General features: G+C 65.5%; 3 protein-coding genes and 1 long non-coding RNA gene across 9 annotated transcripts; 2 read left to right on the top strand and 2 right to left on the bottom strand.

Moving 5' to 3' along the window:
* Positions 1-5178: 5178 nt before the first annotated feature.
* LOC123809787 lies at positions 5179-15503 on the bottom strand. The gene is made up of 3 exons (XR_006784093.1): positions 15389-15503; positions 12342-12544; positions 5179-5865 (listed from the first exon to the last, which is right to left on the bottom strand). It is a non-coding gene; the product is annotated as an uncharacterized LOC123809787 (long non-coding RNA).
* A 6134-nt stretch (positions 15504-21637) lies between these two features.
* GNA12 (G protein subunit alpha 12) lies at positions 21638-61364 on the top strand. The gene is made up of 5 exons (XM_045824781.1): positions 21638-22088; positions 42416-42631; positions 56930-56980; positions 58704-59341; positions 59380-61364. Exons 1-4 carry the CDS (start codon positions 21777-21779, stop codon positions 59271-59273), a joined length of 1149 nt encoding a protein of 382 aa, XP_045680737.1. The 5' UTR covers positions 21638-21776; the 3' UTR covers positions 59274-59341; positions 59380-61364.
* Positions 61365-67706: 6342 nt separating this feature from the next.
* Positions 67707-77665, bottom strand: BRAT1 (BRCA1 associated ATM activator 1). Of its 2 annotated transcripts, none has more exons than XM_045824518.1 (14): positions 77468-77665; positions 76508-76650; positions 73720-73874; positions 73123-73270; positions 72272-72644; positions 71867-71983; positions 71346-71437; positions 70777-70895; positions 70515-70701; positions 70241-70314; positions 69590-69692; positions 69388-69486; positions 69078-69253; positions 67707-68926 (listed from the first exon to the last, which is right to left on the bottom strand). In XM_045824518.1, the coding sequence occupies exons 2-14, from the start codon at positions 76632-76634 to the stop codon at positions 68228-68230; spliced, it is 2469 nt and encodes an 822-aa protein (XP_045680474.1). In that variant the 5' UTR covers positions 76635-76650; positions 77468-77665; the 3' UTR covers positions 67707-68227. The 2 variants fall into 2 exon arrangements, with proteins under 2 accessions (XP_045680474.1, XP_045680478.1); XM_045824522.1 differs by lacking the exon at positions 77468-77665 and adding an exon at positions 76878-77461.
* A 1339-nt stretch (positions 77666-79004) lies between these two features.
* IQCE (IQ motif containing E) lies at positions 79005-100315 on the top strand. 5 transcript variants are annotated; one of them, XM_045824448.1, is made up of 23 exons: positions 79007-79360; positions 81833-81880; positions 82639-82684; positions 84169-84297; positions 84810-84944; positions 85627-85697; positions 86056-86169; positions 86271-86321; positions 86754-86827; positions 87024-87096; positions 87280-87329; positions 87979-88142; positions 88526-88581; positions 89191-89381; positions 90714-90818; positions 93869-93959; positions 94119-94292; positions 94671-94709; positions 96480-96575; positions 96977-97098; positions 97866-97960; positions 98945-99061; positions 99987-100315. In XM_045824448.1, exons 1-23 carry the CDS (start codon positions 79157-79159, stop codon positions 100313-100315), a joined length of 2574 nt encoding a protein of 857 aa, XP_045680404.1. In that variant the 5' UTR covers positions 79007-79156. The 5 variants fall into 5 exon arrangements, with proteins under 5 accessions (XP_045680431.1, XP_045680404.1, XP_045680413.1 ...); XM_045824457.1 differs by having other exon boundaries at positions 79008-79360; positions 86757-86827; XM_045824465.1 differs by having other exon boundaries at positions 79008-79360; positions 94671-94694.
* Positions 100316-109724: the final 9409 nt, after the last annotated feature.

Genomic DNA, 109724 nt, shown 5'->3' with positions numbered 1-109724 from the left:
CAGCCCCCCCTGAGGACTGGCCCCAGAGTCTCTGGGGGTGGCCTGGGCGTGCTGGAGCGGGGGGCGTGCCAGGTGTGGGGGTGGTCCCGGCATGCCCCCTGTTCTGGTTCTCTGTTAATTGCGTAGCAAGCGACCCCAGCGCTTAGTGGCTTCACACAGCACCCATCTTCTAGAAGTCTCTCCAGTGCTTCAGGAGTGCAGACAGGGCTCAGCTGGGCAACAGTTCTCGTCACGTGGGTCCTCCCCCGTCCCTGGGACGTTCTCGGCGGCAGGCGGGGTCGGTTGCACCTGTGCTCTGGCGCGAGCCTGGCACGTGGCCTCCAGCGTGGCGGCCTCCAGCGAGGGGCCTTGTCACTCAGGGACTCGGGCTCCCAGAGAGAGAGAGTGTCCCCAGGGGACCCAGGGCCCAGCCTGAGGCGTACGGGATGACCAGCTCAGATCCGAGTGGGAGGGACTAAATCCAGCCCAAGGTCGGTGAGTCACCAAGAATTTGCAGCCTCATTGAACACACCTGGGCCCCCTCCGGACTGCGGAGCTCTTCCTGGTGGCCGTGTGGTCGCTCAGGGCAAACAGGTGGCAAGTGACCCCACAGTGCGGGAGAGGCCTGGCCTGCTGGGCCGCTGGCTGGACCGCCGGCGTCCCTGGGGGGCAGGAGGGGGCTAAGCCGTGCGGCTGCTGCTCCCACAGTGCGGGGCGGCCGGGTGGGAAGAGCAGGAGCCCCCTCGCCAACCAGACAACCCACCCTGAGGACACAAGTGCTCTGGGAGCTCTGGGGCAGCGACCCCCACCCCTTGCATCCCACGCACACACACACTGATTACCGAAATGCGGCGCCACACCAAAAACATATTTTTTGCGGGTCTGACGAAAACACAGATACAGTTTGGGTTCATTCACCGTGACGTCAGTTGCACTGGCTGCTCTCATTCTCTGTTCGCGCCGTCTAAGGAGAAAGCGGCCAGCGCCCCCGGCGGCATACACAGTCCGGTGTCGCACGTTGGAACTTCTCGCGGCACGCTGGTTAGGAATCACCGCTGTGGAGAGGTGGGTGGGAATCTCTACCGCACTGTTCAGTGTGGTAGCCACTGGCCACAGTGGCTAATTGCGTTTAACCGATGAAGTTAGACTAAAAATTCAACTCCTCAGTAGCACAAAGGTTTTTCTCAAGTGTCGGAGAACCTCGTGGAGCTGGTTGGTGGCCACTGTACTAGACGGCACAGATTGGAGTTCTGTTGGCCGGCACCGCCACGGTTCCTGCCACGACTCTGGCGCAGGGCTGGGCCCCACCCCACCACCCAGAGGTGCATCAGCTCCAGCCCCTTTCTCCGGGCGCTGGCAGCCTGCCGGGGTAGACATGTGAGCAAGCGAGTCATTGCATTGCCGTTGGGGGTGCCCGGTGGCCAGCAACAGTGTGAATAAATGAGGTGGGCCAGGGTAGGGCACTAGGGACATGTGGGGACTGCGGCAAATTGGCAAGCACATACTCCGTGGAAAAGGGGCAGCTGGCACTCCATCCCAGTTGCTTGGCGCCATGGAGGAAGCAAGGCCTGGCTTGCCAGTTCTTCTCACTGTTCAAGTGAACTGCAGGCTTCTGTCTTTGGTCTGGTTGCCTCCTCAGTACCAAATGGCTGCCACAGCACCAGGCATCACATCCTCTACAGGCTGGTGCCCAAAGCAAGGAAGAAGGAGGGCTACCTCTTTATGCTGGTGGAGCATCTCAGCCCCAAGGGTCCTTCCCTTACATCTCATTGGCCAGAACCAAGCACATGCCACCTTGGGGCTGTGCCCGTTGGCACTCAAACAGGAAACAGGCCTGGTCTTTAGGGAGGCCAACGTTTGTCACGGGGGAGCCTGTTCAGATGACAAGGTCTCCTCCAGGAGGTGACACCTGAGCAGGGGCCTCGAGGGAATGTCTGTACGTGTGCAAGAAGTGGAGCGGCAGCATTCGAGCAGCGGGAGCAGCGTGTGCAAAGGTCCTGAGGCAGAGAGAGCACCCGCACGAGGGAGCCCACGTGCCAAGAAGGGAGGGGCTGCGGTGTGACGGACAGACTCCACCCCGGACCTTCTGCCCCTGCCCGCCCCCTGCGGAGGCCCCTACCCTTCCCAGACCCGGGGACCTTTGGGCAGGAACTGTGGTAGGAGCTGGGGGGAAGTTTCCAGAAGAGGAGACCGCAGCTGTCAGGTGAGCAGCTGCCGAGAGCGGAGAACGATCGCATTTTTCAGCGTTTGCTCCGTAACATTTAAGAAACACAGGTCTTGGAATTCCATTTTTAGCTTCTGGACCGTGTTTCTTGGCTCGGGATGCTTTGGGTCGCGTCTTCAGGGGGGCTGAGACCCCACGGGGCCAGAAAGCTCTCGGGCAGCCGGGAGCCCCAGCGACGGCAGGGTGGCCAGAAAGCAGGGCGCCCCGGGTGTGCTGAGCCAGCGGGTGTCCTTTCCCACTGGGTGGCCTTTGGGGCAGCTTGACTGCAGCCGGGGGGCAGGGGGTCACTCTTTGGGAACTGGCAAAAGCTGTGAATGGGGGCTGTCTCCCCCCGGAGAGCAGTTGTGGGGCCTGGGCGCACAGCTGTGGGCGTCCCCACCCGCCCGCCCCCAAAAGCAGGCCTGTGGTCCGGTCACCCCAGTCTCCCTGCCTGTCAGGTTTCTCTCTCTCTCTCTCTCTCTCTCTCTACCCTGCCACCCCACCACACACACACCCGAGTTGCTCATTTATATTTGGTTTCCACGCCCACATGACTTGCAGCTCAGAGCCAAGTGACCCAGCCCCCAGGTGGCCCCCCAGGGTCCCACAGAGGGGGCTGTTTGGAGCAGTCTGAGCCAGGCGTCCGTCCGCCCTGGGGCGGCCAGCTGTGCCCCCAGGCCGGCTGGGCCGGGGGCTGGCCGGGCCCAGAGAAGAGGTCGTGGGTGAGGGCAGCCACGTGTGTCCGTGCCTGCGAGCCCCCCCAGGCCCTCCGGCTCTGGGAGTCCGGGCCTGCTCCTGGCTGACCCCTCGGAAAAGGGGGAGATGCCGGAGAGGCAGCGGAGGGAGGGACGCCCGTGTGGGCAGGTGGGGACGCAGCTGCAGCTCCGAGAGAGAAAGGGCAGCGCCCGCCCCGGCCCTCCCTCCCTGACCCTCCCCGGGCTCACGCCTGACTTTTCTCCTGACCCAGCTGTTCCACTGAATGTTTATGCATTAACAAAAACCACGCGCCGAAGCTGGACACCACTTTTACTCACGGCTGGTGCATGCGGGTCTCCACCTGGGGAGTCAAAGTCCTCCTCCTCGCGGGCCTGGGCCAAGGGCACTTCGGCCTCCCAGGCAGCCCCTGCCCTCCCTCCCCTCCCAGCGGCGCCGGCCTCCTGTCATCGGGCCCTGTGGCCCCACTGGTGGCAGACAAGCCTTTGTCTCCGTCGGGGCCCCACTACGTGCTCCCCCGCGCCCCTGAGCGCCACCTCCGGGGAGCGGGGCAGGGATCGCCTGCCACCTTCACTCCCGGGGCCCTCAACCCCAAAAAACACAGAGTTTTGGCCACCTGTCATTTCCTAACTGGGCACCGACCTGGGCCACTGACAAACAGAGCCCCCATTTAATAGGGGGGAAAACCGAGGCTCAGAGGGGGGCTTGCCGCCAGGAAAGGGAGGACCTCGGGGCACTCCTCAGAGCTGCCTGGGGCTTGTCTGGTGCAGGCCAGCCGGAGCTCACTTCCAGCTCTGTTGGGGGGGTGGGGGAGGGCAGGGCTCAAGGTCAGACCAAGTCCAGGAAGACCAAGGAGAGGGTGGGCCCCGCATGCAGGGGTCTGTGGGAGAGGCCTCAGGGCTGCATGCAGGTGGGGCCCGGCCTGGCTGTCCCTGTCCCTTCCCAGCCACTCACCCGGCTCCCTCATGCCCTCCACCGCCCCTGGTGCCAGCCAAGCCCTGGCACAGCCGCCCGAGGGGGCCAGGGCCGGCGGCAGGAAGTCTGGGGCTCCCTTGTGGCGGCGACTGGGGGAGGGCCGAGGGGGAGAGCAAGGAGATTTTTGGCCTTCTGGTTTGTTTGGATGCTAAAATTAGCTCTTGGGGAGTGAGGGGGCCGAGGGCTCAAGGCTTCTCAGTTCGGGCTGCCCGAAACCCCAGGTGCCCGGCTAAAACGGTACCGAAAGTTTCCGAGCCGCCGCGCTGACTGGAAATGAACCCAGCGCAGGAATTTCTTCTCTCCTGTCACATGTCAGGCTGGGCTGTGATGGGCTGAATGGCACCGTGTGTCTCCCAGCACCCACGCGGCCGGCTGGGCCCGACTGTGTGTGTGCATGAGGCGGTGAAGTCGTGTGCACGTGTGTGTGTGAGGGGCTGGGGAAGAACCGAGACACAGACGCAGAGAGAGGAACCCAGACGGGAGACCACGGTCTCCTCCAGGACAAGACGGTTCGTGCCTTCTGGGTCCCCGGCCCGAGGCCCGGCCCCAGGTGGCGTCAGGCACCTTGGTGACCGCTGTGCTCGGTGGGCACGGCTGGGGAGCGAGGGGACCCTGGGCGTCTGTGGGCTGGGAGATGCGGGGTGCCAGCAGGGGGTGGCAATATCCGAGTGGCCTCCCCGAGGGTCCTCTGCAGAGTCGGACAGTAAGACCTGGGCCACTGCCACCCGGGGTCGCTGTGAGGACCCCATGATCCCCTGCAAGGAGCCCCGAGTCTGCATCTCTGGCTCGGCAGCTGCTGGCTGCCCGGGAGGCCCGGGCACCTCGGCTTCTCCAGTTGGATTTACCCAGATTCAAGTTTCCAAACCAAACAGGTGCAACATTTCACCCCCGAAGCCCACTCCATACGTGGGGTGGGCCCCACCAGCCCCGATGCCCAGCTTGACCCCCATGCTCTCCTGCCTCTGGCCCCCCCTACCCCCGGGAGCCTGCCTGGAGGGATCACCCCCTAACTGGCATCGGGACCCCTGCCTGCTGTGTTTCCCACCACCTTCCCCCGAGAACCCCGTGGGCATCTCAAAGCAATGTCTCTACACGTCGGGCGGGCCAACGAGTCCATTTGTTTTATTCCACGTGACGGCTCCGGTGGCACTCAGTCGTCTCTAACGTCATGCGGCACAGTTTCGTTCGATTGTATTGTGACAGCTGTCACGTCCGCGTGCATTTAAGAAACATATCAAAATTGCTGAATCTTTGTGGAGTCATTTTAATATTGAAGATGGAAGAAAATATGCCACGTTTTTGGCATATCATGCTTTATTATTTCAAGAAAGGTAAAAACATAATTGAAACAAAAAAAAAGTAGTTTTGTGCAGCGTCTGGAGAAGATGCTGTGGCTGAGCGAACGTGTCGGGAGTGGGGTGCGGGGTTCCGCGCTGCAGATTTCTCGCTGGACGGTGCTCCCCGGTCGGGTAGACCAGTTGGACTCGACAGCGACCAAACTGAGACATTCATTGAGAACAATCAACGTTATACCTCGTGGGAGAGAGAGCCGACATACTTGAAATCAGTGACATTATCGGTGAACATGAAAAAATGGGTCTTTCATTTTCCAGGAAAAAAAACACGCAGACTCTGGGGCCAGCCCAAGACATCAAGTCAAACACACAGGATTGCCTCGGAACTCGTCTTTGCGTCGGAAGTCATCAACCCAGTTAAAGAGCAAATTCCTCATCTGGTCACTCACGTGCTTTCTTCGTGCGGCATTAAACAAGACTCCACAGCAAGACCTGGCGATGGCGCCAACCGCGTGCTCTCCCAGTCGTGATGAGCCTGAACTACTTTCCGCCACCTGCGGCTGCCGCCAGGGTGAGACGCGAAGACGCCGGTGTTTCCATCCGGAGCGCGTCAGACCCCCGGCCGGGGCCCCTCAACAGCAACAGTAAGGAGTGCAGACCTTCCCAGTCTGAGCGCGGGGGTCCTCGCGCAGAGCGCACCTAGAGAAAGGCCATCTTGCCTTGACCTTGGAGGCCCTGGACGCTACAAGTGAACCGCTTCCCGGACACTCACAGCCGCCCTCCGCGCCAGACGAGAGCCAGGAACGGTAAGCTGCAAACGCCAGTCAAGCAAGACCAGCTGCGGCGGTCCTAGTGCCCCGGGAGCCGGGCGAGGGGCGTGGTGGGGCCGGGCAGGACCCCGGTGGTGCGGGGCATCAGCGGGGCGCAGGGCAGGCGGGGTGCTGCTGGCCGGGGCCCACAGCGACGTTTGTAGGACCAGCTTCCTGCAGCGCTTCGGGTCACCGCTGGGCGGCAGCACGGCCGGTTCAGGCCCCGGGCGTGGCCATTGGAAATGGGGTCTCTTTCCCCACCCCTGCGGCTGTCAGTGGTGTGGAAAGGTGTTAGGAGGGGTGAAGGGAGGGAGGCGTGTCCGATGCCCGTCATCTGGAGAGGAACCGACTCAGCAGGCACGCGTGTCTGGAAACCCTCCGTGCAGCCTCAGCCGAGGGGTCGGGAGGTGGGTGGGTGGGGGCGGGGGCACAAAATGTCTCTGTTAAATGGCGACGGCCGTTCACACTTCATTATTATCAGCCTCCAGGATTTACAGCCGTCGTCGGCTTCGATTACCATCAACTGCTGTGTTTGTCAAGGGTTTTGCTTTACTTTGCCTTCCTTTCTCGTCTCTGGACTCTGAGCGCGCGCCCGCACCCATGCGCGCACGAGCATTGGATTCCGCGACTGAGTCTGGAATCTGAAAGGCTTCTAGCGCCCTCTAGTGGCGAGAAGGGCCCCACTACGCCGTGCCCGGGTGTAAGTGGGTGTGGGAGTGTGTGTGTGTGTGTTGTGTGGGTGTGCCCTGCGTATGGGCGTGTGCATGGGCACACGTTTGTGGGCATGTGTACGAACGTGTGTTTTGATGAGATGCATGTGCAAGTGTTTGGGTATACCTGTGTATGAGTGTGTGTGTGTGTGTGGATGTGTGTACACGTGTGACGGAACTCTCCCAGGATTAGCGTTCCCTGGACTGCGGGGACACAGTCTCGCCCTGCCGCCACGAGGCACAGGCGCCGTGCACCCGCTTGCTGGACCATTGTGCTGTTCATTCCCCCTCTGCGAAACACCACGGAGCCGACGGGCAGGCTCTCCTTGGCGTCTTCCGCCCAGGTGACCCGGGCCCTCCGAGGCCTGGCACACCCGGGAGGTCCCAGACCCTAAACGTCCTGTCGGTAAACCCCGCCTCCTTCCCGCCGGCCCGGGGCGGCCTGTGTGGAGGAGACACCCGTGCAGGGACGCGTGATCGCCAGCCCCCATTCACGGGGTGGGAGCCTGGCCGCGCCCTCACGCAGCCGTGGCCCCGAGCAGGTGTCTGGAGTGGGCGTGGACCTGTGCCACGCGGAGAACACCCTAACCCCACCACCGGCCCCAGTCGCAGCGTGCGTTCCCGCTGTGGGAAGCGCATGCGCAGACATGCGCAGTGGACGTCGCAATGTTTAAGAGCACAAGGGGCACCGGGGACGCGTATTTTTGTGTCATCAGCTATTTTGGGCAGGCAGGGCTGCCTCCCCATAAATCACAGCAGTGCGACGTTTCCTTTTATAATCGGCTTGTTTCTATTGAAAGGAGGGCGACGACTTAAAGCAAGAGGACATTGGGGTCAGGGTTCGTTGGGGCCGATCGAGGTCCTCGGGGCCTTGGGGCGGGGTCGGACTCAGTCTGGGGTCCCACTGTGCCCGCTCAGCAGGCCCCCCGGGCCGCAGCCGCTCAGAGGACGGGCATCCTTTTCTGTGCCCGAGGGGACCGTCCATGCACCGGAAACTGGGAGGGTGGAATTTGAGGTCTGGACGACAAAGGGACGGTGGGTCACTCGTCCTCCTCTCTATCCGATGGCAGGGACAACCTGCATCATCTTTTCCACCCCCCCCACCCCCCCACTCCTTGGGGCCCACGGACCCGATGACCAGGACCACGTCCCGGTGACCCGGGTTGGCCCCAACGTTCCTGCTCACTTGCTGTGTGACCCCAGACAAGTGCCTGTCCCTCTCTGGGCCTGAGTGTCTCCATCTGTACACCCGAAGGTGGGACCCGATTGGGAATGGTTGCTGAAGGCTCCTCGGCTCGCAGTCTGGGGTTCCCTCTGACCCCCACTCTCGCTGCCACACGGGCTACACGGATGGCTTTTCCGGCCCGATCCAGACGGCGGAGAACCGTTTCCACCTGAAGCCGATGCATTGACACCTCACTCAGCAGCCGCAGCCTGATCAGCCGGCCCCGCCCCCCTGCCTGGTGACAGCTGAGTGGTGTGGGGGACGCTCCGCTCACAGCCTCACCCCCGGGTGGGCCGGACACTTAGAAACCCGTCCTGCCGAACCCTCCAAACACCCTGGGTGAAGGTGCCTCGTCATTCCCCGCGCAGGAGGAGGGAACGGAGGCTCAGGGAGCGCAGGGGACCCGCCGCTAGGATTTGCCACCAGGCCCTGCGCACCTGGCAGTGCGGACTCTGCGGCGCCCCCGTGTGGAGCACCTGTGTGAGTGCGCCCCGCCCAGAGGGAGAGCACACGGAGCAGGCCTTCGAGGGCCTCCGTGGAAACGGAGACACGCAGCAGCAGGCGGACATGTCTCCCTCGTGGACACCTGAGAGAGTGGGGGGCTCCCAGAGAACCCCAGGTTGATGAACCCTCCCTCCCCCAACATCTCCACGCCCGGCACTAGCGCCTGGTGGAGCTTCCAGCCCCCACTAGGGGGCGGCATGGGCACCCTCCGTTCCCTGAGCCTGCTACGGGTTTACACCTGAGCCAGGCAGGTATGACCAGATGAGAGGACCAGGCACAGAGGGGTATGACCTTGCCCAAAACTCCCCCCAGGCTGGCAGGACCTTGAGCCTCCGGGGAGCAGATGCCACCCTGGGGCGCCCACCATCGCGTCCTGGAGGGTTTGGCCGCGGCCCCACCCCCACCGCGCAGAGGAGACCCCGTCCTGGGGCTGAGCCCACCTCTGCCCGGGCACCCGCACCCTCACTGCGGGCTAGGACATAAATTAAAATTCAATTTCATTAAGCCAGCGCACAATCAATCCCTGGCTCCGACTAACAATGCCAGGCGGGGCGCTTCCTCCGCGGCTGTAACTCACCCGGCCTCCCCCGCTCTTGTTCGCAAACTGCTGGAGCTGCACTTTCCGCCCAAATTTATGGCGCTGGCCGCGTCTGGGGCCTGAGTTACAGCTGCAGGTCTGACGGGGACTGCATTATTCTGCATCTAATCCTCACGCCCCGACAGCCTGGGGAGGGCCGCGTGGCTCTCCGCACCCAGGACCCCCCACCTGCCCCCCGCACCCCCCGCCCAGGCCCACACTCCACTCCCAGGGCTGGACCCACCTGGGTGCCAACGCCCCGCTGACCGCTCCCCTCATAACCCTGTGACCCGTAAAGGAGGGCGTGCTGGAACCCCATTTCACAGATCGGCAGAGCGAGGCCCAGGCCTGCTACCAGCAGAGCTCATGGTGCACTGGTGAAACCCTCGCCCGCTGCCATGGCCCCAACGGGTCACAGAGCCAAGACATGCGGGCACCCAAGGAATCCTGGGCATGTGGAGAAGAGCAAGGCAGCTGCGTGTGTCCTCAGAGGCAAAGGTGCCCAAGGTGTGCTGACAGGTGGAAGCCGCTGACAGGAACAGGCACACGCAATGCGTGGTGGAGCATGTGCACATGGGATGCAGGCCCGTGTGCACGGAAAGGTGGGGGTGGCTCAGCTCGGGGCTGTGAACCTGGACGGAGAAGTGTGCTCGGGTCCCCCCTTGTGTGGCGGGATTCGCGGTGAGCACACAGTGCGTCCGTCTGTAATGACAAAAACCACAACCCTTTCTCAAGGAGCATCTGGCTGCATCTAGAAGTTTGCACACCCCCTCTGGATATCAGACGTTCATTCACACTGGCCTAGGCAAGGAGGGCTCAGCAGTCGGTGTCCCCATGCCCACCCTGTTGGGACCCTGGGCACCTCCCACAGGGACTGGGGTGCCCAGCCGGGCTCCCCGACCTCTGACCTCTTTGTCCACCCTGAGGGGAGGGGAATGCTGACTCTGGGGCTGTGGAGGGGAGGGGGCGGGGGCTGGCCAGAGCGCAGGGGGAGCCTGGGAGGAACAGGGACTTGTTCAAGGTGCAGCCATGGGGCAGCGTCTGCGCCTTCTTCACAAACACTGTGGGTCCCTAGTCCTCACCCGCCTCTGCTCCTGCCCACGGCCTCCGGGAAGGGGGCTGGCCACCGTTCCCAGCCTGCATGGGAGGTCCAGGGTCCAGAGCAAAGCCCGGCCCCTGGCTGCTTCCCTGTTGCCCATCCTTCGAGCCAGCGCTGGTCAAAGGCTCTTTCGCACCCCTGGGGGCTGCCACGTCCAGGCCTGATTCCTGCCCCCAGTCCAGGGGCTCGTGGGCTCCGAAGGGGCCAGAGACAGGCACCCAGGATGAGCCGGGCCAGCCCGGGCCGAGGGGCAGCCCACCGCAGAGCAGGGCCGCTCAGGGGCCAGCCCTGGGGACGGGGGTGGGGGAAGGTGGGGGCACGCACAGCGCCTCTCTCTCCTTCGTCACCCCCCCCGCCCAGGCCCCATCGCCTCACACTACACACAGCCGGGGTCTCTGCGAGAAGCCCCCCCCCCAGCCCTGCACGCCTCTCTGCAGCCTGAGGGAACTTTCTAGCACACGCAGGTGGGGCCTGGTCCCTGTCCAGCACACACACCACCCAGGCATCCCGGTGCCCTTGGGACCAAACCCACCCCTCTGTCTGCTCTCTACTTCCCGGGCCAGCTGGATCGGCTCCGCCCCTGCACACACATGCGTGTGCACACGCGTGCACTCAGTCACGCTCCCTCCCCGTGCTCCCCGCTGCCTGGCTGGCTCCCACACCTTGAAACTCAGCGGGGGCAGAGGCGGACTGGAAACGAAGCCTTGAGACCCTGGGGTGAGGGGTGAGGGTCCCTGTTCCTTCAGGACAGGTCCCTCCCCCAGAAGTCCCCAGTCACCACCACCGGATCACTGTCCCCTCCTCTCCACAGCCCCTGACCTCCCTCCAGGCCACACTCAGCTCCAGCGTTAGCGCCACCTGGTGGCCGGTCAGGGCCCTGCGAGCCAGGAGGGCGGGGTGGGCTCCGCACCTGGGGGTGGCAGCCCCCCTCCCACACCCACCCGGCCCCTCCGAGGTGACACTCCCCAGTCCTCGTGTCCTTCAGGGGGCTGTGGACAACCCCGATGGGGCCAGGGTGCCCTTTGCTCACTCATTTGGCTTCTCCATGAGTTGAAATGCACTTTTCCTGTTCTTAATTAACTCTCTGCCACCCTGCATGCAGTACAGGCTGATTTATCTCCACCTTTCCACGCGCAGGGGACGGGGGGGGGGGGGGGGGCTGGTGCGTCTCGGCCGCACGGACTCGGGCACAGCATCTCAGTGAGACACGGGCCCCTCGTCCCGTCGGCGTCCTGCCGGCAGCAGCCCGGCCGCCGCTGCTGTAAATCACGTCTCTCTCGTAATGACGCCGTCTGCCCTGTGGCCACACCTGTCAGCCCGGCTCGGGCTCAGCCGAGTGACAGTCGCTGCTGACTCCGTGGACGAACCAGGCCTCAGGAGGATGAGAGGGAGGGTCATGGAGAAGCCAAAGGTTGGACCCGGGCGACCCCAGCTGGACCCTCTGAGGCCTGAGGCCGGTGCTCCTGGTGCTCAGCCAGACCCAGGGGTCACCTGTGAGGCGCCCTCCCGAGGTGTCCTCTGCTGGGGAGGCGCGCCTGCCCACCCAGGGCAGACCGAGGGCCCGCAGCCAGCAGGCCCAGGGAAGCCTCAACCAGCGAGGGCGGGAAGAGGGAGCTGGTAACCAGAAGCAGGGAGCCCCCATGTGGACCGTTCACCAGTTGCTGGGGTGCGACTGCCCCCCTGGGCTGAAGCCGAGCTCTCAACATGCTGCCTGCCCCCCAAAGTGAGGAAGGACTGTGTCCTGCAAGAGGTCCCAGCCACCTCCACGCCGATGCACACCCCCTATGGAAGGGAGTGGATTCACACCCCAGCTCTGGTGGGGGGCGCAGCACTGAGGCGGGTCCCACAAGAGCTCTCCGAGGGTCCCAGCAAGGCTGAACCCCGATGGCCAGAGCTATAATCCCCTCGGCGTGAGTTAAATCGTGCCCCCACCAAAGAAATGTCGACGTCCCAACACCCAGAACCCATGCGGGGACCTCATCTGGGAACAGGGTATTTGCAGACATCCTCGGGTCAGAGGAGGCCGCCCGGGGAGGGCAGGGGCTCGGTTAGAGCTGCAGTGTGGCCACGGGCACCCCCCCCCCCGCCGCCAGGCCTCCTCCCTCCCCTCCTCCGTTCACAGCCGGCCGACCTGCACGTGCACACGCACGCACACACATGTGCATGCACACACCCACGAATGCATACACTTCCTTTCGACCCCACGCCCTCCCTTTTGGGTGGGTGGAGAACTCAGAATGTGAACTCTTACCATCGCTTTAAAAATATGTGGTTCCAGGAAGATTTGTGCAGCCGGCGAGGTCCGGAGCCAGGCCCCCCGCTCCCGGGGAGAGGACGCTCCTTCCCAGCAGCCAGAGGGGCGGCTGCGGCAGGCGAAGGGGTCGCCACTCTGGGAGGCTGCCACCAGGGCTCCCGCAGCTCGCCGCGCTCACGGAAGCCCCATCAGCCGGACGCCTAGGGACAGATGGAGCCCGGGGACGTGGTGAGGGACGGCACCGTGCCAACGTGGAGGGCAGCGGGCAGAGGGGCAGGGGGCGGGGAGCAAGAACTCGGAGGGGGTGAGGGCGGGGAGCTGGCTGTCACAGAGAAGACCCCCTTGGGAACAACTAAAGAGGGGGGTCAGCAGCACGGTGTCCTCTCAGGGGGCGCCAGCGTCGGGGGCGCCACCTTGCTCCCCTGGGCTGCTAGTGTCCTGGAGGGGGCGGGCAGCCTGGAGGGGCGTGTCGTGCGGCTGAGGCCGACGACCGGCCTTGCAGACCCGGCCAGGGCCAAGGCCGGTGGGCGGAAGGGGTGGCCACAGGCCTCCCAGGTCTGGCCCCCCCCCGGCCTGTCCCTCTTCCCAGGCTGCTGATAGCCGGGGCAGGGGCAGGGGCGTCCAGGGGGAGGTGTGAGGCCGGTCACACCTGTCCGGTTCTGGAGGAGGAAGCCCAGGCGCTGACGAGGACACATGGCAGCCTGGAGAGCTCATCTGTGGCTCACAGATGAGGTTTCCTGCATCCCGGGGGCCTCCCCAACCCCAGCAGATGCCCCCGCTGGGTTTTCTTGTGGGGCACCAGCGACACCTGGTGGTTGCGGGAGGGAATTTCAAGCCGTGCTATCTGGGATGCCAAGGACACCCCCGGCAGGACCCCACCGCCACCCCCGGAGCCTGGCAGCGGCTCAGCACGTGCCTGAGGACCTCAGGACAGGGGCAGCGAGGGATAGCCACAGGGACCACACCTGCCAGGCAGGTGTTTGCTCATTCATTCATTCTTTCTTTCTTTCATTTCCCCCGAATGTGCACCAAGCACCCACCGTCCTGGACTTAGGGCCAGAGAGGTGACAGAAGGGCCGGGTGCCTGGGCTCCCGGAGCTCGAGCCGTAACAGGGCGGCGATGACCGGCAGGTGAGCAGTGAGACGTTCCCACAGTGTTAAGCGCAGTGAGGCTTCTCCAAGTTCAGGAGTGGAGCCCAAAATCTTCCACAGGGCCTTCAGTGAGCCCCGCCTCGGCCTCATCTCCTGGCATGCACCTTGACGTGGGCCCTGCACCCCAGCCTCACAGAGCACCCCGAAAGTCCTGATCCCTGGGGGCCCCCCAGGCCTCAGGGCATTTGCCCACGCTGTTCTCTCTAGCTGCAGGCCCTTCTCGCCTCGTCCCCATGACAGACCCCACTTGCTCTTGGTAACAACACTCAAAGGCCACCTCCTCCATGAAGTCTTCCCTGATTTCCCACAGGCAGATTCCGCGCCCCCCCTCCCCCATCCGTCGTTTGCGGACCTGGTAGGGACTCTCACAGAAGGTCAGACAGCGGAATGCTGCGAGCACAGGACTGGGGGCTGGGAAGAGCGCGTGTCCAGCCCTGACTCGGTGACGTCCCGGTCTTGTGGCCTGGGGCCCAGTGCCTGACCTTCTCAGCCTCGGCCTCCCGGCCAGCGGAAACGAGGACTCACGATAACACACGCCCCCTACCGGCCAGACTCCAGACCTTCAACGCGGTGCAGTGCTCCGCGCACGCGCGGGAAAGACTGGGCCGCCATCAGCGGCGATTGTCAGTGCTGTCGTCCCCCGAGGCCAGTCCAGCGCCGTCTGTGGTCTGGCTGCCCCACGAGCTCCGGGCGTCTCACTGAATCTCGTCTTCCCGGAGCCCCAGAGTTGTGTCTGGGCTGCAAGCCGGAGTCTGGGGAGTATCAGGTGTCCCCAGCCAGCAGCAGTAAGGGAAAGAGGTGGCCAAGATGCTACCCGCCGGCTCCCCATCCATACAAGCTGGAGACCACCAAGGAGGCAGAGGAGAAGTCGGGGGGGGGGGGTGCTGGCAGGCAGTGCAGAATGTAAGAGACTCTTGGTGTGGGGTTTTCACTCTCCCTCCCTACCCAGGCGCCCGGCGGGGGGGGGGGCGCATGGAGGGGGGAAGAGGAAGGAGGAGATAGCTGGTCCCCACCCCGTCCTGGGCCCTCCAGACAAGGCCGGGATGCTCGGCAGGAGGGGGAACAGTGAGCATGAAATTGGATTTGCGGTGGAAGTTTCAGATTCGACCGCACCAGCCTTTTTATTGCCGGGGGAAGGAGAGAACCGCCGGAGCCCGGGGAAGGGACAGGAAGTGGCGACGGGAAGGAGCGAGGCCGCAGGCAGTGAATCACCAGGGAAAACCCGACCGTTTCCGGCACATTCCCGGAGAGGCCAGAGGTTCAGCAACAGCCGTGCTTGCTCGCTCGTTCAACGCGCCCCCACCCCCACCCCAGGCCTGGAGCGAGCGGCGCCCTGCCCAGCACCCAGGCTGCCGGGGCTGGTCATTGCCCCTGCGGCCTCCCAGACTCACTCTTGGCCACAGACAACCCTTGCCCGAGGTCTCAGCAGCAGACGCAAGACCAGGAGCACCCCTCGACTGGCGGCACGCTGCGCTGCCATCTGAAATTCTCAACACCTTCTGGACAAGGGACCTGCATTTTCGTGCGGCACTGGGCCCCACAACTCACACAGCTGCTCCTGGCACGGCTCCTTGCTTCCCACGGTCACCCCCAGGGTCTCCGACCCCGGCAGGCTACCCCGCCCTCGTCTGTTCCCAAGAGGCAGGCTCTGAGCCCACTGCCCAGGGAGGCCCAACAGTGTCCCCTGAGAGCCTCCGTCTGCCCAGGCCACCAGGCCAGGGGCCCCAGAGAGCAGGGGAGGGCCACCGTCAGCCACGGGTCTGCCCATTTCAGGGGCAAGGGAGCAAGGAGGGCACTGCTCCCCACGGGGAAACCTGCAGGAAGTTAGGCAGGATTTCCAGACAGCAGCAGAGGGGCAGGAAGGCCAAGGGCAGGGCCAGAGACAGACTCACAGCAGGAATGAAGGCGGCGCCCCCCGCCGTGCCTGGGTTGCGGGTTCAGTCCCCAGCTGGGGCATACAGGAGAGGTAACTGATCAATGCTTCTCCCTCACTGATGTTTCCCTCCCCTCCCTCTCCTTCTCCCGCCCTCCCCCTCTCCAGCAAAAGCTTTAAGAATGAAAAGAAAGAATTGCTGACAGTTCCCCAAAAGGTTCTCCCTCCGGGGCTTGGGGAACAAGTAAGTGGAACCAAGAGCAGATAGGGAAGTGGCTCAGGACAAGGTCTGGGTTCCCACGGCCAACTCTTCCCTAAAAACATGCTGACTTTGGGGAGGCAGTTAGCCAGCAAGACGGCCAACCGTCTCGTCTAAACCATGCCTGGCAGCACCTGGAGGACCCCTTGTCCACTTTCAAGAGCAGAGACAAAGTTCCTCCAAAGAGGGGGCCCACTGCAGTGTTCTCAATGTCCCCGGGGACTGTGCCTGCCACCCACCCTCCCACCCACCCATCTATCTAGCCACCCATTCATCCATCATCCATCCATCATGCACCTACCCATCCTCCCACCCACCCACCCATCTATCCATCTACCCATCCATTTATCCATCCATCATCCATCCATCGGGCACCGGCCCACCCATCTACCCATCCATCCATTTATCCATCCATCATCCATCCATCAGGCACCCACCCACCCATCCATCCACCACCCATGCGACCACCTATCCATTCTTTCATTGTCCTTCCCTCGATCCCTCCCCACCCCTGTCTGCCCAGCACACAGTGACTGCAGTCCTACTGTGTTCCCGCAGGCACAGGGGCTCCAGCCCTGCTCAGACGGACACAGACCCCGCCTCACGTCCACAGTGGGGAAGACAGGCGGACATTCGACACACAATCACACAAGGAGTTTAAATGTGACCGACGCCTGGGAAGGAAGGGGCGGGGCGCCAGGGGAGGAGATCCTGGGACCTGGGTCTGGTCTGGGCTGAGGGGACAGCAACCTTTTCCCCGGGGAGCCGGGGGGAGCCAAGCTCTCCTGAGTGGCCGGGCTTGTGGGGAGGCAGGAGGAAGAAGGAATGGTGACCCCATTCTCAGTTACTCAAAAGGGCCGCGCTGGGCGGGGGTGGGGGGTGGGGGGCTGGTGACACTGTCTGGGCAGTGCTGGGTGCCCCGTGAGGCTGAAAGCTCGGATTCAACCTGGGGTTTGGCCCCGCCTTCGGTGTGGCCGTGGGCCAAAGTGTCCATCTGCCTCACAAAGTGTCAGCTTTTCCGACTGCCGCGTGCAGATGCTAAGAGGAACTGTGAGCACGTGTGGGGACCTCGCTCCGTGCCCTTTCTCCTGGGGCGTCACACACATCCCCTCCTTCCGTTGCTGCTGGTTCCAGCCTCGTCCTGCTGTTGCAGCCCCTTTGTTATCCCCACTTCCCAGATGAGGGAAAGCGAGGCTCCGTGAGACCGCACCATGGGCCCGGGGTCACGCGGCCGGCAGAGGGCGGAGCCGGGGCTGGGAAGCAGACTGCCCCAGCCCCGGCTCTGGCCTGTCTGGCTGCTTGGCTCCCAAGGTGGTAACATGAGGGTTACAGCACAGTGACCGATGACCCCGGAATCCCTACTAGGACGGGGTGCCAGCCAAGTTTCACCAGCTGAATATTTGCTCAGAAGGTATATTTTATTTTCTATAGCCTTGGACTTTTCAGAAGATGTATTTGTGGCCAGGATATCAGATATAATTGCAATGTGGTCAGAGAATGTGGCTTGTATGACTTCCATCCTTTCCGATGCGCTGCAACTCGCTTTGGGGCCTAGGATGGGGTCAAGTTCTCAAACGTTCCTCGGATTCGAGTGGAATGTGTCTCCTCCCGTCACTGAGCTTCCCGCACAGTGGACGCTGCATGGGTCCCACTTGTTCATCGCTGCCCGAGAAGGAGTGTGTTCCGCCCACACCCTCAACCCGGGCGGTGGGGGGCTCCCCAGCTGCTGCCTGGGGTTCGTGGACTTCTTTGCCTTGAATGTTTGAGGCCTCTCTGCCATCAGCCGCGTGCAAGCTCAGGCCTGTCACTGCTCACCAGCGAGCCGGGCCTTCCCCTGCACGAGCCGCTCCGCCGCCAGTCAGACTCAGACTCCGAATCTGCTCTGTCCCCTCGTCCCGCAGCCTTGCCAGACTTCCCTTGGTGGCTGTTTGCCCGGTGCATCTGTCTCCATTCTTTCTTTCACTTTGATCTTCTGCGGTTCATTAGGTGTGTCCTTTAGGAGCATGTGGGGAAACTCATTTTTGTTTCATCCAGTTGGACCATCTTTATCTTTTCACCATTTCAGGCCATGTGTATTTAACTTGGTGAATCTTACATTTGAGTTTATTCCCACCTTTTCATTTTGTTCAAGTTCTGTTTTTATTCTTATGTTTCTGTGTTCTTTATTTTTTGCCTTCTTTTGTATTGATTGGTTTCTGTTCCCTCGTTCCATCTTTCCTCTCCGCCTGTGTGGAAATCACACACTCTGCTCCTCTTCATTTTGTGTTTTCCCTAAACATTTTAACATGACTATGTAACTCAACGACATTTAACATTAATCAAAACATTTATCCTCAGTGTCGCAGGTTCGAATCCCAGTCAGGGTACATGCCTGGGTTGCAGGCCATTACCCCCAGCAACCGCACATTGATGTTTCCCTCTCTCTCTCTCTCTCCATCCCCCTTCCCTCTCTAAAAAAAAAAAATGAATAAAATACAATCTTAAAAAAAGACGCAAATATTAAAAAAAAATTTATCCTCCTCTCAGTTCAAAAATCTTAGAACACTTTGATCAAAACACTTCCTGACACATGCCTGTTGTGTCCACTGCTTTTAGTTCTATTTTTTTCTTAACACCACAAGTTCACGTTATTATTGTCTGATACAGTCAATGATAAGAGCTACTCTATGTCCGCAAAGTGTCCACCATTCCTTTTCCGTGTGACAGTCCTTCCTTCTGAGATTCTCGTCCTCCTCCCTGGAGCCTGCTGCGCTCCATCGCTGGGGCTGACCTCACCAAGGACCGCAGACAGGGTGATGCAACAACAGGAACTTGCTTTCCCACAGTTCTAAGGGCTAAAAGTCCAAGGTCAGGGTGTTGGCAGGGTCAGTGTCTCCTGTGGCCTCTCCCTTAGGCTTGCAGATGGCTGTCTTCTCCCTGTGTCTTCCCGTGGTCTACCTGCTGTCCCTGTCTGTGTCCACATTTCCTTTCCTCATGAGGACATCAGTCCTGCTGGACCCGGGCCTGCCCTGGAGACCTCGCTGTAACTTAATCACATCTTTGAAGTCCGATCTCCAAACACAGGGACATTCTGGGGTCCTGGGGGTTAGGGCCTCAACATATGGATTCAGCCCATAACACAATATATATAAAATAATCTGTTTGTATCTGTCTGAAATGTCCTTGTTTTCGCCACCTTTTTGAAAGATATGTTTGCAGGGTTTATAATTCTTCCTTAATGGTTCTTTTCTCTCCGTGCTCCTAAGATATGACTTCCCATCCGGCCTCCACTTTCGTCACTGAGACTCCGGCTCTGGGTCTGTGGGGCTCCTGCGAGGGTTTCGTGAGTTGGCGTGTGCAGCGTGCTGCCCACTGGGCCCTGCACCTGGGAGCTACGGTGTACACAGTAACCGTTACTATTTCCCCTCTGGCTGCTTTGAAAATCTTCTGTTTGTCTTGGGTGCCCTTCAGGCTCACTGCAGTGTACCCCAGCCCGTATTTCTTGCATTCACCCAGCTCCGCATTTTGTGTCATTTGTCAGTTTAAAATTCTCAGCCATTATCCCTTCCAACATTGCCTCTTCTCCATTCGCTATGTCCCCTTCCAGAGCTCTGGTTAAACACGTAGTAGAGGTTCTTCCTCTGCCTTTCCTGTCTCTGGTCCTCCCTGTCTTTGGAGGATTCTAGGTCATTTTTTCAGATCTATGTTTCAGTTTATTCTCTTCCTCTGTGTCTGAATCTGCAATTTAATGTGTCTGTTAGGATTCTGTTTCAAGTTTTACAGTTTTCCCTTTCAGATGTATCACCTGGTTCCTTTTCACCTCTGCTTGAAGTGTTTTCTGAGTCACCTTTACTTCTCCTACCTGCACGAGGGGCCAACTCTGACCCATTGCTGTCCACCGTCCCTTTCTTATTTGTTCAAAACCTACTTTTGTTCTAAGACACATTGCTTCCTGAGGGCCCTCTGCACTCTTTCTTCACTTCTACCATAAAACCAGTGTCTGGCTTTTGGGGGGGGGGACACTATTTTCGCAGATGCAACCTCTTTACACCATTTTGAAGGACGAACTAGATAATGTGCTGAATCGTAAGTGACACTAGTTGGTGCCTCAGCAAATTGACAAATGCCACGTCTCGGGCATGTGGGGCCTCAGGGAGTCCCGGTCTCTGAGCGAACTCCCTGAAGACCGCAGGCAGGCGGATGAAGGAGGCGTTCACCTGCTCTCACCCGGTGTCCTGAGCCCTCGGCTCCCTGGCCAGCGTGTAAGTGTCCTGACACAGAGGCTGCCATTTCCCATCTTCAGAGTCCTCTCCGGAAGTCCTCAGTGCCCGGCAGTTCCCTGACTGTGCAAGAAAACTGTCTGTAGAACTGGATGGGATCCCGTTTGCTAACGTGTTCCAGTGCAGTTCCCGCCCCGCAGTGAGAGGCGAAGAGGGAGAGGGCAGGGGGCTGCCCGGCCTCGGGGAAGTCGTGTGTGGCTGGTCTTTATTTTATCCCCCTGCCCGTGGTGAGAAGGAGGGCCTGGACAGGGTGGCCTTTGAGACCTGTTGAATTAACTCAACAAGGCGACCCCTAGACTGAAGTGGCCTGTGCAAGAAAAACGGAATCGAACCCCATAAGGCAGGGGTGTCAAACTCATTGTCACCGGGGCCCACATCAGCCTCGCCGTTGCCTTCCAAGGGCCAGATGTAATTTTAGGGCTGGGTAAATGTCACTGCTCCTTAACTAGGGGCGAGGAGCTCTTCATTCGGCCCTTTGAGGGCAACCACGAGGCCGGTGTGGCCCCCGGTGAAAATGAGTTTGACACCGCTGCTGTAAAGGCTCAAGACCGCAAAATCAAAACCAGTCACAAACAACCAAATAGTAGTCAAGCTGTAGCCAATCAAATAATTTCCTTTCTTTGCTTCTGCGCTTTCTCCATGAAGTCTGTGCCCTGGCTGAGGGCTGGGGATGGGGCGGGGGGGGGGGGTGCTCCCACTGCACGACTGGAATCGATTTTTGCTCAAACTCTTAAAATTCTTAATATGGCTCAGTTTGTTTTTAACAGACCATGGTTCCCACCTCTGGCCAGCCACCTGGAGATGAAGAGATACCCGAGCTGCTTTCAGGAGCTTCTGACTCACACTAACACTGTGATAAAAATCAGCCAACACGTAGCAGGAACTTCCTCGGGTCCAGGCACCCGACCAAGGGTTTTACAAGGTCATCCAGTTTATAGCCTCACGGCCATGGGAGGTAGTTGCTGTCATCGTCTCCATTTTGCGGACGAGCGAAACAAGGTAAAGGCGAGTGGGGGAGGAGGAGGCGCGGCTCAGGAGGTCATTTAGTCAATGAGTAAGGAGGGGTGGAGCGCAGGTCCCAGCTCTCGGAACCAGCAGCTCCAGACTACACTCTAGATAACTGCGCTACAGAGGGCTTAGGGGGGACTTGGGTGATTCGGGGGGTTAGCCAGCTTTGAGGAAGGCAGCCCAGAGGCGCGTGACGCTCTCAAAGGGTGCATTTGTCTGAGATGAATGGCCCATCCCCCTTCGGTGCTCCTGGAAATAAAACGGTTTAGGAACAGCTGTCTTTCTAAACACAAAACAAGCGGACTTCTCCTCGGCATTGCCCAGCTTTCGAGAAGCGCCGAGCGCAGTCAGCAAACTTCCAGGTCTCACAGGTTGATCCAATCTGAGAACTCAGGGCGAAGTTCTGTACACCTGGCACTTTGGGTCCCGCCCCGTTTCGCAAAAGCTCCAATCCGAGGCCCCTTCGCTTAGATTGACGTGAGGACAGACCAATTATGATTGCCCATGGCAGACGGCTGTTCCGCCTCCGAATGGCCCCGCCTCCCTTTCATTCTGAAAGAAAGAACCCCGGCCCAGCTGTCCAATGAGAAGCGCCTCCACCCTAAAGATCCGTCCTCTTTCGGCTTCGACCCCGCCCCAAAAGCCAGAGGGACGCCAGCCTTTCGGCGTGGTACGGACAAATCAGAGGGCGCGTTTGGCCGTAGGGGCGGCAGACGGACCAATCCCCGGGCCCGGATCCGCGTCGCACCGCCCCTCCGCCCGGGCCAGGCGGCGGGCGAGAGCGGGCCTCCGGGCGGCGGCGGCGGACGCGGCCTGAGGGAGCGGCCGGCTGCCGCGCGGGGCTCGCCTCGCCCGCGGCGGGGTCCATGGCCTGAGCGGCCATGTCCGGCGTGGTGCGGACCCTCAGCCGCTGCCTGCTGCCGGCGGAGGCCGGCGGGGCCCGCGAGCGCAGAGCGGGCGGCGGCGGGGCCCGCGACGCGGAGCGCGAGGCGCGGCGGCGCAGCCGGGACATCGACGCGGGGCTGGCCCGCGAGCGGCGCGCCGTGCGGCGCCTCGTCAAGATCCTGCTGCTGGGCGCGGGCGAGAGCGGCAAGTCCACCTTCCTCAAGCAGATGCGCATCATCCACGGCCGCGAGTTCGACCAGAAGGCGCTGCTCGAGTTCCGCGACACCATCTTCGACAACATCCTCAAGGTGCGTGCGCCCCCGCCGGCTCACCTGCGCCCCGGCGCGCCCGGGCGGGGCGGGGGCCGCGGCCCGCCCCCTGGCGGTGTGTCCCGGCCGGCGCGCCCCGGTCTGGGGCGGCCCCCCGCGGCCCCCGTACCCCCGGCCTCGGACGGGGGGGGGCCGGCCGAGGGTGCGCACCCCGCCGGCCGGACGGCGGTCGCTGCCGCCCTGCTCGGGGGCTCGGGGCGGTGGGAGTGGGGAAGCCGGCCCGCGCCCGGGGATGGGGAGGCGAGGGCCTCGGGGGCGGGCCGGGCCCCGGACTCCGGCCCGGGACGCGCCCCTGCGCGCTGGCGTCCGCGCGGTCCCGTGGGCAGCCGGGGAGCCGCCCGGCCCGGCCCGCCCGGCCCGGCGAGCTCAGCAGCGCGCCGTGCACCGGGCAGGAAGCTGGCCGCGGGCCCTCCTTCCCAACTGTTTATCCGGGGAGTCCGAGCCGGGAGCGGCGGGGCGAGCGGGACGTGCCCGCGGCCCCCGTCGGCGTCCACCCTCCCTGCGCGATCGTGACCGTGACCGTCATCGCCCGCCCCTCCACCTGGGCCCCCCGCGCAGCCCCCTGGACGGTGTCCTCGCGTGCGGCGCGGGGGCAGGAGGCCTCCGGCTCGGGACGCGGCCCGGCGTCCGGGTCGGACCCAGAGGTGCGCGACCCTTCAGTGTCGTCCAGCCTCCGGGGGGGGGGGGGGGCGTCCCGGTTTCGCCTGTTGCACGGTCACGTGTCCCCAGTGCTGTGCGGGCTCCGGGCGCTCCCTCTGCATCTTGCCCCGTTTCCATTCTCTACCATTTATTGGGGCGGGGGGGGGGCTGTGGAGTTGACAGTCTGGGCGCCAGTTTCTCTCCGGGAGCCTGGAGACGGATGAGGACGCGAGGTGGGCTCCTGCACCCGGATGCGGTCATTCCCCTGTTAGGACCCCCGTGTCTCCCCCGCCCCTGACCCCCCGCCCGCCCTCTCCCAGGGCCCTGCTGTGGGAGCCACGGTCCAGGTAGGAGGGCCGTTGTCTCCAGGCAGAGGTGGAGGGAGGCTGGCCCCGCCTCAAAGCTGCCTGGAGACTAGATTTTGCAGTGCCCGAGGGACTTTAAATTTAGCAGGGGGCGGAGAAGCCATCTGGAACATTTTCCTTCCTTCACCCACGAGGAAGCTTCCGGCCCCGGAGACGAAGTGGCTCCTTGGCGGGCCCGGGGTGCTGGGACCCTGGGTGCTGGGACCCCGGGCCCCACACTGGCAGGCTGGCACCGGGACTCCCGCCCCGGCATTCCCACCCTGCCCGCCTGTTACTGAATGATTTCGTGGGGATAGAAATGGCCCTGTTAGGATCAGGACGGGAAGCAGATGATTTGAGTGATAACCACCCCCCCCCCATCCTTTTCACCTCTTTCAAAAGCCTGTGAGTCAGAGCTCCGGCCCAGTCCTTCAGCTTTCAAGGCGAGGTGCCCAGGGTGATTCAGGGGATCGGCTGTGTGTTTGAAATTCCCCTCGTCTTCTGGGGTAAAGTGCATGTGATTGTCTTTCCCAGTCGCCGGGCCAGATTCTACTTCTGCAGCTTTTGTGGCCTGCAGACCAGGCAGGTAGAAGAGCACAGTGATTTGGCCGGCCGTCTCCTAGTTCCTTTCAACTCAAGAGGCAGAGGAAATATTTTGAAACAGAATCTTAAATCAAAGTCAGCGTCTAAGTGCGTTTTAGAAAACTCAGCCTTAAGTTTTTCCTGGTGCGTATAAACATTCACTTTTACAGACTTCCTCATCAACAGAGCAAGATGTTTCAACCAATACCATTTTCCCCCCAACCTTTTCACTGACTGTAGTTCCGTATTCAACTCACTCCGTCTGCTGTGGCTACTCCAGTTCCTCATGAGAAGTCCTGCTTTCCCTGGAACCAGAAGTCGCCCTCCCCCACTCCCGTTCGGACGGGTCACTTTGGGAAGAGCCGTGTTAGTGTGTGTGCTTTGTCTCGGCTCCAGTAGGGCGCGATTGGATGCTGCTCTTCAGAGGAGCACTTGTGTCTAACACGCACTTGGTGTTAACGGGCTGTTTGTAAAGCGCTGGTTCTGAGCCACACTCACCGCCGGCCCTTCCCACGCGTGACGTGTAATTCTCATCACATGTTGGGTAGTTTTGTCCCGTTTGGCCGATAAGGAAACTGAAGGTAGACAGTTTAAAATCTACCCAAGACTAGCTACCTAATTAGCAGGTGGCAGAGCTGGGAACCGGACCTAGTCTTTTTTTTTTATTATTATTATTAAACTTTTATTTTTGAGATAATCATTGTCCCAGGCAGTTGTGAGCAACCGTATAGAAACCCCACGTCCCTTCTGCCCGGTCACCCTCCACGGTAGTGTCTTGCAAAACGGTAGTGCAGTGTGACAGCCCGGATATTGACGCTGGGAAGCATACAGAACATTCCATCCCCATAGGATGCCTGGGGTTGCCTTCCATAGCCACTCCCCACCCTGACAGTGACTGCTGTCTTATCCAACTGTACCATCTTGTCACTTCAGGGATATTATACAAGTGAAATCATGCGAAACGTGGCCTTTTGGAATTGGCTCCTCAGTCGCCCCGAGGGACCCCCTGGGGAGGCGCCCGGGTTGTGTCGTGGACCGGGGATCAGTGGTTCGTGCGTCTCGCCTGCTGAAGAGCATCCCTGGTGTGGACCTCCCACGGGGCACGTGTGATGGTGACCCGGCGGGGGCAGAGGGTGCTCTCCCCGACCTGCCTAGTGTGAACAGACCTTCTGTGAGCGGGATATGGTACGTCTTGGTGTGTATTTCGTGGGCCTGTGTCGGTGAATGTTCCGTGGAAACCTGGAAAGACGTCTGTTATCTGGGGAAGTGCTCTGTGGGTTCAGGTCCTGCTGGTGGGCGGCGGTGCTGCGCTCTCTGTCCCCTTGCTGGTTCAGTGGCTCTGTCCGCTCAGAGCGGGAGCTGCTGAAGTCTCCCGCTGAGCCTCGAATAACGCAAGGGTTTGGGGCGCTGACCCTCCCAGTCAGAAACGTGCAAGTCTTCCGGAGCTTAGCCACCCATAGCCTCCTGCTGACCGAAGCCTTACCGGTACCAGGCAGGCAACTAGCACCTGTTTTGAGGGCCCTATGTGTTACGTAGTGTATTCTTACCCTAAAGGAAGCTGGGGAGAAGTAAGCCTGAAGAAACTCACGCACTTGCAGTGCGTGTTGGACAAACCCGCAGCCCCGCCCTGTTTGTTCCGGGGTCAGCCGGGTGACCTCGCGTTTGTCCGTCCGGTTGGGCCGCGCTCAGTCAGTGTTTGCCTCAAGCAGTCGGAGACTCTGCCGTGTGGTGTGTAAACACTTAGGACTGTCTTCCTGGGCGCGTGATCCTTTCGTCATTCTGTCCCCCTGTGTCTCTGGTCATTTTCTCTGCTCCGAAGTTTGTCTATCCCAACGTCGCCTCTTTGGCTTGTTCCAAATGCCCCCATGGTATACGTTTTCCGCCCTTTTACTTTCAACCCACGACCCGTGTTGTTGTGTGAACTGAGTTTCTTTTCTTTTTTTAAATATTTTATTTATTTATTTTTAGAGAGGGGAGGGAGAAAGAGCGAGAGAGAGAGAGAGAGAGAGAGAGAGAGAGAGAGAAACATCAATGTGCGGTTGCTGGGGGCCGTGGCCTGCAACCCAGGCATGTGCCCTGACTGGGAATCGAACCTGCGACACTTTGGTTCCCAGCCCGTGCTCAATCCACTGAGCTACGCCTGCCAGGGCTCTTTTTTAATATTTGTGTGTGGTTGCCTCTCACATGCCCCCCACTGGAGACCTGGCCCACAACCCAGGCATGTGCCCTGATCTGGGAATCGAACAGGCGACCCTTTGGTTCACAGCCTGTGCTCAACGAATGCACTGAGCCGCACCAGCCAGGGCTGAACTGAGTTTCTCACAGATGGTATATTGTCACATTGTGCTTTCTTTCTCTGCCCTGCTCATCTCTGTCGATTAACTTGTGTGTTTAGACCAGTTACATTTAACATAAAGTAATTATTAACATGTTAGGACGTAAGTCTCATTATTTTGGGGTTGGTTTTTTGTGTGTTTGTTTTTTGTTTCTTATGTTCCTGTGGGTTATTTAAATGTGTTTTAGGACTTTATATATTTTTTTAAGATTTTATTTATTTATTTTTAGAGAGGGAAGGGAGGGGGAGAAAGAGAGAGAAATGTCAATGTGCGGTTGCTGGGGGTCATGGCCTGCAACCCAGGCATGTGCCCTGACTGGGAATCGAACCTGCGACACTTTGGTTCGCAGCCCGACCTCAATCCACTGAGCTACGCCAGCCAGGGCCAGGATTATATATATTTTTAACCCTTGCCCAAGGATCTGTTTTAGAAAGGGAGGGAGACAGAGAGAGAAACATCTATGCGAGAGACACACACCCATTGGCTGCCTCTTACACGCACCGAAGCCGGGGACCAAACCTGCAACCTTTTGGGGTACAGGACGACGCTCCGACCACTGAGCCACCCGGCCAGGGCAAGATTCCATCTCTGATTGATCGATGATTGGTTTTTTAGTGTGCCCATGAAAGCCTCGGGTCATTCTCTTGGCGGTTGCTGTGGTTTCACAGTGCACGTGTATAACTAGCCCCACCATGCTGAGCCTGCTTCACAAGCGTGAGTGGAGTCTGGAAACTTCACTCCCACTTACCTCCCGTCACTCGCACACAGCCCGAGTCTGAACAGCCCACGTGTTTCTTACGCATGGCGCGCCGTGCCGTCGGTCGCGCTGCAGTCACCAGATGGGATTTAAAGATGTCACAGAAAGCAGGACAGTGTGTTCTGTTTACCCTTGTTTCCTGCCCCCACCCCTGTCCCGACAGTGTTCTTTCCCCCCCCAAAGTGACGACCCCCTCGCCTCTGCCCCGCTTCTGCTCGTGCTCCCGGGCTGTGGCCCGGAGCGCGGTTCCCGGGGAGAGTGGGCGGGGTGCAACGGCTGTCTGGGCAGACCGGAGTCTCCGTCGGCCGGGTCCTGGGCCCCCAGCGCCAGGGCCCCTCCTTTCTGATCGCAGTCAGACCCGAGTGTGACCTTGTCGGCCGTGCCCTCCCCACCTCAGACTGCCCCTGCCTGCAGCGAGTGTGCTGCTTGAATCTGCAAGTGGCTTGGGCTCCCTGTAAATACCCCTGTTCCTTCTGTCCATCTTTATAGTCTTAACGCCCACAGTCTCTGCCTCTCGAGGGGCCTGTCCTGGGGGTTGGGTGCTCGGTGTTTTGGAAGTTGAGTGATGACACAACAGCGTGCACCCCTGGCTCCGGGCGGACGGCTCCGTGCCGCCTGGCTTGGCCTTGCCGCCGCTCCCCTCCCCCGGCCGCGCGCTCAGGAGGGAGCCACGTCCGGTGACCGAGCCGCACGGCCTGCTGGAAGCACACGGAACGCTCCCCTCTCGGGGCCCTGCTCACACGGGCCGGGGCCTGCCGCGGCGCACCCGGACCTGCACGGGCCCTCGTTCCACCGCCCCGCGTGGGCCTGCCCGGGCGCCTGCGGGCCGATGGCTTAGAAGCCGCGTGAAGAACCGCATTTACCAACAGTAGAGGTCTCTTGTCGACGCTAAAATGAAAGGCGGCGGCCACGGGAGGCCAGGGAAGAGGAGTCCGGCCGGGGCACCTGGCAGGGCCTGCGGGGAGCGCACCATGGGCTGGCCCCTGACGCCCTGGGGCGTCGGCAGGTGGAGGGGCGCACGCACCGGCCGCGCCTGTGCTGTGCAGGTGTGTGCCAGGTGCCTGCCGGGTGCGGCCGAGCGCTCCAGGCAGCGGAGGCAGCAGGTGAGAGTGAGTGCAGGAGCTCGGCGGAACTTTCCGCGACCTGGGAGGGGTCCAGATACGTGCTGGCTAGAGACTGGTGGTCCCGGCAGTGTGAGGCTCCCGCCCAGACTAGCCAGGGTGGTGCCGAGCTTTGTGGGTCGAAATCTCTTCTTTTTTCTGAGAAAGGTTTGCCCAACCATGTTTGCCTGTTGCTACGGTGACTGGGACTTGGAGAGGCTGCCACAGCCCTCTGTGTTAAGCCCCGAGTCCCTGGCCTGCAGCCTGCGAGGCCCCCGGCGCGGGTGCCACCGTGGGTGCCGCGTGGGCGTGCGAGGCAGAGGCGGCAGGGCACCGTAGGGATGCGGGAGAGCGGGGGGGGGGGCGGTTCTGCTGCCTGCGGGAGAACCACTCTCAGGAGGCCATTTGGCTTCGCACCTGGACACACAGGCTGCCCTCCAGGAATGCCAGAAAGCCAAAGCCGTCGTTCTGCACCAGGTGAAAAGCCCAGAGACACCCCCCCGCCCCCCCGCTCCGGCCATTCAGGGGGCTCAAAGCACAGGGGCGGGTCTCCCCAGCTCCCGGGCGGACGTGGTGACAGTCTCACCAACCCTGTGTGCGGGGAGCAGTGTCCCAGCCCCAGCCTCCGTCTGAGGTCTGGAATCTGCTGCGCTGGGCGCCGGGCCGGGCCCTGTCGGCAGCGTGTGCTTGCCGTGTGACCGCGTGGCGGGGAGCAGAGACGTGCGCAACGCCGGTCTTCACGGGCAGACGGCCGAAACGCGCGGCTCCTCTGCAGGTGTCCTTACGGGGCGGCCTTCCAACCGAAGAAGCCGGTGTGCCCGGGCATGCTGCGCCAGCGGGCGGGCAGTGGCGCCCCTCGGGGCGGCTGCCCTGGCGGGGCAGGTCTGACGGCCGGTGGCCCGTGGACGGATGCAGGGAGCCCCTGCGCCTCCGTCGGGCGGGCGGGTGGAGCCCCTGCGTGGTCTCAGCCGACTGCCACCCCGAGCGAGCAAACCCGGGGAGCAGCTGCTGACCGCCGCGGCCCTGGCCTCTGAGTGGCTTTTCTGGGCACAAGAACGTGTGTCTGTCTCGCGCCAGGACAGACGTCCAGGCAGCCCAGGTGCTGGGTCAGAGAGGCCGACTCCGTGTTGACTCGGGAGACCAAGTCTGCCAGGAACCTGTGCTCTGGGGGTGCAGCGTCCACGGGACACAGAGGGGCCGCAGGACTCGGGGGGCACTTGCAGGGGGGTGGAGGGCAGCACTGCCCTCCTCCGATGCCAGGGCGGGGGACCCAAGGAGGCGGTCCCTGTCCCCTCCGGCTCCACAGCGGAGGTGGCCCCTGTAAGCGGCGCCCCCTCAGCCTGCGTTGTCCCCTGGCCGCTCGGCCTGAGCTGAGCAGAAAGGCGGGCCATGGGGACACAGAGACTCAGAGGACTGGGTCCCTGTCAGTGACGGCGCCGCCATGGCCTTGGTGGGTGTGGAGTGTCCCAGTGCACGGTGGGACCCGCTGGGCCCCCGAGTGCCTGTCCGGGGCAGTCGGACGGAGGCTCCCCAGGCGGGTGTCCAGGACGTGGGGAGACCTGCCCCGTCGTGCAGGGCGGGCCCTGGGCCTCCCTGGGGATGGGAAAGACTTGGGGGGGGACAGGCCTCCCTGGGGATGTCGCTGGAGGGACAGGGGGCCCAGAGGAGGGTCACGTGGACGAGTGCAGCAGCAACACGCATCCCGGGGCCGCCGGCGGGTGACCAGGGTTGCCGGGGAGCCTGTGAGCACGCAGTGCAGTGCTCAGCGCTGGCCGAGGGGAGGGGTGGCCGGGGCCCGAACTCTTGGGGTGCGGGTGCTCGTGTCTGCGGCGAAGCCGTGTCCATCTCTGTAGACGAGACGCACTGTTCCGAGCAGGGGACTCGACATCCCGAGGCAGGAAGGGGAGTCGAGTAGAGCCCCCCCCACATCGCCCAGCCCGCCATAGATGGCAGGAGCAGCTAGTCAGCCGCCCGCGAGGCCGGGTGGCGTCTCCAAGGCCCTGAGAGCGCTGTTCCCCCCCGCTCGCCACTGACACTCGGCGACTGTCGGCCCGCCAGCAGTAACCCAGAGCCGGCTCCACTTTTGTGAGCGTTGAGGTGTTCTTCCACGGAGGGGAAGCCCGTGGGTTCGGTGGCAGGGGGCAGGAAGGGGGCTGTTTTCCCCTGGGACCCCGACGGCGAGATTAGGTGGACAGAGGCTGAAGGCTCTGCGGCAGCGCCCAGTGCTGGGGAGGGAAGGAGGCCGCCGGCTGGCTGGCGGGCGGAGCCGAGGACCAGGGGAGCCGTCAGGTGCCTTCTCATTGGCGCGCCGGTCCGACTGCAAAGCGGTGAAGCCGTTTTCAGACACATACACCAGAGCCACCGGAACCTGCCGGCCAGCGCAGAGGTCCAGGAGAAGTGGCCAGCCCGGGAGCCGGGTCGGCACGCACTGAGCGTGTGTCGTGCGCGCGCCCCTCTGTGGGGAGGAGGGTCCCTTCTCCTCGTATCGGGGGCCCTCCTGCTGTTGCTGCCTGGGTCCCCTCCGGAGCCCCCAGGCTCCGGTGGGGCTGTGGTTGGTGGGACTTTCATTCTTCTGGCCTCACCCTTCCGCTCCAGCCACAGGCGTGTCCTGGCCTTCTCCTGCCATCCCCCCCCCCGTGCCCCTGGGGGGCTCAGCCCCTAGTCCTGTGCCCTGGGGTGCCCTGCCCAGAGCGGGCCTTCTTGCCTCGAGGCTCCCCGAGAGCAGGCCCCGCCCGCCTTGGTCCAGCTGTGGACCGCGCCCGCAGACGCGGAACTCCCTTCCCCACCCCCGCTCCCCCAGCAGCCAGGATTTTCCCTCTGTCTTTCTGGCTCCCGTTCTGGTTCCCAAACCGACTCCAGACTCCAGACTGGGGAGCAGGAAAAGGGAAACGGGGGCCCATGAGCACAGACTTGCCAGGGGTCGCCTTCAAGGCCAGCGACCCCTTGTTGACACCCGGACGCCGCTCGGGCCTTCTTCTGTGGCGAGCACACGGCAGACTGACCGTTCTTTTGGGAATAAACGAGGTCGCCCCTGCCGTGGCCGGGTGGCTCAGGTGGTGGGAGCATCGCCCCGTACACAGAAAGGCTGTGGGGGGGACATCGGGACCACTGTTGTGTGTGTGTTGGGGGGGGGGGTCCTACCTGACTCTGCATTGACCCCCGTAGTGGTGGGGTTCAGAGTTGGGGGACAACTGGGCTGCTTCCAGGGCTTGTTGTGAACCTGCCCCTGAACTGCAGCGTCCCTCCCTGTGCTGTGCCCGCAGCGGGAAGGGGGTGTGCGTGCCGGTCGCAGGGCCACGTGGCTCTCACGCACGTCTGCGGTTGCGGACTGTCAGGACGGGGGCTTCCACGGACTCCTGGGCTCGGGCAGCGCTGGGCCCCGGGAGCCCTTTGTGCCCCCGGCGGGGCGGGCCGTCTGGCCGCGGTCTGCTCACCGGAGGAGGGTCTGTCGAGGCAGGAGGGGGTTCATTTCTTGGGCCTGCTGCAGAGCTGACTCCCCCCGCCCCCCCGCCTGCCCACCCAGGAGCAGGAGTCGCCGTCTCTGGTGCGCTCCCGGGTGTGCAGCCCCGTGCTGCAGGTGGTGCTGGGAGAGCGCCGGCGCGGCACCCGCGGAGCTCTGGGGGTGCGCTGGGGTTTCCTCGGCCGCCGCCTGGGCGCCACGTGGCTGGCAGGGCGGCGTCCACACAGGGGACCCCGGGGCTGAACCCCTTTCACAGGGTCACCGCCGCCTGCGACGTCGTCTGACAGGCGTGGGTGACGGTGGACTTGGTGGGCTTCCATCGGCTCCTCCCTGAAACCGGGAGCGTTGTTTACGGGGCCGTCCGTGTCCCGCAGTCGCTGACAGTGTCCCCTGTGCTGGGGCGTCGGCCGTGGGTTTGGGGACTTCGGCCCAGAGTGCTGGTCGTGACCGGTGAGCCGGACCCCACGGAACGTCCCGAGGGGCACCGCGGGGACCCGGGCGGAAGCGCACTTCCTCTCACGCGTGCAGACTAGGCCGTGTACCGCGGTCCTGTGAGAAGGAGCCGGAGCGTGGCGACTTACCCGCGCCTGTGTCTGTGACACAGCCACGGGCTTGTGGCTCCTTAGGTCCACGGGCCGCCTCGCTGCTGGTGCGGCGCAGGCCGAGTCCTTGGGAGTGCGCTCCGGTACCGGCGGCGGCGGGCGGTCGCTCGCGGAAGGCCCTCCCCCGGGGGGCTCCTCGGCGGGGCGGCCGCCGGGATGTTTTCGTTTGGCATTGCCGGCGCTTGGGCTTAATTTGTGGTTTAAATCTGCTCCAGAGTTTTTGTGATCTTGAGTATTTTCAGAATGTGTAAATATTTGCTGAGGAGACCACAGCATCTTCAGCGTATTTTTTAATTGGAAACTTGTCTTGTTTCTTAGTTCTGGGTACCTTCAGGGGAGAGCCCCGAGCCCCCTCCTGTGCCCGCCGCAGGCCACCCCTCCACCCGCGGGGATGCCCTGCACCGGCCTCCCGTCGGTTTCCAAGGTGACATTCGTAAAAACGAAGGGGTAGGGAAATGGAGAATGTTTCAAGTACAGGTGTTTGGGAAGTAAATTGAAAGACTCAAACCTTGAATTAAGATTCAAGATTTATAGCTTTGATTTATACCAAGATTTACATCTCTGTCCAATTTTTGTAATTAATGAGCAATATATTATGAGATATATGCACGGACAGTCAGTTTTTTAATGTTCTTTTTCCAGCTTGTACTCAGGTGATTGTTCCGTTAGTCACGGCTGCAGCCCAGACCGGGTCCAGCCCCGTCGGCTCCACCTGGAGCGCGGCCGCAGGCGCGCCCTCCGTGCGGTCCCCCAGTGTCCGCGCACTGCCCCTCCCCGAGCGCGCGCCCGTGAGCGACACGTGCAGGTCAGGTGTCTTCAAGGGTTTGCATAGATGGTTTCACTTTGAGTACATCACGTACGTCACGGGGGGCAGACACAAGGCCCACGGGCCGAATCCGGCCCTGCGACCGGTTTCCACCCGGCGGCGGTGCCGAGCTCTCGCTGAACTGTTGAGGAATGGTCACAGCTGCACAGTCCTCCGGTGACCTTCGGCCCTTCGCGGGCGGCCTTGAGGCCCATGTGGCCCCGGGGCCAGTGAGTCTGACGCCCCTGCTCCGTGCCGTAGGTCTGCCGGGCGGTGCATGTGCGTCCCGTCCGTGTCGGCGCCCGGAGACCCCGTGTGTTGGTTTCAGTCTCGCGTGGGCCCCTGCTGGGGAGCGAGCCGTGCAGGGCGTCGGCTGACAGCCCCCGGTCAGCTCCCAGAGCGCGGCGTCTGCCTGGGGGTGGGGGCGGGGGTGAGGGGCACTCTGCCGGCCTCGGTGCAGTGCCAGCCCCGCACGCATGTACCCCGCACGCACGCACGTCAGAGCCGCACACCACGCCCTGGAGGATCACGGGACACGGGACGCTCTGACGTTGGCCGCCTGCCGTTCCTGCGCTGACCTGCGTGGCATTCCAGGCAGGAGTCAGGTGAGCCCTGCTCGCCCAGCCGCACCCGCGGCTCTCTGGTTTGGTGTCCAGAGATGCTGAGCACCGGCCTTTGCTCCCCGCCCCGGGGAGAGCTGTTCCTGCCGCTCGCCGCGCGGCTGGTCCTCCCTGCCCTGTCCTCACTGCCTCGCAGCTGCCTCCCCCCGCTGTTCAGGTCCGTTGGAGGACGGGCCCCGGGGGCCCCTTCACTGCCTCTCTGGGACCGGCTCCCAGCATGGGAGCTTCCCGAGGGGAGGGCCGGCCTGTCTGGTCTCCGTGGGGTCCTCTGTGCCGGCCATGGCGCTGGAGGCTGGCGCTGCGCTGGATGAGCTGGGCTGGTGGGGCGGGGGGCTGCTTGGGGCGGGAGTGCGTCCTTGTCACCCACCCGGGGTCTGCAGTGTCTGCCATGAGGCGGGCCCAGTGACCGCGGGCGCCCTGGGAGACACTGGAAGGGGCTTCTGCAATTCTCGGGCTGCGACAGGGACCCCCTGCCTGAGGGGCTCCCATGGGGCCCGATGCGCGCTCACAGAAGGCTGTGTTTTAGAAGGAACTCGCGGCCGAGGCAGACTGGACACACAGCTCCTCTCAGAGCTCCGCCGGCCCTGCAGACCCGCGAGGCTCTGGGCCCTGAGGAAAGCAGGGAAGGGAAGGACGGGGTTCTGGGGTCGGTTTGCCGAGGTCTGGAGCGGGGCAGTCAGCAGGGGCTCGCGGAGAAGGGGACTGGGAACTCAGCCTTGCGGAAGAAGGGTGCCTGGGTGCCGTGGTGTGCAGCTGGCCGGCTGGCTGGCTGTGGGCTGAGACAGCGTCGAGGGGCCTCCCCCGACAGCTTCCGTTGTCTCCGTGGAGGTTGTTGGGGTTTCGGCTGCAGCCGTCCGCCTTCCCGGACGGGAGGCCGGCGGAGCCTCGGAGGAGCCCTGTTCTGAGCACTCTCGGCGGGCTGGCGTGCCCTGACCTCTGTCCCACCTTGTGATGCGACCCCGACGACCCCGACTCCGAAACCTCCTGAGCAGCCCCAGGTGCGCACTCCTCCTGCCGGCTGCCGCCCCCTCTGCCCGGTCTCCTCCACCCAGCGGTCGGCGCTCACCCTGGCTGGCCGCCCTTTCCTCTCCGCGCCTTCCTCTCGAGGTGCAGCACACACAGTAGGCCTCTCAGCACAGGTGCGCTTCCCCCCCATCGACGGGGTGTCGCCTCAGTGACCCCTGTATCCCAGCCTCTACGCCCGGGGACCGCAGTGGTGGCCCAGGGGAGGCCGGAGACGGTCACAGATGTCCTGTCGTGCCCGTGGGCGTGTCTGCACCCGCACCTACTTTTTAAATGACTGAAAAGAGTTTTTAAGTCATCCTACAGCATTCTGGTTTTTCAAAGCTGGCATTTACCATTGTCAAACCTTGTCCCCTTTGGAGCTGGAGAGCACAGAACAGAAACTGACGAGGCTGTTGTCGAGGACGGAGCAGGCGCGCGGTGAAGGCCACCGGTTCTCCGGACCCGTCCCCGTGCCTGCCCTCCGCCCGCGGGAGCAGGCCAAGCAGCTGGTGGCCAGCCTGCCCGGCGGTCACAGGCGGAACTTCCCGGGCAGGTTCGCTGTCAGTGTCTGTGCTCCCCACCCCCACCCACGTCACCCGATGGACTTTGGAGTTCACGACCGACATTCCTGCACCCGCGCGCCCTGGGCAGAGTGCGGGCGTGGAAACTGGGCGTGGTGCCCCCCGGAGCAGCATGAAGCCGCAGGTCACCCGGGCCTGAGACTGTGTGAGTGCGTTTGTAGCTCTCAGAGAAGGGGGCAGTGAGCTTGGGGAGCAGTGCCCGCCGGCTCTCCTGCAGCTCCGAGGCGCCGCCGGCGCGGGTCCCCGAGGAGGCGCGGGTCCCCGAGGAGGCGCGCTGACGGACTCAGACACAGAGAGGAGCGTCCCTAGAGCCAGCGGCGAGGGCAGGGGGTCAGAGCGCGGCTCCCCGGGAGGGCGGGCTGAGACGCGCTCCCGCGCGCACTCGCTCACCCACTCACCTCTGCGGCCGTCCGGCCGTCCCACGCGGGCGGGTGGCTGGCAGCGCTCTGGAAGCTTCCGGGAGGGCCCCCCACTCGGAGTCACTTGTGCTTCCTGCGGCACACACAGGTGCCGGGCGGCGCGGTGCTGCAAGCGGCCTGCTGGGCCGTCTCGGGCGGTCGGGCTGCAGAGCCCCGACTTCGAGGGGAGCACCCACCCACGGCGAGCCATGGGGCCGATGGCGCCCCGGCGGGACACACTGTCGCTTCACCGGGCCTGGCGCCTGCGAGGCCGGGCGGTGCTCTCACGGGCTCACGCGGGCTCCCGGCTCTCTCCCCACGGACTCCAGAGGCGCTCCCCGCAGACAGACTGTGGGCGGAGGTCACGTTGTGGTCTCCCGTCACCTCTACCCGAGTACTCACGTGCCCCGTTGCCCTCGGAAGCCGGCCACCCTCTGTGCGTCCCGTGGGCAGCCCTGGGGCTCCTCTATGGGGGTGCGCTGCCGTGGCCCCGGTGCGAAAGGCCGGCCAGGTGAGCCCTTCCCAGCAGGACCTGAGCCTTCCTTTCTGAGTCCGAGCGCGCCGCCCGACCCCTGGGACCCTCGTCCCCGCCCCTGTCCCTGCCCACCCAGGGGCTCAAGCTCCTGCAAGTCTGCTCTTTTTCCAATTCCCATCTCCGATTCCTGTCGGGAGACCACGGCCCCTCCCGTGACCTTGCACAAAGCTCGTGACCTCTGCCTCCTCCCTCCCTGCACCCTACTCCCCAGGGGCCCCACCAGCTTGCCAGCGCCCGCTGCCGCCGCCCGTGGTTCGGGCCCAGGACTTGATTACCGCCGGTGTTTCGTCACCAGCAGCGTCCCGAGCGGAAGGCCCTCCCGAGGAAGTGGCGTGCTGGTGGTTGCCGGCTCAGCCGCCCTGTCGGCACTTGACCCGCTGCCCCAGACAGTCACGCCGCTCTCTCGCAGAGATCCCCCCTCCTGGGAGGGGGGCCCCTCCCTGATGTCAGAGCCGCTCCCTGCGAGGACGTGGCTGCCCCCCCCCCCCCGGCACCTGTGGGTGCCCGGGCCAAGGCGGGCTGCAGGGCTGCTCCCGGTTCGGTGTGCTCGAAGGGACTCTCGGCGTCTCTCTCGTTCCCCGTGAAAGGGTGACTTGCGCGTGACGCTGCTCCTGTCGGAGCCGTGCCCTCTTAACCTACTCGCTGCAGTGAGCTGGGCTGTTTCCTTGATTGAGCTTCTCCTGGAAACAGGCTTTCCTTCTACTTTGATGGGTGAAAAGGAGATCGTTTCAAAAGAAGTTTCCACACCCATGACACGACTAAATTGTTTTTAAATAAAGCATGGGCAGGTATTAGTTTATTTATGGATCCTACAGAGAGAAAGAGAAACATTGATCTGTTGTTCCGTTTATGTATCCATCCATCGACTGATTCTTTGTGCCCTGACTGGGGATCGAACCTGCAACCTTGGTGTATGGGATGGCGCTCAGACCACCTGAGCTACCCGACCAGGGCCCCAGTATTAATGTGTTAGCCTCACGAACGCCTCCCGAGGCCAAGTTTCCAGGGGGAAACCGCCGGAAGGACTGCGTTGTGGGGTTCGTGTGTGGCGGGTGGGTTCGGCACCGGGCAGATCTGGTCAGTACAGCCCCGTTCTGTGCCCGCGGGCACGGGCACGCCCGCTCTGTTCGGCCTGAGAGGTGGCCAAGGGGCATCTGAAGCCCAGGCGCCCTCATCGCCCGGTCGGCCACGTGCCGTGCGGGTTCTGGGGACGTGAGAGAGGACAGAGCAGCCCCGGGTGCTGCCCTCACAGCCTCCCGTCGCCGGGGCAGGAAACAGATAACTGGGTAAAGGGCAGGGCACCCGGCTGGGGCGGGGCGGGGCCCGCAGGGGGAGAAGGTGCGATTTGGGACAAGGTGGCCCAGGGAAGACCTTGCCGGTAAGCTGACCTGTGAGTCAGCCCTCGGAGGGGCCGAGGGGGTGAGTCACATGGGTTCCGGGGTCAGAGGGCTGTGCGCCCCAGGCAGAGCAGGCGGGGAGACACGGAGGGCCCAGGCCGCGGGGAGCGGGGGCGGCCCCTGAAGTCTGCGCAGAGGCCTTCTCTCACCCCCGCCCCCCCCCCGCCCCCGGAAGCGCTTGCCTGAGCGGCGGTTGGCCGCCAGCCGTCCGTCTGAGCCCCCGGCCCAGTCCCCCCGCAGGGAGCGAGGCCAGGCGGCAGAGGCGAGCCTGCTGTTGCCGCCACCCTGCAGCTCCTCTGGGGCGGGGAAGCTGCCGGGTGTTTGAGGGGCTCCTTCGGGAAGCAGACAGGCCAGTCTAAAAAAGAAACAGTTCCGGTCAAGGGAAGGGTTCCCAGACGTAAACGTGTATGTTGGTCCAGCCTTTCCAAGAGCGGTTCGGTGTTGCTTACCCAAAGCCTCGGAAACCTGTGTGCACGTTCGGCCCAGCGGTCCCGTCTTTCGGCTTCCGGGAAGGTCGCAGGTGGAGTCACCACGCAGCGGTTCCCGACCGTGAAATCCCCAAGTGGTCAGTGGCACGGGACAGCAGTCTATGGGTAGCAATGTCTTTGAAGACTTATAAAATATCAGCCCTGGCTGGCGTAGCTCAGGGGATTGAGCTCGGGCTGTGAACCAAAGTGTCGCAGGTTCGATTCCCAGTCAGGGCACATGCCTGGGTTGCAGGCCACGGTCCCCAGTAACCGCACACTGATGTTTCCCTCTCTCTCTCTTTCTCCCTCCCTCTCCTCTCTAAAAATAAATAAATAAAATCTTTTAAGAAAATAAAATAAAAATAAACCTGAAACATGTTTTTAAAAAAAGAGTTATAAAATATTGACATACACACAGAGACAGAATTTCCATCAAGAATAAGACAGACAACATTCTAAGATGTTAACAGAAGTTATTTCTAGATAGTGATATTTTTGAGGGTTTAATTTGCTTCTTTGTGTATTTCAACGTTTCCTCTGTTTTCTACACGAAAAATCATATTTTTGTGATTGGAAAGGAAGGAACTTCACCTTAGGAAATGTCCCCACCGGGCCTGGTAGCCCAGGTGGAGCGTGGCCCTGATACGCCGAGGTCGAGGGTTCCCTCCCTGGTCGGGGCACAGGCAGGAACCAGCCAGGGAGCGGGTGCACGGCTGGGCAGGGCGGCCGATCCCTGCTACTCCCCCACTCCCCACCCCTAAAATCAATACATAAGGTAAATCGTTGCAGATGTTCCCGGACAGCTGTGGTGTCCCACAGAAATGCAGTGCGAACCACACAGGCGCTTTACCCCATTAGGGAAGGTAAAAGAAATAGATAAAACTGTGTATTTTAATCATGCAGAACATCCGAAATGTTACTACTATTTTAACATGGAATCAAGGTGGGAAATTAAAAGATATTTCCATTTGCTGTTCATGCTGAGCCTTTGCAGTCCTGCCTGTGTTTCTGACGCACCTCAGTTCGGGCCGGCCACGTCCCCACTGCTCGCCGGCGCGGGTGGGCGGCTCGGGCCGGGCAGCGCCACGGGGACAGGCCTGTGAGCGGAGGCTTCCACTGTGTGTGAGCGAGGCTGAGGGCGTTCGGCTCCCTCTAATTGAGCAGGCACGCAGCAGGCACATCCCTGCCCCTAGGTTTAATTACTGTTTTCCGAAAAAGCATCCCAGGGAGTACCAGAAACGCTGGGTCCTCAGGGGTCAGCTCGGACCTGTTTCCAGGGCCAGCGCGTCCTGGGGAGTGGGCTGGTGGTCCCCTCTCACCGCCACCCCGCGTCCGGTGAGCCCCCTTCTCCTGCTCGTAGAGCTCACCTGCCTCCTGGCGCGACAGCGTGGCCCCTGCGACGGCCCTGCCCGCCTGCATGCACCCCGTCCCGTGCAGCCGCACCGGACCTGGAGCCAGGGCGCTGGCCTGGCGGCGAGGCGTTCCGGGCCCGTCGAGGGTTCCCTGCGTCTCGCAGGGTGACATCCCGGCTGAGCTGGCCGCAGCCTGGTGAGGCCCACTCCTCTCACCGGTGGGAATGCTTCCCCAGCCCCTGACCTGGTGGGGACCCCCGGGCCGGCAGTCAGTCTGCGTCTGCTCCCATAACCGAGGTGGCGGCCTGCGGAGCCGCCCCGTGTTGGTTCACTGCCGTTCTGGTTTCCCCGCCAGCCAGCCCTCCTCCTGCTTGAGGCAGGCCCTCCCTGCAGCTGCGGGCAGATGGCCCTCCCGGGGCGGGGCCGGGCGGGGAGCAAGTGCCCCTGGAGCAGGCATCTGTCCCTGAAAATGGCACGAGGGGGCCGGGTGGGGGGCCGGCAGGGGGCTGCACCCGGAGGCCATCGGCTAGTTCGGAGCTTGGATGACCATCTGTCTGCAGGCCGTCCTCCGTTCTTGCTTTCCATTGGTCCTCTGAGCGAGCGGGCGCCTCCCTCCAGGGTCAGACGCTGAGAGGGGCCGTCTGCCTTTGCTGCTGGACTCCCCGACTTAAAGAAGTGTGTCCTGTTTACATTCCTGCTCGTTTCTTTGATTTGGACGGTGGCCAGAGACAAACAACTTGCCTCGTGGGTTAGAAACCGAAACGGGCCTTTCTGAGCACACAGGCCGCTGTCTCGTGCGGGACGTGCAGACCGTCAGCCTCCCTCGGCGTGGCTCCCTCGGCCCACAGAGGGAGAGGCCCGGCGGCCAGCACCGCACGCCTGTCTCAGGGTCAGACTCCGTTGTGGGACGAGCTCACCGAGGCCCGGCCGGTCGAAGGAGGTTTGGTTTGACTGGGGGCTAAACTAACAAAATGTGTTTTGAAATGTGATAACAGGATTTGCAATTTTTGGTCTTCATCCAGCAAATCCGAAAACCCCCCAATCCACGCCCGCAGCAGACAGGGAATCTATTCTTCGACTAGAAGTTCAAATTGCTGGATTTATAAATTGTCTTAAGATGTGTTCTTTGAACAGTTTAAAGTGTTACATAGTATTAAGATGAAGTCATCAAACTGCTTACGCCTTTAACTGTGTATATTTGGGTGACTGGATAAAATGTATCGTTACTGAGAAAATAGTAACACTTAGCACCAAGAAAGACAGTTTGCCTGATAGCCATTAACAAGACCTGAGAGCCCATTGTCTTCTGCCTTATATATTTTTTTCCTTTTGAGTGTATATGGATCTTAGGGGGTTTTTTGTGTGCGTGTTTTAGGAAATTGGTCTTTGTAGGGAAACGATAGGGGTGAGGTGTCTTTTACCGCTGTGCCGCCTGTGGGAGTGGCGCTGGGTGGAGGTGGAGGTGGTGTGGCCATCAGCCGCGCACGCACAGGTAGGGAAAAGTAGCACTCCAGCGTAGCACTCCAGTGTAGCACTCCAATGTAGCACACACGCGTAGGGAAGTGTAGCACTCCAGTGTAGCACACACACGTAGGGAAGTGTAGCACTCCAGTGTAGCGCTCCCGCAGACAGACCCCCAGCTGTCTCCGAGGGACGAGCGGACTCACATTTCCAGCAGATGTCCCAAAGCGGAAAACGCCCCTGGTCGGTTTGGGGATTCAGAGCAAAGTTGCTGCTGGTGGTTTTGACGAGGACAATTTAAAAGGACAAAAGAGAGACATCTTTTTTCCTGTTGCCTTTTTCCTCCAAATAAGGTGGCTACGGTACAGAAAACGAACTGTAGCGAACTGGTGTGATTCAGTGTTCGTGGACAACTTTCCCGGTTTCCCTGCCTTTTATAAAGAGGATTACTTCGTGTCTGGGTGCAGTTCGTCTGGACCGGTTCCAGCCGGCCTGGGTGGCAGCGTGCGGTAGGGAGACCGACCGCCTTCCTCGGATGGCCCCTGTTTTGTTTTTTTTTCCAGCCAGACCGGCGCTCGCCCCGTAATTAGGGGAGGCCTGGTCTGCGCGGGGCTGAAAGCAGCCTGGGCCACGGGCTGGTCAGGCCTCTGGGTCGGCTCCTGTCCCGGCCTTCCTCTCCAACACACACAAGTGAGTGTCCCGGCGGGGCAGGGGCTCGGTCTGTGTGTGCGGGGCTGTGCCCTCGCGAAACTGGGCCATGTGACGGGCCAGCGTGCGGTGTGGGCGGGTGGTCACCTGGCTGCCGTGGCGGGGGGGGGTGCACTGGCGTTCTGACCTGGCTCCCATCGCCGGGGGGGGGGCGGGCCTCCCTTGGGTGTGCCCAAGGGGCAGGGGTGCGTTGGCTGGAACCCCACCGGAGAAGCGCCTTCTCCCTTCTCTGTGCTCGCCCACCTTTTCTCGTGCGGGGTGCGGGTCCTGTGGAGCATCTTTCTGGGTTCCTAAGCCTGTTAGACACGGTCCTTCTGGGCCGGTGGGGGTTGGTGGCGATGCCCTCAGAAAAAGTGGGGAGTGGGAGGGACCCAGGGGCGGAGTGGGGTGGGGCGGCTAGGAAGGAGAGCTCAGGTTTGATTTGTCCCCCCCTGCTCCCACTCGGGGCAGGTCCTCGCCCGCCGGGGCCGCCCGTGGGAGGTCACCCGCCCTCGGAAGTGCAGGCAGAGAGCCGCCCCCGGCCAGGGCTCTCCCAGCGCTTCCCTGCCAATCCATCCGCAGGGCTGGGCTCGTCACCGTGGCCTGCGTCCGCGGGGTCAGAAAACTCGCGCTGTGTCCCCAACAGTGAGGGAACAAGCAAAATAGGGAAGAGTCGTTTCTCTTCGTCACAGGCGGCGGGGCGTGGAGTCCAGACCGGGGTCCCACCCCTGACTGGAGCCCCCTGCCCGTGTCCTCGCACTTGCTTCGGGCTGGAGCCCGCGGCTGTGTCCTTCGGGGGGCGGGGGTGCTGGCAGATTTCAGGGCTGGTGACAGCGGTGGGGCTGGTGGCGGTTGTTCAGGTCACTGTCACCCATGGCCTCAGTCTGTTCTCCGGGGCTGGCTTTGCCAGATTTGTTGCTGCCCCCTTCCCATTCAGCGTGTCCCTCCCAGGAGCTCTGCAGACGTGTAGCGGCAAAGGGCACGGGGCCCGGGCCTGTCCCTGGGGGTGAGGCACACATGCCCCGGCTAGACACACCGAGACAGGCCTCAGTGGCACTCGGGGCGGGCGGACGGCCCGAGAGCCCTGCCGTCTGCCACCAGGCGCCCAGGTCGGGGCTCCCCGCCACGGCCTGGCCTCCCGAGCACAAGTCAGCCCTTTCCTTCCTGTCCTCTCCTAGGGCTCGAAGGTCCTGGTGGATGCGCGGGACAAGCTGGGGATCCGGTGGCAGCACCCCGAGAACGAGAAGCACGGCATGTTCCTCATGGCCTTCGAGAACAAGGCCGGGCTGCCCGTGGAGCCCGCCACCTTCCAGCTGTACGTGCCCGCGCTGAGCGCACTCTGGGGCGACTCCGGCATCAGGGAGGCCTACAGCCGCCGGAGCGAGTTCCAGCTGGTGAGTGGGCCCTCCTGGCCACGGGCTGCTCCGCAGGCCGGTCTGGGCCATGGGTGGGTGTCCTTGGAGATTCTGTGAAAGCACAGGCAAGCCGGAAGTTACTCTGTGTCCTAAAATTCAGCAACAGAAGCACATCATGAAGCAGACCAAGCTGCCTAGATGGTGGGGTGGGGGGGGGCGGATAACATTAACTCGCTCAGGCTCGGCCAGCCGTTGCTCACGGCCCCGGAGGGCCCAGCGTGCTGAGGGTCCGAGTGAGGGCGGGAGCGGGGGTGGTTTCGGTCTCATCCGTGGCAGGACACCAGTGCCCTCAGGACAGCGTCCGGGCCGGCAGGCTGGGCCCCCGCTCGGCAGGGCTCGGCTGGTTCCGGGTGGGCACCTTGGGAGCCCACCCTGGTCTGGGGGTGACTGGGCGGGTCTATGTGCAGGCCCATCTGTCCCCGGGTCCCGCTGCCCCGCTGCCCCCTCAGGCCCGGCGCTCAGAGCGCAGCCCGGCGGGGGGTGGGGACGGGCGGGAACAGGGTCCCAGGGCCTCCTCCCCCCACCCCGGGGAGGCTCGGCTGGTGCCGCATCACAGAGAAGCCGCCAGCAGCCACTGCTTCAGTCCCTCTGGGACCTTCTGCTGCACTGAGGGGGCCGTGGGGGTCCCTAGGGTGGAGCCCCTGGGAGTTGTCTAGGGGCTCGTGACTCTCCTTTGTTGAGTAGGGAGACACAGTAGCACGAGATCGGTATTCAGTGACCTATTACTACCTGTGGCCCCGGAGACCCCGCGCCACTGTGCGTCTTTCATTTATGGAGCCATCCTTCCAGCAGATGCTCGTGGGGCAGACACCACGTGTGGGGCAGACACCACGTGTGGGGCAGACACCACGTGTCGGCACTTCAAATCCCGGGAAAAACAGCAAACAAACGAAAGACAAATCTGCGTCCATATGGAGCGGGAGACAGACAGTGAATAAGTGAGCGGGGGGTGTGTGCATGTGTGCACACGTGTGTGCGTGTTTGCCTGTGCGTGCGAGAGGAAAAGAAAGCAGGGGGCCGGGAGAGGGCCTGTGGGCGGAGGGGAGCCTGGGCGGGGGTGGGGGGGTGGCGGAGGGTTCTGGAGCGGACTCTTGGTCCCCCCCACCCCCATTTCTTCCCCTTCTCGCGGGGCAGCTGCGGTGCGAGTTCGGCCCCAGAGCCAGGCGACCGAAGCGATGTAAAGCCGTGTAGGCTGATGCTTTTGCAGGTTGCTCTTGGCGTCCTTTGCTTCTGTTTTCCTGTCGGGAACACGTTTCTCTTAATGCGTAACACCTTTTAAAAACAAAAAACCTTTCCTTTTGAAACAGTTGCAGATTCACAGGGAATTGACACGGCAGTGCAGGGAGGTCCCTGGCGCCCTTGGCCCGGTCCCCCCGCCCCCCAGTGGCGACGTCTCCCGGGACTGCAGGGGCACCGCAGACCGCGGCGTTGACCTCGGTGCCGTGCGCATGCGCGGGTCTGTGTCTGTGTCGTCGTCGTCGTCGCCGCCGCCCGTGCGTCTGCGTGCGTCCCGACGCAAGGGCGTCCCGACGCAGGGGTGTCCCCGCCTCGGAGACCTCCCCCGCCAGCCCGCACCCCTGCCCGCCGCTGGTGTTTCCCCATCGCTAGAATTTTCTCCCTTGGGGAAGGTCGTCCAAACAGGGCCGTGGGGTCGGTGACGCGTCGAGGTCGGCGTTCGTCGCTCACCGTAGTCCCGTGAGGTCCGCGCGCACGCGTGCGGACGCCGCTGGCGTCGGTGCGTCCCCGAGGGATGTTTCGGGGTGCGGAGGTGGCCCAGTTGCTCGCCCCCCCACACGTCTGCGGTTAAATACACACACCTGTGCGCGTGCGTGTGCGCACACATACACGCAGGACGCGTCGTGTCTACGTAGAGGACGGGTCGGGAGTGCCGGGAGCCCGTGAGTGATTTCCGGATAAGGGGAGGGTCTGTTCCAGACACTGGAGGGTCGCACGCTGCTCTCCTAGTTTGGGTTTGGACGGTGCGGGGGCGGTTTTCAACTTTCAAACGGAACCGGCTTCACCGTGCGACACCCAGCGGAAAGCCCGCCTTCCTCGGGCCGGGCCGCCGGGAAGGTGGGAGGGGCCTGAGCAACCCTCTGACCAGCCCCCCCCCCCCGCCCCCCTTTGGACAACGAGACCGTCTGCCGGAAGCCACGAAGCCCTAGGGCGGCCCGGCCGAGATGAGAACGGGAAACTCGCTGGGCTGGGCTGGGCTGGGGCCCGGCTGGCCCGGGGCTGGCCCGCTCAGTCCCCCTCGGGGCGGCTCGCGCCCGAGGGCACGGGAGCAGGAAGCAGCGGTGTCTGCTGTTCTCGGTCACGCACCGCAGGGCGGCTTACGTGCTCTGGCTCACGGTCTCGGCCTTTCCCCCGGGCCCCGTCACTCGCGAGCACGTCACACCCCTGCCGACCTCAGAAACCTGCCCCTTGAGGGGACGCGAGTGCGGCGCTCGCAGCACGGGTCCGCGAGGGGAACGCCGCCGCGGAGCTTTACGTCTGGGGCTCTGCCCGCCGGCGACATGATGGCCCAGGGTGGAAACGGGGTGCGTGCTGTAGTAGAGTTAATCATGGAACATTTTACGTGATACCAAAGCCAGAAAAGCTAAAGGAAAAGAATAATGGGTTTTACTGAGTAAACATTTCTAGCTTTTGTCTGGCAAAAGTCAGCATTTAAAAAAAAATGAAAACGGCAAATGACAAATGAGGGGAAAAAATCCAGAACCTCGAACAAAGCCGTTTTTCACGCGTCGAGGGGACGCAGTCCCGGCTGCCGGAGAGTGCTTCCGGGTCGGCGAGGGAGGCCTCGTCCCGGCTGGAAGCTGCGCGGAGAGGAGCCAGGGTCGCGCCCGCCTGCCGACCGCGGGAGAGCCCGGCGCAGCAGTGACGGGGCAGCTCTGGGCCACTCAGGGTGGGGGCGACTGTGGGGATGACTGTCCTGCACTGGCTGCAGCCCCGGGGACAGGAACCCTCGTGCATGGTGGCAGGAAGGTGAAGCGACGGAGTTTCCCAGTGCAGATCGTGACTGTAAGGGTTCCAGCTTCGGATTACATCCGGCCGACTGCCCAGAGACTTGTGCAGAAAACAGGGTTAAGAGCCAGATAAAACGCCGCCAGCTCCGTCGTGAGAGCCTCTAAGACCTGATGGGGAGATAGAGGGCCAGCCCCAGGCCTGACCCAGGGACAGGCGGGTGGGGCCTCGGGAACTCGGCTGTTCTGGGACGGTCACGGTCAGGGAGCTGAACCACCAACCTCAGCTGCGGTTTTTGGCAGGTTCTTCAGGGTCTGGAGGGGAGGTGGAAATTTCAGGTGGCAAAAGCAAACCCCCAGCAGGGGACAGAAAGCAGTGCCACCTGCCGGCTGGCTCCCCTGGGGACGTGGGCCCGGACCCAGTGCTGAGAACCCAGTTGGGAGTGACCCCGACAGGCCGCGTGCCTCGGTGCCTGGTCGAAGCTGCAGAGAACCTCTGGAAAAGGCTCGGGGACCCCCACAAACAGCGTTTCTGAGGGCGAGCATCGCAGAGGAGGCCCGAGTCACAAAGAGACCAGGCCCGTGCCCGGGGTCAGAAGGAACTGCAGACGGCAGAGCCAGGGCCGCAGTCTCCAGACACTGGGCTTGCCAGACAGGTCATCAGGTCGTTCTTCATCGGTTCGGAGAGGTGAACGTTAGACAACGTCCTCGGGAAAAGCTGAGCACTATCTAGAACAACAGTGATAGATTTCGAACGAACAATCTAGAACTCCTGGAATTAAAAAATACCTCCGGAAGGAAGTGTTAAGGCCCGCAGGGGCGGGGGAGGGGGGGCGAGGAGGAGGGGAAGAAAGGAGAGGCGGGGAGGCGCGGCGGGCAGAGTGAGAAACGTCACGCACGCGCAGGCAGCAGGTGCAGAAGGACAACGGGGCGGAGGCTGGACCTGCAGAGATGACGGCTGACAACAGGTAACCGGCTGCGTTGATAAGAAAGAACCTCCGACTGAGACGTGCGCAGAAACCACAGAAGACCAAAGACAGATCTTGAGAGCAGCTACAGAAAAAGAGACAAACTCTGAGGGAGTAACACTTCGGCAGCTTTCCTCCTGAGGCTGCAGCGGACGCCAGAAGGAGCGGGCGCTGGTGGTGGCGCCCGAGCGAGAGGATTTGGAACCCCGGAACGCTGAGGGCCGTGTGGGGCGTCTCCGGGCAGAGAGCGAGCTGGACAGCGGCAGCGCCTTGTTCAGCGGGGGGAGTGCTTCCAGGAGGAGGGTCCACAACAAGAAGAGCGAAGGCCGACTCATCACTCGGGCATGTGGTGCCAAGTCAGAGGACTCTTCGCCACGTTCACGGTCAGGAGTGCCGACTGTGCTTTCTCCCCGTGTTCGGACGGTTCTCCTGCAGTCGGGTGGGTCCACCCTGAGTTAATTTGGGGTGTGGAGCGAGGCTGGGACCCGGCCTCCTCCTGCCTGTGGACACGCGGCCGTCCCGGCCCCACTCATGGGCCGTCGGTGCTTCCCCACTGAGAGGTCTTGGACTCCTGACGGAAATCAGTTGGTTGTGCGTGTTTGGGTTTGTTCCTGGGCTCTCCCTTCTACTTGATTGCTCTGTGTGGCCACCCCTGTGCCTGGGACACACTGTTCTGATCACCGTAGCTCTGCAGTGAGTTTGGAAAGCAGGAAGTGTGGCCCTGCTGCGCACACTGCGTGTCCGTGGCCCGCGGCGTGGCTTTGATTTGCGCTCCCCCGAGGACGCGGGACGCCAGGCTGCTTCTGAAGAGGGACAGAGCAGGAGGGGCATCTCTCCGCCGGGTCAGCACACTGGCCTGCAGGCTGACGCCCACGTGGCCGGGCTGGCCTGGACCCCTCGCTGAGGCCAGTTTTCGTGTTTTTAAAGGCTTAGAAAAAAGAGGAATGTGTGATAAAGACTCTGTGTCTGGGCCACAAAGCCTGAAATATTCACCACCTGGACCTTTGCAGAGCGTGTGCTAACCCCTCGTCTGATAAATCGGGTGCTGGGGCTTATTGTTTTCTAAAACTTCGGTACGGTGGAGGCACTGGTGCAGAACTGGGTACGTCAGTCGGGAGAACCACGCAGGGAACATTGACCTGGACTCCCACACGCACACGTCCGATTCCAGGTGGATTCCAGGCTGAAATAAAGAGCATGTGGAAGAATCTTCATAACCTCGGTGTGGAGAAGAACGTTTGAAGTCATCACAAGTGCAAACGCAAAAGGAGAACATTGATACCTGACGACCATCAAGTTGGGAACTTTTTGTACAAAGATGCAGCAGCGGTGTGAGCAGAGAGTGTGTTCACCACCTGCAACCATGCAAGAAGCGTGTCCGACGATCTTCCACACATGCACAAGAAGCACTCAGTCCAACAGAAAAACGGGCTATAGGCCTGAGCAGCCGTCCCCAAGAGGAGGAGATGGTTTTATTCCGTGCTCACCAGATTCACTGAAGCTAAAACACTCAGCAGTTCCAAGAACTGGCAAGTGTGTAGAGTGACAGGAAGCCCCATCCACCCTGGCGTGGTGGGGACGTGACTCGGCACAGCACCGCCGAAAACCAGGTCGGTGTCATCCACTGAGGTTTACGTGGTGTGTGCCCGGGCTCAGCCGTCCACCCCTCGCTCTGCACACGGGCCCGCGTGTAAACGTTCTCAGCAGCACGCTCACCGGTGGGAAGGGCCCACGAGCCACGAGCCAGCGGAAAGCCGGGAAAGAAGCGGCTCTTACCCCAGCACTGCGGTGAAGGGGGCGGGAGGGGCACAGACAGCGAGGGGCGCGCCGAGTGCTTCCGTTCCCACGGCGGGGGACGGAGTCTCCTCGGATCAGCTTCCGCCACCAGCAAAATCGGTGCGGCCCACCCCTTACCTTGTAACAGAGTGATGACGGACGTCAAGGGTTTGATTCACTAGGAGGGCCGGGCCAGAGTGTGGCCCCCAGGCTCGGGGGGCCGCTGCTGTGGGAAGCAGGGAGGACTGGCACCCGCCGCACCAGTCCCCACAGTGGCCCAGCTGCTGATCTTCAGAGGGACGGGGACTCAGACACACGCAGAAGTGGCCCCGGCCCGGAGGGCAGGCCTTGGCTCCGTCACGCTGGCTGGTGGGCTCTGGGTTTGAATGTTTTGGTTCCCCCTCCCTCGAGTAAGAATATGAGAGTTAAAGTCATTAGTTTTGCTTTTTCGTTTTAAGTTAGGATTTTAGCAAAATAGCTGAATGAGAGGAAATTCTTTAGCGTCACGTCAAGCACAAGTACGATGCGGGTCCCCGAACCCCGGGGAGGAGATCCGTCTGTGCGTCAGAAGGAAAGCAGACCCCGCCGTCCCTGCGCCCGCAGAGAGGGGTCTGCACCTGGGGCCGGCCCCCAGCCTCCAACCCCAGGGACCCCGCTGCCCCCGGGCCGCCGCCCCGCACTTCTGGGGTGACTGCGCGCACCGGCCCATCTCGTGTCTTTCCCCTTCTTTCCCATTCGGCCTCACGGCAGACTCGGGGTCTCTGCACAGCGGCGGGGGGGGCTGTGTTAGTGCGAGTGAGGCGTGAGCCGGTCTCCCCAGGTGAGCTCAGGGCCGGGGCGTGGCGAGGTCAGCAGCAGTGAACCCGGCTTCCCATTATCGCTCATTTCAGCCTCCGCGGATCCCCAGGAACCAGCACACTGGTTTGGGGCTTTTTTTTTTTTTTTTTAAATAAATCTACGCTTCTCATTGAATTCTCTCTTTTAAAGAGGAGCTTCATCTAGTAGTCTTAGTGCAGGATGTGCACAAAATACCGTGTCTTCCCTGAGCGTTAAGAAGCAAGATGTCATGAAATAACCCTACAATTCGCTCTTCTGTTTACTGAGCTTAGAACGCGTGTTTGGAAATATCAAGCAAAATTCTCCGTGTGAGAGGGTGGAAAACTCGTTGCTTTGAGAAGCCGTTTATTGACACCTTTGAAACGTCCCCTCTGTCCGGGAGGTTCCCGCTGCCCCGGCTGTGGGTGGCTTGCGTTTCCTTTGGCTCGGCTCCTGGACAAACCCCCGTGTTGTTCTAAGGAGGGGCCCCCAAAGCAGCCCACCTGGCCCTTGAGGGCGTCCCGCGGGGAGCCTCTCCCGCGGCGGTACTTGCTCCCAGGGCCCAGGCTCTGGGTTTCCTCCAGCCGGCACAGGTCTCGAGAGGCGAAAGGTGACGGGACCTGAATTTCACACCCCGTTTCTGCCGCAGAGAAAAGAGACAAGGTTGCTGATGGAGGCCCGGTCCCCGGGCTGTGTGGCGAATGAAAGTGGTTTCCCAAGACGCCCCCCTTCCGCCCCTCACAGACTCGAAAGAGAGGTCACTTTGCTCGGCCCGACTCGCTTGGCGAGGGAACCTTCCCGAAGGCGGGGGAGGGCCGGTCGTGTGCGTCGCTCAGGCCAAGAAGAGCACGCAGTGGAAGTCCCGGGTTCTCGGGGCTGGGCACGCCCTGCCGCAGAGGCCGCAGCAACATAGGCGCTGGTGGGCGCCGCGCTCGGAGCCGCCTTCCCGGCGCTCTGCGGGTCGGGTGGGGTCACCCTCTTCATCTTGCACGACCCTTAGCTCACGGGTCTTGGAGAGCTGAAAATCGAGTTGGGGCCAGTCCGAGGGAGCTTCCTCCCACCCAGCAGGGCTGCCCAGGGGTCCCAGGGGCTGGGGCCTCCCCGGCCGAGGCGCTCGCTCAGACGGCTGGCACGGCCGCAGGGGAAGCCCTGTGCAGCCGCACAGTGCTGCCCTCCAGCGCTGGTCTCGGCTCTGCTGGAGGCATCAAAGGACCTGTGCTGAGTGTGGGTGGACCCTCAGGTGCCCCCGGCTCCCGGGCCGTGGGGGCCCGAGTCTCTCCGAGTCACCCTGGGCACGGGCCCACCCGGGCGGCGTGTGTCTCCTTGTTGGCAGGACGCTTCAGAGCCGACTGTGGATGGAGATGGGAGGGGCCTCCCGAGGCCCCTGGTGTGCTGTGCCCCCAGAGGACGAGGTCAGGGTGTTTGCAGAGGGCGGGGCTGGGGCTGGGAGCACAAGGGCCCTTTATGGGCAGCGGCTGGGCACCCCTGCCGAGGGCCCCCACCTCCCTCTCCCCCGGCCGGCCGCAGCGCTGCCGGCTCCCGGGGCAGCTTGCCTCCTCTCGCTTCAGAGAGCCAGGCTGCGGGTGACTCAGACCCCGGCAGCACGACGGCGGCCCTGAGCCCTCCTCTGTCCCTCTGGTTCGGAGAGGCGGGGGAGGACCGCCGGGTGAGTGTCCAGCGAGCAGCGCCCCGACCCATGGCTCCAGCCCGCCTCCACCGGCCAGGGCAGCCATCGGCTTCAGAGGTCTGCCCGGCCACGGGTGTGTGCTCTGCTTGGCAGCCGGGCCTGTCCGGCTGGGATGACGGTGCCCGTTCTGCCCGTGGTCCTGTGGTCCTCGGCGGTCAGCCCCACTAGTGGGCGCAGCCCTGCACGCGGGGTGGGCGGGCGGAAGCATGGCCTGTGGACGTGATCAGCGTGTGCGACCTCGGGCACCCTGGCTCCTAGGCTTTGGTGTCTCCACCTGGGACAGCGGGGACTGCGGGCCGTGACAGGGTAAATGCAGGGACACGCGTCGAGTGACACACTGCCTGGTGCAGCAGTCGCCGCGAAGCCGGGAGTGGCGTTGTTACCCGGCTGAGCCGGCCACGGGCCGTCCTCGGTCCCTCAGACACCAGGGTCCTGCTGGCGGCCCGTCAGCTGGTGCTGTGCGGGGCCTGCCCAGCGGCCCCTGGACAGGAAGCTGTGGCGGGTCCCCGGCCTCCGAGGCAGAGTGGGCTGGGGTCGGAAACAGCGTCCATGGCAGGTCCCCTTTGCACGGGTTTCTGCCCGGCTTGCAAGGGCCCACTGGTGGTGGGAGGCGGAGGGCGGGGCGGCGCTGTGGCCTGTGGTGTTGGTGAGGTGGCTCAGGGAGGGTTAGGCCCTGCGGTGGCCCCTGCTGGACAGCCAGGCCTGCCCCTGTCCTGCACCCCAGCACTCGGCGTGACGGACGGACCCGCGGGCAGTGACAGAGCGCCGGATGCCGAGTGACCATCCCCCCCAGGAGGACAAGGACAGTCTTTCGAGGGGCCGTCTGCGCAATGACGGCCGCCACCCCGGCGACCGCGCTGTGGGGCGGCTTCCCCGCGGGTGCGGGCCCTCGAAGGAGGACCTGTGGCTGCCAGAGTGTGCGTGCAGGGCGGGGGAGCTGGCCGGGGAGCGTGGGCCTGTGCCGCGGGGACTGTTTCTGTCCTCAGCAGGTACGGGGGCGGAGGCGGGCCGGCAGTGGCACTGGCACCGGGGTGGCAGTCCCACTGGCAGCGGGGCGCTCTGCCCTCGCGTCGGCGTCCCCGTGCCGAGTGGACGGGAGGTGCACCCCTCGCAGAGCCCAAGCCATCCCCGCGTCTCAGCCAGAGGGGGCTCCGGGCAGGGGGTCACCACGGGCCTCGTGGGAGGGGAGCAGGCACAGAGAGCGGTCGGTCCGCGGGGAGCCCGCCGGGCGGGCCTCGAACCGCCCCTGGGCCCCTGCGCAGACTCCCCGGCCGCGTCTCTCTCGGTGGCGGGAGAGGGCTTGGGTTCCGGGAGGTCTGTCTGTGTCTGCGACTCCGTCTGAATCGGGCTGCCCTGGGTGCAGAACAACAGCCCGTCCCGGGATGAGTCATGGGCCGCGTGCACTGGCCGGCCGGCCTCGTCAGAACCGGGAAGGACAGCAGGAGCTGCGGGGAGGCAGGGGTCCCGCAGGAGAGTGACCCCCCAACACAACTAGTGAGGGGGGACCCTGTCCCCCGGGGGGCTGACAGCCTCTCGCTGTGTCCCTGCAAACAAGGGCCCGGTGGGTCGCTGGGGCAGCCCCAGGGCCGAGGCCTGGGACGTCCCTGGAGGGAGGACCAGGAATGGTGGCGGCTAAACTTAGCTCCCGGATAAGCAGCCTGTGCAAGGAAGTGAGCCGGGCTGGGAGCTGGGGGTTGGGAAGACTTAAAGGGACAGCGACAGGCTTTACGAGACTGGCCTGCTGGTCCTCGTGGGGCGTGTGAGCACTGCCTGGACCCTCAGGGCCTGTGGCGTGGCGTCCTCGGGGCTCCCCATCGTGTCCCAGGCGTGTCTTTGGGATAAAGCACAGGCGAGCTCCGTGTGCGCTTGGAGCTCCGTGTGGGCTGTCTGGGGAGGCCGCGGGGCGGGCACGTCCCCGGTGGCCGGCCAGCCCTCGGGCCGAGACGGGGTGTGCGCAGAACAGGGTGGCCGTGTGGCCCACCAAGGGCGGCAGTGCTCGGACGTCGGCCTGGGAAAGCCACGGACGGCCTTCTTGTCACCCCTCAGCACCTCCCTCCCTCCCCCGGCCGAGACGCGGGTCACGGGCAAGAGCAGCCCCGGGTGAGCTCGCACAGACCTGGCCGCACCGGGGCCCGCCTGGCACTCGGGGCTCTCCCCATGGGCTCTGGGTCCTCGGCTTCAAGGCACCGGGCGGTTTTCCATGTTTCAAACTTCCAAGATGCAGCAGCGTCCTGCCACTGCTCGTGCCTGTGGTCACATGACAAAGCCCCAGGTTGCTTCCCGCCAGAGCGGCCTGCTGGCAGGAGGGGCGGAGAGGTGGGGAGAGGACACTTTCCCTTTGGAGACCGACCGAGCCCACACGGGACCAGCCCTCGGAGTGGTGCCAGGCGCACAGCAGGGACTCCGTGTCGAGGAGGAGGCTGCAGAGACGGTGCTCTGACCTGGAGAGGGCCACACGGCGCGGGCCGCATGGTGCTGGTTCCTCCGGTGCGCCCCGCCCCCGTGCCCCCCTGCACAGACACACCCCGCCCGGGTTCTGCTGTCCTGCTGCGCTGCCAGCCACGGGTCCGCCCGCCGGCCTCGGCTGTGACGACCGTGCTGCCGGCGTCCTCTGGGGTGGCGGTTCTCCCGCCGACACTGCCACTCGTGCACGCAGGGTGGACGGCCACGCACTGAGCCGCGGCGACATCCCTGGTGGCCGCCGACACGCGTGCCTGTCTGGTCTTGTCCTCGCGGTGTTAGGGGAGGTGGGCGGTTCTGTCGGGACGGGTCGGCGAGGACACGGGTCTCCCCCCGCAGGCCCTAAAGAGCCCGAGTCCAACTCGCCGAGGGCTTTCTCTCAGATCCCCCGGGTCTCCCGTGCCGCCGCCGGTGGTGGGGTCAGTTGTCTTTCTCACGGTTCGTCCTCACGCCCCTCGTTCGCCTGCCCACGTCCGTGTCTGCGTCTGCCCGCTGCCTGGGCCCCCGTGGTGCCGGCCGGAAGCAGTTACCGTGGGCGTCTCCCCTCGCACCCGGTCTTCCGATGACGACGTCTGGTGTGCCGTCACTGTCGGTGAGAAAGTGCCTCCCGTGCAGCTGGTGGCAGTCTTTAACCGTGGATGGATGTGGGCTTCCATCAGATCTTTTTCTGTGTCTGTTGAAAACCACTTGTTAAAATGACGTATTGTCCTTTTTTATGTATGTCCCTTTGGGTGGACTTGGGGGAGAAGCACAGTCCTGCTCTCACACAGAACCCCCCGGAACCAGGTGCGTGGGGCTCAGGCCTCGGCTTCCCCGGGCCACAGCCGGGCGCCCTGCTGTCCAGCACGCTCTGACCCCGTCTGCCTGGAGACGCGTCCGATGCCCCCCCCCGCCCCCCCCCCACACACACTGCAGGGCCAAGCGCAGGTCCAGGCAGCTGCCCGTGCCCTTGGTTCCCAGCACTCCCATCTGACTCCGGGAGCATCCCCGCGGCCCCCGTCACCCGCCCGTTCTGCTCAGGGGCCCTTGTCCCGTCCAAGCCCTTAGCAGAGCAGTCGTAGCCCTTTCACATGTCCCACCCGTCAGTCCCCACCCCTCTGCCGTGTCTGAGCCCGGTCCCGGTGCTCGCGTGCTCTCCTCACACCGTGGCCTTCGCCCTGCGGCACGCCTCGTGGTTTTCCGTCCAAGGCTGGGCACGGTGTGTCAGCTGCGGGCCACAGCCACCGCTTTCGTCCCTGACAAGCTCTAGTTCCCCGCATGCGCCTGGCCCGCCAGTGGGGGCGGTGTGAGGGGCAGGCCCGGGGCCCGGTGACGTCGCTGCTCTGCCGAGTCTAAGAGGAGTCTCGGTTCTCGGTCGGCTCCACTTTCTCGGTGACGTGAGGACGAGAGCCCCCTGTCCGGCCAGACCAGGGCGTTCCCTCTCCGGCCTGCGGGTCATCCGGAAGCCTGCCGTCCAGGGTCCCATGTGCGATTCCTCTGCACTTGTTGTTTGGGGTGGCGGAGCTTCTTGAAATCAGTGAATTTATGTCTTTAATCAAATTTGGAAAGTTCTTGCCTTTTTAAAAAAGCAGTCCTCCTGTCTGAGCCTCCCTGTGCTCTGCTGTCGGTTTCCGTGAGGGCGTCCGGGTGACCTTGCGAGGTCGCCCCACCGTGGCCGTCTCTGTCTATTTACCATGCTTCCTTCCCCTCCTGGGGCTGGGTCGGCTCTGGCACCCCGAGTCCGGAGCTCACGGCCCTTTCCTGTGTCGTCTGCAGTCGTTCCCGAGCCCACCCACCGGGCCTCTCGCTGCAGATGCTCTAGTGCCGGTGCCGCCCTCTCCGTCAGCGCTTCGTGCTTCCTGCTCCTCTGCTGAGACGCGGCGAGTCTTCACCCGCTGCGAGCGCGGTACCACCCGCTGGGGCTCCGTTAGAGTGGCCGCCTGAAAGCCTTGGTCCAGCAACTCCCTATCTGGGCTGTCCCTCGAGGGGCGGAGCCACTTTCCCGGCTCTCCGCCCGGCGGGTGCTGTGGATTGTGCCCTGGGCATCACGAGTGTCACTTGATGCTCCAGCTAACGTCGGCGTCTTCACTCGGGCGGGCAGTTGACGTGGCGAGACCGAGGGCCGGTTCTGCCGTGCCGGCGTGGGCGTGACAGCCCTGAGGGCACCCACGGGGGGCTCTCCAGGGGCTCTCCCACAGCCCCCATACGTGAGCAGCAGCAGCAGCGGGGGAGAGCAGGGCGCCCCAGCGGGGCAGGAGTCAGGTCACCGTGCAGCTGCCCCCTCACCGACCGTTTCCTGTCCGCCCTGGGGTGGGGGCCGGGGGGGCGCTGGATGTGCCGACAAACGAGAACCCGGGAGTGGAGCGGCCGGCGGGGGGTGCGCGCTTCCCCACATCCAGGGGGTGGGGGGGCTGCTGGGGGGTGGGAACTGGGTGCGGGGCAGGCGGCCTCTTTCTCCCTGCAGCCGAGGGTGCCTTCCCCGGTGGCGCTCGCCTCTGCAGTAGACGGTGCCGTGCAGCGTCCCCAGTGTCATGGGGGACACCGAGTTTTCTCGTTGTCCTCTGTGCTCTGCCGGGGGTGGGGGGGCGGGGGGCAGGTGTGCGCCTGTCCCCTGAAACCATCCAGAGGCCTTCGCTCTGGAATGGGGGGGCTGCTGCTGCTGCTTCGCCAGAGGGAAGGGACGTGCTCCTTGCTCTCCTGTGCGCCCGTCTGGGACACTGGGGAACTGTGGGTCCGGAGCTGCCGCCGCCTCTCCTGCAAACTCGCAGGCTGGGGCTGTCACTCGTGCCTCCCCATGCCATCCCCCGCCGGGGTCCGGACCCTCGGCCCGCGCGCCGTGCGGCCTCACCGCCTCGATTTTTCTGAGACGTGCGCTGGGGTGCGTACTCCGCAGCCGCCGCCCACAGAGCCTTGGGAGGCCGGGGCTTGCAGCACCTCAGACCCTGGTCCCCAGCGGCGCCCTGCCCCAGCGACACCCCGGAGAGCAGTGCCCCGGGGGCGGGGTCACTGGGGGTTTTCACCAGCCACCTGTCTGGTCGGCTCTGCAGGGGCCGGCACTGGCACAGCGTGTGGGTGCCCCCGGTGCCCCACGGCTGACCTGACGCTGCGCTCCCAGCCAGGGGGTGGCCCGCGGGCGTCCGACCCAGAGTGTGTAGGGGATGGAGCAGGACGCATCGCTCTGCCACGGAGGTCCCCACCGGAGGCGGCAGGCCCGCCCTCCAGACGCATGAGGGGAGACAGGCGAGTTCGGGGACACCGGAGCGCGTGGTGTGGCGGGCCGCCTGCAGCAGGCAGGGCCCTCCCCGGAGGGGATCTCCGTGGTCTGCTCTGTGGTCTCCGCCGCCTGGAGCAGCCCAGGCCTGACCTCAGAGGGACGCCAGCCCGCCCCAGCACCGCCGGCGTGCAGCAGCGTGCTCTGGAACCCGGCCTGAGCGTGAATCCTGGGTCACGACTGGAGAAACTGCATTCTTTAACTTAAAAACGTGTTATTTTTAATGTCTCCATGCAGTCCTGGACCCGTCCCTTCGCCCCCCTGCTCACGCGGAGGTGAAAGGACACGCGAGTGCTCCCGTCTGTGGGCCCGGGCCCGCGCGGGGACTGAGTCGTGGGTGTTCTCTCTTCCTGGCAGGGCGAGTCGGTGAAGTACTTCCTGGACAACCTGGACCGGATCGGCCAGCTGGTGAGTGAGCGCCGCCCGTCCAGGCTCCGCCCTCGGGCCACGGGCGTCAGTGAGCGCGCCAGAGCAGCGCCGGCGCCACTGCACGCGGGCCGTGTTGGCGCGCCGGGTGGCCTGAAGGGTGGCCGCGCCCCACTCTCGCTGGGGCAGGGCGGCGGGGAGTGCGTGCTGGGGCGAGGGTCTGCTTGAGCCTAGGGGGACACTCACGCCCTTGGTCGCAGACCCGCAGTCGCTGCTGATCAGGAGTGAGGGGGCGTTCCTGGGGAGTCCTCGCACTCAGTGCCCACCCGGGGCCGGGCGCTCTGACCGTCCGCTTGGAAAGGTCAGACGTGGACAGATACGGAGAGTGTCCTGAACCCGAGGTCGGACAGTCACCGCTGTGGTCCGACTGGTCCCGTCGGCCCCACCCCGCTCCCCAGGGGCACGTCCGTCATTGTGCGATCTCGTCAACAGTACAGGGCCCGGCACAGGTAACGCCCCCTGTTTTATGACAGAAGCTTTTATTACAAAGTCACAAGCATGTTGCTCTGTAACAACACTGTCACACGCAAGCACACCATAGGACATTCTAAGTGCAGTGTTCAAATGAAAACTGTAAATGAGCCCTGGCTGGTGTGGCCCAGTGGACTGAGTGCCGGTCTGCAGACGAAGCGTCGCTGGTTCAGTTCCCAGTCAGGGCACAGGCCTGGGTTACGGGCCAGGTCCCCAGTAGGGGGCGCCTGCGAGGGAACCACATGTTGGTGTTTCTCCCCCTCTCTCTGAAATTAAATAAAAAAAATTTTTTTTAATCCATAAACTATTACATCCATATTATTACCCTACCAGCCACGCTCAAGCAGGCGTTACTCCCGCCGGACCCTGTATTTCAGAGCCATTTCTGAGCAGTAAGGCTCTAAAAGTGCGACCCACGACACCGCAGCGCTCCCTCCCCAGCCAGTCTGGGGACTTCCCGGGAGTCAGTGACGCTTCCCGGTGGATGCTGCTTCACCCCAGCAGCTCGAACCAACACCCTCGTCAAGCCCACAGGCGGTGGCCGGTCCGTGCCCCTTCCGTGGCCTCCAGTCTGGGGGTTCTCTCTCCCGTCTGTCCTTTCCTTTCCTTTCCTTTCGCGTGTTCGAGTAGCCGCACTATCTCCCCTGTCTGGCCCCCATCTGCCCCAGGAAGTGGGGCCGGCCCTGGGCGCTGTGGCCCTGTGGGGCAGTCTGGGGAGACTGCGGCCCCAGTGCAGCGTGCGGTGGGCATGGGGGTCAGGCGCGTGGGACCGGCGGGTCCTGGGACTTCCTGAGCCTGCCTGCCTGCCTGCCTGCGCACCACTGAAGGCGTTCAGCGCTCCCACGAGTGGCGTCATGTGTGCTGAAGGCCCGCGCTAACGTACTGCGTAGCGAGGTTTCAGAGCGCATTCGCTGCAGAAGCTGGGGGACGAGACGGTAGCTGTGGGCAGAAGCGGGGAAAGGCGGCTAGCAGCCTGTGGAGGAGGCGGTGCGCGCGGTTCCCCGTGGAGACCCACGGGGGCGGTGCGGAGAGCGCCCTCACTCACGCTGGAGGGCCTGCGCGCGCTCGGAAGGGAGCCCCCGGGTCCCTGCGCTCCCCGCCCCGGCGCATTTCCAGCGCGAGGACGCGGCGCGGCCGGGTCTGGCCGGACTTCCGGCAGAGCCAGGCTGAGCCCCCGCCCCCGCCCCCGCCCCCGCGCTCGCCCTCCCTAACGCTGCGCCGCCGTGTCTTCCAGAACTACATGCCCAGCAAGCAGGACATCCTGCTGGCGCGGAAGGCCACCAAGGGCATCGTGGAGCACGACTTCGTCATCAAGAAGATCCCCTTCAAGATGGTGGACGTGGGCGGCCAGCGGTCGCAGCGCCAGAAGTGGTTCCAGTGCTTCGACGGCATCACCTCCATCCTGTTCATGGTGTCCTCCAGCGAGTACGACCAGGTGCTCATGGAGGACCGGCGCACCAACCGGCTCGTGGAGTCCATGAACATCTTCGAGACCATCGCCAACAACAAGCTCTTCTTCAACGTGTCCATCATCCTCTTCCTCAACAAGACGGACCTGCTGGTGGAGAAGGTGAAGGGCGTCAGCATCCGGAAGCACTTCCCCGACTTCCAGGGCGACCCGCACCGCCTGGAGGACGTGCAGCGCTTCCTGGTGCAGAGCTTCGACCGCCGGCGCCGGAGCCGCAGCAAGCCGCTCTTCCACCACTTCACCACGGCCATCGACACGGAGAACATCCGCTTCGTGTTCCACGCGGTGAAGGACACGATCCTGCAGGAGAACCTGAAGGACATCATGCTGCAGTGAGGCGGCCCGGCCGCGGCGCGGGCCTCCGCCAGCCACTGGATCCCGGGCGTGCACACTACTGAGACGCCGCGCGCTCGCTCCGTGGCGGCCGCGCGGGCGCGGCACAGCGCTCTCCCGCACAGCCGCGCCGTCGGACGCAGCGTCACCGAGCGTGCGTGCGCGCGCGCGTGCGCACTCTCCCTAATGACGAAACACTGGCCGGCCGGCCTTGCGGACGGCGCTCTCCCTAACCTGCAGGTCTCACCCCAAGCTCTGCCGCCGTAGCTCGTAGGAGGCCGTGTGCACACTGATGCTGCTAACGCAGTCCCGCGCCTGCCCCGCCTCGCCCGCCTGGGGTCCCGGCGCCACCTCCCGAAGGGAGCGAGTTGCCTTTTGACGCTCCCGTGCCCAGTCCCTGAGAGGCCCCGGCGGCGCAGGCCCTCGGGGGAAGCCCGGGGCCCGCCTCGGAGGGCGGGGTGGGACTCCACGGGTGCGGTCTTGCCTTACTGTCCCGGTGTGCGCTGCCCCTCCTGCCCGCCACCTTCCCCGGGTCTGTGGACGTGCCGCGTCCCTCCCCCTCTAGGCGCACGGGTGCTTACTACTCTGGATCCGCCCTGCCCGCCCCCGCCCACTGGCAAAGACAACCCAACCGGCCTTGCGGGCGACTGTCCCGCCTCAGGAGTGCCCTCCTGATGATCCCTGCTGTCGGCTGCCCTTTCGGCCCGGCAGCTGCAGGGTTACCAGCACAGCCTGCGTTCACGCCCCTGCCGGGGCACCGCTGACACTGCCCTGCAGGAAGCCCACGGCCCGCAGCACCCGAGTTTCTGCAGCCAGTTCCCGTCTCAGCCCTCCTTGCCGTCCGGGCTCCGGCCCAGGGTCCCTGCCTCTTTAGCGCCTACACAGCAGGGGCCACTGCCGGCCTGGGCTCCCAGCTGGGCAGGCGGGAGCTGGGGGCGGGAGCTGGGGGCGGGAGCGGGCTGCTCACTGGCACCCAGTTCGGGGGCCCACTTTCCTGCCAGGCACCACACCGTGTACAAGGACACTGCATTCCGCTGTCGCCACTGGGAGCTGCTCTGCTGCGAGGCCTGTCTGGGCTCTGGGACTTCCCCCGGCATTCACAGAAAAGAGAAAAGTCTTCCTCTGTGGCTGGCCCCAGGATGTCCCTGCGGTTGACTCTCACCTCCTGGGGCCCTTGCCCTGCAGCCACTGCCCCCCTCCTGTGTCCCCTGGCACCCCTCCTGGCTCTGAGTCAGCAGGCCACATACGCTTGAATCGTGCGGCAAGGCCGGCCCAGAAGAGGAGGGGCAGCCTGCCTCTGAGGCCGCCTTGTTCCCCCGTGTGCTTGATGAGGAGACAACATGAGATCCTTTCTCTCTGGTGCTCGAGGCTGAGTGGCGGCGTTTGGAGGGTTTCAGCTGCTTTTGATTTTTGGCCAGAAAGACGCTGCTTGTTTCGTGCTCCTTCCCGTGGCTCTTCACAGGCGGAGAGGCTGTGCCGGGGATCGGGGCCGCCCGCGCAGCTCGGAGGGAGGGGGCCCTGGCAGCCCGGGTGGCGCTGAGATCAGGTTCGCTTTTGACGACAGCGGGGCAGCCCCGCTGTCGCTGTGCCGGGTTGTGTCCGTGTGCGAGGGTTCCGCTGTTCCTCTGCACCTTGCAAGTGCGGGCTGCTGGCCCCTCGGCCCGCACACCTGCCGGCAGCCCCGTCTGAGCGCCTCTGCCTCGAACCAGCCCACCACACCTGCTCGTTCACTTCCATGCGCGCGCAAGGGGCCGGGACCCCCACCGGCTCAGCCCCCGACCCCGTGGCCTTTTGGCCGAGCCTGGGCGTCCCCGGGCCCCGGGAGGAAGGAGTCAAAGGCGTCGGCTCTGAATTCTGGGATTCGTCGTGACCAGAGAAGAGAACTGTTTGCAAGGCGAAACTAAACCGTTCACAACTTTGCTACACATAGGCTGTAGTCATCTTTGTCTCTAAAACCTCGGCTTTGTAATTTTTTATCCTAATTCCACTGTTATCCTTGATTATTGTCTTTTTTATTGAGATATTGGAGAAGCAGGAGATAGCTGTGCCTCATCTATTATTGCAGAAATGTAACAATAAACTTCCTCGAAACAAGACGCTGTCCTCTGAGTCGTACTGTCTGCAGTAAGGACGCGCGGGCCCTCTGCTGAGAGGTTTTGAACTGTTCTGTGTGCCGAGCAGTCATTTCGAAGATGTGGGGTTTTGTGACTTACAGAGGTCTCTGGCACCCTTGTCCTGGTGAGTCATTTCATTTCTCGGATGAGAAAAAAGTGAGTTGGGTTATCGTCACCCCAAGACCAGAAGCTAATCTGGAAACGGGGTCGGTAGTTGTGACGGAGGCCCCGGGACAGACACCCCGCAACGTGGGGTGTCCGCCGGACAGCCCTCCTGTGGGGAGATGGTGTGCGGTTTCACCCCTTCGGCCTCTGGGTGTTTATTAAAACCAACCCTTAGTCTGTCTTTGCTTAATAGAAAATACCACTCGGCGTTCGAAGCCCACGTGAAGTTAACGTTTCAGACCCAGAAATTCAGAGCAGTAACCCTCCTTTCACTGGAGGGCTCCCTGTCTGATCTTCACAGTTCGCACCTCCACGTGCTAACACGCTCGGCACAGGCAGCCGTCACGGAGACAGCTCTGAACGGGGAGCTCTGAGCACGGTTTCCGCACCGGCGGTTGTGGCAGCGGCCGCTGCCGGGGGATGTGTCAGGAGGCCAGGGAAGGCCAGGGAAGGGTGGGTGGCGTCCTGTCATCCTGACGCCCCGGGGTGATCGTCTCAGCCGCAGAACGCAGAAGCGTCACACTCCCCAGTGACCGGCGCGGTTCACGTGCTCAGGGTGCTTCTGGAAACAGGAGTGTGTGTGTTTCATTCCGTGGTGTCGCCTCAGTGGGGCGCTGTGGTGTGCGTTCACCCGTGGGGCTTAGCCAGACCACCGGTGAGACGGGCAGAGACCGCCAGCAAGCTCGCTGCGCCCCCAGCTCCCAGCGGCAGGGCGGGCTCTTCGGGTTCCAGTCCCTCCACCCGCACAAGCTGGACGGAACAGCGTCCGCTCTGGCACTGCAGTTGGGCCCCTGGGGGGCTCGGCACCTTGGGGGCTGAGCCCTGGGTCCTCCAGGACCCCAGCCTGCTGGGCCAGTGGGATTCTGGGTTTAGCGGCGAGAGCCCTGTTTCCCAGCAGCAGGTGCCAACATCCCCCCTGCCCAGCAGCCGCCCTCACGAGGAGCCGTGGCGGGTTTGCTTCTGTGACTTACCAAGGAGGGGCATCCACCCTCCACCTGCCGCTGCACGGGTCGGGCCGCCTCTCTCCCCGGCGGGGGCATCCCATGAGCTGACACCCCACTCTGACGTGGCCCCCGGGTGTGTAGGAAGCTCTGCTCCTGCCCACCTGGGTCCTGACTCTTCCCACCAGGTCTCTCCCTCAGAACTCTCCAGAACGTGGGGGCTGGTTATTTAGGGCCCAGGGTGGCCTCGTTGTCACAGGTAGCTGTGACTTCCACGATGCTGCTGGCGTCTCTTCAGGTGAGAGCTTCCTACCACGAGCAGGTGAGAGACTCCAGAAGCCCCCTCCCTGGGTGACACCTGGCGCCCAGAGCAGCTCGCAGGGTGGGAAGTGTGCCTGCAGCGTCCCCAGAGGCCTGGAGACCCCGGCTGGGGCTGCGCACCTGGGGCCCCCCACGCCAGGCCTGGGAGAGCTGAGTTTCCCTTCTCCAAGGTGCTCACCCCGGACAGCAGCAGGAGGAAGCGGGCATTTCCGGAAACGGCGAGTGCTCCGACGTCCCGGCGGGCGGTAACCCTGGGACCTGGGGTGGTGAGTGCTCCGACATCCCGGCGGGCGGCAACCCTGGGACCTGGGGCTCGGGGCCGGCGAGGGGAGGGAGCGGGGGTCCTGCCCGGAAGGGGACAGTCCCCCATCCCCGGGCGGCAGCAGGGCTCCTCGGCCTCCCGGCTGGCTGTCGGGGCGGGGGGGGGGGGGCAGGACGGCTGGGAGCAGGCGAGAATCGCTCTTACCTCGGGCCTTGAGCTGCGGGAGCAAGGTCCTCCTCCGGCCCCCACTGGCCTGGCACGGCACTGAGACGGAGGGTCTCACGGGGGCTGCGGCAGCCCGGCTCAGAGGTGGGCGCATTTCCATGGGGTCCTGCACTCGCACACACACGAGCGGGGCCGCCAGGGCTGCCTAGGGGCCTGCTGGGGGCTGATGGCGGGGGACGGGGGACGAGGGGGACAGGGCCCCGGATGTCCATCGTCGTTCTCAGGCTCCGCTCCTGCCCGGGGCCACGACGAGCGGGGTCGCGGCAGCCAGAGCTGCGCACCCGGGGCTGCTGTGGGGATGGGCAGGACAAGGGAAGGGCCGGCCGAGGGACGGAGAAGGTGACACGCTGTGTCGTCCTCCGCCGCCCACACAGACCCCCGCAGACCAGCCCCCAGCAGGGCTGGGGCCCCACCGTCCACTGAGTGGGGGGCCTCTCCAGGGTGGGGGGCCCAGAGGGAGCAGCTGCAGTCCGTTCCCGAGGGGCGAGGGTGGAGGCACCGGGGCCTGAGGCCCCTTCCCCTGCACCAACCCCATGCCCGCTCCTGCTGCGGAGGGTGGGCGGGCAGAGCTCCTGGCCACTCCTGCCTTCCACACCCGGGCTCCTGTCTGCAGCCCGGAGCCCTCGCCCCACCTTCGGGGGCCCCTCGGACCCCAGTGCCGTCCTCCGGGTCGCGTGGCTCCTGTCTAACTCAGCGGAGAGGCCTGCCGCGTGCTGGCCCAGCTTCCCCACTGACGGGCGGAGGCGGGGGTGGCCACCGAGGGAGACACGGGCATCAGGGCCCCCCGCCCAGCTGACCCCTGGCCCCCCGCTCCCCCGGACGGCAGGCCAAGCCTGCGGAGACCTCGGTTGGAAACTGGACTCTGATTAGAGTGGGCGTAGGGCCCTGCAGACAGGCTGACCGCCCAGGAGAGGGTGTGCGCGGGCCCCAGCCCCATGTAGGCCACGTGTGCCGCCTGCAGGGGCGCCGTGTTGGCCGTGGCAGGGAGGGCACGTGGAGGCCGTGCTCTGGGCAGGGGGTCGGCCCATGGGGGGAGCTGTGTGGAGAGGCAGCCCGAGCGCCCAGTGGGGCCTGCCAGGGGGGTGGAGCCTCCCGGGGACAAAGGGGCCTGCCCCCTCCCCGGGACCAAGTGTGTCCCGTGCGGGGGCCCCCCCCACCCCCCGCCCTCCAGCGTGAAGACACTCCCGCCGGGACTCGCCCTCTGCACAAACAAGGCGGCGAAGCCCCGGCGGCTGGGGCTGTTGACATTGGCTCCTGGGCCCGAGCGCTGCCACCTACTCGGCCACAGGGACCTCCGGGGAGCCCGCGGGCAGGGGCAGCGGCGGCCCAGCCTGCGGGTCAGGGCCGGGCCGGGCCGGGCCAACGGGCTGCCTGGGTGCTTTCCCAAGAAAGACCCAGAACGCAGGGCCAAGCGGAGGCGGCGAGGCCTGACCGGCGTGGCCTGACCGGCGGACCCACAGCTTCGCAGCCCCTGGCAGAGCCCCAGGCCCGGCCGGGCCCACTCGGCCACCAGAGGAGGGCGCCTGCCTGGCAGGGTGGCTCTGAGCACGGAGGCCAGTAGGGCCAGGCCGGCCAGGCCTGTCGGCCACAGAGCGGCCACAGAGCGGCGGCTCCACGTGGACCTGCTGTGCCACAGCCCTGGGGCGCTGCGGCCTCTCCTCCGACCTTGGCGGGTCTAAACGCAGACTGTGGCCGCGCCCTCCGCGGCCTGGCTCGGCCAGGGCGTGCTGATTTCCCCTCTCAGCCCTTCTGGACACTGGTCTCCTCCCAGAAAGGTCCGGATGGCCCCTGGGTCAGCGTCAGTGGGACCCGTCCCTGCTCCCCGCCCCACGGGGCCAGCACGAGGCTGAAAGGCCGTCCTGTCCCGCAAGGCCGCTGGGGCCGGGGCCAGCGGGAGGGTGCGGGACGGCTCCGTCCCTCGTCTGCCGTCTGCCGGGGCCGCAGGGAGGAAGAGGGAGGACCCAGGGGCCAGGAAGCGGGAAGTCAGGGCTGCCAGAGAGGATGCGTGTCTGTCGCCCCGGGGTCAGGGCCACGCTGCCCATCCCCCTCGGCCCAGATGTCGTTCCGGGGGGGCGGGGGGTGGGCTCTCGGGGCGCGCTGAGCATCTGGCCCCCTGACACCAGAGCGGTCACGGGGGTGGCGGCCGCAGTGTGTGCCTAGCTCCGCCCAGGCCCCCGTGCTGGGCCGGTCTCCGAGCTGCACTGTGACTCCAGGGACTCGGGAGGGAGAAGGGGCTGGGAGCGGCCGTCTTTGTCCGTTTACAGAGTCTCCAGCCCTGAGTTGTTCTTTCCAGAATGTCTCTCCCCCCAGCGCCTGCATTGGGGGACGATGGAGGGGAGGTGGGGGGACAGCCAAGGAGGAGGCTCTGCGGCCGGGGGCTTGTCCCTGCCCACTGGAGAAGGCTTTTGTGGGACACTCGTCGCAGCCGAGAGCCCAAGGCCACGGGCACAGGTAGGCGTGCTGAGAACGTGGCCCTCACCGCCCCCCAGCCCCCGCCTGTGACCCGAGCTCCCTCCCTCAGGTCCCCGAGACCCAATCAGGTCATTTAAGAGTGCGCGACACTTTGGATGGGAGAGCGAAAGGATCTCGGTTGTAAACATAGTTGTCGTTCAGCAAGTTGGTCCGACGCGTGCAGACCTGTCTGGGGCGGGCAGGGGGCGGGGGACCGGCGTGAGGAGGGCCCACTCCCTGCCCTTGCCCTGTCCACGCTGGGGCGCCCTGCGGCCCTCACTCTGGCTCCTGGGGACTCACCTCTGGCTCAGAGCGGCCACATGGAAACCCTAAACCGAGCTTTACATGAGGAAAGGAACCACCCTTACTCGCATGTCCCGGTAACCCCCGGAAACGGGGGGTCAGGCCCAGGTAGGTCGGGGGGTCTCACGGGCTGGGAGCCTCCCCGCAAACAGGTCTCCCGCGGCGCCAGGGCGTCCACGGCAGCGCCCACCCACACCAGCTCCCCCTGCGTCCCCCCCTCCCCAGGGCCTGGGCTCCGCGCCGGTCCCGAGCTGTGGCAGGCCCTCCGGCACCACCAGGGAGCCCAGCCCGTCCCCGGGCTCGGCTGTGCCGCGAGGGCAGGGGTCCACGCGTCGGGGGTGGGGGCTCCGACAGGCCGGCGCCGGGCTCCAGGCGCTCTCGCAGCACAAGCCCGCCCGAGAGGGCACCGCGGAGCAGGGTGCCCTCCCACCCCTGCCTCCCGGCCGCCGGCCACATCCTCGCCACGGGTCGGCTCGGCTCCGGCCCAGGCAGGGAGTCTCTCGGGGGAGGGGCGACACCCTCTCCCCACTCTGCGCCGGAGCCCCGCCTCCTCCGCGGAGCCCCCGCAGTCACGGGGGTGGCGCCCCGAGGAGCAAGGGCCCGACACTGCAGGGGGTTCTCGGGATTGGGAGGAGGGTCCAGGGGCCTTCCAGGCTAGGGGCAGGGGAGGCAGGCATCTCGGCCGGGCAGGGGTGAGGAGAGGCCCGAGGAAGGACGTGACTGAGAACCAGCCTCCTCGCAGCCCGGAGCTGGCCTCCCTCCTCGGACGCACACCCAGCGGGGCCTGAGCCTTGTCCCCGCGGCCCTGCACGTGACCGCCACCAGCTCGGAGGGGACGCCGAGGACGGCCCCATTCCACCTGCACAACGACAGCCACGAGTCGCCCGCAGGTGAGGCTCTGAGGCCCGGCCGCCCTCCCGCCTCCCAGAGAGGAGGGAGGGGCCTTCCGGAACCTCAGACACAGGAAGAGCCACAGGACGCTTTGGGCTTCAAACACTGGGTCTTAGAATGAATCCAGAGTCATTTGGTCGATAGGCTTTGCCTTTATTCAAATGGAAACTTTTTAAACTGTGCGTTTTCATCCAGAGGTGGGCTTAAAGAAAAAAATTAACACCGTCCGCCTTCGAACTCTGAACTCGGAGTCAAGTTGCCGAGGTTTTGAACAAACCTTCCCAGGGAGCACGATCTCCCTGCGGTGCCGCGGGCCGCCAGCAGAGGGCAGCACGGCCACGCAGGGAGGGAGGACAGGAGGGCCGCCCTGAGGGTCCTGTTCGGCCGGCTCGGCCTCCCCGCCCCACCTCGGGTGGCAGTGAGCCTGCAGGGGACACCAGGCCGTCGCTGCAGCGCGGGGGTGGCCCCTTCATGATGCCAGAGCCCCGGTGAGACCATGGACCCAGCTCCAGGCCCTGCCTGAGCAGCACGGGTGGATCTGGCTCTTGTTGACAGACGGCCAGGCCCGTGCCCCCTCCTCCCCCCGTGTGCCTGCACCGGGCCCCAGGGCGGAGCAGGAGGACCCCAGGGAGCTGGGCCCAGTGCGGGTCCTTCCCTCCACCCGGGGCTCTGCACCCAAGGACCCCACTGCGCAGACAAGGTGTCTCCCGTTCCCCCATCTGGCCGGGGCCCCACCCCCACCCCCACCCGACGCCCCCTCCCCCTCCCCCTGCTGGGGGTCTGCCCGGGGGCAGGGGGGCACAGCTCTCAAAGGCACGCCTCCCCTGAGAGCCAGACTCTTCAGGGGCCGGAGGGGATCCTGACGCAGAGACGCAGGCAGACGCCAGGCGGGGCGGGCTCTGCACTGCCCTCCCCACCCCGGGGCCACAGGGACCTGCAGCCGGCCCCCCTCCCCCTCCCCGCCCGGGCGAGCTCGCCTCCTGTCTGTGGGCCTCCTGGCGGAGACCCCGTGCCAGGAAGCAGGTGGCTGGGCCGCAGGAGGGACCCTCCACGGTCACGCCTCCAGGCTCCCTTGGGACGACGCCGACTCCGGGGCCCTGTCCAACGCCCTTTATTTCCAGTAGAAAAAGCGCCGCTTCCACAAGGCAGCAGAAGGCACGGCGCCAACCCCGCCGGCCCTGGCTTCCCTGAGGGTCCTGTGTGGGGCCGGGCTGGGCCGGGCCGAGGGAGGGGGAGGCCCGGCGGCAGGGACAGGGGGGCCTGGGGCGGGGGGGCGGGGCGGCCTCAGTAGCAGTCGGCCTCGTGGTCCCCCAGGACGCCCGCGCTGGCCAGCATGTCCTGCAGCAGCGACTGGGGGCTCCGCTCCACGTGGTCGCTGCTCTCCGCCAGCGCCCCCCGCAGGCCCTCCAGGTCCAGGGCCCGCAGCAGGGCCACCGCGGCCTCGGGCTCCAGGGGCCCCAGCGGCTGGCCCTGCTCGCCGGCCCGCCACCTCTGCAGCATGGCCTCCGCGGAGGCGGCGTCGGGGCCGCCCCCCGTGCCCTGCGGGCCGTCGCAGGGGGCGGCCCTGTCCCGCAGGAAGAGGAGGAGGTCGCAGGACTTCTGGGCCACGGCCCGGTCGCAGTCAAACAGGGCCCGGAAGGCGAACTCGAAGAGCCGCACGCGGCAGAGCGCCTGCAGGGCCTGCGCCAGCCGGCCGGGGGCGAGGGCCGCGGGCGGGGCCGCCGCGTAGGGACAGTCGGGGCCCGGCTGGCCCAGCGCCTGGGCCAGGAACACCCGCGCCAGCTCCAGGCCCTGGGCCCGCACCTCCCAGTCCAGGTCCCGGCTCGCCGCCTGCAGCACCCTGGCCACGAAGCGCTCTGCGTCCGCCGCCACCTCGGCGTGGCCGTCCCTCAGCCACTCGGTGAAGACCTGCATGGCGGCCCTCCGGGGGAAGCCCTCCGAGTCTGCGGACAGCACGTGCAGCAGGTCCAGCAGCAGGCTCTTCTGCGGGACAGAGGGGAGCACGGTGGGCCTCGGGGCGGGCGCCCGCTGACCCGGGCGGCAGGCCGGGGGGAGCCCCGCGTGGACGGGCTGTGCGGGCCTGGGGACGGGTCTCGGGGGTGGGCTCCAGGGCCCGGGCCCCGCCGACTCTCACCTGCGGGCCTCCCGGGCGCTCAGGGCTGCCTCGGGCGGCGTGCAGCCCCCGGCCAGAGAGCAGCCCCACGGCGGTCACCGCGCTCGCGCGGACGTAGCTCTCGGGGTCCTGCAGGAGCTGCTCGGCAAGCTCAGGCACCTCTGAGGCCAGGAGCGCGTCTCTGAAGCCGGCCTGTCCTGGGGACGGGGTCGCCACAGCCAGCTGGGACCGGGGGTCGAGCCCACGGCTCCCCCGCACACTCAGAGGGTGGCCAAGGGGGCCGCGACACCCAGGCCGCCAGCACCCCCCAGGTGCCCCCGCCTGCACTCACCTGCCCAGGACCGGGTCACCTGGGCCAGGAACTCGAGGCCCGAGTCCCTCACCTCCCAGGAGGGGCTGCACAGGCGCTTCTGCAGCACAGGGAGAAGCTCTGGGGCGGGAGGGCGGTTCAGAGTGGCCCGGCCGCCACCCCCGGCCCCGCCCCCGCCGGCCCCACCCCTCGGCCGCAGTGTGCCCTGGGAGGGGCCGGTTACCTCCAAGGAAGCGCTGGGTGTGGGGGTCCAGGTCGCAGGAGCCGGGGGGCTGTGGGGAGCTCAGCAGCCACCTGAGCGTGGCCTGGAAGGCCTTCCTCAGGACCTGGGGCGGCAGAGCTGGCTGCAGGGCCGGCAGCAGGGGTGCCCGCCGGCCCCACCCGCACCCCCACCCCGTGCCCCCTGCCCCGGATGTGAGACGGGGCCGCCCGGGGAGGGAGCAGTGGGCTTCCTTCCGTGAGGCCGAAGCTTCACGAAGCAGCAGGACTGACCCCCAGACGAGGGAGAGTGAGGGGGCCCCGTGGGGAACCTCACTCCTGAGGACGTGTGTTCCTGCCCCCAGACCCTGGGGACGGCCCACGCGCCTGTGCCTGCATCCAGCGCTCCCCACCGCCGCTCAGCGGCCCGTGTGCCGCTCGCTCCGCACCCACGGGGCCCGGCTGCAGTGAGGGGCTGGGGGAACGGGCCTGGCTGCAGCGAACACCGGACACCCAGCACAGGGCCCCCTGGCTCCAGGTCACGTCTCCTGTGGAGACCCCCCGAGGAGCCCCGGCCTGTCCCGCTGCCCAAGGCCCAGTGCACCCCGGCACCAGGCCCTCAGCCCCGCCAGGCCAGGCCCCGGCCGGCCCCGCCCCCAACACCGCAGGCCTGTACCGTGGGGCTGGAGTCCGGGCTCGAGAGGTAGTCTAAGAGGACGGTGAACACCCGCGGCAGCAGCTCTCGGGGGCCTGAGAGAGACGGGGGCGGGGGGGGGGGGAGGCCGCGGCCTCCAGCGGGGCTCCCCAGTGGAGGAGGGAGTGCATCCACCTGGAGGAGCAGGGACAGACTGCCCCGGAGACCACGGGCAGGGGCGGCGGCCCCCAAGCAGCAAGGGGGGGGTGGGGCTCGCTCCAAACCCGCATCGAGCGCGAGGAGTGTGCGGACGCACCTGTGTCCTGAGACAGCGCCCCCAGGAAGTCCAGGGCCGCTCGCTGCACCCGGACGCAGCCGGCCAGGGTCACGCAGAGGCGGCTCCCCACGCCGGAGGCCGGCACCGCTGAGCCACGGCAGAACTGCAGGACGGTCACCGCGGCGCCGAGCAGGGCGGCCTGGGGCCAGGGCGAGGGGCGCTGGGGCTGGTGGGCGGGGAGGGTCAGTGCAGCCGCGGGTCTGCCTGGGGGGGGGGGAGCTCGGGCCGGGGCCACACCTACCGTTGGCAGCAGCAGCTCCAGGTGGGCCAGGGTCTGGCACAGAAGGCCCACGCAGGCCGACCTGGAGGACAGGAGGGCGTCCACCACGGCCGAGTTGCCCTCGGGCGCGGCAGGCAGGCCTGTGGACGGACCAGAAATGGCTCCCAGTCAGCGGGCATGGCCGCCACGGGCCTTGTGAGAGGTCGCCGACCCCTCGTCCACCCTCCACCAGCAGAGACTAGGCCTGGAGGAGCTGAGCAGGCGGCTGGCCCAGGGTGACGGCCAGCCAACCTGGGCTGGGCCCGAGTCCCTGCCCACGGCCCGCTCACGGGCCAGCTCCCAAGGCCCAGGAGGCCCCTCCCCATGCTTGGCACAGGCCCCACGGCACAGCTGGGTCCCCCCCCATATCTAATCCTCGAGCTGCCCTGCGGCTGACGCGACACGTCAGAGCCCAGGCAGGTCCAGGGTCTCGGAAGGCAGGCAGGCCGGCCGCTCTGCAAGTCGGGGTGGCGTGCACCCCGCTGCCTCGCAGCTGCCCTGGCCCCAGAGTCCTGCGCCCCCAGGCCAGCCTGCCCTCCCAAGAGGCGTACCTGGGGGTCCGGGGGCCTCAGCAGCGGCCTTCAGGACGCAGGCCAGGGGCTGCAGGAGGACGTCGAAGGCCTGTGTCCTCAGTGCCTGGGGACTGGGGACGCAGGACGCGGTGAGCGCCGCCCCCGACCCCAAGGCAAACCGGCGCCCTCCCCACAGCCTCGGCCAGCGTGGGGTGTGCGTGGGGTGCAGGCCCAGCTTCTGGGCACTGGCACCCAACCCGGGGTGGGCACCCAGTGCTGTCCCAGGGCCCTCCGCCCGAGGTCCCTGGGAGGGGCAGGGGCAGCGGTGAGAGTAGGTCGTGGACACAGGCCCAGCCCCGGGCGCAGGCGCTCCGCGAGCCTGTCTCACCCCGGGGAGCCCGGGGAGCTGCTGTCGGAAACGGTCCCTCTGTCTGCAGAGACGGCCCACACACCACCAGCCACACACGGCCCAGCAGGCCCTGGGGGGCAGCCTCTGACGGTCCTCAGCCTCCAGCGCTCCCTGGAGCCCCCTGCCCCCACACCGTGGGCCCCGCACTCACCAGTCCTGCAGCTTCAGGACCCCCAGAGCCAGAGGCCCCGCCTGGGTGGGGCTCAGGTGGCCCAGAGTCTGCACCAGCGTCTCCCACAGGCTGCTGTCAGAACTCAGCGCAGGGGACCTGCAGGGAAGGGCCCCAGAGAGAGGCCGTCGTCACTCCTGCCCGGCCCCCACTGCCCACGCGGTCGGTACCCAGGAGACGGCCAGGCCCGCAGCTGGGCGTGCCCAGCAGGCGGAGGGTCCACCCCAGGGCCCGGCTTTCAGACCCTCCGCCGCTCCCCCCACCCAAGGCGGCGCGCTCGGGGAGCCAGTGAGACGCGGCCGGGCGCTGCCCTGAGGAGTCCCGAGGACGGCCAGCACCCGCGCCCTTCCCCCGCCCCCCACTGCGCCCCGGGGGTGGGGACCTGACCGGGCGACGCTGAGGAGGAGGTCCACCAGCGCGTGTGCAGCCGGGACGGGGTCCTTCTCCAGCAGACCGGCCACGAGGGGGCTCAGCCGCACCCAGAGGACCTGCGCCCAAGGGCCGTGGCAGCGCCCGAAGGTGGTGCTCAGGACGTGCAGGGCCTGCATGACCCGCGGGGCGGCTGCGGAGCACAGGGCCTCTTCGATGTGGCCCACGATCCTCTGGGCGCATGCGGGCCAGTCACAGGCCTGCAGGCCGGGCTGGGCCCCGGCTGGGCCCCCCATGCACAGGGCCAGGATGTGGGCCAGGAGCTGCCCGGCCGCCGAGGCCACGAACAGGCTGGAGTCTCCCTGCAGGGAGAAGATGGTGTCCAGGGCGCCTGGGGTCGGAGAAGAAAGTGGGGTCAGCGCTGGGCGCTGGCGGACAGGGCGTGCTGGAGGCCGCAGCACGGGGCGGCATCTGTCAGCAGAGCCCAGCCCCTCAGGGAGGCGCCTGAGCACGGCCAGCTGCCAGAGGGGCCTCCAGAGGCCCGGCCGTCCTCTGCTTCGACACCGGGGACCTGGAACTGGGCCGCGGCTGGTGCAGCTCAGTGGGGTGGGCGTCGTTCTGTGAACCAAAAGGTCGCCGGTTCGATCCCCAGTCAGGGCACATGCCTGGGTTGCAGGCCAGGTCCCCAGTAGGGGGCGCACAAGAGGCAACCAATTGATGTTTCTCTCCCTCTCTTCCCTCTCCCTTCTCCTCTCTAAAACCAAATTAAACAGTTTAAAGGAAAAGGGAGCAGAGCCGGAGTGTGGTGGGGTGGTCGGCACCATTTTCTACCACGGCTTTACACCCGCCGGGGCCGCCGAGTCACTCACCGAAGTCGTCCAGGAAGCGCAGGGCGCTGGGGTGCTGCGCCAGGGCGCGCAGGCCCTGGATCCAGCCGCTGCGCACCGTGGGCGCCGTCCAGGCTGCCCCGCCCAGGAGGCCCGCCTCCCCGAAGAGCCCAGGCAGCAGCTGCCCCTGCTGGAGTGGAGAAGGGCCGGTGACCGGGCCGGGCTCCCAGGGGACGGGCAGCCCGGAGACGCCCTGCCACTGTGGGTGCTCACGGGGGAAGCTTCTTGCACGCTGCGGGCGTGCCCTGGGGCCGCGGTGCCCCCGGGAGTGGCTGGTGCCCCTTGCCCCAGCCCCGTGCCCCGTCTTACACAAAGGTCCCTCAGTCGCATCACCCTTCACTGCAGACACGCTCCCCTGCGGGACACCACCCTCCTCGTGCCCCCACCCCGACGCCCCAGCACAGCCCGTGTGGCAGGCCTGTCCCCACCCTGGTCCACGCTCTTTACACGCCACGGGGTGGGGGGAGTCTCATTTCGGAGACTCGGGGGAGGGGGTGAGAGCCATCCCTGCCGGGAGTGCCCGCGGGGAAGAAAGCCACGCGGCCCCCGCGGCCTGGTGGGCCAGAGGCCCGGGCTCACCTGCAGGTACTGGAAGCAGTCCTCCTGGGCCGCCAGCAGGCCCGCCAGGCGGAGGGAGAAGGCGAGGACGCCGGGGCTCAGGCCCGGGGCTTTCGGCACCTGGCACAGCAGCTCCACCAGGCAGGGGCTGCCCTCCAACAGCAGCAGGCTGGACCCTGGACACAGGCCCGCCGGGGAGCGCGTCACCAGGGGCACGGCGCTGGGGGCCGCTCCCCGCCGCTGCCCCCGTGCTCCCGGAGCCCCTCCTCTCAGGCCTTCAGGGTTCGGGGGGGGGTCTGGCGGGGAGCACACCTCTGCGGCCATTGCAACAAGGGACTCACGTCTCAGTTGGACGTGGGGAACAAACTAGAAAGCCAGCACCTCGCCGCAGCAGGGAGGGGGCAGAGACGGGAAGCGCCAATGGCCAAAAGCCCTGAAAAGATGCACTGCTCTGCTGACTACGGAAAAGAGGTGCAGGTCCAAGCAGGAGGCCATTTCCCCTCTGAGATGGACACTCCCTCCTCAAACCGCGAGTACCCGCTGCAAGGAAGCACAGAGGCGGCTGCTCATGCCCAGACCCGGCCCCAGAGGGCCTGCCCCACCCACGCAGCACCCAGGAGAGGGCCCCGCAACACAGAGAGGCCCTCGGGAGCGAGGGAGAAGAAGGAGCAAGAGGCAGAGACCCACAGCGGACACGCGGGCAGGTCTGAAAGGCACCGGCTCCCCCGGTCAGGGGTGACTTCCGAAGGGCTCTGAAACAAGGCGGGCGCTGACAGCAGACGACGACACGGAAGAGCGTGCCGGCCTGGAGCGCCAGGGGTCCCGGGACCCTCGGAACAGAGGACACAGACTCTTGTTCCCTCGAGACTGTTATCCCGCCAGCGCCCGCCGGGGGCCACCAAAGAACACGTGTGGATGGGGCGCACAACTTCCCAGAAGAGCCAGAAGGAAGAGCGGAAAAACCAGAAGCTTGGACGGCCCGGCGGAGGGCAGAGAGAGAGAGACCAGGAGAAAGGCGCAGAGAGAGACGTGGGAGAAACACAGAAGAACGTGGCGAGCACAGGTCCAACGAGAACAGCAAACGCACAGGCGGATCCGACTAAACTTTGGTGAGAGCTCCTCGGATTAGACTGGGAGCCGAAGGCCACCCAGCACCGGCCCGTCCGTGGGAGACGGAGACGCCTCCCGCCCCCGACTCGCCCGGGGACCCGCCCAGGGCAGGCGGTGGAGAGAGGCAGCAGGCGACTCCGGGATTTGAGGAAGCTGGCGCGGCCAGGGTGGGGTCGGGCTGGACAGAACGGACCCGGGGCAGAACGCCCCCGCCGCGCTGCAGGCCGAGGGTCGCACTCAGAGAGACAGACAGGCCCCGGCAGGCGCGGCGGTCTCCACCGGCTCCGACCCGCCCCAGCGTCCATCCAGGTCTGTGAAGGGGAGAAAAGTCGCCCAGAGAAACACCGCCCAGCCCGAAGTTTCGGAGTAATGTTTTACCCCTCGCAGAAACATGGAGGCAGACGGGCCAGCGAGAACGACGGGGAGTTGAACCAGAGGACCCGTGTGGAGCTCTGGGCTAGGACACGGGGGTGCTGAGCACAGGCTGGGGGGCAGGGGGGCTGCTCCAGTACCAGGCTTCTCTCCCGGGGAAAAGTGGCGCAGAAGCAGACCGTGGCGACGGCTGCCCAACCCGGCTGCACGTTTACGAACAGCCACTGAACTGTGTGCTTTCGATGGGTCAACGGCACGGAATGCAAACTGCATCCCAGGAGAGGTGCTCAAAAATACTCTCCTTTCACCTGACTACAAACTGGGCCACGACTGAGGACTCTGCAGACACCGAAGGGCAGCATCCTCACGCACGACACCCGCAGCACGGGGGACGCGGCCCGTGCCGCACACCTCGACCGACGCCCCGCAGACGGCAGCCCAGGTGTTCCCTCGCTCCGACAACACCCGTTAGAAAGACGGAGAGAAAACCCACGTTTTGAATCTAAAAGACCCCCTGTTAAATACTTTGTGGGCAAAGGAAAAAGTCACGACACAAAGTCCGAAATACCTGGAACCCAATCACAGCAGAAATACTGCACGGCGACACCGCGGGACAACCCCCCAGGGGGGTGCGGCCTCTCGGGCCTGCGGGGAACGAGCAGACCGAGACGGCCACCCCAAGAGAGAGCAAGAGGGAAAGGAGACCCAAGTCAGTATCGAACGAGGGACACCAGCGACTGGGGTCATCTGTGGCGCTGCCGGCAGCAATGAAGCTGGAGACGCATGCGTCACCTGACGACAGCGACGTGACTGACGCAGTGAGGGACAGCCCGTCACCCCGTGTGCTCCGTGCAGAAAACACCCACCGTGAGGGTGAGGGTGAGGGAGGCAAGGAGGACGCCGAAGGGTCTCGGGGTGTCGCTTTTATGGGAAAAACACAGCGTTACGACGAGTCAGGGGAAAAGCCTGACGGGAAATAGAGAGTGGAGGGTGGTGGTGTAAAGAATGGGTTATACTTTCATAATGGGCGAGAAAGCGAAACCGGCTTCTCGATAAAGGAACAAAAACAAAAGCACTGATAACAAAAATACGCCTGTCCACGCCCCCTGCAGCCGCCCCGGGGCTAGGCCGTCCAGCCCCAGCTCCCGCTCCCCCGAGGGCTCCCTCGAGGGCTCCCTCGGGTGTCCCCCAGTAGCTGGCGGGGGGGGGGGTCTTTATAGTGTGAAGGAAGGACTCCACCCAGATGGGCACCCCTTCACCAGGACAGGGGAGCCCTCTGCACCCTCTGGCCCGCGGGCAAAAACAGCAGCAGCACCCCCACCCTTACCGGCTTCAGTTACGGTTTTAAACCAGTCCAGCAGCTTCTCCAAACAGGTATCATCTGCCACGGGCTGCCTGGGGTCTGCCAGGGCAGCACAGAGGGCCGGGAGGAGCTGGGAGCACTCGGGGTCCATGGCGAGGCCGGGGCTCCTGCAAAGGCAATGTCAGGGCCAGGTGCCGCCAGGACTGCCGGACGAGGTGGACGCACAGCCTCGGCCTCCGTGGGGCTGGAGGGAGGAGGTCGAGGGCAGGCAGGGCCCTGCGTCCTGGCCACGGGGTTGGGAGGGAGTCCGCCGTCTGGTATCAATCACGGGGCCTTAGGTGCTCAAAGCTGCCGACCTCGGACTCCGGGGGAAGGAGGAGAGCACGACGCTCACCGAGGATGCGGGTAGGCCAGCCGGGGCTGTGGGTACGTTCTGGGGCAGCCACGTGTACAGCGCAGGCGCGTCTCTGTCCGGGTTGGGAGGTCAGTCCGGAGTCAGCGCGGCTGCACTCGGCTACCCTGCACACGCCAGCGGAGCGTGCGACAGGAAGGCCAGGACCGGGGTGTGCACAGGCGTGTGGGGCCTGGGCGGGGGTCTCCTCGGGTACATGCATTAACGTGCACCCCAAGTGCAGCAAGTAACTTAAAAACTGCCTGGGGTCAAGGAGGGGGGGTTGGGGAGGTGGCCAGCGGTTCTGCCGGGATCGGGAGGTCTGCGTGGGCTGGGGTGTCCGTCTCTCCACCCGGACGAGCCCAGATCCCTGCTGAAGAGCCCTCCCTGCCGTTCGGGGTCGGTTTTAGGCCCGTGAACCCCGCCGCGGGCGCCCGGCCCGGGCAGCCCAGAAGGCCCACAGGGGGCAGGGGCCGCCAGCCGCGGTGGCGCTGGGACCCCCGCGCACGCCGGTCCGGAGTGCGCCCCCGCCCTCGCGCGGGATTCCCATCCAACCCCACCACGGAGCCCGCGACCCCCGGCACGCGCCTCACCAGCTCCGCGTTCCTCGGCCGCCGCGGCCCCGCCCCCGCCCCGCAGGCCCCGCCCCGGGCCGCGCCACCCGCCGGATCTGGAGGGGACGAGGACGGGGACCGCGGCCCTGGGGAGCCGTAGCAGCTCCCTGTAGACCACTCTGGGAGCTCAGGGGTCCGGACTGGGGGGCGGAGCTCAATCTGAAAGGCGTTGGAGACCAGCCGGCGCCACACCGGCCGCTCCGACCCAGAACCTCCCCCCGCCCCGGGACACTCAGTGGTACGTGCCTGAGCGACCGACCGGCCTTGCGCCTGGAAGGCGGGGCTTCTTCGGAAGGGGTGTGGCTATTTACAGGAAGGGGCGTGGCCTGTCCAGCCCCGGGGTACCTCCGGCTCCGGAGGGCTGCACGTGCCAGAAAGGGGCGTCGTCGTCGTCCTTGAGGCAAAGTCCTTGGTCATTTGGCCTGAAAACTGGGCCATCTGGTGCCCGTAGCCACGTGCCAGAGGTTCTCAAGGCCAGTGGATAAAAAAATAAAAGCAAGGCTCATCTTCACTGCGAGTTTTTCAGCAACGTTTTGGGGGAAACGCCGGGTTAAGGAACTAAAAAGCAGAGTTCCTGTGGGCATTAAGAAAAAAGGGAGCTTTAAACACATTAACGTTGATGGGGGACGACTTCAGACAAGCGTCCTTCCCGATGCTCGCCCTCCTGCCCTAGAACTACGTGGGTGGAAAGGTTTGACCTGCATGGGCACCTGCCCTGAACTGAGACCCCCCCTAACGGAAAGAGGGGATGCGCGTCCTCGCCGAGGTCATGGGGGGACCGCTCAGCACTGTGCTAAGTGCTTCTCTCCACACACACTCGGGTGACTCAGCAGCGAGCCCGGAAGGGTGGGTGCTACAGCCGTCCCTCCAGACGAGGAAACTGAGGCACGGGGAGGCTCACTCTCACGATCTCACAGCGAGTGGGTTGGCACAGCTTGGGTTTGGACCCAGGCAGTCTGGCTCTGCACTTACGAGGTCCACAATTTCTTACCAGAAACCTGGGGACAAACGGTTTGGACTTGTTCAGATTCTAGGGATGGTTCACTTGGGCTGTGGGTGAGATTAAAATCCCGGGGTGGGGTGGGGCGTTGATGCCGCACCCCATCCAGGGGTGTCCAACCTTTTGGTTTCTCTGCACCACACTAGAAGACTTGTCTTCTAAGGGCCCTGCATTAAATGCATTGTTACATGTAATCACACACACAAAAAAAACTCGCATTGTTTGAAATAAATCGGGCCGCATTCACAGCCATCCAGGGCTGCATGCCGCCAGCGGGCACAGGTTGGACACCCCTGCAACCCGAAGCATTTCTCGTTCCGCCAGGAAACACGCGAGTACGCACTTCACGTGGAATAAACACTCGACAGCCTCAGCGCAGATGCGTGCGGCCAATGAGTTGAGGTCAGGGCTGATTTAGCCAGCATGGGATTATGCAACTTTTCCAAGGGGTTTAGCAGTAAGAACGGCAGATAAAAGACTGTAGACGTGTGCGAAATGCGAGAAAGTGAGTGAGGCCGCAGACGCAGGCAGCGCAGGGAGTCTGCGCAGCCCCAGGACTGGGAGAGGCGACTCTAGCCGCAGGCGAAACGGAGCGCGAAAGGCCAAGGAGCCCTGCGGCAAGGGAGGCTCCGGGAGCGCGGCCTGTCGGCCCGCGGTGGCTGGGGCGCATGCGCACAGTCGGCCGCGGGCGCGCTAGGCGCCACATCCGGGGCTCGGCAGGCCCGCGCGGTTGCCATGGCAGCGGGGTCGCGGCCGGCGCGCGGACCGGCCCAGGCTGCTGGCGGCCCGGCGGCCCGCGGAGCCCAGGAGCCGGACGGCCGGGCAGCGCCGCCGCCATGTCTCTGGGCACCGGGGATCCTGGTTCGGAAACGGTAAGCGCGAGCGGGCCGGCGGGCGGGCCCCCTTGCTCCCTCCAGCTCGCCGGGTCGGCCGGTCGGTTACAGGCCGGAGGCGGCGGCCGCCGGTGACAGCTGCCCTGATTGCTACCGCCTGAGAGCGGACCGCCAGCCCAGCCCGCGTGCGGCCCGCCAGGCTTCGCTGCCCCTCGCCCAGCCTCCAGCGCCTCTGGCCCGGGCCAGCCCTTGCACAGGCCGCCGCTTCCAGGAAGCCCTCCTGGACGCAGCGTCCTCGCCTAGGCGCCCGCGATGGGGGCCCGCGTGGGGACGGAGCTCACTGTGTGAGTGCCCGCCCACCCTGTGCCTCCAGCGCCGGGCAGCGGACCTGGCGAGCAGCCGAGCCATCCTGGGAGTGAGGGAGGGAGCCCCAGGCTGAAGAACAGGGTCCTGCCCACCACTGACCAGAGAAGGCTTCCCAGAGGAGACTCCGCCCAGCTCCCGTCCCTTGGGTCAGGGCAAGCAGGCTCTCAGCCTCCCTTTAGCCAGTGTCTGTGGCCCAGAGACCCCCTATGGGAGTTGGGTACGAGCATTCTAGCAGCGGGAGAGCAAGGCAATCAGCAGGTGGAGGGGACGCGTCAGAAAGTGGAAACAGCACCAGACTGTGCGCGCGTGAAACAGCAGGCGGACTGGGAAGGCTGCTTTGGACGGGGTGTCAGCAACAGTTGCTCTGAGCACCCACGTGCTTGGACATCTGCAGTGGAGGGGCCGGCCAGTGCAAAGGCACTGAGGTGGGAGGCAGCCTGGTGCTCCAGGGCCCAAGAGAAAGCTTGCTGGGCTGTCTTTTGTGGGGAGAGGGCGTGGGTGGGGGCGCACACCTGGCCTGGCCTCTCAGAGCCTCGCAGACCCTGCAGGGAGTGTGCACTTCAGTCAGGACCCAGTGGGAAGCTTCTGGAAGGTTCCCGGCAAAAGGAACCTTGGTCCCTGTGGCAGTGTGCAGCGGCACCCAGCGTGGGGCCCGGTGCTGCTGGCTCCTGGGAGCAGCGGAGCTGCCTGCCTGTCCCTCCAGGCCAGGGTCCTGCCCCATCTGGAAGGCCTGCCCAGCTGTCCGCAGGCCGCTGCAGTTACTGCCCCTTCGCCTCTGAAAGGTAGCTCCTTAGGTGCAGTGATAAAATTAATCCACGCCCATTAGAGCAAGTCTGGAGAGCTAAGGAACCGTAACCTCACTCCCTGCGGAAAACCAGTTAATGTTTGGGGTGTTTCCTTCCAGTTTTTTCCAAGGGATCCTTTTTTTCATAAGGTTTTAAAAAGTGAGATATTTATATTGTTTTGTAACTTCTGCCATTTTCTTTATCACTAGCGTTGTCCCCATATTCACACGTTTTCAGGAATGCGATTTTGAAAATTCCAACCCAAGGACCCCCCTGCCTTCCTGATCCATTTCCCTGCGAGTGCGCTTCCCTGTCTGTCTTCTGCTGCTGGAAACGTCCTTTCTGTGTGCCTGTCAGGCCCCTCCCACAGCCAGGCCCTGCCCCCGCGGGGACAGGAGTCAGTCCACGGGGAGGCTGCACCGCGCTCTCCTGGTGCTTCGGGGGCTCAGCCCGCGGCCCAGGCTCCCTGTGGCGTCTCTGCGGGGCCTGGTCTGTTTCACCGGCGGGAGCCACTGCCGTGCGGACGCTGTCCAGTGTGTCCAGTGCCCCCGTCCCTTGGCATAGCGCTGCCCCCGGGCTTCCTGGTGAACTTCACGGAGTCCTGACCACAATGCGGCTGTGGGGAGTGGGGGCGGGGCATGGCACTCACCCTGCTGTGGCCGGGACAGGCCCCGCAGTGCAGGGCCCCAGGGGGCCGTGGAGCCCGGGCCTGGTCAGCAGTGATCCCAGAGCCAACGCCTGCAAAAGGACGTCAGCATTTCAGCTTGACCTCCCGGGGGTCACCCTGGGGTCAGCGGAAGGCACTTGTTGGTCAGAGGCTGTGTTTAAGGCCCTGGACCGGTCCGATTTTTATCCTCTGCCACTGCATGCGCTCGCCCAGGGGCTCGGAGGACCCATGTCACTCGCTGGGCCAGGGCAGGCGCTGGAACCGGGCACCAGGGCCTCTGCTGGCCCGAACAGCACAGGTGGCCCCAAGCGTGGCTTTTTCGTGCCTGTGACTTGTTCTCAGCAGCCCAGGGCCACGGGTTCCCGGTGCCTCGGTGCAAAGACGGGTAGGAGAGCATCTCAGCAACGGGAGAGGGGGCGTCCCTGCGGCTCACCATCCCCCGCAACTCTGCAGATGCGCCGCTGGGCTGCCAGGCCGGAGCGGCCCCTGGGGAGAAGTCCTTGCTTTTTGTCTCCACCCTCTCCTCTCCCGATGCCACCGAGCAGCCCGCTGCCAGCTCCCGGTGCTCTGAGTTCACTGTGGCTCCGCCGGGGGCTTCTGCCTCCGTGGCGCGAGCGGCCGTTCCCCGGGGAGTGTGGCCATCGGGAGCCCGGCAGGCGCCGGGGAGTCTCAGCGGGGCATCTCTTCCTGCAGGGGGACGACAGTCTGTCTGCGATCACCTTGGACTCCGACTGCGAGACGGTGAGTGTGCTCGGGAGGCCGCCGTGTCCTGGGGCTGGCCTAGCGGCTCCCTGACACAACTCAGTCACGGGTGGGCCCCCACCAGGGCTGTGTTTCGGCCTGGAGTACAAAGCCCAGGTGCTACTTGGTGTTGGTAGAGTGGAGAGCCTTTGGCTGGAGTTGAGTAACCGTGATTATAATTTTAAAGCTTTTATCCAGAAGTTCATCCTGAGGGGAGTGCATGCGAGGCAGGTGGAGGGTCCTTCCTGCACCTGGCGTGGGCCCTGCCCTGCCCCCCAAACCTGGCACGTAAGGGGTGGGGAGCAGGGCTCCGGGGGAGGCCAGCGAAGCGCTCCAGGAGAAGGGGCGTGCCCTGCAGCTGCATGGCGGGGTCCGGGCAGCCCCGTCCGCGCGGGCGCTGGCCCAGGGAAGCACAGGCAGCAGGGTGGCCTGGCCACCCTCGGGCACGGTCACACAGGGCGCTGCAGCCTGAGGACAGTGGGGGTGGGCAGGTTCCTGCTAGTGCAGGGTCCCCAGCCTGATCCTGAGATCCCACACCCTCTGCACACGCGGTGTGACTGGGGCCACCGGGACGCTGGGGAGCTGCCAGCCCAGCACGCGGGGGCAGCGTGTGCTTGTGGCACCTCGCTGTCCCTGCCGAGCCGGGGTCTTCCCTCGTGGTCCGTGCGCCCCCAGCCCCCTCAGCGAGCCAGGGCGGCGGACTGGGGCAGCGGGGGCGGCCCGGAAGGTTCCAGCGCTTTTCCTCTCCTTCCCCTCAGACAACAAAGAGAAGAAGCGTCCACAGGCCTCCACCCACGTCTCCGAGTAAGTACTCGGCTGCCCCTGCCCCCACATCCCGGGGGAGAGAACGGGGTGTTTGGTCTTTAAGGGCCTGGGACTGCTGAGACTCGACACACACACACTCCAGCCGCTCAGTTTTCCAGGTTGGGTCTGGGGAGCGCGCACTCCGGCCGCCGCCTGCCCTGGTCACAGCAGGAGGCGGCCCGGCTGGGAGCCAGCTCCTGAGCTGCCCAGCCTGGAGCCTCCCACGGACACAGGGCTGCTCGGGCCTTTGTGCCGGGTTCCTCCTGCGGCTCCAGGAGCTCAGCCCCTCGGGTGCAGCCCTGGAGGCCGTGCTCAGCCTCAGGACTCCCTTCCTGAGGCCAGAGCTGCCGGTCGGGGCACGCTGCTGTGCAGACACGGCCCCCAGGCTGGGGGAAAGGAGGCAGTGGCCCCCCCACTCTGGCTCTGTCCGCGGAGGCCTCCTCGGCTGGTCACACACCGTGGTGGGGCTCCTTTGGGTGACCAACAGACTCTGGCAGGCGAGCGCTCGTGTGGGTATTCTGTTCCAGGGGGCTCCTTCAGAACATCCCAAAGTGCCCGTGGCCCGGGGCCAGTGCCGTGTGTCTGGTCAAGGTCGGATGTGTCCTTTTTTTTTTTTTTTTAATTTATGTATTTTTTAGAGAGAGGGTAGGGAAGGAGTAAGAAGGTGAGAAACATCATGTGTGGTTGCCTCTCGCACGCCCCCTACCGGGGACCTGCCCGCAACCCCGGCGCATGCCCCGACTGGGAATCAAACCAGTGACCCTCTGGTTCTCAGGCCGGCGCTCAGCCCACTGAGCCACACCAGCCGGGGCCCAATGTGTCTTTAGTCCCTAGTGCTGAGTCGTAACAGGAAATTTTCCACAAATTTTAAAGCCATGGGAGAAAATGTAGGAATTAAAAATATGTACTAGACTTATATTTCTAGTTAAAAAATATAAGCATGTTTTATAAATGATGTAGCTTTTGCATAAATTTGTCATATTTTACGAAATTAAAGAGATGGGACCCCAGACTGAGAAATATTTTTAAAACATTTCCTTTATTTGGATGACAAACTCATAAAGAGCCCAGAAAGATATAATCATTTTTATCTCCTCTAGATAGTTTATGTGTCAAGTTCTAAGTGTTACTTACTACGTTAGAACTACGTAGAAACGTAAAAAGTGTTCACATTGCCGAGCATAAGGTACGCACAGTTACGTTTACCACGACGACAACTGTGCAAAATATGTCGCCTGAAGAAGCTGAATGGGAAATTAAACATTGTAGTATTGCAGATACATCGTAGAGTTGCAGATTCACACTTTAAAATCAGTCTCCCGTCACGTTGCTTCCTGGAGACGAAGTGTGAACAAGTGTGGGCGTGCGCCCCGCCGTAACTGCCGCTCCCCTCGGGACTCCCTGGGCCACCCTGCCTCCCCGGAGCTTCAGGGCTGCACCCCAGGGAGAGGTCTCCCGCCCCTGAGGCACCCGTTGGGTTTCAGAGTCGCCGTACTCCTGCCAGCCGAGGGCGGTGCCGTCCTGGAGGTCCCTGAGGACGGCCGCCAGCTTGCCCCTCAGCCGCAGGACCACCTTCACCCCGCAGCAGCTGTGGCCGGGAAGTGCAAAGCCAGGTGCGTGGGTCTCCCGCAGGGGCCTCCTGGCTGGGCGGGGGGCGGTGGACCCTGCGGCAGGGATCCAGAGAGAGCTTTTGAAGCGACTTCTTTGGGTGAGTTTTATGAATCTTCTGCACAACATGAGCCTCCCAGCTTTTCCGTAGCTCGTGAGCATGGTTTGCAGGTACGGTGCCATCCTCTGGGGTCTGCGCCGTCAGTATGGCTGGTGTGGGGCAGCCCCGACGGCCATGGAGCTGCTGGATGGTCAGGGGCCCCGCCAGCACTCGGGCCAGTAGCACACAGGCAGCTGGGAGTTGGCCCCGGGGGCGGGGGGGGGGCACTTCCCGTGGGTGCAGCAGAGGCTGCCCCTCGGGCGTCCCATTCCTGAGGGCCGGCGGCCGCGCATGTACAGGCTCGCTGACCCCGCCGTCTGCTGCTGGGCGGCTCGCGTCGCGCCGAGAAGCCGGTTGTCGAGGCAAAGCCTCGCCCCCATCGTCGCGTGTGCCTGAGCCCGTGCACGTCCCCCGCAGGCAGCGCGGCCCAGCCCCCGAAGCCCGGCCTCACCCTGGAGCGCCCCTGGGCCCACCCCCTGGGCAGCGCCCCCGACCCCCTGACGGAGGCGCTGAGAGCGAAGCGGTCGAACCTCAGGCGTTCGGCCAGCAACGGTGAGCACGCGGGGCGTGGCAGGCGCGGCCCAGGACGAGAAGAGGGTTCCGTGCCCCGAGGACAGTGACCCCCGAGAGTCCGCCCTGCCCCCCAGGGAGTGGTGTTCCTCGTGTGCATGGTGACGCCGTCCCAGGCTCCACTGGTCCCTGACCCCGAGTCGGGCGTGCCAGCGACACCAGGGGTGCGGGTGCCCAGGCACCGAGGAGCCAGGGTCTCACCAGAGGGACCCAGCTTGTTCTCATGGCTCCATCTCCAGCCCCCGCCCCCCACCGCGGACGCCTCCAGGCACCCCTGGCCGGTCACCAGCTGCAGCTGCGGGCACATCTTGGGTCCTGAGCGATGGGTGCCCGTGAAAGCTGCGTGGTTGGGATGGCGGAGTGGGCGTCGTCTGCTGGGAGGTCGTGTGCTTGTCTCTGTGCCGGCCGCTGCTGGCCGGGCAGACACACCCCCTCTGCCCCCTGCCCGCAGCCGTCTGGGGGGTCAGCCTCCCCGCCACCACCACCGGCACCACCGCCCCTCTCCATGTCCTCTGGGGGCGCCATTGAGATCGGACTAACGGTGTTGAGACGTTTCTGCCGTTATTTTTAAGGATAGTGTTATTAGCGTTCAGGTTTTCCTAAAGGCACAGCCAAGAACCCCTTCTCCCTTCCCGACGGTGAAGGGCTCGTGTGTCTCCCCCAGGGCACGTCCCGGGGACCCCGATCTACAGGGAGAAGGAGGACATGTACGACGAGATCATCGAGCTGAAGAAGGTGGGGCCGCCTCTGCTCCCCGCTGACTCCGGCTGGCGGCGGAGCCGGGGCGGGGGTGACAGTTTTAGGGGGGCCTCAGCTTGGTTTGTGTCTTAGCGACAGGCGCCGCGGCAGAGCGGTCTCTCCCCCTGCAGGGCGGCGCTGGCTGGTACCTTCTGGGCGGGAGAGTCCTTAGCGGGGTGCGGTGGTCTGCGCTGGCCGGCCTGCACCCCCGCCCCCACCCCAGACTGGCAGTGGTGCCCTCGGCGCTGCTCACCGGGACGCCCAGCCTCCCCCTCCCCCACACGCCCCGGCATGCGCAGGGTCCCGGCAGCGGCCGAGCGTCCGTGAGCCCGCGTGCGGCCCTGTCCGCCCGCAGTCCCTGCACGTGCAGAAGGGGGAGGCGGACCAGCTGCGGACGCGGCTCCGGCGCCTGGAGGAGGAGAACGCGCGGAAGGACCGGCAGATAGAGCAGCTGCTGGGCCCGGCCCGGGTGAGTGCCCGGCCCGCGGGGGTGGGGGGGGCAGGGGGCGGGGCGGGGCAGGCGGGGCGGGCCTGCGCCGCGTGTGCTCACGCCTCCGCCCGCCGGCCCAGGGCCCGGACTTCGTCTGGACTCCGGCAGACAAGAGGCCCGACACCAGCTGGGTGAGTGAGCCCGCAGCGGGACGGGGCCTTCCCGCCAGGGGGGGGGGGGGGGGGGGCACGCGCGGGGCTGCTGACAACCTTTGGTTGCCGGGGGTGAGGTCAGAGTGCACAGTTTCGGTTAGAAGGTGTTTCTACAAGAAAACATGTCCCTGTGCTACTGATACAATTTAAACCCCCCTCGGGGTCCAGTGACAAAGTTGTTGGGCCAATCGGAAGGGAAGAAGGGTCTCCCTCCCAGAAGGCAGGGCGTGCCCCCCCCCACCCCCGTGAAACCTTAACGGAGAGAAGGCAGCAGTGCGGGTACCCCCCGGGCTAGGGCCGGCTGCAGGGGACACCGGCCAGCTGGGGCTGCACCGCCGTCTCCAGAGGGGGGCGGCCGCGCACGGGGGTGGGGGGGGCGGGGGGGGGCGGCCTGACGGGCGGCCGCACCAGCAGGTGGTCAACGGGCTGAGGCAGCGGGTGCTGAAGCTGGAGCAGCAGTGCAAGGACCGGGACAGCACCATCAGGTACCGCCATGCCGGCGGCCCCGCCCCCCAGGCTCCGTTTTCCGGTGCCCCGGACGTGTCCTCGGTACAGGCGGCCTCTCGCGGGCAGAGGGCAGCGTCGGGGAGGCACCGCCTCCCCCTGGGAAGCAGCCTGTGGGTGTGAGCCCGGCTCCGGGACCGCAGGCACCACGTGCTGACCGTGAGCTTGGGTTCGCAGCAAGCTGCAGGCCGACATGAAGACCACGAACTTGGAAGAGATGCGGGTTGCCATGGAGACGTACTACGAGGAGGTGGGCGCCCGGTGCCTGGGGCGGGGACCCCGCCCCCCTGGGCCAGCACGACGGGAGCCCCGGCTCCTAGCACTTGCCTCTCTGGGGTGGGGGGGAACAGGCCGGCCCCCAGCCGCACTCTCTTGGGGGCAGGCCAACCCCGTGCGCACGGGCATCTCACACCTTTCGACTTGGTGTTTGCAGATCTACCGGCTGCAGACGCTGCTGGCGAGATCGGAGACCACGGGCAGGAAGTACGCTCACCTCGGGCCCGCTCGGGTGCCCCCTCGTGTCCAACCCGCAGCCGCGCCCCGCCCTCGGTCCTTGCTGGCCGCGGGCTGTGTCCCTGTGGCCGTGGGGACGGGGGCGCCGTTGCCCTGTGCTCAGCATGGCCCTGGGCAGCCCTTGTCTGAACGGACACCCGAGAGCCCCCGGCTCAGGGTCAGCGAGCACCTGCCTCCAGGACGCCGGGTGCAGGGACATCCACCAGCCATGCATGTGTCAGGACAGGAGAAGCAACAGGACCCCTCTCCTCTCAGGCCCCTGCCCCCCACCCCACCACCGGGCCACCCTGTCGTGGGTCTGCCTCTGCGTGTGTGGTGGCGTGCCAGAGCGCCCCCACGGCACCAGGCATGGCTCTGCCCCCTACCCCGGCACCAGCTGGCTGCAGGTGTGGGCCCCCGAGGCTGGGGCGCAGGGCTGCCAGCTGGCTCACGGAGCTCTGCTTGGGGCAGAGTGTGCTGGGGGTCGGACTTCGTGTAGTCCCCCGCCCCCCACCGTGACTCAAACACTCCCCCGAGGCACCGCACGGCGCGGGCCCCTCACCCACGCGCTCGCTAACCCCACCCAGAAGCGCGCACTCAGCCACGGGCCCTGCGTCCCCTGCGTCCCCTGCGTCCCCAGGCCGCCGGCGGAGAGGAAGCCCAGCCTCAGGCGGCAGAGGAAGCTGAGCAGCGCCCTGCTGAGCCTGTCGCGCAGCGTGCAGGAGCTCACCGAGGAGAACCAGAGCCTGAAGGAGGACCTGGACCGCGTGCTGAGCAGCTCGCCCTCCGCCGCCCGCCGGAAGGGTACTGCCCGCAGCCGCGCCCCGCCCCGGGGGCGGGGGACGGAGCGGTGAACGGGAGCGTGCAGGTGTCCCTCCGGGAGGTGACAGCGTGTCAGGGAGGGGGAGAAGCCAGTGGGTCGGAGGTGGTGGGTCCGGCGGGGATAGTGCTGGGGGGGTGAAGGAGGCACAGGTGGGTGCACCTGTGAACGGGGTCATCAGGGAGGGCCCACCGAGACAGGACAGCCGAGCACGGGCCCCACAGGGGAGAGGCCCTTTGGGTGCGAGGGTCTGCCGACCTGGCCAATGGCCCCATGGTGGTGCCAGCCTGGGAGGGGGGCCATCAGGCCACAGGAGATGGCGGAAGGGGCCCGCTGGGGGTGTCCCTCACACGCCCCTGGCCCCCAGGCTACGCGGAGTGGAGCAAGTCCCGGCTGCTGAGACGGATCGCGGAGCTGGAGAAGGTGAGTGTCTCCTGTCAGCCCCACTGCCTGTGCTTGAGGAGCCAGGGGCGGCGGGGGGCAGGCGGGCGCTCCGCTCCTGGACTCGGGCTGAGCCAGGTAGCCCTGAGCGTGTGGTGACACTGCCTGCAGACAGGCGCATCGGCCAGAGGGTGGGCGGAACCTGTGGGCCAGCCATGCCCGCGCCGGGGCAGCGTTGGGTGCAGAGGGTCCCGGCACCTGCAGACACCCAGCACCCCGTGCACACCTGGAGCAGCGCTCGGGTCCTCAGGAAGCTCTGCTCGCGGATACGCAGGGCACCTGCTCCCACCGCCCGCCGGGCAGGCTTGGGGACCGTGGCCAGTCAGACCCCATGGCACTCGGGGTAGGCGCACCGCCCGAGGGGCTGGGGACACCCTCAGAGTGGGCAGAGCAGAGGCAACCGAGAGGGGGCAGTTTCGTGTACTTAGAGGCAGGAAACGGCGTGAGCTCCGACGCGCTGTGGTGGCCTCTAAGCAAAGCTCCCCAGGAGGAGGCGCAGGGCCCAGCGGGGCCTTGTGTCTCTGGCCCAGCGGGCCGGTGCCGTGGGGACCTCGAGAGCCGGCGTCTCACGTGCACCCGTGTCGCCCCCAGATGGTCAGCGCGATGGAAGGCCCAGAGCCACAGGCCGCAGCGGCAGGCCCGCAGGGCCCCCGGGCCCTCTCCGCGTTCAGCTCCTCGCCGCAGCCGCTGCCCAGGACCGAGGACAGCGAGAGCCTCCAGGGCGCCGTGAGCAGCCTGCAGGGCGAGCGGGAGGCCCTGGAGGCCCAGCTGCAGGAGCGAGAGTACGTGTGTCGCCCCGGCCGGGCTGCTGTGGGCGCGGGGTCGCTGGGTCGGGCAGGGGCGGGGCCGGGCCGTGTTTTCAGGTGGTTCCAGAACTGACCTTCTGGTCACACAGCAAAGGCGGTCTGTGTGGTCAGAGGGCGGCATTCATGGGCCGTACTACGTCCTTGAGGAGCGGTTGTTTAAGTCTCCCCCCTGACTTCCGGAGGAATTTCCAAGTTCTTCTGCAGATCTTGTGCAGGGACTCAGTAACGTGTTTATCACGCTGCAACGTCACGGCGTGAATGCGGTGAAACGGTCAGTGTGACCCTAAGAGTTCCAACAGCAAAGCTTCGTGATTTTTGCTCAGTCTCTGCTCTCCGGCACCTGGAGCCGGTGTCCTCCCAAAACTCGCCCATCTGCCCCTCCCTCTGGCCACTTGGGGCTGCTCTGGGTTCCATTCTGTCACCAGGAATCCGGAGCCCCAGGCCTCCTGGACCGTGTGTGTGTGTGTGTGTGTGTGTGTGTGTGTGTGTGTGTGTCAGAGCCTGCTGCTCAGTGAGGGTCAGGGGTGCCCGGGCTCTGCGTTGGACCTGGGAGCCCAGCGTGCTGGCACCTGCAGGCCTTGGGGGGACCCCCTAGCTGAGTGATGGCTGGCAGGCCAGGCCCCCCACTCCAGCCGGCCCTTCCCGGGTTCAGAGCTAACAGTGCGTGTACAGGATTGATGGGTTCTTGGTAAAAGTGAGTGTTTCAGGAAAAGTTTAAAAGTAAGTCACGTCTCGGGCGACCCCTGCACCACCCCTCGTGGCAGCAGCTCCGTGTCGGGGGCCCCTGCTGCGGGCCCTGCTCTGCTGGCTGCTCCGCCGGAGTGGCCGCCTCCACACGGAGGTTCCTGGGACCCCAGGAAGTTCGGAGCTGAGCTTTTGAAGCCACCACGTTCTTGGCCACGTGTCACCTGTGGGACTGGGAGAGCCCAGGTGGAAGCAGCTCCGTGGGAAGCACCTGGGGAGCCCCTCGTCCTCGAGGCCTCAGCTCCCGTAGCCCCACCGCCCAGGCCACGCGGCCCTCGCGGGCACTCACCCAGGACCCGGGCTGGGGGCCCCGCTGCGTGACTGTGGGGCAAGGCGCCCCCGCAAGACAGTGCGGTCGTCAGAGCAGGGCCTCGGCGAGTCTGTCCTCACCGAGTGTCCCCTGCACCCCACTGTGCTGGCACCCGGCCCTGGGTGCTCGGTGGGTGACCCCTGGGTCTGTCCCCCGCCCCTCCCCCGCTCTGCCCGCCCCGTGGCCTACGTGCTCTGCCCGCCCCGGGACCCGTGGTGTGACCGTGGCCCTCACACGCTCTGCCCTGTGCTCAGCCTGGAGGTGAGGCAGCTGCTCCAGGCGAAGGCCGACCTGGAGAAGGCGCTGGAAGACCTGCGGGGAGGAGAGCGGGCGAGAAGCGAGCGGGAGGAGGCTCTGAGGTAAGCGGGAGTGAGCGGCACGGAGGGCGCCCACGGCCCCAGCCGCTCCCACGCCCACGGCCCCACCCGCTCCCACGCCCACGGCCCCACCCGCTCCCACGCGGCCGGGCTAGGGGCTCCCCTGCGCGCCTGCTGTGCGCACCGCCGACGCACGGCTGGTCTGGGCGCCGCTTCCCTTCTTGGGACAGTGCCTCCCACCCACGTTCACGGCGCCGTCGTCCACGGCAGCCCCGGGGCCGGAGCCAACCCGAGTGCCCTTGCCCGTCAGCAGACGGCAGATTAACCAACACGGAGCGTGTCCGGCTGGGAGTGAGAGGGCGGGGCGTGCTGACGTGCGTGCTGACGTGCGTGCTGACGTGCGCTGACGTGCGCCGCCGCAGGGCGGGGCCTGGCCCGCAGCGTGGAGGGCGGGGGACGCTGGGTCCGGAGGGGCGGCCCACGGGGACGCGGAGCGGAGCAGAGGGGTGGGCAGGGAGCGGGGGTGCCGCCGAGGCGGACTGAGCGGGGCAGGGCTCTGCCCGGGGTGACGGGCGGACCCTCGGCGGCTCTGGAGTTAGCGGGCGGCGACGGCTGCCCGACGGTGCGACTCGACCGAAGGCCACTGAGTGGGGTGCTCGGAAATAGTAAACTTTATGTCAATAAAAAATCAGTAAAAATGCCTCCCCCTCCAAAGTAGACCAGAAGTCTGAGCAGAGATATTTAGCCCTCGGAATAATTAGTAAGACAGGTTATGGGTGAAACACGAACTTTTTTTAACATACATTTTACTGATTGTGCTATTGCAGCTGTCCCAGTTCCCCCCTTCACTCCCCTCCGCCCTGCGCACACCCTCCCCCCCATTCCCCCCTTCAGTCCATGCCCCTGGCTCGTACGTAAGAGTCCTTTGGCTTCTCCATTTCCCGTACTATTCTTACCCTCCCCCTGTCTATGTTCTACCCACCACTGATGCTCCTTATTCCCTGTACCTTCCCCCCTCTCTCCTCCCACTACCCTGTTGCTAACCCTCCATGTGATCTCCATTTCTGTGTTTCTGTTCCTGTTCTAGTTGTTTAGTTTGCTTTTGTTTTAGGCGTGGTTGTTAATAGCTGTGAGTTTGTTGTCATTTTACTATACATGGTTATTATCTTCTTTTTCTTAGATAAACTCCTTTAACATTTCATATAAGGGCTTGGCGATGAGGAACTCCTTTGACTTGACCTTATCTGGGAAGCACTTTATCTGCCCTTCCATTCTAAATGATATTTTTGCTGGATAGAGCAATCTTGGATGTAGGTCTTTGCCTTTCATGACTTGGAATACTTCTTTCCAGCCCCTTCTTGCCTGCAAGGTTTCTTTTGAGAAATTGGCTGACAGTCTTATGGGAACTCCTTTGTAGGTAACTGTCTGCTTTTCTTTTGCTGCTTTTAAGATTCTCTTCTTCTCTTTAATCTTGGCTAATGGAATTATGATGTGCCTTGGTGTGTTCCTCCTTGAGTCCAACCTCTTTGGGACTCTCTGAGCTTCCTGGACTTCCTGGAAGTCTATTTCCTTCACCAGATTGAGGAAGTTCTCCGTCATTATTTGTCCAAATAAGTTTTCAGTTTCTTGCTCTTCCTCTTTTTCTTCTGGCATCCCTATAATACAGATGTTAGAACACTTTAAAGATGTCCTGGAGGTTCCTAAGCCTCTCCTCATTTTTTGAGTTCTTGTTTCTTCATTCTGTTCTGGTTGAATGTTTCTTTCTTCCTTCTGGTCCACGCTGTTGATTTGAGTCCCAGTTTCCTTCCCATCACTGTTGGTTCTCTGTACATTTTCCTTCATTTCACTTAGCATAGCCTCCACTCTTTCCTCTATCTTGCGACCATATTCAACCAATTCTGTGAGCATCCTGATTACCAGTGTTTTGAACTGTGCATCTGATAGGTTGGCCATCTCTTCGTCACTCAGTTGTATTTTTTCTTGAACTTTGATCTATTCTTTCATTTGGGCCTTTTTTTTTCTTTCTTTTCTTTTTTTCCTCCAAGGGTCTGTTACGTAGTAAGGGGCGGAGCCTTAGATGTTCACCAGAGCGGGACAACCCACCCCCTGGGTTGTGGTGCTGTCTGTGGGGACGGGTCCGAGAGGGAACAATGGCACTTGCTCCACTCTCTGCTGGATTTCAGTCCCTGCCCCCACTTCCCACAAGCAAACTGGGCCCTTCTCGTGCTGATTCCCATGTGGGTGGGCTTGTATACACTCTAGGACCCTGTGGGTCTCTCCAATGAATGCCCCTGTGAGCTGGGAGTTGCTCCTGCTGCCACCCCAACCCCCACAGGTGTTTTCAGTCAGAGGTTTGAGGCTTTATTTCCCCCACACTGGGGCCCTGGGTTGTGGGTCTGTCTCGCTCCCCAATTGTTCCTCCTGGTTTATCCACACACGAATGTGGGACCGCCTGCTCCACCAGCCGCCACTGCCTGTCTCCACCCCGCACCTGTCTGGGTGAATGTTTCTTTAACTCCCTTGTTGTCAGACTTCCACACAGTTCGATTTTCTGGCAGTTCTGGTTGTTTTTTGTTTTTGAATTGTTGTTGCCCTTCTTTCAGTTGTTCGAGGAGGCACAGGGTGTCTACCTACGCCTCCGTCTTGGCCGGACCTAACCACAAACCTTTGTTGCTAAGGAAATGTGACTCGGTTTGGTTGGAGAGGGCGGGCACGCGGTGAGGAGCTGTGTTTGCTCTGCCTTTAAAGCCTGGTCGGGGACCCGGGCTTCCTCCACTCACCTGTGCACTCCAGCGCCTCTCCCCCCCACCCCCGCACCCAGTACCCGTCCGTCACCCATGTGACCAGCAGTGTCAGTTCCTGCCAGGTGCGGCCGGACACTCCGGGACCCTTGGTCCGGCCCCCGTGCTCCCATCCAGAGGGGACACAGGCACAGGCGCCGCCCTGTGCGCTGTGGGTGGCGGCCGGCCCACCGCTCTGGGAGGGGCACCGTTGCCTGCTCTTCCATCTGCCGTCCCTACTGTCTGTCCCCCACGGACATCTCGTGCAGCGTGAAGACAAGTGACGCGCCACCTTTTCCCTTCCCACGTCAGAGAGGAAATTCAGGCCCTGACCAAGAAGTTCCAAGACCTGGAGGCAGCGAAGCAGGAAGAGGAGGGCGGCCGCGTGGGACTGGCCCCCGAGGTGCGGTCCCCACTCCCCACAGGGGGCAGGGAGATAGTGCGGGTTCCTGCTTGGGGGGGTCGGCCAGTCCGGTCAGGTCAGTGCGGTCTGTGTCCTGGCAGGTGGCGCCCGCCGCCTTCCCAGATCCGGGGTCACCCTCTACACCTCGATCCCCTGCAGGCCCGCGAGCAGCCTGGACCCCCCCGTCCTGCCGGCAGCCCCCCTCAGCAGCAGCACCCGGAGCCTGAAGCCCTCGGGGAGGACTCGGCCCAGCCCCCCGGCCCCCGCGTGGAGGGGCGGGAACAGGCAGCTGCCCGCGCCCTGCAGGCCCGCTGGAAGGTGTACAGACGGCAGGTGAGACTCGGGCCACACCAGCAGGCGGCGCTGCGTCGGTTCCCACAGCAGAGACCACTCTGCAGCCGGCTGCTCCCCCGGCCCTCGCTCCCCGAGCCCACGCGGAGCTTCAAGGCGGGCTCAGCAGCACGCAGGAGGGGGTGGCGAGGCCGGATAGACCAACCCCTCCCCACCCCAAACCCATAGGGGGAAGCCCACAGGGGGCGGGGCCCGGCGGTTGGGGGCAGCTCAGGCACGCTGCCCCGGAGGAGGAGGAGGGCAGGCTTCCTGCCGAGGCCCCGTGCCCCCTCCCCAGGACGGCGGCGGGCAGGGGCAGGGTCACGCACACCACCACGCAGCACTCCCCTCGTGCTGACCCGTGACCTCTCTTCATTTCAGAAGGAGAAGGCCGCGCTGGACGAGGTACGCAAGGCTCAGGTCAGCGGTTTCAAAAAGGCGCGGGGGTGTCTCGGGAAGTCCTGTTGTGTGTTGTCTTCCCGGAGCCAGACCGGACCCGGCACTGAGCGTGCAACACGGCACTGGGCGTGCAACACGAGAGTGAGGTGGCCTCGAGTAAACACTCGGATAACTCCCCTCCTCCCCGGCACGTTCAGTCCCTCGCTCCTCAGCTCCGAGGGAAGGGCCTGGCCAGCCCTCGGGACGCAGGCGTCCGCACAGACGGGGGGACAGGTCCTCCCGGCTCAGGGGAGGGTGTGGCCGGGGATGCCTGCGGCCCTGGCTCTGGGGCAGGCCCGGGCGTCCCCGTGGCCGCCGCGCCAGCAAGGCGGTGACAGTGGGCAGGGCCTCGCGGGACTGGGGAGGGAGAGGAAGGGCGTTCTGGGTGGAAGGGTCACGCAAGTGAGGTCCTGGGTGCAGGGCCTGCAGGGGAGAGGGGGCCGGTCTGTGTGAGCCCAGGGGAGCCGGACCCGCACAGACGCAGAGCGGCCAGCAGGTGGCGCCGATGGCGTGGGTCTGAGGGACAGCGCGGGCCCGAGCCAGGGCTGCTGCCCTCCTGCAGCCCGCCCCCAGCAGCCGCCAGCGGGAGGCGCTCAGGCGCTAACTGACGCCGCCCCGCTGGTCCCTGAGGACCCCGCGCTCCGCGGCCCCCTCGGCCCGCTCCGCCCGAGGCACCTGTGGCCTCACAGCACCAGGCACATCCCTGCCCCAGGCCCTGGGCACGCACTGCCCCGCCCCCGCGGCCCCTCCTCTTCCAGAGACGAGCCTGGCCTGCTCCCTGGCTCCTCCCGGGACCCCCTGTGAGCAGCCCCCCCCCCGCGAGGCCTGCCCTGCCGCCCGGCCTCCGGGCAGGTGTCCCTCCCTCGTAAGTGCCGTGGGGCTGGGCCATCTGTCCACTGCCGCTGCGTCCCGTTGCCAGAGGCGCCTGGCTCGTGGTCAGCGCCTGGCCCTCCCGGATGGGTGAGGGGGCGAGGCTGGGACCCACAGGCCCGCAGGGCGAGCTTCCGAGCCAGGTGCTGCCGCCCCCGTCTGCCCCCCCCCTCCGGAAGCCCCAGCCCCCTCGCCCCAGCCCACGGTCACCGTGCTCGCTGACCCCGGTGTGACCTCCCGGCTTCGTGCGAACGCCCGTCTGCCCTCGCCGCCCTTGCTCCTGGGCCCGCTTCCGTGTCACGTGGCCCCCTCGCCTCGGAGAAAACAGGCTCTCTCCGGGCGGATGCGGCCCTGGGGCGTCGGGCCCGCTGGGGACTCGGGCTGCAGTCCTGTTGGGCCGCGACGCTCCCACCGGCAGGGGCAGGCCCGTCCAGGCCCTGGCCGCCCCGAACCCGGGCCGTCTGTCAGTCTCCGGTCCCGCGTGGTCACGAAAACCGTGACGGCGGGAGGCCAGGCCCCCGAGTGATGACGCTGGGAGGTGGAGGCCGAGGGTCTGCTGGGGGGCTGGGCCCCGACGTGAGCCCTGCCGGTGGCTGCAGCGTGGGCCGGTGCCCACGAGGGAACCTGACGGACGGGCCCGGCAGACGGCTCCGTCCCGCTCACTCCAAGACTCGGTCCACGGGGGCCGGGCGTCCGAGCCCCTTCCCCCTGGAGGGCCCTGTCTGCGGCTGTCGGAGGTCTGGGGACTGAGGGGAGGGGCGTGTGTGCGTCCCCACGACTGCGGCGCGGGGACGTCCGTCCTCTGCTGCCGGGACCCCCCGCAGCCTGTGCCTGCCGGCCGCCTGGGGAGTCCACACCTCCTCCGTCCTCTCTCCCTGCCAGGCGGCCACCGCGCTTCAGGCGGCTTTCAGGGGACACCTGGCGAGGGCGCGGCTGTTGCTGAGCAGATGTCCTGGCACACCCGGTCTCCCGAGCCAGGTAAGCCTCCGGGGCGGGGCCCAGCCCAGCCGTCAGCTTCCTCTGCCCGGGGCACCGGCCCCCCCCCTCCTCAGGCCACGCCTGGGGCCTCTGGGCAAATGGCCTCCCGGCCCAGCGACTGGGAGGTGCTGGAAGATCCAGCAGCAGGCCTGTCTTACAGTAAGGCAGGAGCTTAAAAATGCGACACAGACACATGTGCTTCCCGTGACAGCCTGAGGAAGTGCCGAGGCCTCGGCCGGAGGGTCTCTCGGGCCTGGGGGTCGCAGCCCTGCCGGCAGGAAACCGCCCACTGAAGGGCACCGACCTCGCCCTCCCCTGGCTGCCCGAGGGGTGACTCGGGGCCGCGCTGGAGGGCGACGGAGGGCCTCACGGAGCTCCCGTCCCCTGTGGCTTCACTGCAGAGTTCTCCCGCAGCCTGCCTTCCGAGCCCCACGGTCCACGCCGAGGGTGACCCGGGGCAAGAGGTGGCCATTACCCTCATCCAGTCCGTCCTCCGGGCACACCTGGCACGGGCCGGGCACAGGTGAGCTGACCGGTGGGGCCCGCACTGCTCTGTGCCCGGGGGTGCCGGAGCGGCACGCCCAGGGGTGAGAGCCGGGTCCTCGGCCTGTGGCCAGAGCAAAAGGCGCACCTCGTGGGAAATTGCCCCATGCTGTGCGGGGGAGGGGTGCCACATCCCAGCTCTGTGCAGAGAGACAAGCGGAAGGGCTAGACGCCGGGTCGCTGGCAGAGCCCCATGTGCAGACCACCTTCCAGGGCCACCCTCCAGGCAGGACTCGCGGGCGGCAGTCGCTCAGAAGCGCCACCGTAGTGACCTCGGGCCCAGCGGGGCGAGGGGCCGGGCCCCACGGGGAGGCATGGGCAGTGCCTGTGCCCTGGGAGGCTCAGGCGCCCCCAGGCCCACACCTGCCGCTGTCCCGCCCCCACCGGCCTCTGCTCCTGGCCCGCACGGCGGACAGCGGCCCCACTGCTGTGAGCCCGCAGAGGAGCCGCCCAAGTCAGAGCCGCATGGTCCCGGCTCTGTCTCACCGTCGTGGGGCCCCTCGGGCCTGGAGGTGGGCAGTGGCGGCCCTCGACCGCCAAGACACGGCTAGGAGAGGAAGGCGTCTGAGGCCTGACCTCTGCGAGCGTCTGGGGGCCGGGCGGGGACACGGCACGCCCCCGCAGGGCCGACCTCAGCCAGGGCACGGGCTCCGCGGGGGTGTGGCTGCTGCGCACTCGTACTCACCCCCGGGCCCGAGGCCCCAGGGTGCCTGGGTGCTGGCCGTGACCGCCCTGTCTCTTCTCCAGTCCGAGGACACGCGCTGAGGCCCCTTCGAAGAGGTCGGCTGCTTCGGCCCCGCGCTGTGGGGCTGCCTCTCCAGCCCCCGCCACGGCTCCTGCTGGTGAGTCCCCGTCGAGGTGGCCGTCGGTGCCGGGGGCAGCCCGCCCTCTGAGGCTTCGGCCAACACAGCCGTCACCGTCCCCGGAGTGCACACGTGTGAGCGTGTGGGAGGGCTCGTCCCCGCGGTGGCCGCCCGCACACCAGCACCCGTCTTCGCCGGGAGATGCCCGGCCCAGCCTCCCGGTCGCAGCTCTGTCCTCTGTCCCTGGGGCCGCAGGAGAGACAGGCGCAGCTCACGGAGCCGGAGGCGGTGGCTGTCGGTGATGTGGGCGGTCCCCCCGCCACCTGCAGGCCGCCCAGGGGAGCTCCGGGGCCCGTGGCTTGGCTCTCGGCTGCAGCCGGGCCGTGCGGCCCCCTCCCTGGGCCCGTGCTTCCCCCGAGGCAGGTTTTTAAGTGAAGCCGGGCTCCTCTCTCCTCTCCCACCCATGAAGCTCCAGCGCGGTCACTGGAGACGCCTGGTGCGGCCGACGCTGCACTCCGGGGAAGGGGCGAGGGCTGGTCTCCTGGAGTCGGGGGCGCGGTGGCTGTCCCGCAGGCCCGCTCTGCCGGACGCAGGCCGGCACAGGGCAGCGTTGAGACCCGAGATCCTCTCTAGACGGAGAGCGCAGCCTCGTGGTCTCGGCTGTGAAGGGCCACTCGGGGGCGCTGTTGTCACAGCACGCGGAGGTTTCCCAGGGAGCACTGCTCTGTGCTGTGTTCTTAGGTTGTGGGGGGAGCCCTCGGGGGCCGGGCGGGCAGGGAGCAGGGCTTCGGACGGAGGAGGAAAACCTGCGGAAGGAAGCGGGTGGTGTGGGGTGTGGCTTGGGTCAGTTGCGGGCGTGATGCGGTGACATGGTGCCTGTGTGCCCCGAGAGGTAACCGCCTGGGAGCGGGTCTTCCCAACCAGAAACCGGGGGGGGGGGGGGGCCGTGGTGGCTGTGACGGCCCCCGCGGGCCTCACGCTGGCTCCGCAGACCACGTGCGTCTCATTCGGGGGTCCTTCCAGGTCGGGAAGACAGCGGCGTGAGCCCCGGGGACACCGTGAGGGGACCGGCTGCCGAGGCCGGGGGGCCGAGGTCGTGGGAGCTGGGCACACCAGCAGCCCCGCAGCCCCGCAGCCCCGGTGAGTGTGGTCGGGGGCAGGAGGCGGCGGCGCCGGTGCCGGGGGTGGGGGCGGGATGGGCAGGTGGGCTCGGTCTGCACCAGCCGAGGCCCGGGCCTGCCTCACCTGATCTCGCCACACGCGAAATCGAGTTTAATCCACTGCCGTCTTTTTTCCGGCTTTGTCCGAGATAGGGGGCTTTGAGCTCCGGTTTTTGCTCCAAGCCCTCCACTTGTAAAGCCCAGCAGACCGAGGCGAGCAGGTCCGGGGTCTCAGGGACAGTGTGCCCAGAGCCCCAGTCCCCGCGGGAGGCCAGGGGCCCCCCCAGGCCAAGCAGACCCCGCACGGTGACCCTGCGGTCCTGAGGTCGGGGCGGCACGTCTGCAGACCCGCCTCCCGTACGTGGACACCGTGTCGGCGCAGCCTCAGCCCGCCACGCGGGAGCTGGGCCTGCGTGACGGTGCCCGTCGCCCATCGGGCCCCGGGTCCACCTGCCGTCAGAGTGTTTCCGAAGAAAAAGCCCGGCAGGACCTGAAAACCGATGCTGCTCATTTCATGAGCTTCCCTTCTAGTAGTTGTCTTGAAAGTCACGGAAAAGAGGCCAATCCAATCAGAGTACCAGCAGCGTGATGAGTCTTACCGTCCTTCCCTCTTTTAACTCAAATCCGTGGTTAGTCACTATGTTGCCGGAGCGAGGCCCTTGCCTGTGGCCGCGACACCTGGTTTCGTCACGAGGTTTGGGTTTCAGAAAGGCCCCCGGTTCCCGGGACAGCGTGCAGACCGCAGACCGCAGACCGCAGCCCGAGGTGGCAGGACCGGGAGGAAATGAGAGTCCAGTTTCCAGGTCCTGCCGTCCTGGCCCCTCTGGGGCGTGAGCCGGGGCGTGACCCTGGGCGTGTGGGGAAGAGCCACCCGGACCCACCCTCCTCTCTCTGGTTCCTTTCAGCTGAGTCGCCCCCCCACGGGGTGGCCGCCCCCGGCGCCCCCACAGCTGGACGACGCCTGCTCCGACGACTCCGACGAGGTGGTTGTGGCTCCGTGTCCGGCTGTGAAGAACGCCGCCCGCCCGCCGCCTGGCCTGGGCCCCTGTTGGAGTGGCTCCCTCAGCGACACCGCGTTGTCTGGGGAGGGGTAGGCTGCGCGGACGTCCCGCTGAAGCGTAGCGCCTGCCCGAACCGCTGCTCGGCCCGTCTGTTCGTGGGAGGAGCCCCAAGTGCCTTGTCTCCTCTCGGGGGAGGGTCTGCAGCCCCACCAGCCCCTGGTCTCCTGTGCTGACGCGTCACCGGAACCGGAGGGCCAGCCAGGGAGCCCCGGAGAGACATCTGTCACAGCAGCTGGCAGCCGCCTGACCCTTCTCCCAAAGAACAACTGATCCAGGCCTGGTCTGTCCGATTGTCTGGTCTGCGGGCCGCCCTCTCGGTCTTCCTTCTGCCCGTTCCCCCCACGGGACCGGCTGGGAGCCCGGCGGACATGGGTGCTGACCCGTGCCTGGTGTCATCCCCTGGGCCCGGCCCGGGCCACCCGAGCCCCGCACTGGGCGCCAGGCTCAGAGGCGAAGGTCGTGGGAGTCAGGCGACCAGGAACGCACCGGGCCGCAGGCCCGCGTGACCCTCGTCCACTCGGGGCTCCGGGCTGTGCTCCGGGGGCACGGGGCAGCTGCGTGCGGGGTCCAGGCCGGCCTGCGCTCCGGGACCTGCAGCAGGGGGGAGGCCTGGCCAGCGGGGCGCTGAGAAGGGCGAGATGAGCCCGTGGGCTTGAGCTGCCCGAGAAGGCGCCGCTGCGCCCTGGGGACACGCACGTCCACCGCACCCGGGGTCTCCTGGGGCCCAGCGTGGAGGGCTCTTACACGCAGAGCCTCGAAGCTGCCTCCACGAACGACAAACCTCGGACGACTCCGGCCGGCCCGCGTCCGGCATGCGTCCCTGGGAGCCTCAGGCGCTGCACGAGCTGGGCTCCGGCCTGGGGCTGGCCTTCCCCCGGGCCAGCCAGGCGGACCCCACGCTGCACTCAGGCCCCCAGGTGGGCGCAGGGCCGAGCAGGGGGCAGGGCCAGGGGCACGCCTGCGCGGGCGAGGCTCTGGGAGGGGCCGAGGCCACGAGGCCACGGTGGGAGTGGGGTGTGTCGCAGGTGGGTCGGGGGCTGTTGGTGCAGGGTCTGATCCCTGAGAGGGGGGGGGGTGAGGGGCAGAGGGCCGCAGGGTCATCGCTGTGGGGACCAGGCAGGGACCGGGGCCTCTGCGGCCGGTCCCCGTGCACGGTAAGGAGAGACTCTGACGGGGCCCTGGCCGTCCCAGCTGCACCAGCGGGCGAGTGTCTGCCTGAGTCTGAGCCCACCCCCCCCCCCGCCCCGGGAGGAAGAGGTCCTGGCGTCAGGAAGAGGCGGACCACCGGGCTCAGCCGAGTGGGCAGCGGGGCAGGACGGTCGGGCTTCCTGTCCACTGAGTCGCCGCCGGTGCAGGGCGTCCACCAGCCACCCCGGTGGGCCCCGGCTGGGCTCGCTGGGAGCCCCTCGCACGTCCAGAAGCCCCGATTCCCGCTGCCCGTCACCGTTGGTCTGTGCAAATAAAGGTGGCTCTGCAGCACACGCGTCACGATTGCCCGTCTGCGCGGCGGCTCTCACCCTGTCGCGGTGTGCGCCGTGGCCGCCGCGCTCGCACGTCTCCCCCCGGGCCCCGGGCCGTGTGCTGGCCGTCCGGCTCGGGCCTCGGCACACACTGGCCGCCTCCCTCCCTGTCGGGAACCTGGCCCCCCCCCCGACACCTGCGTCCCTCCAGCTCCCCCCCCCATCAGTGAGGCCTTGAGTGTCGGGGAACGGAGACGTGGGTGTTCCCCTCCCCCCCCCCGATTCTGTTCCTCACCTGTCGCGGGGCAGGGAGCGGGTGACCTGCTCAGGAGTCACTCACGGGGGCGGCGGCGGGCAACGCTGACTTCCGGGACACCTGCTGCCACTCTCCCCGCCGCTCCCGTCCCGGGGGGGCTGACCACGCACTGCGCCAGCCAGGGGTCCGGCAGAGGACTTGGTGCTTCGCAGGGGCTGTGGGACCTGACCGGGTCTGTGGCAGTGGGGGGAGGGGCGCCTCAGAGGCCCCGGACTCAAGCAAGCCTGCCACGCAGTCCCCCGAGGCTGGGGCCCAGGAGCAGAGTGGAGCCCCGGGTGGGGCGGGCGGGCATCGGCGGGAGTGGGAGCCGGCCCGTGGGGAACGGTGGGGTCCCGCCTCAGGCCTGCGCCCAGTGGAAGGCGGGCCTGCACGTGAGCGTAGAGATGGGCTCCGTCTGCAAGGAGCCACGGGCCTCCTCCCACTCCGGTCACCACCGGTCACCGGGGTGACCCCGGGCCCTTGCCAAGATGATGTAAGTGTGAGATTCCTCGAAAGTCCCCAGGGAATACGGGGGAAAGGTCAGGCTCTGAGCCCCGATCCGTTAGTGCTGCCCCTGGGTCTGGGTCCCGGGCGGAGGGGCCAGCAGCGGGTCCAGGTCCTCGCCTGGACGCTGGCCTTGGGCCCCACCTGCCAGTGACACCGTGGGAGCTCAGCCCTGGTTCGGCCTGCGGGGTGGCCCCATCAGAGGCGGCTGCTGCCTGGGGCCTGCGGGAAGTCTCCAGGGGACCGGGTCCTTTCTAAGGGGGGTGGGCGGCCCCCGGGCCGTGAGTGAGTTCAGCCCAGAAAGCCTGGGGTTCAGAGGCCAGGGTCCGAGCTGTGCCAGGCGTCCGGGCGACTCCTTTCTCCCCAGACGCACGGGTCCCGGAAGGGCCGCCCCTGTTAACGCGCGCACACACACGTTCCAAATCGCAAAGGGAAGAGGAGGCGGGTCTGGCCGCTGCCCCCGATCCCCTCCGGGCCACCCTGCTCCGGGGCCAGGCCCTCTGGTCCTTGCTCCCCACGCTGCCACCCAGGCCCTAGGCCCAGAACCCCTGTGAACGCCCACCTGGTCCCCCTGCCCGCCCGGCCCGGCCCTCCTCCCCCTGTGCGGCCCTGCCCCCTCCCCGAAGCCCTCTCCAGAAATGCGAGGCCTCCCACCTCCAGCCGGCCCCTCGCACAGCTGCTCCCAGCCAGGAATGTCCCTTCCCAGAGCCAGCCCGCATGCCCCCCCCCCGCCCGCCCCCTGCAGCCGAGAGGCCCTGGGACCAGCCCCTCCCTCTCTGTGCTCTCGGGGTGAGCTCATTCTGTCTGTGTCGACGCTCGCTGCACGTCCGCCGTGTGTGCCCGGCGCTGCGGGAGGGGCGCTTGGTGCCCGTCTATGTCACCTCGCTGCAAGCCCGTCTGCACCAGGCCAAGCGCCACGCACCCGGGGGCGAACTCCTCCGCCCAGGAAACACCCACCTGCCCAGGGGCGGGGAAGCCCCAACGGGGGGAGGCCTCGGACTGAGCACTCCCACCCTGCCCAGCAGCGGCCAGGCTGGAGGGGCTCAGGGGCCCGCTCTCCCCCCACCCCACCCCCGAGGAGGGGTGGGGAGGTGGGGTCCCCCTGGCCATCCCTACAGCCCGTCTCAGGAGGGAGGAGGAGGAGGCCGTGGTGTGGGGGCTGCACGCCTGCGCTGCAGCTCGGCCTCGCCCGGGCCGTGGGAACAGGGCGGGCTGCCGGCTGGAGAGTGACAGGCCTGGGCTTGCGTCTCGGCAGAGGGTGGGAGGCGCAGGGGCGCACCGGCCGGGGAGGGCCCTGCGGACGCTGCCTGCCCCTCAGGGCCAGAGCCCAGGGAGGCCAGCACCTCCACCGGAGAGAGGAGCGTGCTGGGGCGTCCCAGGTCCCGGAGGGAGGCCCTGCGGGGCGGCAGTTTGGCGCTGGCCAAGGAGGGGCAGCCTCAGGGGGGGAGGGGCATCTCCAGCCACCCCCACCCCCGGCGGAGCAGGGAGGGGTGGCTCAGAGCTGAGTTTTCGGCAGAGGCAGAGGAGGGGACTCTGCGTGGGCTTCTGCCCCCCAGTGCCCGCCCCCCAACAACACAGCAGAACAGGCTGAGGCGCGGTGGCACAGGGGGGGTTTCTGCACCGAGGGTCCCCGCGGGCTCCTCCAGGCCAGGCCCTGGCATGAATCTCCAAACCAGGGACTGGGGCCCCCCCGTCTCTGGGTGGCTGTGAGCGGGGGGCCAGAGCTGGCCTGTCCCAGCCCGGGGAGCTCCCTGAGCACCTTGAGGGCCAGGCCGTGACGACACCCACCCCCATCACAGCCTTGCCGCTGTCCTGACACCCGCCTGAGGGAGAGACCAGGCAGAGAGGGCAGGTGGGGGCGACTTTGGACTCGGCCCTTGGCCCTGGGAGCCGGGGCGGGGCCGGCAGGGCACAGCAGGTCAGCTCCCCGGGGCGGAGACCAGGTGGTATGGAGGAGCACAGGGCAGAGGGCGCAGGGCAGAGGGCCCCGGCCTCTCAGCCTCCCCAAGCTCCAGGGGACTGGCAGGCGGATGTCGGGATGGCACTTCCAGGGCGCCCGAGGAGAGACAGCCCATGCTGGGGAGGGTGACTCAGGCTTACCCTGCCTCCCTGGACACTCCCCCCCACGCCCTGCCACTCACACCAGTGAAACAGGCGGCTCGGGGGAGGCTGGTCAGAGTCCGACTCTGAGCCCCGTCAGGTGGGACACAGGTCTCCTTCCCAATTCGGAGGACGGGCTGGACCTCCGTGCTGCCAGCCAGGGTCTGCCCTGAGGGTGGCGCCGGCTCAGGGCCCCCGGGGAGGGAGGGGCTGCTTCCCCCTCTGGGCTTCAGCTTCTTCCTCTGCGGGGCAGGGCCGGTTCGAGGCCCCGGGGCCCGTGGAGCTCGGCCGTGCGGCCGGGAGTCTGGGGTGCGGTGTGTTTGTGCAAACGTCTGGGCTTTTGCACAGCCCCTGCACTGGAGTAAGAGGAGCGGCCGAACACCACTTCCTGCCCTCTGGTGCATCCGGACAGGACAGTGTCCAGTGGGGGAGCTGGGCCGCGTGCAGGCCGCCGTCCCCGGGGCGACGCGGGCTCCCAGCCCCGTGCATGCTGCAGGGCTCCCGGGTGCCCGGCTGAGCCAGCGGGGTGGGCAGCGAGGAGGGGCTCGGGGAAGCGGCTCCGGGTGGAAAGAGGGCGCGTCCTCCCCCCTCGTCCCTGGTCCGCCTGCCTTGGGGCTGGGGCTGGTTCCGCGGGGCTTGGACCCAGAGAGGAGCCTCGCCAGCCAGCGCCGCGTGTGAGGCGGTCCCGAGACAGCCAGGTGCCCGCGGGCTGGGAGCGGGGACCGGCTCCTCGGCCGCTCGCTCAGAGGCCACCCTGGCTGACGCGCCGTCTCCAAGGGGCTCCCTGGAGAGGCGGGTGGCCCCCGACGGGGGGGGGGGCCGTGCACATCTCCACTCCGTGGCCCTCTCTGGCGCCTCGCCGGCTGGCGCCTCTCCCGACCTCCAGAGCCTCGGTGCTGGTTGCATTGTGGCCGGCGGCGCTCCGTGGTCATCCTGTGGCCAGGGCCCACGAGCCAGGGGTCTGCGGGGAGCAGGCATCGGGCTGGCTGTGCAGCCACAGCTGGGTGGGCGCCAGGGAAACCCGGCCCCCGGCTCTCGCAGGAGCCCTGTCTCCACGGAAAATGTGAACCTCCTTGGACCAGGCCCAAAGGCAGGGGATTCCATTGTTCTGGCTTCCGCCCCGGCATCAGGGGCCCAGCCCCCGCTGGCCTTGCTCCAGGCTCCCCCGGCTCGTGGGGCTGTGGCCCGGGAGCCTCAGCCCAGCCACCTTCCTGGCCTGGGAGAGGGGCCCCGGGCCGTGCGTGGCCTGCCCTCCCCCTCCCTCCAGAGGCTTCCACCAGATGCTTCCAAGTTGCTCAGACCTCAGCGCTCAGACTTCTGATCCTCGCGCTTCCCTCGCTGGGGAGGGGGAGAGGCACGGGGGTGGGGCCCGGGACCGAGGGAGGCCCCTTCCCGGCAGCCCCCTCGGAGGGGGCGGGGCGAACGCACACAAGCGCGGGAGCCACGTGGGAGCGTGAGCGCGCACCTCAGCGGCACTCAGCGCCGTCCCCGGGCTGCGCGGCCACCGCCGCCGCCCTCCGCTCCGGACGTCTTTCCGTCGCCCGTCAAAGAAACCCACAGACGCCGGGCACTCCCTCCCTCCCCGCCGCGCCCCCAGCCCCGGCCAGCCCCTCGGTCCTTTTCTCGGCTGCGCGGTGTCCGCCGTGTGGCCGGGCCACCGCTTGTCTCTCCGCTCAGCAGCTGGAGGGCATGCCAGCTGTTTCCACGCCTCAGCCGGCCTGGACCGAGCTGCCGTGTCCTGGGTCTCACACGCTTCTCACATTCCTGCGAGCTCAGCATGGCGGCCCCCGTCCTGGCCGTGTCGGGAGGGTGAAGCTGACAGAGCACCCGAGACGCGGGTGTAGGGCAGGCAATGGGAACGGCGTGGACAGGCCCCGGTGGGCGCGCGGGCGGTGCCCAGGGACGGAGCGGGCACCCACGCTGGGTTTCTGCACCGTCCCAGAGGGTGGGTGACTGTCTGAGCCTCACGAGCTCCCACCCCACCCCTCTGGGACGTGGGGACCCGGCGGGACGCGGGAGGAGGTGGTGGGTTGGGCACTCGGGCCCCTGGCTCAGGGCGCTCAGCCGGCAACAGCCAGGGCTGCCCTTCCTGTGCCCTCAGGCGGGCAGCGCTGTGCCTTCCGGTCCATGTGGCAGCGGGGACGGGACACCACAGCCCTGCCGTCAAGTGGGGCTGCTTCCTCAGCTGGAGAGCGCCTAGCGGTTCCCCTTCCACCACCTCCTCCTGAGTCACCCCTGAGTCACCACCAACGGCTGATTATCCCTCGTGGCCAGTCAGTGGCCAGCCATGCAGACCAAGTGGTCTCTGACCCCTTGTGCCACGGTGCCCTACTTCAGGTCGCCCTGTCTGCGGCCGCCAGCGAGAGGCTGGGGTCTGAGCCCCTCCCTGGGCCGGGCTCTCACGCGTCCCCAGCAACAGCAACGGCGGGACGGGAACTCGGTGGCTCCGTCTGTGGGGTGGGGCTTAGAGGTCAGCCTCCAGCCACACATCCAGGACAGACGGGAAAACCACGCCGTCAGAGCCACCTCGAGCCCTGCCCCCGCACCTGGCTCCCCCTCTCTCACTGTCTGCCCTGAGCCCCCACGGGGCCCCGATTCGCAGTTCAGGGACCCGAGCGAAGGTGCCTCCCTGCGCTCACCCAGCAGCAAGCGTGGGGCCCCAGAGCCCAGGTCCTCCTTGTCTCCCGGGAAAGCACGGCCCCGGGGCCTCTCACTCCCACGGGGGCTCCTCGGCAGCACCGGCCCCCAGCCCCAGCCGCTTCGGGGCTCAGGGCCCGCCCCCCATGGAGGCTCTGGCAGTGCTGTGCTGAAGTCAGACATGGGCCTCCCCCCTTTTCCCCACCTGCACCCCTTTCTCGTCCTTCCCCACGGACCCCGTTAGGAAAGGCCTCACCGGCTGGGCACGTCACGAGTGTTAGTGACCAGCTCCTTCGCCCTCTGGGACCGATCCGTCAGAGAGCACCTGCCCCTGGAAGCTCTGAACAGCCCAGTGCCTGGTTTCCTGTGGACGCTGTCACCAGGCACCCGTGCCAGGCCGCGGACCCTCGGGGACTGTGGTCTTCACCCCGCGGAACCCTCGGGGACTGCGGTCTCCACCCCGGAGGCCGAGGCCTGAGATTGAGGTGGGGGCAGGCTGGCCCCCGCCCCCCACAGGCGGAGGGGCAGGCTGTGCTGCAGGCCCCTCCCAGCGTCCGGTGCCCCCGCCATCCTCGGGTTCTTCGGCTGGAAGATGTATCACCCCCACATCTGCCTCTACGTTTATACCGCGTTCCCCGTGTCAGTGTCTCCGCCTCGGCACGTCCCCATCTCTCTCTGGGTCCGCAGACACCGTCCTCGCACTGGGGCCCTCCACCACCCAGTGTGACCCCACCTTCACTTGCTCACGTCTGCGGTGTGACTGAGTAAGATCACCGTGACAGGCACCGGGACGTGGGACCTGGACAGGTCTTCTCGAGGGACACAGTTCCGCCTGTTATACCAAGTTATCACCTCTTCTAACGTTTGGGCCAGCTCTCCGGCCTCCTCGGAGACAAAGGCACCACTTTTCGAGGCATCTGGGGCCCTGGGAAGGAGCTGGGGGGCCCCCAGTGGGCCTGCCGCACTGACGCCTCGGGCAGCGCAGGGCTGTGGGACCTCCCAGAGCCAGGAACTGTGCCCCTGGGGGGGGTGGGCGTGACCTCCTTCCTCCAGCAGTGGGTCCCCGCCTGGGCGGTTGGTGTCTGTAAATCACCCTGGGAGGAGGAGCCACGGCTTTGTGAAGGCCTCTGGCCCCACCCGTCCTGGGCCTGCCAGCCTCACCACAGGGAACCAGGTGAGTGGGAACAGGCCCCTGAGAAGCCACTGCCCAGAGCTGTCCCTGCCCCCAAGAGCCCGGCCCGGCCCAGTCTGCAGTGGGGGCTGGGGGGCGGGGGGTGCTGTCTGGTCACAGAGCCGGCGGAGCCGGAGCACAGGTGTGAACACCTGCTTCTCAGAAGCCAGGGGGTCCAGACATCACGACCCAGGATGGCGGGGAGCCAGAGCCAGAAGGACATACCTCTGGGTCCTGGGTGCTGAGAGAGGGGTGCGCCAGGGCCAAGCACCCACAGTGCTTCCAGACTCCTCTGTCCTCAGGGCCCCCTTCCCCCCACCACGGGAAAGAGGACGCCCCGGACGGAAGGGTGGCCGCACGGCGCTAGGCCGAGGGTGCCAGGGTTCCTCGGGGTCTGGACCACAGACAGAACCTCTCCCAATGGGAAGGCCAGGTGGGGTCCGGTCTACTCTCGGGTCCCCTTACCGGGTCATACTTCTGTTACCAGCGAGGCGACAAGACCTCGGTTCCTCCGTCAGGTGACCAAGTGCAGTCAAGCAAGAACTTATCAGCTGCAGCAAAGGCCCCCTCAGGACAGGGGAAGCAGGGAAGGGCTCCGAGGAGCAGCAGGAGAGCCCAGGCGGGGCTGCTGGAGCTCACTGGGAAGCCAGGGAAGAGGGGTCCCTGGAGACAGGGTCGGGGGGCTGCCACTGCCCACTGCTCTCCTCCTGGCTTCAAGTCTCGTGGGGTCCGTAGAGCTGCGGAGGTGCGTGCCTGTGGAGGAAGGAGTGGGGGAAGGGAAGGCAGGGGCCCTGCGTGCCCCCAGAGGGGGACAGTGCTGGGTCTTTCGTCCTGAGGGTTCTTACGCAGGCCTCCAGGGAGGGTTGCGGTAGAATGTGTACCCGTTCTCCAGGTGCGCCCTTCCGGAGTCCTGCTCGTAGCTGATTGGTCGGTGCGCGGCAGGGGGTCATTAGTCTGTGCAGCGGACCGGAGGAGGCAGCCAGGGGCCGCTTGGCTGGTTTTGCTGCTTTTCTGGGCCTGGAGCTGACGCGCAAGGAGGCCCCGCGCTGTTATCCCCAGGGGTCACTGCGTAAGGGAGTGGTCACGGGAAGGCCGCGCAGGATCGCCTGAGGCTGCGCTCCGGCCCCTTGTTCCTCCCCCAAGGGGGTCTACCGCAGGACTAGCGACAGGCCAGGGGAGGAAAGGTTCCTCTGGGGTCGAGGTCCTTGTTGTTCCAGTTTTGCCCCTTGCTAGGCACCCCCGTGACCTTCTGTACCCGGCCACTGTCCTTGCTCTGCTCATGCGGAACTGCCTGTCACACTGTGGTGTTCTGAGCACTTTACACGCACTGTACTTCCCTTTTACAGACGAGGACATTGATGCACAGAGAGGTTAAGTCGCTTGCCTAAGGTCACACAGCTCTAGGTAGCCATGCC

The sequence above is a fragment of the Phyllostomus hastatus genome, unplaced genomic scaffold (assembly GCF_019186645.2).
Source record: "Phyllostomus hastatus isolate PE091 unplaced genomic scaffold, TTU_PhHast_1.1 phas_contig_150, whole genome shotgun sequence".
NCBI lineage: Eukaryota > Metazoa > Chordata > Mammalia > Chiroptera > Phyllostomidae > Phyllostomus > Phyllostomus hastatus.
The sequence above is the reverse complement of the archived record's forward strand: the minus strand, read 5'-3'. Positions and strand labels throughout refer to the sequence as shown.

Excerpts from the sequence above, each read along its gene's own strand:
- IQCE (XM_045824448.1), top strand. The coding sequence starts at position 79,157 with ATGCGCACAGTCGGCCGCGGGCGCGCTAGGCGCCACATCCGGGGCTCG. Across the intron at positions 79,361-81,832 it reads GGGATCCTGGTTCGGAAACG|GGGGACGACAGTCTGTCTGC; the intron begins GTAAGCGCGAGC and ends CTCTTCCTGCAG. Across the intron at positions 94,710-96,479 it reads ACGAGGTACGCAAGGCTCAG|GCGGCCACCGCGCTTCAGGC; the intron begins GTCAGCGGTTTC and ends TCTCCCTGCCAG.
- BRAT1 (XM_045824518.1), bottom strand. The coding sequence starts at position 76,634 with ATGGACCCCGAGTGCTCCCAGCTCCTCCCGGCCCTCTGTGCTGCCCTG. Across the intron at positions 73,875-76,507 it reads TAAAACCGTAACTGAAGCCG|GGTCCAGCCTGCTGCTGTTG; the intron begins GTAAGGGTGGGG and ends GCCTGTGTCCAG. Across the intron at positions 70,896-71,345 it reads TGAGGCCCCCGGACCCCCAG|GCCTGCCTGCCGCGCCCGAG; the intron begins GTACGCCTCTTG and ends GTCCGTCCACAG.
- GNA12 (XM_045824781.1), top strand. The coding sequence starts at position 21,777 with ATGTCCGGCGTGGTGCGGACCCTCAGCCGCTGCCTGCTGCCGGCGGAG. Across the intron at positions 42,632-56,929 it reads GCCGGAGCGAGTTCCAGCTG|GGCGAGTCGGTGAAGTACTT; the intron begins GTGAGTGGGCCC and ends TCTTCCTGGCAG. Across the intron at positions 56,981-58,703 it reads TGGACCGGATCGGCCAGCTG|AACTACATGCCCAGCAAGCA; the intron begins GTGAGTGAGCGC and ends CGTGTCTTCCAG.